The 118,065-nt window shown below is 43.7% G+C and overlaps 2 protein-coding genes and 1 long non-coding RNA gene across 8 annotated transcripts; 2 read left to right on the plus strand and 1 right to left on the minus strand.

Annotated features, from left to right (window-relative positions):
* Window positions 1-14,610: 14,610 nt before the first annotated feature.
* ACAD10 (acyl-CoA dehydrogenase family member 10) lies at window positions 14,611-64,705 on the minus strand. 6 transcript variants are annotated; one of them, XM_082355864.1, is made up of 21 exons: window positions 63,861-64,242; window positions 59,435-59,634; window positions 55,411-55,559; window positions 53,807-54,001; window positions 49,632-49,790; window positions 48,763-48,922; window positions 47,128-47,269; window positions 42,045-42,113; window positions 40,348-40,529; window positions 36,109-36,259; window positions 34,868-35,013; window positions 33,934-34,107; window positions 25,259-25,659; window positions 21,632-21,772; window positions 21,032-21,136; window positions 20,785-20,875; window positions 19,725-19,883; window positions 18,852-19,024; window positions 16,951-17,094; window positions 15,867-15,944; window positions 14,611-15,263 (listed from the first exon to the last, which is right to left on the minus strand). In XM_082355864.1, exons 1-21 carry the CDS (start codon window positions 63,866-63,868, stop codon window positions 15,123-15,125), a joined length of 3,168 nt encoding a protein of 1,055 aa, XP_082211990.1. In that variant the 5' UTR covers window positions 63,869-64,242; the 3' UTR covers window positions 14,611-15,122. The 6 variants fall into 6 exon arrangements, with proteins under 6 accessions (XP_082211990.1, XP_082211989.1, XP_082211991.1 ...); XM_082355863.1 differs by having other exon boundaries at window positions 20,999-21,136; window positions 63,861-64,241; XM_082355865.1 differs by lacking the exon at window positions 16,951-17,094 and having other exon boundaries at window positions 20,999-21,136.
* Window positions 24,437-47,119, plus strand: LOC309611485. Its single transcript, XR_014234555.1, has 3 exons — window positions 24,437-25,204; window positions 32,419-32,496; window positions 46,577-47,119. It is a non-coding gene; the product is annotated as an uncharacterized lncRNA (long non-coding RNA).
* Window positions 64,706-64,752: 47 nt separating the features above from the next.
* Window positions 64,753-95,478, plus strand: BRAP (BRCA1 associated protein). Its single transcript, XM_082355921.1, has 12 exons — window positions 64,753-65,029; window positions 67,075-67,236; window positions 67,912-68,110; window positions 69,275-69,464; window positions 75,323-75,436; window positions 77,084-77,232; window positions 81,506-81,581; window positions 82,046-82,184; window positions 82,554-82,663; window positions 84,999-85,088; window positions 90,890-90,993; window positions 93,048-95,478. The coding sequence occupies exons 1-12, from the start codon at window positions 64,948-64,950 to the stop codon at window positions 93,409-93,411; spliced, it is 1,779 nt and encodes a 592-aa protein (XP_082212047.1). The 5' UTR covers window positions 64,753-64,947; the 3' UTR covers window positions 93,412-95,478.
* The last annotated feature ends 22,587 nt before the right edge of the window (window positions 95,479-118,065 follow it).

Below are 118,065 nucleotides of genomic sequence, written 5' to 3' on the forward strand. Positions count from 1 at the left end.
TATTTCTTTCATGCTGCCTAATACCTAGTCATGTGGGTTTATATAGTGATTATGGCTGATTGGCTGGAAAGCTTAGAAATGTTGAATCTCCTTGTATAGAAGTATCAATTAAACATGATCAAATTAATAAATAAAGACATTGATTCAGTATGCTTTATTTGAAGATTCACTTTCCAGAACTTAAATTCTGTCAACTGAATGTTTTAAAATATGTGCTTCTATGTTGTTGTTTTCACTTTAGCAAATGTGAAATCTGTTTGTTCATTTACCTGTTTCATGTCCTTCCTTGAATGCAGGGCTGCATCCTAATCAATGCCTAAAATCTTGCCTTGCCTGTGGTGGATGTTCAGTAACTGTGTGTTGAAACAGTATTGGATTACATTATTTGAAATTGTTGCCTTTTTGCTTTTCCTTAGTATGTTAGGTGTATTAATGAATGATCATTTTGACTTACACAGCACCTTCTTTTCCACCTAGGAGCTCTGAGGTGACAGGTTATTTGGATTCTTTTTGATTTGGTATAATTATTCTAACATTTAAATGAAGCTCTGTCTGAATGTGCCCAAATTTTCATTTCTGTCTTTTTAAGCTTCCCTGCTCCCGAGAATTTTCAGGCTTATAAGACTGCAGTTAATTAATAATCTCCATCATTGCATCCCAGATAGCCATGGGAGTTGACAGAAAGGAAGCAGAAACAAGTTTAAATAGAATAGCGCTTAGCAGTGAGATAACACTGTATATCTGAAATCCTTGGCAGACATTAATCGATTTTCCAACACACTGGAGAAGTAGGAAATGGGTTTCTATTATGTATTTAATGGCTGAGAATGTTAGATGTGTTTTTAATCTCTTAACTCTTCCTGAGAAGTGGACATTCACTTGGAAACAACTTACTTTGTTTAAAATCATAAAGACATTTTTTGTTTCCAGGCTTACATAATAAATTTCTATTTTTTTAATCTGAATTTTTTAAGAGACTCATCCCTTGACCTTTCATTTTTCTCAGAAGGAGGCAACTGAGTCAGCTTCAAAATTTATGGGTTTTATTTTCACGAAGCCAACACACTAGACAGTTTCCAGAAGTAGTAAGTGCCTCTTGCTCCCTCACCATCCTTGGAGAAACAAAAAAATAGAATAGATGCCAACTCAGAACACAAAGTAACATCTAATTGCCCCTGAAGGGTGGTCTGGCCATGGGTAGAGTTAGTTTGTCCCATGTGTTTGAAGCTTGAGGAGACAGAGGCCAGATTGCTTACATGAATTGCTTATGTTCACCCAGTTAGGAATGGAGTCCGGTGACAGGTTATCCCTGTCCCAATATTTTTTAGTTGTTAATCTTTTTTTTCATTGAGACACATGTTTAGTTTGCCCAGAGGGCTAGCTCTAACTATAATACAATACCTTTTCTCTTCTAGTCAAGAAAATATAGTGAGTGAACATTTTGAGTTTGTTACATTGAAATTTTTTGAAGAAATGAAATATTTATTAATACTTCATTACTTTATTAGTAATAACAAATGACTTGCCAGCATATCTGTATCTCACAACTGATCATGACCAAACAGTATGTTCATAGTTAAAGCTTTACATAAGATTTAATTAATTTTTTCCAAAATAGTAAATGGCCATTGTTGTGTCTTTCAGTACATTTGATTTCTTAAACAAAAACAAAACAAACAAAAAACCCAGCAGTCTCTGCCTCCCTGTCTGCTTACATCAAGTATAGTTCTTTTTATTTTTTTCACAGTTGGTTTTCTTTAAGTCATGTTTTTTTCAATTGATTGCCTGTTGTGAGCCAAGCCCTTTCTGAATCCTGGAGAAGTGGCAGAAGGCAAGCCACCCTTTCCTCCAGGAGTCTACAGTCAAACACCTGTGATTGCTTTGAGGAAACATTTAACTTATTGTACTGGGAAAGTAACTTAACCTCTCCAAAGTTCAGTTTCCTCATCTAAATAGTGGGTTCATAATACCTGCCTAACAGGTATCATTATGAGGACTTCAGGAAATAATTCACGTGACAGCACTTAGCACTGGTGCCTGGTGCAGGGTAGGCACTCAGGGACTGTTCATTCAGTTTGCATCTGGAGAGCCATGCAAGGCACTATCATTAGATAATTAAATTATGATATGAAGCCCATTTTAAAAATATGAATTGAGAGATAGAAGCAGGAACTGAGAGCTAGGGTTTATTAGGAAAGGCTCTGTGGAGGATGTAGGGTTTAAAGAGGCTCAGAACTTAGATGATGAAGCTGTAGGTATTATCAGGGTAAAGAATGGATCGCCTCTGATTTGGAGGAAGAGTTTGAGCTCCACTACTTAAGTGTCACCAGCTTTTTATCCCCACATAGTATCTGTATTGCTTCCCCAGTGACTTAACAGAAAATAATTCTGTAGCCAGTGGTAAAACCCTATGGGGCTAATCCTTGTTAGCATTACTGCTATTTCCATGGCAACCATCAGATGATATATAATCTTAGTGAGGCAAGATGTGAGAAGTATTTTCATCAACAAATGCCCAAATTTACTGGTAGAATGTCCCATGGGAGATTACCCGGTCACTTAGCTGCTGTCTCCAAAATCTAAACCCTGCTCTTTCACATTTCTGTGTTTGAATATGTAGTGGGAGATATTTTTTGAGAAAAAAAGTGTTGGACATAACCAATAAGGTAAATTTGAGAGGGGAAAAGTCTTTATATCTCATTTATAGATATTTTTGTGACTATTGATAAGAGTTTTGTGACTACTGATAAGTAATTAGGTACAAAGGTAAAATTGGCTTGACTCATCTTTTGTCAGTTTTACTCAAATGAAAGGAAAGATTTAAAAATACAATTCTTAATATTTAAAAATAAAATATTCCTGCTGAAAACTGAACTCATTCTGTAATACGGGGGATTTTATAGAATTTGTTTCATTCTCTGTGACATTTTAGGAATATGTTACAGACAACCGTAAGTTGAAAATGAGTGAATATATACATGTTTTCCCTGTATTCAACAAATTTGTCTACTATGTGCCTGGCATAGTTCTGAGTACTGGGGTTATAGTGACAAACGAAACAAAGGCCCTGCCCTTTTAGAACTGACATCAGGGGCAAAGAGAGAAGCAATAACTCAATTAACAAAGAGCTAAGTGTCAAGTGTGATAAGTGCTCTAGATTAAAATTAAACAGGGAGGTAATAGAGATTGACACATGTAGGGGTCGGGTGAACAAAGGAGGCCTCTCTGATGAGATGACATTTGGGAAGAGACCTGAGTGAGTGAGGGAACAGGCCTTGCGAATATCTAAGGGAAGAGTGTTCCAGGCAGCGGGATAGCAAATGCACGCATGGTGATGAAGAGTATGCTCGACAGGGCTGAGGACAGCCGGGAGGCCAGGAGGAGTGGAACAGAGAGAACCCAGTGGATAAAAGAGCAGGTCAGAGGTGAGGGCGGGTGGGGGCAGGCATCCTGTAGATTAGCTATCAAGGCTATAAGCCGTGAAAGGACTTGGTTATATTTTATTCTGAGTAAGATGGAAAACTTCTGGATGGTTTAGAGCAGTGACACGATATGTCTTGGGTTTTTAAAGGATTGCTCTGCTGCTTGGAGAGTAGGCTCTAGGAGGACAAGGCTGGAAGCAGGGAGACCACTTAGGTGATGACTTACTGCAGTCAGTAGTCTAGGTGAGTGATGTTGCTGCCCGGACCTAGGGTGGGAGAGTGGGGACAGAGAGTAGCAGTAGGATGCTGGATGTTTCTTTTGCTCAATAAATACTCATAGAGCTTATTACATATGCCAGACGCTGTTCTAGCAACTTTATAAATATCAACTCATTCCTGCTCATAACAACCCTCTGAGGTAAACTTCAAAGGTACATACAGCCCACAGGATTTGTAGATGGATTGGATGTGGGTAGAAGAGGGAAAAGGAGGAGTCTAGGATAATTCCTTTGTGTGGCCCTAAAATTCCTAAGAATGGAGTTGCCATCTCCTGAAAAAGGAAAGATGCAGGAGAAGCATGTTTGGGTGGAGGCCCAGAATCAGAAGTTCGGTTTTCTTACGCGTTGAGTTTGAGATGCACAGCAGCTATCCAACTGGACGTGTTGAGTAGGCAGTTAGAGGAGCCTGAAGTCAGGGAAGAGGTCAGGGCTGGAGATAAATTACAAAAGCGGTCTGAAAGCATTCAGGAAGAAGTGCCCACTGGAGGTCTGGTTGTTGCTGGTAAGCCTAACCAGAGGTAGGTGTGAGGAGTCTTTTCCTGTGGGTGTGGTTGTAGATTGGCATTTTCATTGGCTTTCAGATCAGACCTGCATTTGAATACTAGCTCTATCATTTACTGATTAAATGACCTCAACTATGTGACTTAATCTCATTTAGCTTCACTTTCTTCATCCTTAAAACATGTTAACAGGACATATCCCATAGCATTGTTAAGATAAAATGAAATAACATTATGTTACCTACAGCAGTGCTTGGACATGGAAAGTGCTTAATAAATATTCATTATCTTCCTTTTCCTCAGATTTGGTTTGTTGCATTCGACCCATACTAACAAAACATGAGCTTCTCTTCCAGGATAAAATAAATCTGAATTTAAAGCCTACTCCCACATATACTTTCGGGGGTGCCTACTTAATGACAAGCTCCAGAAAGGATTTCATTCAAATCTATTTCCTGTCAAACAGTAATGACCTTATAAAAGAAGGGACAGGGGAAGAAGCTGTGGGTTCTGAGTATTAAAATATTCCACACGCAAAAGCAGAGTGAAGGTATAGGTAGGAGCACCAAGCAGCAAATCCGAAGATCAGTCATGGGTAATTTACATGAAAACATAAGTAAATCCACCTGAGTCATGGTGATGACCTATAGGAGAAAACAGTGCCCCTTCCTAGTGATGGGCTATTTAAATCAAAGGGAATTATCTTATTAATTACCTGATGATCCTGCTGGAAATTTGCTAAAGGGACACTCCTGGGGTTAAACTTAATCCCACTTCTATTTTCTACAATCTTAGCTTGAGAATCAGTACTCACTTAAGGTGTTCAGATTTTATCTCATACAAATGTTTACATTTATGCACCTACAATGTGCTGTGTACATTTTTAGGCAAATGATTCCTGTCCTTAGGTCCTTCACAGTGTACAAGAGAAAACAGACATGTAAACAAATAAACAGAACAGACTATGTGGTAAACAAACAAAATAGAGTATATGATACTCAAAATAGAGTATTACTACAGGACTGCAAATAATGTAGTCATTTTACCCTAGGAGATTATAAAAGCAGTATAGTGGTCACCTCTGTACTGGGCTGTTAAGGTTAAGAATTTATCAGGTAAAAATTTTCAGGGAAAGATATTCCAAAAAAGGAGCACACCATAAGCAAAATCATAGAGTCATGTTCAGGGAAAACAGAAAAAGGCATAATAGTTTGTTTTTAAGGTGGTGGGAAGAAGAAAGTGACCACCAGTTTGGAAAGCAATTTTTCCTTAACCCTTCTTCAGCTCCAAACAGGAATATTTGAACTTTCTAACCTTCTTTTAAGGTCTAGATGAGTCCCCTGGTGAGCTATATGACCAAAAGAAATTAAAAGCATTAAAAATACTAGAATTTTCTTTCTTTATTAGGATTAGACATGACAATTATTTTCTGAGGGAATCCTGAGTGTGTCCCTAGGACACCATTTGTCTTCCTGTGAAGGACTCCTAAGTGTTTACTTACCCCAGCCCATTCCCATCATTGACCTAAATTAAAATTTGTTAAGTAGAATGTCATTTCCGCCTTAGCCTTCCTGTTTGTTATGAAAAGGTTCTCAGTTTTCTTTTCCAAGTATCTCCATGTAATCTTTTGAAAGCATAAACATTTTCTGGGAAGTCTGCAGTGTTCATGGTATTTTCAACCCTGAGGGAACAGGGAGGCCTGTTCCAAGACAGACATGTTCTTGCAGACAGTGCAGTCCCTCAGCTTAGCTGCATAGTAATTCTTTTAGCTTGGCTCTAATTCCATGTCCACTCCCGTTTTTACCCCTGAGACCTTCCAAGGTTTCTCTATGATCACCACACCACATCCACGGATAAAAGAGAGTGCCTAGATTCTCTGCAACTCGGCCTCAGCGAAGGCTGTCATTCTCTCCAATCAATCTCTATGCCAAATTTTCTTAGGCTCTTTAAGATCTGCCCTCTTTTACATTTAATCTTTAGACTTTCTGTGCCAATGACTTGAACATCAGATCTTCAATCCAGTTAATCTTTGCGGTTATTAGAGCATTAATAGTGATAGAGACAACAACAGCAACAGAACAGCACACACAGTAGTTACCAGATGCTCTTCTCAGCACTTTACACAGATTAATTTATCTCATCCGCACAACGGCCTTTTGGGGTAGCTACCACTTTATCCTCATTTTACAAGTGAGGAAACTAAGGCACAAAGAGTCTTGCAGTTTTGCCTGAGGTTACATAATGCTGTAACTGGTAGAGAAGAAAGACTGTTCTTTTCAGAGCTTGAGTTTGGAAGACAGTTTTCCCACAAGAGTTTTATTTACCTCTGTATCCTCAGTTAAAAGCGTGGAAAGCAAGTGTTCCATCCATGTTGGAGTTAGTAGTGCAAAGTGCCAGGCCATCAAGTGTACACAGAGGATTGTGTCATTTTGGTTTAAAAACAAAACAGGAAAAAAAAAAGACTACGTGAATCAAAAGCTCTGACTGTGAATACAGTATATTGGCAATATCTGGGGCCTATTTTATTATATGAGTCCTCATAGGACATTTAAAAATAAAAGTTTAAAAATCTATTCTGCCCTCTTCGGAAATATTTTTTATTTAACTAGCAGTAGGGATCTGACACTGAATAATGGCCCTCCTCCAGAAACAAAAAACGGATTAACATTTGTCCTTTTTTCTTTTTCAATTAAAAGCCTGTGCTGCCAGAGTTGCTGGTCTTTGATGCTGAGGGATTACGTTTGGGACAATAATTTAAAAAGATGATAATAAAACTGTTATTGTGCTCTGATTTTAAAGTTAGTTCAAATAAAACAAAATTAGACATGGCCCCTAAGAGCAGCTTTTCACATATCCCATATAAGTAGGCATTCCCCGGGGCTTCCCTGGTGGCACAGTGGAATCTGCCTGCCACTGCAGTGGACTCGGGTTCGAGCCCTGGTCTGGGAAGATCCCACATGCCACGGAGCAACTAAGCCTGTGCGCCACAACTACTGAGCCTGCGCTCTAGAGCCCGCGAGCCACAACTACTGAGCCCGTGTGCCACAACTAATGAAGCCCACATGCCTAGAGCCTGTGCTCCACAACAAGAGAAGCCACCACAATGAGAAGCCCGCGCACCGCAATGAAGAGTAGCCCCCGCTCGCCGCAACTAGAGAAAGCCCGTGCACAGCAGTGAAGACACAATGCAGCCAAAAATAAATAAATAAATAAATAAATTTATTTATTTTTTTTAAAAAAAAGCAGGCATTCCCTTCCATGAATAATAAACATTGTTAGTGGCATCAGACTTTCCTCATTCCAGGGCATGAGTTTTTAGCATCCCTGAAAGTCATCTAATATGTGGCTATTTGTTTTTGTCTAAAAGAAGAAAAATAGTATTAAAATGGAAAGAAACTGAAAATGGGAATCAAGTGCTAACCAGCCGTGTGATCTTAGGCAGGACCCTTACTTTCACTCACTCAAGTCATATCACAGGCTTGTGTGGCAACGTGCTTGGGTCCCCACTTGTGTGCACAGGTGTGTGTATCCGTTTAGCACACGTGTTGGTTCACAGGTTCATTTATTCCGGTTTGTTCATCTGTGGTGCTCACCATACCCCACCAGCAGCTTTCTCACCCCTGGTCCCCTAGTTTTGGGGGCCCCTCTTCCCCATGCCCATCCTACTGACTCTTTTTAAGGAAATCGTACCTACCAAGATTCAGCCCAAATCCCATCTTCTGGGGTAGTCTTCTGTAACCACACTAGCTTCCTTTAGCTGCTTTCACTCAATTTTCAGTTCAAGGTCAACCAAACACTGCAGCCCAAGATTAACTGCATGTGCTGAAATCCTAATATATTTGCGGCTCCATGTGGCTCAGTCTGCCCAAGGCATTAAGCACAATTTAACTCTCAACCTAGATTTCTCCCTGACAATCTGTGTTGGCTCTTTCTTCCATGTTTCTTTCAATCTGTTTTCTTGTTCTTATGTAAGTCTTTGTTCTGATTCGTTGTTGTTGTTTAATCTCTTTTTCTCTGGGTCCAACTTCCTCTCTTATTCTCCATTGCCCCTTGTCTGTGGACTCACTGCCAGGAATGGAACTGACAAAAGCAAAGTATCCTTAGAGGGAAGAAGAATGAAGCAAGGAGAGGAACTAAGCAAGCAAAATGTAACATCTTTTCGGGATGCTGCAGAGGGAAGAGATGTGAACACTTTGACACGAATAAACGTTGTCCTCCCACTGTGCTGAGATCAATGGGAGAAGCACCGAATTGGGTAAGAAATAGTCATTCACTTCCTCTAGGAAGTTATACAAAGTCTTAGCCTTGAAATATTCCAAAGCATTTCATTGTCAGGGCCCAACAGTGTGTTTTCAGGTCGAAAAAAATCTAGTTCCACCTGCTCTCTAAAAACAGTGGTAACTGAGGTGTCCTTTAGGGTCCCCGAACCGTGAGATTTTAAATATTTGGTTGTTTAGTCCCAGTGCTGGGACACTGACACTATCAAATGGAAGGTGTTTTTTGGTTTGTTTTTTGCAAACAGTGTGTGGGGGTGGGGTGGGGGTGGGGGTAATTCAGAGCAACATTTAAACGGGAAGACATTCTCTCTCAGAAGCAGGAGGAAAAGCGGGAAGACATTCACTCTCAGAAGCAGGAGGAAAAGCGGTCCAGCAAGGGCTGCCCTCCTTATTTGCACATGCAAAGAAACTCGTGACAGGCTCACCACGCCCCACCCGCAGCCTGGCCCCCTAAGGCAGTGAGTAGGTACCCCCGAGATTCCCCGGCTTTGGAAACACACTCACATACTTTCTTCATGGCAGGACATGCTTTCCTTGGCTAGCTGGGGCTTCTTTTTCTTCTTCCTCCTTTTCCAGGTGAGGCAGCCAACACCTCTCAGGAAGCCCCTCAGAGATGGTAAAAATCCATGCTTCCGAGTGGAAAGAGCTCTTACAGTCTTGTAGTTTAGGTCTGAATTCACTGACTAGCTGTGTGATCTTAGGCAAGTCACGAAACCTCTTTGAACCGCAGTCTCCTCACCTCTAAAATGGGTAGAAAAAGTATCTGCCAGTTGTTTTAAGGGTTCAAAATAATACATGTGCAGTTCTTGGCACCTGGTAGGTACTAAATATCTAGGAGCTATTACTCCATCCAGGTGACAAAGTGAGGTGAGTCTAGCCATTCTCCTCTCCCTCACTTCTCCAGATGGGGTCCCCAAACCAGCAGCATTAACTGTGAGCGCGTTAGGAAGGCAGACCTGCTGAGTCACGCTTGGCAGTGTAACCAGATCCCTGGGTTCATTCCTCTGCACGTTAGCCTGTGAGAGGGCTGCAGCCTCAGCTGTGCCAGGCGCTGGTGGGTCCCCCTCAGGACTGTATCCCAACTTGAACACAGCCTCCTCTTTAGCCCCCTCCGGACTCCAGCCACATGAAACACTGGCATGTACTGCAGGCTTCGTATTTAATCTTCATGGGTCAGCTCATTTAATCTTCAAACAATCCTCGGAGGGAATGCTGTTCTCTCCATTTTCCAAATGAGAAAACTAACCCTACGTGATGCAAAATTGCTTCCCTGTCGTCACCCAGCTCGTCTGTCACAGAGGCAGGTTGAAACCCAGGGTCATTTGAATCCAGAAGTGTAGCTGACAAAGAGCCTCTCCTTGACTAGACTCTTGCTGGGCGTCTCTAAGCTCTCTTCCTGACTGGGCCTCAACCTCAGCCTATAAAAACTGCAGACTCAGCACAAATGATTTAGTCTACTCCTGCCATATCCAAAGACGTGAACAGACACTAACACAGTTTCCAACAGCTCAAGGCCACATCCCTAGGATGGCCAGAGACCAGTGAATGTGCCTGCCTGAGAAAACTCAAGGCTGCCAGAAGTTATTGTTTATTCCAGCCAACGCCTCAAGATAGGGCCCTAGCACTTCCCTGGTGGCGCAGTGGTCAAGAATCTGCCTGCCAATGCAGGGCATACGGGTTTGATCCTTTCTGGGAAGATCCCACATGCCGCGAAGCAACTAAGCCCGTGCACCACAACTACTGAGCCTGCGCTCTAGAGCCCGCAAGCCACAACTACTGAGCCCGCGTGCCGCAATTACTGAAGCCAGCGCACTCTAGGGCCCACGTGCCACAACTACTGAGCCCGCATGCTGCAACTACTGAAGCCCGCATGCCTAGAGCCCGTGCTCCGCAACAAGAGAAGCCACTGCGATGAGAAGCCTGCGCACCGCAACAAAGAGTAGCCCCCGCTCGCCACAACTAGAGAAAGGCCGCGTGCAGAAACGAAGGCACAACGCAACCAAAAAAAAAAAAAAAGATAGATAGGGCCCTATCTCCTAGTCTCTGTGGGAAGCTAGGAGCCTAACTTCCTTAAGCGCCTTAAGTTAGCAAACCCAGGTAAGTTTCATGTGGACCGAGCCCTCCACCTTCCCGCTTTTTGTACATTTAGCAGGAATTTCCATGTGTAAACCCCACCATTGCCCCTCCCTGCTCTCCCATTCTCCCTTTAAAATGCCCTCTGTACAAATGGAAGTTGAGGTCAGTTCATGCTGGGCTGTCTTTCCTACTGCAATAGCATATTACTGATTAATATTTGTCCTTAACACTTTAGTGTGTGTTTATCTGTGACAGCTCTTTACCACTTGGTTATCTATCTAATGCTGATAAGATGGCGAATTCCCTGAAATCATTTCTCCATTCAGCCAACTTGATTAAAAGAACTCTGCTCCCAGAGTACTTGTCCAATAGGTGATCACAGGTTTGGACCCCGGGTCCAAACCTCTGTCTTTCCTCCGTCTTTCTGCTCTGACGCTTACACACATTAGTGAGGTCAATGGAGAGGAGAGGGCTGTAACCGCAGGGCACCACGGAGGGCAGTATAAATACTGATCCAGATGTCCCAGAGATGCTCAACCAGTGCTTCAGCCCTGGACTTGCGCCCAGTTTCCCTGTGACTGCAGAGAGGTGAGCTGCAGCACAGCCCTGGCATCCCCAAGGCATCCCTGGGGAACTCTGAAGGCCTGGGTGGTGACAGACAGGAGCCTTCTCTTAGATGACCACTGGGGACTCTAGGATGGGAATGTTGGTGGAGAACGCTGGAGCCTATTCTTTCAACATCACTCCCAGTGATGTCCTGAAGGCGCCCCACCCAGGCGAGTTACCTGGAATCCAGTCTCTTTCTTACACCCTCTCTAGGATTATTCTGGAATGATCTGACAATAGCTGAAATCAGGGCTTGGAGGAGCACAGGCAGCTGTGGATGCCAAGACCACAAGTCGCTGCAGGGAGCATAGGTGGGGGAGAACGGGAAGGGAGGGATGGAAGCCTCTCCAGAGCTGGCATCCTGGATGGAACGCTGAGGCCCGGGGACTGTCACGGGACCGCTGGGGAGGGCTCAGCCCTACGGGAATCTAGCCCCTGATGTCAAGAGACGAGCAGAGGAATGTGTGTTCAATTGCTTTGGGATAGCAAATTGCTGTGAGAAAAAACAATCACTAGTATGTTATGAGGACATTTTGTTCCCATTCCCAAGGCAGGCTGATAGGAAGGCAGGCCCAGCCACGTAGGGCTGGTGGCAAGATGTTAAGTGTGCCACCCATGAAACTGGTCAGGCACGCTCATCACCATGCCAAGCCTGTCCACGGCCAGCGTGCACCTATAACCACGCGCTGACCCCACTCCAGAGGAGCACAGTGCTGGGCGTCACCACACTAGCTACCGCACTGGCCCACCAGAAATGCCAGCTGTCTGCCGAAGGTGGGGAAAAAGCCGGATAAGGACCAGGTTGGATTTCCTTTATCCTTTGGATTTTTTGCTCATATCTTGTTAAGGCCCTGCCCCTCGCCCCCCTGCCTTTCCTTCTCTTTTTTTTCTTTAATTTTAATTTTGTGGGTGGTTCTTTTGGAGCCCTCTGCAGCATTAGGGAACTTTGAACCCGCTCTAGTCCTCCTTTATTCCTTCTTCGTCCTGGTGAACTCTGGAGAGCAGAAGGAGCTTTTAAAAACTCAAATCAAAGCATGTCACGCTGCTACCGAAACTCACCGTTCTGTCACATTTAGAATCAACACCAAACTCCTCACCAAGGCCCCTGAGGCCTAATATGACCCACCACCTCCTACTCTCTCTGCTCTGCACGCAGACACAGTGGGCCTCTGCATCTGCTGCTCCTTCTTCTGAAGCGCCCTTGCCCATTCTCGTCGTGCAGCTCTGGCTCAAATGCCTCTTCTGGAACAAGTTCTCCCTCCTGAGCCCCCAGCTCCGCACTCCCAGCAGTGCCTATCACATCACCCAGCACAGCACCCTCGTCACTTATCAGTCACCCAGCACAGCACCCTCATCACTCATCAGTCACCCAGCACAGCACCCACGTCACTCATCAGTCACCCAGCACAGCACCCACGTCACTCATCAGTCACCCAGCACAGCACCCACGTCACTCATCAGTCACCCAGCACAGCACCCACGTCACTCATCAGTCACCCAGCACAGCACCCACGTCACTCATCAATCACCCAGCACAGCACCCATCAATCACCCAGCACAGCACCCACGTCACTCATCAATCACCCACCACGGCACCCACGTCACTCATCAATCACCCACCATAGCACCCAGCACAGCACCCTCATCACTCATCAATCACCCAGCACAGCACCCACATCACTCATCAATCACCCAGCACAGCACCCACGTCACTCATCACCCAGCACAGCACCCTCGACACTCATCACCCAGCACAGCACCCACATCACTCATCAATCACCCACCACAGCACCCAGCACAGCACCCTCGTCACTCATCAGTCACCCAGCACAGCACCCTTGTCACTCATCAGTCACCCAGCACAGCACCCACGTCACTCATCAATCACCCACCACAGCACCCTCGACACTCATCAATCACCCAGCACAGCACCCACATCACTCATCAATCACCCACCACAGCACCCAGCACAGCACCCTCGTCACTCATCAGTCACCCAGCACAGCACCCTCGTCACTCATCAGTCACCCACCACAGCACGTCACTCATCAGTCACCCAGCACAGCACCCACGTAACTCACCATGGTCTCAGACACTCACCACCATCCCCCACTTGAGATGTGGGCCCCTTGATAATGGCAACTTGACCTGTTTTTTTTTGCACATTCCCCAAGGCTGAGACCAGTGCCTGGCCCAGAATTCGGGTGCAGTTGACAGCAGGGAGTGGAATTATTTCACCGAATGGGAGACCCTGGATGAGGGGCTGCTGGAGGCCACAACTCTGTGACTCGCATCCTTCAGGCAGCGTCCACTCTGCCACCCCAGGGCCTCCCCCCTTCGCAGCACAGTATCTGAGGGAGACGTGGGGTTGCTCCACTGCATGGCTTCTATTTTCATCCCTGCAGCTGCTCTACTTAACAAGCAAGGTTAACAAAGCTGAGGGCCAAGTGATACAGCGGGCCACCAGCCAAGCACTTCCTTTTTCAATCCTCCTCCTTCCTAAGGCTTGAAGCAAGAAGTCAGGATGCTAGAACCCTGCCCGAGTTTGCAAAAGGTTGTTTGCCAGTGTGGCTGGTGTGACAGCAATTCACTGGGGGGTCTGAATTTAACTTTACCTTTCGTGAACAACAAGCAGTAGAGGAGGCCCTGCCTCCCCAGACCACTGGGGCGAGAATATCTGGGGAGCCCTTTCACAAGCCCCCCACAACTCCCCAGTACCCTGAAGGTGTGTGGCCGTGACTGCAGCAGGTGGGCACTCTCTCCATTAAAGCAGTTCCCTCAAGGGGGTCAAGTCTGCAATGCAGCAGACGCTGGGACGACGGTCCCTGCCCATCTGGTCTGACCTGAAATGGGCAGCTGATGGCCACGTCATCCCAAATCATGAGATTAGCAGTCCAGGTCCTAACAGCCAATGGCTTATCTCCGACTGCAACCTGGGCTCATGGGACACCCATTCCTTGAAGCGCTCAGACCTCAAGTGAGTGAGTATGTCCACCTTTCTCTGCAGGGAGAGTACTGCCCTCTGAATTGTAATTGCATGTTGCCCACCACCTCCCCTCCCCGCAAACATTCTGACTATAGATCAGATGGAGGAATGGGCCTCACACACCAGAAAGCCATGATCCTTTGCTGACCTTTACATGAGCAGCTGTGAGGCGGCTGATTTGGGACCGACCAGGGGTCACCGTGTCTGTGCCCCCCATGCATTTGGTTGGGCCGATGCACTGGGCAGGATCTTGTGTAAACTCAATTATGAGGAGGCAACTGACATACTGAGACAGAGGAGCTAAAGTGTGAGCCTTCATTCTCCATTCTCTTTGTATGATATAGAACATTCATGATGTCTCTGAGGTATATTTTCTTGTTCTTTCATGTTTCCAAAGTCCCTTTCCAAAATAACACCTCAGTGTTCTGTGTTTTGGACATTCAAAGGAAAACAATCAGATGGCAGTGCCTTCATGATTTGGGTTTTATTCCTTTTTCCCAGGAGCACTCCCGCCCTGGGTCTGTAGGCTGCAGCCATCAGCTGGGAGCGGGGGTGGGGAGGTGCGGAGCAAGAGGCCCCACATTGGGAGCAAGCACAGGCACACCACCCCAGCAGGACTTCTAACATTCGTGCAGATCCCACAGCCTTTACGCACCACACCACAGCCAGAGAGAAGGGGGCCTGGCTGCCCATCCCAGCACCTGAATTGAAGACCAGCTCTCCAGGCTATGTACTGAAACCCACTCAGCTCTCAGCTAATCCCCTGCCTCCTTGCCTGAAACAGGCAACTCCAGGCTTCTTACAGAAGTGTCTTCTGTGGGCACCCACCGAGGCTGAGTTCACAATAAGGATGGAAGGACAGAGCTGCCAGGCAGGGTGCAAGAATCACACATAACAGGTCTTTCAAAGCACATCATTTAAAGTTTTGGGCACCATAGGCCTGACAGGGACGATGTGGCTCCTGCAGTCCTGCAGGTCTAACTGCAGCGCTTCAGCTCCATCTTGGCCACTGCTGCCCTGTGCACCTCATCGGGGCCGTCGGCAAAGCGCAGGGCTCGAGCCCTGGTGAAGAACTGAGCCAGTGGGTAGTCGCTGCTCAGCCCTGCTGCTCCGAAGGCCTGGCAGACACAGGGCAGGAGGGGAGGAAGCCCTGGGTGAGCCCTCGTCCCTGAGAGGCCCAGGAACAAGTGCCTGCTCCTAAGATCTCAGAACGGCTCATAACAGCCACCTTCCCAAGCTTGTCCCCTGACACCTGTGTGATAACGACGTTCTGGAAGACTTCAGGTGGGGCTGCACTTGCCATCCCAGGGATGCCAGACTCCCCATGTCTGCTCTGCTAGGTGACTTCTGCCATCGGGAAATCCCTCTGTTGGGGCCAGGGATTGAGATTTGGGAAGGAGGCATCCCTGCATGGTTAGGAGGCTGGGCCTGGTGTAAGAAGGACCTAGGTTCCCCAAATGTGAGCTCAGCTCCTTTCAAGCTGAGTGACCTCGGACAAGTCACTTCACTTTCCTCTGCTTCTGTTTCCACATATTCAAAATGAAGGTAGGAATAGAACCCCTCATAGGGTTGTACTGAGGAGGACAAGGAAAGTCACATGTGGTGAGTGTGCGACAAAGGGCGGCTATTAGTTTACAGGAGGTTGGGCAGCTGAAGGAGAGGGAGTTTTGCATCTGTTGTAAATGATTCAGACGAATCAGTGACCCATCATCTGTGCTCACCTGAATAGCACGATCAGTCACTCGGTAGGCCATGGACGGGGCCACCATTTTAATCATGGCAATATCCAAAGCTGCAGCCTGCAAGGGAGAGGAGGTGTGGTTAGGAGGGCAGACCCGAGGGCTGAACACTTGGAAGAACGATCAGTTTCACAGGGAGGAGTAGAAACAATAGCTCAGAACAGAGGCTGAGGTCCCGCTGGACCACAAGCCTTGCCTGGTGCGTGGTCCCTGCCCAGCACTGACGGGGGTGGAGGGGGCAGCGGGGTGGCTAGGAAGGGACTCGGGATGTTGTGCGGTGTGGGTGGCTGTCTGGTCAAGGAAAGACTCAGGGCGTCTTCCCAGGTGACGGGCAGCATCGCCAGCACACACAGAGGGCGGAGTAGTGAGTGGCTTGTGCCTCATTCAGGGTCACGGTCAGCTCTGTTTCCAAAGGGTAAGTGGAACAAGGCTAGCCAGGGCTCTGGGGAATTGAGCTGCAATGATCTGCCCTCAGTCTGGGATTTTAATCGAAGCCCCTGAGAGCCCTCATACCCGGCACTAGAGTGCCAAGAAACAGGGAACTTGAGCCTGGGTCAACCCACTGCTACCGAGGCCTCTCGGCTAAGGGGTGGAGGCCCCATGGAGAGATGGAGAAGGCAGAGGTCAGCATGGCATCGTACCTGGCTATTAGAGGCCCTCAAAAAGAGCCATTTAAAGAATAATGTCACACTTGAAAATAAAGCTTCTCTTCTGGCTAACTCCATGGCTTACTCTTAGTTTGCCGGATGCCTGGAAGTCCAGGTGGGGCCATAGCTCAGGCTGGGGCCCTGTGGCCCTGTCAGGTCCACTGTCTTGAACCCAGAAGGTCACTGGGTCAGTAAGACAGAAAGTTCAGTCCTCTTTTATTGTACCTTTTCCATTTTTGAAAAGCTGCCCAAGTAGTCCCAAGGAGAGTTGAAGCAAACTTATTTATGTCAAGGAGCCAAGCGCTTTCTCCATGGTTTGCTGAGTGGGGACAGAAGAGTCAGCGTCTAGAGATTCCTGGGCCTGCGTCCCTCACCGCGACCTCAGGACCTGTGCTCTGTGAGGCCCCTCGGCCTCCTACCTTATTTCCTGCCACGTCCATGACATGGGCAGCTTTCAGCACCAGCAGCCGGGCCTGCTCGATCTCCACTCGGGACTGGGCAATGTCTGCCAGGACCGTGCCCTGCTCTACCAGGGGCTTCCCGAAGGCCATGCGGGACTTCGCCTATGGACACAGGAGACAGGACGGGAGGCACGGGGCTGTGCCCTGCAGAGGAGGTGGGTGGAAGCACACAGGAGAGGGCTGGAGGGGAAGGGGGGCAGAAGCGGGACCGTGCAGCTCAGGTGCCACTTTGCCAGCTCTCCAGCCACTGGAAACTCCCGGGGAGAAGAGCCAGAAGCAGACAACGTTCGTGGGCACCGCGGAGCTGGTCAACGTGGTGGCTGCACAAACTACCTCCGGGAACCCCTTTACTCCAGCCATCCGGCCCCTTCTGGGCAGGCTCGGCTGGCAGGCAGCGACAGTGCTTGATCTGAGCCGCCTCTGGCCCAGGGCTACTCCGGGAACTAGGCAGTGACTGTGGGCACCTCACATAGGCGGGGGAGGGTGCCCTCTGCTGACAGCAGGGCCTGCTTCACGTCCTGGGGTGCCCTCAGGAGCAAAGTCTGGGTGCCAGACCCCCCTCTTGGGCAACTGTTATTGCAGTGGGGATTCTACAGTCTTTGAAAGTTGCAAGCAATCAGAAAAACTTATAAGGGACGTATCCCCAGCCCCCTTTCTTTTAAACTAAAAACAGTTAATGACACAAATAATATTACTCATGGCAGAAAATGTATCCATTTTCAGACACACAAAAAAAGAAAAAACATAAACACCAGGTATGCCATCATCTAGTCACACTTAATATTTGGTGGATACCTTTTTGTATGCATAGACATACATATGCATTTTTTACAAAAATATGGAGTCATACTCTTTATAATGCTTTGTAGCCTGCTTTTTTTTTTTCATTAAGAGCACCTCTCTATATATCAAGAAATAGATTTCTACAGCATCATTTTGGAATTTCACTGCATGCCCATAACCAGGATTATCTGACCAGGCCCCAGTTGTTAGCCTTATACGTTGTTTCCAACGTATTATAGTCATCGCTGTGGTCAACCTCCTAGTATTAAATCTAATTACTCTCCTGAGACCAAGTCCTATGAGTGGAACGGCCACGTCAATACTATGGTACCTTCTAAGACTTTTGACACGTACAGTCAAACTGCTCTGCAGGATGGGACTGGAGACTATACCTGAGCTCTTAAGAAAGGAGCATTTTCTTTAAAAACAAAAAAACCCCAAAAAACCCAAAAACTGAAAAACTAGTCGGTCTCAACTAAAAAGGTTGAATCTCAGGTTTGCTCAGTAATCTATGCACACCGGACCATCTCTGTTCTTTGGACAGTGTTTTGTGAGATATTTTGGAGGCTCAAGGGTTTGCTTCGTCTTTGTGAAATTGATATCACCAATTTGAATTACCATTGCCAGCAAGAGCTTTCTTTTGTGTGGGCTTGCAACCTTTGAGGGGGTCAAAGAAGAATAAAGTTTTGGATGTGCTGGGGGAGGAGGATGGTGCAGGGCTGAACGCTGGAACCTTAGGTTCTCCCTGGTATCTGATTTTTACAGATGACCTGGTAGCAGGAATGCTCATCAGTAGACCATGACCCTGTGGACCTTGGAACCTTGCCTGCTGCTGCTACAGAGCCTGGCCTTTTCCTTCCGGTCACCTCAACAGGGTGAGGCCCATTCTGCTCTGAATTTGAAACTTCAGCAAAGTAGCAGATGCAAAGCAAAGACAGGGACACAGCTTCTTGTAAAGAACATCACCTTGTTTCACCTGCTAAGTCTGCTCTCAGAAAACAGTTAGGATTTGAAGTTTGATAGGAAAACAGATGGGTCGTTCTGGTACAGAGACAGTCGCAAAGGGAAGTACTCACTCGGGCCTTCATGAGCGCCAGCGCCCTCTCGGAGTACCCGATCAGCCGCATGCAGTGATGGATCCTGCCGGGACCCAGTCGGCCCTGGGCGATCTCGAAGCCCCTGCCAGGGCCCAGGACCATGTTCTCCTTGGGCACGCACACCTGCTCAAACAGGACTTCGCCATGGCCACCTGAAAGACCCAAAGGGTACCCCTGAGCCATCTGCCTACTTGTTTTCCTCAGATGTGTTTATCTCATCTGCTGGCAAGGAGTTTATCTCATCTCCTGCCCTTTTGTAGCCTTCTAACTGGAACATGGTTGAACAGGGAGGGAGGGAAGGAAGGAAGGAGTCTATTAAAGATGGGAAATAAATCACTGATTTATAATATCAAATGAATAGTTTGGCATTCCTTTTATAAAACATGCTTCTGCCTTAAGCTGAAACTCCCTAGCGGTATGTGACTCTAACAATGCAGTGATCCTACAGAAACACCCAAGGCAGGACGTGAACTTCATCAGCAGAGAGAAAGAGCCCCTGTGAGAGGACTTCCAGGCCTGGAGGTCGGCTGTCCACCCTGGGGTCTAGAAGAGAAGGTCTGGAGGGCACTTCCTGCCTCCTGCTCTGTCCTCTGTGGCCTCCTTACCTCACAGAGTCTGGCTTATCTTCTAAGGATGGAAGAGAAAAAAAATAAAGGGATAAATGCCTGTCTGAAATTTGCCTGCATGGTTGATACTCATGGATGGAAGTGAAATGCAGGAGCACATGGCCTTCCAAATGTCATCATACCCTTACAGATGTTACTTCCTGCAGTGGAAGTGCTGCCCAAAGCCTTTTCCCCAGGCCCAGACCCAGGCCCGCACAGAGAGGCGAGCTGCTCCCGGGGGGCTAACCTGGTGCGTCCTCCAGCCCATACACCGTCAGAGGCCGGATGATTTTTATCCCCGGGGTATCCATGGGAACCAAGAGCATGGACTGCTGCTGGTGGCGTGGGGCATGTGGGTCTGTTTTTCCCATAAACACGCAGAGCTGGCAGCGAGGATCCAGGATGCCTGCCAGGAAAAGAGAGAGACCCCATCATCTGACGCGAGGGCCATCAGATCTCCTTAAACACACAGTCCTGGCCCAGGGAAGCCGAAGCCAGTGAGCAGAGAGGGCCCTTTAAGACTTCACATGATCAGATGAGGACGTGCAGGCCCTTGACCAGCAGTAAGAGCAATTGGTTTCTGTCCCAGTGAGGAAGGAATCCAACATCCTAAGAGCAGTTTTTTTTTAAAGCACCAGGTCAAGTTGAAAATATAGGTTGGAGACAAGAAGCTGAAAACTGCTACTTTATTACTGGCAGTCTGTTCTGCTTTGTTCCCACAGGCAGTGGAAACATGATGGCTTTGGGCACAGGCTTCAGAATCAGGCCAGCCTTGAACTCTGGGTTCCCTACTTGCGAGTGGGGGGCAAATACCTTAGGCAAGTGACTCAAGTCACTTCTCCGTCCTAGTCTCCTTCTCTGTAACATGGGGATAATAACACGGACCCTCCGGAGAGGGGTGGGGACCTAGCACGTATGGAGAGTCCTGCAGAGTTAACGCCTGGTGAACAACAGGATTACGACCAGCCCTTCTGCTGTGGCACACCTGACCTCACAGCACGGGGAAGCCACCAAGGAAGTGACCTCCTGCCTTTCCAAAGGGAGATGCCCACAGCAGAACCAAGAGAGGGGAGTGAAGGAGAGATTCCTGGAACTGTCACGTGGGGTCACCTGGTAACCCACGTAGAACTTCTGGTTCTCCCAGGGTTTGCTGCCTTTTCTGAGAACAGACACAATCTCCTTTGCATCAAATGGAGATGAAGCTAGTCCCTCCCACAGTTTCTCAGACAGCAGCAGGGCAGAGAAGACATGCTTATCAATGCAGACCCACATAAGTGTGATTGAAAAATGAATTTCAGGCCAAATACCTGAGACCCACCACTTGTGACCATTTATGACATAGAAGCCATCCTCCTCTCGGATGGAAGACTCAATGTTGGTGGCATCTGAGGAGGCAACCTGAGTGACAGCACATTCTGATTAGAGCTGGTCCTGCAGTCCTTGACGGCAGAGCCCAGGTGGGGTCGGGCGAGGGTCTGGCCTGATGAGAAGGAGTACCTGTGGGTGACCCAAGCAAGGTACCTGGGGCTCAGTCATAGCAAAACAGGAGCGGGCCTTTCCCTCCAGCAACGGAATCAGCCAGCGGGCCTTCTGCTCCTCGGTGCCGTATCGCACCAGAAGCTCCATGTTCCCTGTGTCTGGAGCAGAACAGTTAAAGATCTGGAAAGGAGAAAAAGCAGAAGGGTGACTCCCACATCCATATTCAAAACTTCAAACACCCCAGAAGCATGGACCCGGGCTCCTTCCAAGTCACAGGCCCTCTGACACCCGCGTGAAAGTCCTTCCTCTCCCCAAGGAAATGCAAAGACCCACGACATTCTGAATATAGCAGCTCAGAGCCCCTGAAGCTCAACCACGGAGCTCCGTGGGGGAGAGAAAGGAGACTGGAGCTGGTGGGCTGGGGCCCATGGAAGCCAGCCAGGCCGTGCTCACCTGGGCCCTAACTTCCCGAGTAGATGCCCACCCCAAGCTGCTTTCTTGCTCTGGCTCCAGCCACCTGCCCACAGTGTCCTCCCCCATAAGAAGTCTGAGTTTGCATCAGTGCTCCTGAGTCCAGTGCAGCTGCAGGGAACCCCATCGGCCCAGGAGGGTGGCTGAACTCGTGTGGAGGACGAGGATTTCCTCCCATGCTGAGAAAGACATTAAAGAAGGTACCTCGGGAGCGTACAGAGACGTGCCCATGACCTCACACAAATGTGCGTACTCTACGTTGGTCAGCCCTGCTCCGTATTTTTTCTCGGGATCAGTCTCCACGGGTAGAAAAAGGTTCCAAAGTCCTTCGGCCTTGGCTTTCTCCTATCACGGGAAAAAGAAGTCAGGGATCCACAGAGAGTGATTTCATTTTATTTTGTCCCGCGGAAAATAACGAGGCCAGTCCAAACCATCGGGCTGGATACAAACCCTGCAGATCTGTGGGAGGAGAATATGAGGGTGTCTGGAGACAGCCCAGTCCTAACAGTGACCGTGGCAATCAGTTCACTTCCCCGGTGTCCGCGTCCCAGGCGCCCTACGTACACCACCTCCATCACTGTTAGCATCACTACTGTTGCCACGACGCAGCTTAGAACTCACTCCACGAGCACAAGAGAGTGAAGGGTCCTTTAGTGAGCCTGCGGGGACCCAGCCTAGGACAGTTGGCGGCAGCCTCAGCTGCTTTGATGAGGTGCCTAAGGACATCCCCTGATCCAGCTTCCTTTATGAGGCACAACTTTGTTCCCGGGAAAGTAACTCTGGGTTTCTGAACGTAGCTCCCAACATGGAAACTAGGAAGTCTAGCCTGGGGGTCAGGAGCCCAGGCCCAGAGTCAGACTGCTTGGTTCAGACCCTGCCCCACCACACCTGCTGGGAGACCTTGGGCAAGATACCGGAGAGCTCCACGTGGCAGTTTCCTCATCCGTGAAACGGGATGTCACCACCCACGCTATCAGTCACGGCTACTGAGTGAGCAGTAGGAGTGGACGGTGACTAAGTGGTGGGAAAAAGGAACCGCGTGGGAAGGTTATCAGGAGCTCAGATTAGAGGAGGAGGCTCAGAAATGGACGGGAGCCCAGGCAGCACAGCTTAGGACAGACACTCTGCAGTCCTGCTGTGCAATGAGTGAGTGCCAGCTGTTTTCTCTCTTGAAAACACTGTTTACTCTTTCAGTTGCAGGAAGGGACAGCCCGGCTGGCCTAGCTTGGCTCAACATGCCCACTTCCTGGCCGGGGGAGCTGGGTTGGTGCCTGGACTGACAGCTCTGCCAGACTGTGTCCAAAGGCGGGGAGGGAGGCCCCTAAATGAAACTGGGGTGCTGCTACCCAAAGAAAGGGGAAGAGTCTCTAGGCAGCCAACCAGTGTCCACAACACCCACCTCACTGGGTGGCTGGGGAGATGAAATGAGGTAACACACGGAATATAAAGTGCCGGACTCAGAAGCTGGGGGCTGTACTAAATATTAGTGATGATGGATATTCTTCGCACTGGGAGGTGACCAGCTGGCTGACTTTTCCATTACATTGGGCGTGGTCTCTAGGACATGTACTTCTAGAATCAGCACATACACTCGGCTCATTGCTGTGTTAAGCTAATTAGCTCAGAGTGCAGCAACCAAGGAGAAGAAGGACAGATTAACTGGAACAAATAAATCAGGAAAGGAAGGGAAAAGTAGGAAGGGAAGCAAGGGAGTTCTGAGAGGAGGAAGAATAAGGGAATAAATATAATCATCTCCTTGTGGGAGGGGAAAAACCCACAGATTTGAGCCCAGAAGATCTGGATTGAGTCCAGGTGCTATTATTTCTAGCTGTGTCCCTGGACAAATTCAATTCCTTATCTTTAAATAGAGGTTCTTAATGCTTACCTCACAGGATTTGTGAGATGCCGTGTAAAAGTCAAATACTTCTCATTTATGGGTAGTAATGACACTTTGGATAAAAGCCACGAGCCATAATTTCACCACACTCCCCAAAAATCTTAGTTGTCATTATGATTCCCATTTAGGTATGACCACAAGTAGAATGTGCCCTAATCTAGGTTTTTCCTATGCATTCATTTTAGAGACTAGAGATGTTTGCGACGTGAGTGTCTGCTTTTCCCATGCTTCTGCGCACTCCACGGGTACATCATACAGGCGAGGATTAAGTGTGCAGGCCAGTAGGTGGGGGATAGGGCATTTCACGCAGTAACAATGGGAGCACAGATCGGTAAGCACCTTTCTGATGAAAATTTGGCAATATTTATTGAAACTCAAAATGGCCTCATTCTTAGACCAGTATTTTTACTTCAAATAAATGATGCTGTAGAAACAGTAAATGGACACAGAAGCATGTAAGAGCATTCAATGTACCTTCCTTGCACAGGATCCAAACCCCTTCTTTCTTTTTTTTTTTTTTTAAGATTTTTTTGATGTGGACCATTCTTAAAGTCTTTATTGAATTTGTTACAATATTGCTTCTGGTGTTTTTTTTATGTTTTGGTTTTTGGTCACGAAGCATGTTGGATCCTAGCTCCCTGACCAGGGATTGAACTCACACCCCCTGCATGGGAAGGCAAAGTCTTAACCACTGGACCGCCAGGGAAGTCCCCCAACACCTTCTTATTCTGGGGTGCTCTCTCACCGTATAAATTTCGGTGGCATCAAGGTGCGAGCATGGGACCTACACCTGACTGGCCGAAAATTCCCACCTCAATCTTGGAGTCCTGAGGAGGAAGCCTCCAGCAGAGACCTCCCGGTTGCTGCCCTAGTGACAGCCTTGGCCACGCTCCCTGCAGCCAGCCCTCCCTTGGCCTCTGCTGTCTCCTTCAGGTGGCTCTTCAGCCTCCCTGTCCATGTTAGCAGCTAGCTGCAAACTCTGCTGCTTAAGTGACCAGAGTGACCTAGACTGAGACCCCCGCAGTGTCCTTCAGCCAGCGGCAGGGTAGACAAATTATGGTGCACCTGCAATGTGGTCCTCTGGGGTCCATCTCCAGGAACTGATCTGGGAAGGTGATACATCATTGAATAACATAAGCAAGTGGGAGATTCAAATGTATAAAACAATTTCATTACAATAGGAATAATAATAATATATATTAATATGCTATAGGAAAACAGAGCTGGGAGGCTAATAAACCAAATTGTTGACATTGATTAGCTCAGAGGGCAGAGAATTTTAGAGAACTCTTTCTATGTCATGAACTCTTTCTACTCTTGCCATGTTTGAACTCTGGTTACTTTGCGATAGGTTTGTAACTAGGAAAAAAGAGATAACGCTATTTCTTTTTAAAGTAGGTGATGGTTGCATCACAGGCAGAATATGTGCTCCTGAAGACCTCAAATAACTGAAGAACTAACACAAGCCAAGACTAATCCTGAAAAAGAACAGCAGGTATTTCCGTTATCAGCTAAAGTGGTGTCACTGTGTGTCAAGAGCATAAACCCAGTTTATACTGGCCCTTTAGCTTTGATGTTAGGGATTCTTTAAAGAGAGCCTTATTTAATTGATGCAATTTATATCATTTTGTTTCAAATTTACGTGATTCAGATATGCATAAAATGCACCCACCTGCCTCAGAGTTATAAACCACAAACACGGCATTCCTCTGCCTGGCTGAGTATGAGGCTGAGACACAGTCACAGAGAAAGAGCAATGAAGTGAAACTGAGTGATCCAGAGCTGGCTCTTTCTAATGATGGTGGAAAGGGGAGATAATTCAACTCGGCCCTCCCATCTCTTCGCTGACTGGGAGGGAACAGATGTGGCTGGTGTACGAGGTGAGGTTGGGCCTTGCTAACGAGGTCTCCCCACATCTCGAAACGCTGCTTTACCTTGAGATCTTCGACCAGTGGGGAAGGGGTCCACTTCTCGGCTGAGGCCTGGTGATGCTGCAGCTCTGGCTCAGCGGGGTACACATGCCGCTCCATAAACTGCTTCAGCCGCTGATACAGCTCCCTGACCGGTGCGGAAAGGCCTTCTGGAGAGAAGACCAGAGCTCCCTTTGAGACATGAGCTGGGGAAGAGTCTGTCGAGGTGACATAACTCCTCATGCCTGGGGTCCTCGGCAGGGACTGTGGCCTGGCCCGTGTGTGGTGGGACCTTGTTAATGGTTTGGTGGCTGGCATCTCCTTGAAAACCCGGAACCCTTCTTTGACTGCAAAATCCCACGCCAGGTTAGACATAAATTCAGTCAGCTTTCCAGTTTGTTCTGCAGTAGCCGAGCTTGCATGCCCTAAGCAGAGGCAAAGAAAACCGGTGAGTACCCCCCAAATAACCCTTAATAGTGATGCTACCATGTGACAGTATTGTTGTTCCATCAGCCGCTACTACCACTTGCTGAGCACTTGACATGCACCAGACTCAGCACTAAGTGCTTGACATGCATTATTATAGCTAATTGAATTCCTGGAGCTACACGACTGTTTTAATCCCCACTTTACAGACAAGGATCCAGGTTTTAGGGAGGAGACGCGCCCAAGCTTACATCAGTGGGCTGGGAGCAGAAGTTGGACTCAGTTGGCCTGCTCCCTGCTCTTTATCTCTTCTTTTCCTAAAGAAACTAAATTAAATTGGGAATTCCCCAAATCACTTCTGCTGTCACCTTGGGCTATAGGAGGCCCTGCCATGAAATTCATAATAATAGTGTCACAGGGGATTGGATTAATGGCTAGTTCCTGGGCACCATTCTGTCTAGATCAACACTGTCATCAGCGTCACAGACGTCACTCTAGTCATGCTCTGTTTTTTTCTTTGCTTAATACACACATCAAGACTTTTTTAAGAAAAGATTTTTGAAAAAATTTAAATTAAGATGTAGTGTACATACATCCTCTTTAGAAAGTGTACAGTTCTGTGAGCTTAGTCAGGCAACCACCGCCACCATCAAGATCAGTACACATATTCCCATCATCCCCACACTTCCATGGTGTCCCTCTGTAGTCAAACCTTTCCCCTTGCCCCTGGGGAACAACACTGATCTATGTTCCCGTAGTTTGTCTTTTCCAGAATGTCATATAAATACATATGTCATATTCTTTTCAGTGTGGCTTCTTTCACTCAGTATATCTGGGATCCATCCATGTGTCTCCTTATACTGTAAATATTGCCTTTTTATAGTGGGATTTTTCAGTCAGTTCACCTGGATTATTTTTAGCATTTCCATGTTCTAAAGAGACCGTTTTCCTCATTTGCTTTGTATCAATAAATGGATCTTTGCAGAGGCCTATTTTACTTCTGGCTCCTGCCAATGGTCAAGTGCTAGTCCTCAAAAGAACCATTTTCATGCAGCTTTGGTTTTAAAGATATTACGCTATTCCTTACAAATTGGGAACCAGATCCATCTGCTACACAGCAGAGAATGCAGCCCACTGGACCTCAGCAAGTCTTTACTTGGCACCTTCTGGGTACTGGGTATGGACCCAGGCCCTGGGGGGCCAGTTGGGAATCAGGTAACCCCCTTCCCTGAGTCACAGACTTACAGTGAGGGCCACTGAGCACGAGTGGGCTAGGCTACATTTTCCCCTCCTAACTCAGACTGTACAGGTCTCATCGAAGGGAAAGATATCCCCCCTTAACATTCATTGTTACTCATAATGATTTTTTTTCTATTGTTTTCTTTGTTTCTATTTCATTTATTTCTGCTCTCATCTTCATGATTTCTTTCCTTCTACTAACTTTGGGTTTTGTTTGTTCTTCTTTCTCTAGTTCCTTTAGGTGCAAGGTTAGATTATTTGAGATTTTTCTTGCTTCTTGAGGTAGGATTTTATTGCTATAAACTTCCCTCTTAGAACTGCTTTTGCTGCATCCCATAGGTTTTGGATTGTCATCTTTTCGTTGTCATTTGTCTCTAGGTATTTTTTTATATCCCCTTTGATTTCTTCAGTGATCTCTTGGTTATTTAGTAATGTATTGTTTAGCCTCCACGTGTTTGTGTTTTTTATGTTTTTTCCCCTGTAATTTATTTCTAATCTCATAGCGTTGTGGTCGGAAGAGATGCTTGATATGATTTCAATTTTCTTAAATTTACCGAGGCTTGATTTGTGACCCAAGATGTGATCTATCCTGGAGAATGTTCCGTGTGCACTTGAGAAGAAAGTGTATTCTGCCACTTTTAGGTGGAATGTTCTATAAATATCAATTAAATCTATCTGGTCTATTGTGTCATTTAAAGCTTGTGTTTCCTTATTAATTTTCTGTCTGGATGATCTGTCCATTGGTGTAAGTGAGGTGTTAAACTCCCCCACTATTATTGTGTTACTGTTGATTTCCTCTTTTATAGCTGTTAGCATTTGCCTTATGTATTGAGGTGCTCCTATGTTGGGTGCATACGTATTTATAATTGTTATATCTTCTTGGATTGATCCCTTGATCATTATGTAGTGTCCTTCCTTGTCTCTTGTAACATTCTTTATTTTAAAGTCTATTTTATCTGATATGAGTATTGCTACTCCAGCTTTCTTTTGATTTCCATTTGCATGGAATATCTTTTTCCATCCCCTCACTTTCAGTCTGTATGTGTCCCTAGGTCTGAAGTGGGTCTCTTGTAGACAGCATATATATTGGTCTTGTTTTTGTATCCATTCAGTGAGCCTGTGTCTTTTGGTTGGAGCATTTAATCCATTCACATTTAAGGTAATTATCGATACGTATGTTCCTATTACCATTCTCTTAATTGTTTTGGGTTTGTTTTTGTAGGTCCTTTTCTTCTCTTATGTTTCCCACTTAGAGAAGTTCCTTTAGCATTTGTTGTAGAGCTGGTTTGGTGGTGCTGAATTCTCTTAGCTTTTGCTTGTCTGTAAAGCTTTTGATTTCTCCGTCGAATCTGAATGAGATCCTTGCCGGGTAGAGTAATCTTGGTTGTAGGTTCTTCCCTTTCATCACTTTAAATATATTGTGTCACTCCCTTCTGGCTTGTAGAGTTTCTGCTGAGAAATCAGCGGTTAACCTAATAGGAGTTCCCTTGTATGTTATTTGTCGTTTTTCTCTTGTTGCTTTTAATAATTTTTCTTTGTCTTTAATTTTTGTCAATTTGATTACTATGTGTCTTGGCGTGTTTCTCCTTGGGTTTATCCTGCCTGGGACTGTCTGTGCTTCCTGGACTTGGGTGGCTATTTCCTTTCCCATGTTAGGGAGGTTTTGACTATAATCTCTTCAAATATTTTCTAGGGTCCTTTCTCTCTCTCTTCTCCTTCTGGGACCCCTATAATGTGAATGTTGGTGTTTAATGTTGTCCCAGAGGTCTCTTAGGCTGTCTTCATTTCTTTGAATTCTTTTTTCTTTATTCTGTTCCGTGACAGTGAATTCCACCATTCCGTCTTCCAGGTCACTTATCTGTTCTTCTGCCTCAGTTATTCTGCTATTGATCCCTTCTAGTGTATTTTTCATTTCAGTTATTGTATTGTTCATCTCTGTTTGTTTGTTCTTTAATTCTTCTAGGTCTTTGTTAAACATTTCTTGCATCTTCTTGATCTTTGCCTCCATTCTTTTTCCGAGGTCCTGGATCATCTTCACTATCATTATTCTGAATTCTTTTTCTGGAAGGTTGCCTATCTCCACTTCATTTAGTTGTTTTTCTGGGGTTTTATCTTGTTCCTTCACCTGGTACATAGTCCTCTGCCTTTTCACTTTGTCTATCTTTCTGTGAATGTGGTTTTCGTTCCACAGGCTGCAGGATGATAGTTCTTCTTGCTTCTGCTGTCTTCCCTCTGGTGGATGAGGCTATCTAAGAGGCTTGTGCCAGCTTCCTGATGGGAGAGAGTGGTGGTGGGTAGAGCTGGGTGTTACTCTAGTGGGCAGAGCCTCTTGTCTGCTGATGGGTGGGGCTGAGTTCCCTCCCTATTGGTTGTTTGGCCTGAGGTGACCCAGCACTGGCGCCTACAGGCACTTTGGTGGGGCTAAGGGTGGACTCTGGGAGGGCTTACCAAGGAATACTTCTGCTGCCAGTGTCCTTGTCCCCGTGGTGAGCCACAGCCACACACACACCCCCCCCCCCGCCTCTGCAGGAGACCCTCCAACCCTAGCAGGTAGGTCTGGTTCAGTCTCCTATGGGGTCACTGCTCCTTCCCCCTGGGTCCTGATGTGCACACTACTTTGTGTGTGCCCTCCAAGAGTGCGGTCTCTGTTTCCCCCAGTCCTGTCGAAGTCCTGCAATCAAATCCCGCTAGCCTTCAAAGTCTGATTCTCTGGGAATTCCTCCTTCCGTTGCCAGACCCCCAGGTTGGGAAGCCCGACGTGGGGCTCAGAACCTTCACTCCAGTGGGTGGACTTCTGTGGTATAAGTGTTCTCTAGTTTGTGAGTCACCCACCCAGCAGTTATGGGATTTGATTTTATTGTGATTGTGCCCCTCCTACCATCTCACTGCAGCTTCTCCTTTGTCTTTGGATGTGGGGTATCTTTTTTGGTGAGTTCCAATGTCTTCCTGTCGATGATTGTTCAGTGGTTAGTTGTGATTCCAGTGCTCTCGCAAGAGGGAGAGAGCGCACGTGCTTCTACTCCGCCATCTTGAACCAATCCTCGATTTTTGTTTCTAACAGAGGGTACAAAGTGTTTTCTTAATTTTCATCTCCTTAATAGGATCTCACTCTCAGAGTACTGCTTTGTCTCTTGGAAGGTCACTTGTATGAGCTTGGGTTGATTTAAAGCTATCACTTCCGATATATTTTCCCAAATGTAATCCCAGCAGAAAAGACCACATCCATGATGTCTTCCTAAAGTGCAGCCACCAGCACTTTTTCCTTTCTAGAATTTCAGCAGCCATCTACAAGAAACCTAAACTTCAGTAACCACTTATTAATGAAGGAAAGTGATACTTGGGGTCAGCTGGTACAGACTGTAAATCAGCCCCCAGGCTCTAGTCACTGTTGTCCCTCTGCCAACCTAAGGATGAGCCCAAATCTCCTGTGATGACATCACAGAGAGAATGCCTTTGAAACACATTGTTCTTCTCCAAAACCCACTTTCCCAGGGTGACACCAAGTAGCTCAACTGCTAAAAAAAAAAAAAAAAAAAGACTTTAACAGCTAATTAAGAAGAAAAATGCACAGAAATAATACTTGTGTTCAAAGAGTTGAGTTTTTTGTTTCCCTAATCAAATGATTTTATCGTATTCTTTAAAAAAACTGACTTCACTGTTTTTACGTAAGAAAACTAAGGCACTTCCTCAGTATGTCTGCTGGCCTTCCAGGTAGGAGGGAGGGGAGAGCACAATCAATATCAGAGGAACAGAGGCCTGAAAGGACAGCACATCTGTTTTTCCATGTGGTGGCAAACACGTGGTGTGTTTTGCCTCTGAGGCCAAGACAAGCTTGAGGCCAAGCCAGTGGCTCACAGGATCTTGGAAACTGTCAAAGGGTTTCCTGATAGGCAACTTGAGGACAATCTGGCAAAGTTTATTGGTGTAGAGATTCTAGAATGAATAATTCTGTTTTAAAAACTGAGATATAATTGACATAATGGGCAAAATCGATCCAGCTATCCCCAGGCACTGGAGCAGAACCCAGCGAGAACTTGGCTGCCCACTAGAAAATGCCCACAGGCAATCAGACCTGCACAACACCGTTTGGACTTAGCAGCCATTCTGTTTAATTAAATGTTTCTGGTTACCTTTCACTGCAAAACCATAACAAAAATTGGGAAATACTGGCTTAGAGCTGACACTCTCCAAAGGAAGAGAAAATACCATTTCCAGGAATTACTGCTTATTGAGATCACGGAGGGTTAAACTAGAAATTCTCCGGATGCTGATTTTTCTCTGGAAAAATCACAACCTTCTATTGCCACTAACACCTGGCACAGTACCTGGCCTAGGAGAGGCTCTTGTGAGTGAATGGATGATCAATTCCCCTATTGCAACTGCCTTTCTCAGAAGATTCTGGCACCCTGGCTGAGAGCGACATGCTGCCAGAAAGCCTCAGGTATTGATGACCACGAAGCTAAGATGTCCCCATAGTACTAGCAAACCCACTGCTGGGCTTCTTTCTACGTGCCTTTTAAGTTTTCATCTCGGAAAATTTCAAAGACAAACAAAACTGGACAGAAAAATATAATGAACCTATAGGTTTCTACCACTCAGCTTCAACAATCGTCAAAGCATGGCCAATCCTATTTCACCCTCTTCCCTCCCCACCCCCACTGCCCTGGATTTTGCTAAAGTAAATCCCAAACACCACATCATTTTATTTATAAACATTTCATTTATGTCTAAAAACAAAGACTTAAAAACACCCACAACAATACCATTACCACACTTAAACAACAGTTAACTATGACTCCTTAATATCATCAACTCTCCAGTCAGAATTCATTTTTCACTGACTGTCTCAAAAATTTTTTTTCAGAAAATTTCTTTTATCAAACAGGGATCTGAATAAGGTCCAAATACTATTTTTGGCTAATGTATCTTTTAAGTCCCGTTCAACCTATAGGTTCCCTTTTCAACATCTTTTCCCCTTTTTTATCTGTTGAAGAAACTGAGTTGTTTGCCCTGTGAAGTTTCCCGGAATCTGGATTTTTGTGACTGGCTCTGCCTCAGCGGCGCTGCTGAATGTGCTCTGCTGAACCCTCTGGTCCCTGTAAGTTGGTGGCTGGCACTCGAGGCTTAGTCACATCCAGGTTCGACTTTTGAAGGCAGCATCAGGAGGTATGTAATGTCTGGCTGCCTCTCTCGATTTCAGCGCCACTAATGCTTATTTTCCAGATGCATTCATGTAGTAGGGGTGGCAAATTGGTGACACGCTAATTCTATCATTGGGTCCAGGATGCTTCTCTAAAGAGAAACTTTCTCTCATCAATCATTTGCTTAGCCTGATATGTAATTTGTATAGGAAAGGCAGGATAAATGCTTGACTCTCTTCCCTTTATTTACCAATTTTCAGAGTAATGGGTTGCTTCCCTGGCAACCTCCAAAGTCACCAGTGAGACACGGTCTCTTTGTTTTAGTATCACTCTTTACTCATGGATTTAAATATATTTGATGTGTTTCATCCATTTCAGCTATCATCATACTGGTGCTCAAAGTTTCCTGTCATTAGCAAGTGGGAGCCTATTCAAGTTGACTCCTGAGACCTTTAGGTATGACCCTCTTAATCTTCAACAACCTCCTTGCTTTCTGGTACGGCAAGATGTTCCAGGTTCATCTTGTGGATATTTTGCCCTAGACCTGAAATCAGCCACTTTCTCCAAGGAGTCCTGGTTCCTTTTGGTGATAATGGAATTTATAGCTTATAATGTGGGTAATTAGGGGTACTTAATGCTATTGGCTTAGTCAGTATTTCTAGGTCTTTTGGGTAGATTCTAACTGCTTGCTTTCTACTTGCCTTCCTTCTACATAGGAAACAAACTTTAATCTGTCTTTCTACTTTCTTAAATAATTTAGGATATAGATTATTTCAATTTCTACCCTATAGAATTTAGAATTAAAACTAATAACATTGTGCCATCCTCGCATATATATATATGAACACTCCATAGGTGACATATGTATATACCAAACCATCAGTTCTAAGTAGCCATACTTAACTTTTCTTCTCAAAAGTTCAAACTTAAAAGATACAGTCTAGAAAACACTGGTTAAATAAAGTATTTTACCATATATTTAAAAGCACCGTCAAAGAAAATACAGTCATCTTTTCTTCTACGATCCTCTTACTGGGCAATTTGGCAACATCTACAAAATTGTTAAATGCACATACTTTTAACCCAGAAATTCTAACTCTGGGAATTTATCCTTCAGATTTAGTCACATGTGTGTGAGAAAGGATGTCCACCAACCACTATTTGTGATTGCAAAAATCTGCAAACAATCCAAAGATACATCAATAGGGGAACTGGTTAAATACATTACGGTATATCCATACAATGGAATGTACTATAGAAATCAAAAAGAATGATGTAAGTCTGTACATATTCACATGGAAAGGTCTCAATGAAATATTAAGTGGAAAAAAATAAGGAATTCGCCTTACATAGTTATAGTAATATCTAGTAACTATATAGTAAGTTATAGTTACATATATATGGTAATCATATATATATATATACGCATACAAATATTTCATAGAAATTCTTAAGCATAACAAATTTTTAAATCAAGGTACTGAAAAATACATGTAAGATGATCACATTTTTATAAAACTTGGAGAGAGAGAGAGAGAGGGAGAGAGAGGGAGAGGTGACAGATACACAGAAAAACTGGGGGACCCAAAAACCCTTAACAGTAGTTTCATCTTTGAGGAATGGTGCTGAGAAGAATGGAAAATAATTTTATATTCTTCTGTATGGTTGAATTCTTATCACGTATGTTTTTACTTTAAAAATTTTTGTGCCTTATTTTAATAACTTAAAAAATTTTAAATATTGATATTTAAAAATATATATATATGATATACACTTAATGACAAATGGTTGAATTAACTGAATCTTGTAGTTCGGTCACGAGAGGGTTTCAGGGATAGAAGCCCCTTGGCTGTGACTCATACCCCGAGGCCAGCTCTCCCAGGCCCCCATTACCTGTGAGTGAGCGCTTGTAGACTCCCTGCAGGATTGCGGCAATGCGGAAAAAGGAGAAAGCCATGTAGAAGTTCCAGTTCTCAGTGGGACGGATCCCCATGTGAAGACAGTACATCCTGAAATACTCCTCTGCAGTAGGGATTCCCAGCTCAGTCAGATCACTGTCACGCAAACCTGAAGCGACAGACAGACCCAGGACTAGGCAAAAACCCCATGCTCCCCTGTGGCTCCAAGTATTTGAATTCTGAAAATCACTTCGTCCCTTGGAAATTAGCTTCACAACTAGTTCAAAGGGTTATAGCTCATCATTTCAAGATGTCTGGAATCCAGGCATGAAGCTGTTATTCACAATTTGGCTCTTAAAAGTTTCAGACTAAATTGGCAGTAAAGGAAGGAATGAGGGGCCTCCAATTCCATCTGGGCCACAGTTCAGGGTGGATGCATATTATTTTCTACCAGTCATTTGATTAAAAAAATGGTATTCAAAGAAGATCTAGCCAAATTATGAAAAAGATAACAGCAACAAATAAAAAATCTTACCTATTTCCTTCATTTGTAACATTTTGATGGTTTAGAAGCATGTAATATGTTCTGTTCCAAGAATTTATCGTAGGAGTATAACTTATATACAGGAAAAGATATTACTACACAGATATTCACTGCCTTTTTTGTGGAAGCACAAGGAAGGTAATACTTTAAAAAAAACCAAAAACTGGAAACAAATATCCAAATAGGAATCAAACCAAATGCCTTATTAAGTTAATTCTATAACAATGAAATCCTATAGTGTCATTAAAAATGATGCTGTAGAAAAAATACTCAATACCTGAATTTCACAAAGCAGCCCAATCACAAACTGTTTCAGCATATTCTGCCCAAAAGCTTTGAGAAGAGCGCGGGCTCCATCCCTCACTCCCCCAGCGGCAGTTCCTACCTGGCTGAATGGGAAAGCTGGACGGCAGGTAGTGAGCCAGGCAGCTGGAGGCCACATCGGCAAGGGGGTCACCTAAGGTAGAGAGTTCCCAGTCAAGGACGGCAAGCACCTCGGCCGTTTCCGGATGGAATAGCAGGTTGTCCAGCCTGCAGGAGCCACAGAAGGGATGGAGACAGCGCTAAGAAAACTGACCGCTAGGGTGTATTCTGTGCTGGGCGTCTTCTGCTGACCCCTTCAGAAGCATTCCCCACCCCTCCCATGTGCCCGGGAGCCTGCATGGGCTGCATCCACCAGCTCCCTTGCCCTTTGGCTCAGCTGGGAGCAGCCAACGGGACACCAGCAGACAATGGGAAGGGGGCCTGCACATTAATTCCCCACCCCCTCTCAGCAGATAGCTGAGGGACAGCTGTATTCCTCTCCTGAGGGCCATAGCTTTGGTCAGGTGGCCCTCGCCACATAGAGACCATGTCTGGGTTCTGGTAATTACTCCTTCCTGAGATGGTTTTAAAACAGGTCTGCAATTTTTTGACACTCCTACCACAAAAGAAAGAGTCTAATCCTTCACCCCTGGAAGCATCTCACTTCTAACAATTATGATACAGGTGGAAGTGGTGCTGAATGACTCCTGAGACAGGGACAGAAAAGGTGATCAGCTCCCCCCTGGCCCTCTCCCCTCAGAACACACACCTTTGCAACCGTGAGCCACTAGGTAAGAAGTCCAGCTGGAAGCTGCCATACTGGAAAGACCAGGTGGGAAACCACAGAGACACAGAGAGAGGCTCAGGGAGCCCAGCTCTTCTCTGCCCTTCTGCAGATGTGTGAGCGAGCCTTCAGGTGATTCCGGCCCCCCGCCTGAGAGCGACCTCAGTGCTCAGACAAGCCGTCCCGTCCCAGACTGCAGACTCATGAGGAAGATCATTGCTGTCGCTGTTGACAGCCACGCAGCTTTGGAGTTGTCGTTACAGCCGAAGCCCGTGCTTGTACCTTCGGAGCCGGGGGGTGGTACTAACTCCTGCTGTTCAACAGGCCAGGCCCCCCATCACAGAGAATCATCTGGCCCCAAACGTCAATAGTGCCAAAGCTGAGAAACCCTGCCTTAAAGGCCACGCACAGGGAGAGCCCGTGTAGTGGATAATTGTCAACTGTAAACTGGGGCAAGACCAGCTGCTTAATTTCCCCTTCAAATACCCTTCCCATCACTTTCCACAACTAAGTATCAGCCCTCCTCATGCCCAGCCGACCTGAAGTCCCCATGCACCACCGTGGTCTGCTGCTGCCTGGGAAGGTGGACGGGCAGCCACTCGATGAGCCTCTCCATTGGCGGGATGGTGCTGGTTTCCGAGGCTCGATACTGCTTGATCCATGTCTGTACCTGGCGTGCAATATAGTCCCCTGAGGGAAAGAGGATTAGAACATGGTGTGCCATCTCAACAACCTCCAGAGGTTTCGAAAATCAACCAGTGCGATGAAGCCCTTTGTAATGTCTGAGGCATCTTCTTCCCATGACTAGAGAATTTCCCACATGATGTTCCCGCCCCTCAGCCTGGAAGCCACTGCTGTTTTATCTTGGCTGGATCTGTGTGATCTGGGCATTGTTCCCAGCCACACAGCCTCCGAGCCTGATCCCTGGCCCTCTCAGATCCCATGAGCTTCCTAACAGCCTTCAATAAATCCCTTCTTGGCTAAAGGACAGTGAGTGGCTAAGAGCACAGACTCTGGGGTGGATGGTCTGGGTTTGGTTCCCAGCTCTGCCATTCTCTGTGTGATCTCAGGCAGGTTACTTTACCTTTCTATGCCTTTGTTTCCTCATTGATGAGATGGCCCTCATAGAGTTGCTGGGAGGATAAAATATGTAAAGCCCCTGCAAATGTTCCTGGCATGTAGTAAGTACTACATGAGTATTTGCTATTATTCAGTTGTTTGCTACCAGAGTTACCACAGTTGAGGAGATTGCAAGTTATATCTGGGACCACAAACTGGAGGGAGTTCTGGAGTTGCCTGGCTCACAGTTAAGCTTTTCAACTAATTTAACCTCTCTAAGCCTCCATTGCTTCATCTGTACAATGAGTGTACTGCCACCTGTATTCCCTAGGACCACTGTGAAGGCCAAATGAAGTCCATATATAATATGCCAAACACAGAAGGCTGCTCAATGAATAATGACCATTATTACTGTCACTGTTATTAGTTGTCAATTGACAATTATTGTCACTATTAAAACAATTCATAATTAATAACACATCACACCACTAGCTCTAAGTCAAGCCCTCACCCCTCATCTGAGAGAAAAATGTTCCCCAGAAGCTTGAAGACAAGGATAGAAAGATTGGGCTCCTTCTGTGGAATCCACTGCACACTCAGAGCACCCAGACGCCTGTCCTTCGGAAGATCCAGCAGGGCTGGATGAGAGGTGAGATCAAAATCCACAGGAATTTAACCCCAAACAAATCAAGCCTTTAGAACTAACTTCCAGTTTTCAGAATTATAGGAAGTAGAAGCAGCAGTAAATGAAATCATAAGGTAACAATCAAAACAACTCTATAATATACTTACCTGGTCCCTTAAAAAATTCATTAAAAAAAAAAAAACAGTGAGAGGACTGTTCTAGATTCCTCGATCGGATCCCGATTTGGAAAACCAACCAAAAAAACTCACTTATAAAAGATGTAAGGGGGGTAATGAGGAAATCTGAATATGGACTGGGTTTTATATATTCTGGGAAAATGGTAAATTTCCTTGGATGTGATAATGGTGCTGGGAGATGTCCTTACGTTTAGGAAATGTAGGAAATGCATACTGAAGCTCTTAGGAGTCAAGCGCCAGGATCTCTACAACTTTGTTAATTGTGCAGATAGAAACAGAAAGAGCTATATAAAGGAATATGGCAAAAGTTAACCATTGTTAAAATCAGTCGTGGACATACAGTTATTCATTGTACTATTTCACATTTCTAGAGTTTGAAAATTATCATAATAAATTGCATACAAAGGCCACCAGGAACTGAGCCTTTGCGGAAGGAGCCCCTCAGGAAAATTTCCTATATGGATTTAGGATGTCCCCCTGCCCCCCACGCACACACACACCCCAGTGCTGTACACACTCTTCTCGTGGGAAGCAGATGCAGCTGTCCCTGCGGCTCTGGCTCTGTTGGCCACTGGTCCCGAGCAGGCCTGCCAAGGCACTAACGCCCTTCCTCCCCAAAGCAGCCTGCCCTCTGGGATGAGAAAAGAGAATTATAGGTTCCCTGCAGGTCCTTGATGGAAAGGTTCTTTGTGATAACTAGACTGGACCTAAAGGATCTGGTCAAAAGTCCCTTTTGATCAGAAATCATGTTGGTGTGCTTTTTCTTTTCCTTACAAATTTAAATTTGTTCTCTTCAATAAATCATATATTCACATGGCTCGAAATTAAAGTGACAAAAAGGAGTGCAATAAAGATTTTCTCCCATCCCCCTGCCCAGCCACTCAGCCGTTATTCCCCAAAGGCAACCCATGTGACCAATTTCTTAGGCATCCTTTTGGAGATATCTTCACGTGTGCGAATAAACATTTAAATTTATTCAAATATACCAATTTTACACAAATGGTGTACTATCTATATATAGCCAATGCCCCACGCAGCAGCTGGGTTCCTGACATAACTTGAGAAATTACAGGATACTTGAAAAGGAAGATCTGATGCCCCTGTAAACTGGATCAGTGAATGTGAAATTTGAGGAAGCTGCTTTATGCGATAAGGCTCCAAATACAGCCTGCGGCCCAGGAGGCTGACCCTGAGTCATATAAAATCACACCAGATTTCTGCTTTGTCTCTTTGTCAAACTAATAGGCCAGTGGAAAGTGCATCAAAACAGTCTACTTTAAAAAGGCAAAGGATCCACTCAGCACATGGGAGAGGCCTCCTTAAGCTGCTGTCTCTCCACTGTGGGATGGGATGTCACATTGCCCATTGCTTCATGTGACAGAGGCTTTATCTCCATTCAGAACACTAGGACAGTTGCCATCTCCTTTGCTTTTCACATCAGCACTGTGAGGGAGGCAGGGCAGGGTTTTTTGTTTTGTTTTGTTTTTTACTGAACCTTTACTGTTGAGAAAACTATAACAAAGTAATGGGACTTGCCCAAGGTCACCCCACAAATCAGCACCTGACTTCTGGTCTAGGGCTCTTTCCACTTTGAAACAATGGCTCAATATAGGCAACATCTATGGTCTTTGCCTGCTGACCCTTTTACTGGTAACTAGGGCTCCCAGATAAAATAGAGGATGCTCAGTTAAACTGGAATTTTGGATAAACAACAAATTTTTACTGTAAATATTTTCCAATGAGACCACCAAGATGGAGGGGAACCCCACTAAGCTGGTAACTCTGGTCAACAGGTTAGTGTATGATATGGATCAGGCTGCGTATGGAAGGGGTGGAACACTCCCTCAACTGGGGCTGTGAAGTCAGCAAGCCTGCTCTGTGGTAGCAAAGCTTCTCAAATGGTTAGTTTTGAGACCTCAGATCATGTGCCTATGGAATGACAGAATTTTAGGTAACTTGGTAGAAATGTGTCAGGAAGTTGATGTACTTTGGACACATACTGCAGCCTTTGATATGGTCCTAGAGAAAACAGGCACATTTTGGTTAAAAGCAGAGAAAGAACAAAATACAGCTTATTTGAGAGATTCTTTTTGACCATGGTCAGCAATGCACACTGGTTGAGAGTCAGATAATCTTGAATGCTGCAGGGCAGACAAAGTGAAACTCTTTGGCTCATGCTAAAGTTTCTGCATGCAAAAGCATGAAGACAATGGTGATGGTGGTTATAAAAGTGTGTGCATTTGTCAACATTCGTAAAATGCTACATTTCAATACAACTGACTTCCAAAAAAAAGGAAAAGGGAAAACCCGACAATACCAAGTGCTTCCAAGGATGAGGACCAACTGGAACTCTCAGACAATTTTTTTTTAAATTAATTAATTAATTAATTTATGGCTGTGTTGGGTCTTCGTTTCTGTGCGAGGGCTTTCTCTAGTTGTGGCAAGTCTCAGACATTTTTTAAAAAAAGAAAGAAGAAAACAGAAACAAATTATACAAACAAATACCTTGGCATAATGGCATTTTAAAAATATATCCCTAAATCTTTCCTCTAAATATTGAAAAGAATATTTAGAGGAAATGGTGAAAAATGGAGAAGAAAATACGTATCTTAAGTACTTTTGGCCAGTATCAGAAAAAAAAAAGATTTAAATGATACAGTGAGATAAAAGTTTCAGGGAAGAGAGATTCTGTAGTCCATGAAGGGATTTATCTCAGGACAAAACATCTAGGTAAGTGACACTTACACTAAAATGAAAGTGGATTTCCAAGTAGGAAGCTAACAAGCCCACCTCACATTTACCAATGGTGCCTTAAAACCCTGGTACCATGGAAATCATGAAAGCAGAGGCACCAGTGAGGAAACATCAGCACAGAAGACAAGCGGCCCCGTGCTCACCGTGTTTCCCATAGTCTTCTAGGCCTGCGGCCTTGAGGTCCACACTGTGAATCTTGCACAAGACTCTGTTCATGGCAGTGTAGATGGCCTGCCTCTGGCTGGGCTCCAAGCCTGGCAGAGAGGGGTCTTTGTAGATGAGGCCTGGGCAGTACTCCATCAGATAGAAGGGGGTGCCGATGACCCTAGCAGGGACACAGACAGGGTGTTTCAGTGGCCCATGATGTGGCAGGCTGTTAGTCATGGCACTGCTCTGTCCTGTGTGTAAGCTTTGAGTGCTGGGTGGGAGTTCGGATCCAGAGTACTGGAAACTTCCTTTTTCCTTTGCACATAAGCACAGGGGTTAGAAGTACTCCCTCCCCAAACCAATCCACACACACACATCCCTGTCTACACTTCCTTGCCAGCATGCCTCTCTTCTCTTTGGTCCACTTGTAGAAGCCATTGGAATGGGATTAAGTGTGATAATACAGGAAAGCAGCATGTTGAGAGGGGGATTTGGAGTCAGAGAACCAGGCTTAAGTGCCACCTCTGCCCTTCCTAGCAGTGTGATCCTGAGAAACATATTAAACCTCTCTGAGCTTTGTTTTTTTTAATCTATAACGCTTCAAAGGATAGTTATAAGAATTAAGGGAGCAAATACATAGGGAATGCCTGGCATATGTTTCTGGCTTCAGTGAGGGTTGTATAAGTATCCCTTCTTGTTATTGATGTTATTTTCATCATTATCCAGTGGTATGAATGGCATATACAACACCCCAAAGTATTAAGGTGACACACCAAAATGTCATTAATCCATATTTTTGTCACTACTAGAAATCAGTTTAGTACTCTGAAAAGTTGTTTTGAAAATTCTACTATTATAACTATTCATCCTGACTTGAACATGGCCTATATATTAAATTATATTATTAAATTATTTTTAATTATCTTAAATGTAATATTGCTGTGGTTATGAAAGAAAATGTCTTTACTCTTAGAAGATATATGCTGCCTGAAACTTACTTCAAAAGGTTCAGTGAATAATAATTTATATACATACATATAAGATATACTTATTAACTTACAAAATAATTATATAATTATTTAATAAAACATTAAATTATGTTATAAAACATTTTTAGAAAAATGTTATATGTAATTAATTATTTCTATAAAATTATTTTATCTATATAATATACCTATTCACATATATACACATACACATATATACATATACATAGAAAGCAAATGTGGCAAAATGTTAACAAATGTTTTCATCTAGATGAAGTGTAAATGCGTGCTCACTGTACTATTTTTTCTTCTTTCAACTTCTGTGTATGTTTCAAAATTTTCATAATTAAAAAATCGGAAAAATAAAGAGACAGACTCAGAAAGCATATTATAAAGCAATTCAAAAACAGTTTAGAAAGCCCACAATAAAAAAATTAATTAAAACAAGCAACATGAAGCTAGATGGACATATATTTTTTAAATGTTAGAAAAGATGTTTCCTACCAATTCTCACGAAAGCAAGCATTTATCTTTCAGGATAACTTAAAGATCTGTGAACTTCTAGGGGAGGTTACTATAAAATCTCTTTTCTCTTCTACCCAAATTTTACTTGTCTTTACTCTAGCAAACTGGAATGTGAGTTAGTATAAGGACTTTTCTCTTCTGTAGCTTGAACACACAATAGGAAAAATAAATCTGAACATTACCTTGAATCCTCACAGAGGTCAAGAACTTTGGGGACAGGGACTCCAGCATTTGCAAGGGCTTTCATTATCCTGCCAGAACAAAGAAAAATGAGAGAGACTGCTGAATGAGATGACTGGATTTTCTTGAAATTATTTTTTGATTTAAAAATTTTACATGCAGAAATTAAAATGGAATGCTAAAATTTAAAAATTTCAATTGACCCAAGAAGGCAAAAAGGCAAGGAGAACAAAAGACAAATGGGACAAAGATCAAACAGCAAAATTATAGACCTGAGTCAAACATACTGATAATTACACTAAATTTAATAGAGTAAACATTCCAATTAAAAGACAAAAGTTGTCCTACTGGGTTCAAAAGCAAGACTTAATATACTGTCTATAAGGGACATGCTTTAAATATAAAACCATAGATAGAAATAAATAAATAAATAAAACAAAATATGAAAGGATGGAAAGGGACGTTCCATGCAATTGGTAAGCATAAAAAAGCTGGTATAGCTGTATCAATATTAGAAAAAGAGACCTTAAGGCAAAGAGGACTACCAGAGATAAAAAGGGACATTTCAAAACAATACAAGAGTTAATTCACCAGGAAGATATTACAATCATAAATGTGTATGTGCCTTAAACAACAAGGTCCTACTGTATTGCACAGCAAACTATATTCAATATCCTGTGATAAACCATTATGGAAAAGAATATGAAAAAGAATATATATATATAAAAATATAGCATAAAAAAGAATATATATAAGTATAACTGAGTCACTTTGCTATATAGCAGAAATTAAACACAACATTAAATCAACTATACTTCAATTACAAAAGTAAATAAATAAATAATGTGTATGTGCCTAATAAAAGAGCTTCAAAAATACCTAAAGTAAAAATTATCAGAATGAAAGATAGAAACGGACAAACTCACAATCATAGTTGAGACTGTAAAATGCCTTTATCAGTAACTGACTTTATCAAAACTACACTAACTAGAAAAAGTCAGTAAGACATAGATCTGAACAACACTACCAGCCAACTTGACCTGATGGACATTTGTATAACACTCACACAGACACTGCAGGATACACATTCTTTTTTTTTTTTTTTTTTAGGATACACATTCTTTTAGAGTGCACACAGTATATTCACCAAGATAGATCACGTACTGGTCCATAAAATAAGTCCTAATAAATTTCCAAGTATCAAAATATTTTTTTAAAAATAAATTTATTTATTTATTTATTTATTATTTTTGGCTGCATTGGGTCTTTGTTGCTGCGTGCAGCTTTCTCTAGTTGTGGCGAGCGGGGACTACTCTTCGTCGCGGTGCGTGGGTTTCTCATTGTGGTGGCTTCTCTTGTTGCAGAGCTTGGGCTCTGGGTGCACGGGCTCAGTAGTTGTGGCTCACGGGCTCTAGGAGCGCAGGCTCAGCTGTTGTGGTGCATGGGCTTAGCTGCTCCGTGGCATGTGGGATCTTCCCGGATCAGGGCTTGAACCCGTGTCCCCTGCATTAGGCAGGTGGATTCTTAACCACTGCGCCACCAGGGAAGCCCCAAGTATCAAAATCTTACAGAGTATTTCTAAGACCTCAATAGAATTAAACGAGAAATTGTTACTATGTGATAGCTAGAAAAAGCCCAAATATTTGGAAGTTAAATAACACACTTCCATATAAGCCATGGGTCAAAGAAGAAATCACAAGAGACATTAGAAAATATTTCAAACTGTAATAATAATAATAAAAACACATGTCAAAATTTGTGGGATGCATATGTGCTTACAAAGTAATTTATAACTTTGAAAGCTCATATTAGAAAAGAAGGAAGATGTTAAATGAATGGCCTAAGGTTACACCTAAGAAGGTAAAAATACACCCACAGTAAAAAGATGGAAAGAAATAAAGCTCAGAGCAGAACTAAATGAAATAGAAAATAAACAACAGAAAAATTAACAAAACTAAACATTTGTTCTTTTAAATTATCAACACAATGATAAATCCCTAGGTAGACTGATGAAAGAAAGAGAGAGAAAATACTATCAATCAATAGCAGGAATGGTAAAGATGGGAAATCACTACAGATCCTACATACATTAAAAGAACAGTAAGGGAGGACTTCCCTGGTGGTGCAGTGGTTAAGAATCCGCCTGCCAATGCAGGGGACACAGGTTCAAGCCCTGGTCCGGGAAGATCCCACATGCCGCAGAGCAACTAAGCCCATGCGCCACAACTACTGAGCCTCTGCTCTAGAGCCCACGAGCCACAACTGTTGAGCCTGTGTGCCACAACTACTGAAGTGTGCGCACCCAGAGCCCATGCTCCGCAACAAGAGAAGCCACCGCAATAAGAAGCATGCGCACCGCAACGAAGAGTAGCCCCCGCTTGCCACAACTAGAGAAAGCCCACATGCAACAATGAAGACCCAACACAGCCAAAAATAAATTAAAAAAAAAAAAAACAGTAAGGGAATATTCTGAACAATAAATTCAACTGTTAACATGAAATGGACATATATAACTTCATATATTTTACAATATAATTTTATATATTTTAATAAATGTACAAATTCCTTGAAAATTACAATTTACCAAAACTAAGGCAAGACGAAATAAAATACCTGAATAACCCAATATTTATTATATCAAACCCATAATCAAAAATCTTTTCCTAAAAAACCTCCAGGCCCGATGGGTTTACTGGTAAATTCTATGAAACATTAAGGAAGGAATTTTTTTAAATAGAAAAATAATTAGTCGGTCTTATCACCAATAACTGGCTCCTGCTTTTGGCTTCCTGCTGTCCTTTCCCCTTTTCATGTTCTGATAGTAATACCTAGACATTCCTTTGGGAAACAGCTCTCCCCCACTGTAGGTTCACATGGTTTGGGTGAGAGTGACTCAATCCTGATTCCAGGGTTGAGCACAAGACCCAGTTTTGGCCAATCTGAATAATGCATCCTCCTGACCACAGAGATTGGTTCAGGAACAAAGCTGTGACCCATATTGGGCCAACGAGTCAATCTCAGGAGATACGCTGGAACGTTCACTGTGGTTATCAAGGAGAGAAGTGTTGAGAGATGGAGAGAGAGAATGAATGGGTCCTGGTGACATTATTTGGGCCTCTGGATCCAGCCATACCTGAAAGATTTAGATAATGAAGCCAATACATTTTACCACTTCTCCTCCTTTCGTTTTTTTGAATACTTAAGTCAGGCTAGGTGGGTTTCTGTCACTTACAATTTGTACTAACAAACTACCCAAACATGACCAGGGTAGACATTTTGGTGTGTTCCTTTCCAATATTTTTGTTTCTATGTACAAGTCTTTACAAAAAACATAGTTAAGACATATATAGTTCGTATCTGTTTTTGCTACATTAAAATTTTATTTTCGGGGGAGTCCCCTGGTGGTACAGTGGTTAGGACTCAGCACTTTCACTGCCATGGCTTGGGTTCAGTCCCTGGTTGGAGAACTAAGATCCCCCAAGCCACACTGGGCAGCCAAAAAGGAAAAAAATTTTATCATACACATTTTAATTTTATTATAGGCATCCTTTTATTGGCTGCAATAATAGCATAATCATTAAGTCTGGGGTATGGAATCCTACCAGCCCTGGGTGTGAAGCCAGACTCCATCACTCACATACTAGATGTGTGTCAGTAGGCATGTTGCTTAACTTCTTTAAGTTTCACTGTCCTCATCTATAAAATGGAGATCATAATAGGACCGTATCAGGGAGTTGTGAGAATGGTTTGAGTTAACAATATATTCAAAGCATTTATTTAGTGCCTGACACATACTAAACACTCAGTAAATGTTAGCTATTACTATTATTGTTATTGTGCCAACAAGCAGAAATACCAAGGTTTGCATAATCATTTCTCCTTTATTATACCTGTAGGTTTCCAATTTTTTTATTATAAACTACACTGCAGTAAGCATATTAATGCATAAAGCTTTTCTCCCTATTTAGAACTATTTTTTTAAAGAGAGATCCCCTATTGGAATTATTAGGTATAAAAGTATGACTACCCTGAGGTTTTTATAAATTATGTTATACTGTTTTCCCAGTTTTCCCAATTTGATTTGGCATTTCATAAGCAGATACCATATACATTTCATCTTCAAATGCACATTTTATTCCTTTACTAAAATGGAAATTCTATGCATTCTTGGATTTTTGGATGTCCTAACACTCCAGAATTCCTCAGTATGCTGGGAAGTTGGTGAGAGTTCACAAGTAGGATGCACAGAGACAGTGGGAGTTTTACATTTCAGGGTTTCTCTTCTACAAGCACACACTCACTATCACATGGGCACATTTATGAATGCTCACAAATAGCTGCAGGTTTTTTCCTGTAGGCTTCATAAATGAACCCCGAAGGCTTCATAAATGTCAGTCATCAGTCCCTGTAACACTTAGAGAAGTCAGATTCAAGGAACCAAAAAGTCAGAGGAGAGACAGTAAATGGTGAGAAAGAAGAGGCCAGGAGCCGAAATCACATTTTCCTTACACTCTCTGCAACTTTCCTTCTGCAGGACATGATAGGCTGGAAGGAAGGAGGAGGAAGAGGAAGAGAAAGCCTTCCAGGAGGGGAAGCCCCACTCGAGTCCAGTCATCGCATTGCCACTCACTGTCCAAGAGTCTGGAGCTAGTGTTTTTCAACCTACTATGTTTAAATTTCCCTATTCACAAAGCAAAAGATTTTATTTTGGATGGGTTGTAATACATTTATTGTTTTAAACATTTTATTATGAAAAATATCAAACATACATAAAAGTAGAGGGATTCATATAAGGAACCCCAGGTTTCACTAACTATCAACTCACGGCCATGCCTCCTTGGGCTATGGCCCCACTTAACAGAGGCTCAAAAAAAGTCTAGTCTCCTAGAGGTTTAGGTAGAGAAAAGAGAAAACAAGCTCCTGAATAAAATTAGGTGACATGTTCTTATCAGAAATAATTTTGGAGAGTCATACTTGTAATTTTAAATGTCTCAAGGCACTTTAGTGGAGTGCTGATTGGCCAGCTCAGGGGCTGGGCTGCGGAGGCCGGGGACAGCGAGCACGCCCCCAGCTCTGAGAATTTACCTGAACTCCCTCTCTACTGCATGCGCGGATGGGAGCAGCGTCCCTGGCGGTTTCTTCCTCAGAACCAGCTGATGTTTAGCCAGCCTGATGTAGTAGGTGGGATTTGACTGCCCGTGATCAAACTGAAGGAGTTCCAGTGGGCCTGCAAGTTTGAAAGCAAGGAAAACTCAAACCAGCTCTGGAGGACAAATGTGGACATTCTTCCTTTCTAATGACTACTGCATATGGATGCGGAGCGCCCTGATTTGGAATGCACTGTAAGGGAGGCAGCTCCTCCCGGGGTACCAGACATGACTGCGTTCCAGGCAGACTCCCCACCTCCAGCTCGAGTCCAGAATATCACACTATGGTGTGGCAAAGGCCACTGGATTTACACCATGACAGTTTTCACTCTGTGCAGGTGTCCAATTTTGTCCTTCTTGCCAACTCCTGCTCCCTAAAGAAAAATTTTTTAGTTCTGTTTGTAAAACACAAGCACAGTCATGGAAACCCATCTTGCTAAATGGAATGCTTTAAGCTGAGGATGAAAAGTGCCCTTGTGTGCCCCTCACCCCATACTCGGCCACACCACGCCTGACAATGACGTGACAGCTAAAAGGAGCTATGCAGAGGCCTGCAGCTCGAGCCAAAGCTGCTTTCAGGAGATGCGATTTCCCACCCCAGCAGGCTGAACTCTGAGGCTCCCTTGCAGAAACAGCCTAATCAACCCTAGTCTTCACAATGAGACGAACTCTACACACAGATTCGCAGGAAATGGGAGTTTGCCTGACTTAGCTGGTCTCGTCAGAAAGGGTCCCTCAGCTTCATAGAGGCTCTAAGAACAATCCCATCACTGGAAAAAATCCTCATGCGAAGCTGCACACAAAGGGTACTTTCAAATGGTACAGATGAACTGGTTTGCAGGGCAGAAATAGAGACACCGATGTAGAGAACAAACGTATGGACACCAAGGGGGGAAAGCGGCAGGGGGGGGTGGGATGAACTGGGAGATTGGGATGGACATGTATACACGAATATGTATAAAATGGATGACTAATAAGAACCTGCTGTATAAAAAAACAAATAAAATTAAATTTAAAAAAAAGTACTTTCAAGGATCAAACTTTATCACCAGGTAGAAATTTCTTCAAAAGTTCATGCAACTATACTTTCATAAAATAAATTTTAAAAGAAAAACGTCATGAGGCACCTGTTTTTCTGAGGGTGGAATGTGAAGAAGGAGCTAGAGGTTCCTTTGAAGAGATAGAGACGGCTTGTCAAATTTTAAATTCGTGCAACTTTTAAGTCACCTTCACAAAACAGGTTGTCATCTCGAAAATATTAGAAACACTCAAACACCCCTGGGCACATACTGCAAGCTCCTCTCCTCCGGGACAGCCCTTTGCAGGCAATTGCTGCCACACCACACTCTCACGTGGAACAAGGGCCAAGTACACTTTGGGGATCCATAAAAAAGGAAGTCAGTGCTTTTTCCCAAGCAAAACAGAGCAGCACTCGGGTGCCCTGGGCTCACTGAGCCCACTGGCTATTTTCTTCACCACATGGCGTCTTTGTCTCCAGCATATTCCACTAAGGACTGAAAGTGAGAACCAGACTGAAAGCCTAGCCTTTACCAAAATGCAGAAACTTAGCTACCTGTGGCTTGGGTCCCCAGTAAGTCTTTGAGGTACTTCTCCAAGGAGTCCTTGGGAATTTCCATCGTCTTTCTCACAGGGCGAGTGTTTGGAACAGCCATTCTCAACGGAAAACCCAAAAGAGTTTCCAGTTCCTTTACTGCAGTCTCTGGGTCATGAACCTGGTTTCAAAGAGAATACTGAACATGGACGCCCAGTCAACCCTGCCCCTCCTCCTGCCTATTCTCTAAGAGGGTACTTTCTTAGAGGGAAATATAGAAGAAGTCAGTTCTCTGAGCAAGGACTTTGCAGCCAGGAGAGTCAGCTCATGAGAAAGCCTCAGAATGAGTTTCCTCCTCCCATTTAATTCCTAACCACATTAAACTTTCTTATCTGCTGGGAAGAGTGCCGGTTAAGAGTGAATGATACTCCCTCGTGCCAGGAGGGCAGAATATTGTGCTGTAGTGTCCACTCTGTCCCTACGGGCCCGTCAGCTAATAATGAAAACCCAGACGTAGAAAGCTGGACAGAGACCCCGCCACCAACGTGGCTCCTCCTGCTTCAAAGCACTGGGGTGGCCCGTGTGTCTGGTAGCTGCTGGGTCCCCACCCAGAGCAGCATCACCAGGCCAGCAGAACTGTCACCCGAAATGTCTTAAGCCTGCCATTCACCTCCCTGTGTAACTCTTTTCTCATTCTGCCTTCTTACTTCCTATTGAAAATACAACTGGCTAGTCACCTAGATTTCATAATTAATAAAAAATAAAAAGACTACGGCAGGATGGGTGAAAACCACTAGAGGCAACTGCAACTATGAGTGTAAGAGGACTGCATAGAAATGCTTACACTAGTGCCTGGGGCACAACAGGGGTTCAAAAACAGTGACCTTTACCTTAATGGTGTGAATACCAAGGCTGGCAGCTGCTTTTAGATTCGGTCCAAGATCATCCAGAAAGATGGACTCAGAAGGCTGCCGGCCTAGCCGCTCCAAGCACAGCTTGTACATCCTGGCGTCTGGCTTGCAGACACCTTCCAGGCAGGATTCCACAACCTGAGGGAGGGACAGGAAGGAGAGATGAATGTCCCTAAAAGTGGTGTTCCCACGTACACCCAGTATATTTTCTGAAAAGCAGAGCAGAAGGAAGGCAGTGGAGATTTGTTATAACAAGTAACTTAAGAGTGTCATGATAGAAAATGATGTTGCTTTTTTAAGAGGAGTGATTTGGAAATACTGGGTTACAACCTGAGGGAAGACTCAGAAAACCAAAGTTCTGGTTCAGACAGAGTGAGTGACCTTGTGCAAACAGCGAAGGCACTACGGGCTTCAGGTTCATCGTCAGGAAACTGGGAACACTAACAGCCATCTTACCTATCTTAACGGTAGCTGGGAAACTTAATGAACTTGAATGTGTTCCAAAATGACATAGCAGTTTGCTAATGTTAGGTGTTGTGAATGCACAGAACAGAAGAAAAGCTGCATGTTTCAGTTTTAGAGAAAGTATTTCACCATTTTCTCAGAAAGAAGGCACTGTTTACTGTTATAAAAGAAACATGACTTTAATGTCCATATTTCAGAAGTTGAAAAACAAACAGCTGTACTCAACCTAGACAGATAAATCCCACAGGATGGCTAACACCAAAGAGATCGTCAGTGGCAAAGACATGGTTCCCTTTCATGCAAAGAGCCTCCTGTATCCTGACAGCCTTGCTTCAACCTGTATCTGATCCAGAACTGGTGGGGTGCTGCTGAGGGTTCAGGAGAACCCTGAAACAGCTGTCTCAGTGTCAGGCTACCTCTGATCCAGCAACCCCAAGTCCTCTGACACTGTCCCCATGGCTTGATCTCCTGTGAGCAGGCCTAAGACGTCCATAGAGGCCTGTAACCAATACCCTCTGGTCTGCCCAAAGAATAGAACTAACTCCCTCAATCACTCCTGAATTGACCCTCGCTCTCCAAGACCAAGGACAAACCTCAGAGGCCCTCCCTCTCCTCCAAACTCCCATTGTTCAAGGTTAGAGAAGAACTGCCTTTTCAGACAAATAAATGTTCTGAATAAGTTACTGACTCTTCCTGGTCTCCTAAGGACCTGAATGAGCTAAAAGAAGACAAAGAAGCTCCTTCTAAAGAAGATGTCAACAGTGGGTAGCAGAGAAGCCAGGTGTTTCAGACACCAATAAAGGCATCATGCGACAGGAAAGCAGCACAGCTGTACCAGCCGAGACAAGAGGAGAGGGGGAGCAAACCCTGGGGATCAGGGCCAAGTCTCACAAGCAGACATCTCCTCTCATAGGTGAGTACATTTGGAGAAGTGAAAAAATTCCTGAGATTTAAATTGGATAAGATCCCTGGACTTCTTGTGTTCTATTTTGCCAGATGAAAAATTTCTGGGGTTGTGTTTCACAACAATGTGAATATACCTAAAATTACTGTCCTGTATAATTAAAAATGGCTAGAATGGTAAATTATTTTTTTCATTGTACTACATTAGCATTTTTTATTTACATTTTTAAAAAATTTTATTTATTTATTTTTGGCTGTGTTGGGTCTTTGTTGCTGCACACGGGCGTTCTCTAGTTGCGGTGAGCCGGGGCTACTCTTCATTGTGGTGCACGGGCTTCTCATTGCAGTGGCTTCTCTTGTTGTGGAGCACGGGCTCTAGGTGCGCAGGCTTCAGTAGTTGTGGCGCGCAGGCTCAGTAGTGTGGCTCGTGGGCTCTAGAGCAGAGGCTCAGTAGTTGTGGCACACGGGCTTAGTTGCTCCGTGGCATGTGGGATCTTCCCAGACCAGGGCTCGAACCTGTGTCCCCCGCACTAGCAGGCAGATTCTTAACCACTGCGCCACCAGGGAAGTCCCTAGGATGGTAAATCTTGTATCGTGTGTTCTTTACAATAAAAAAAATAATGTAAAAGTTTTTACTTAAAAAACAAAGTAGATGGGGACTTCCCTGGTGGTCCAGTGGTTAAGAATCCGCCTCCCAATGCAGGGGTCATGGGTTTGATCCCTGGTCGGGGAACTAAGATCCCACATGCCACGGGGCAACTAAGCCTGCGCGCCACAACTAGAGAGCCCGCGTGTGGCAGCTGCTGAGCCCGTGCTCTCTGGAGTCCACGTGCCACAACTAAAGAGAAGCCCGCGCACCACAACTAAGACCCAACGCAGCCAAAAAAAAAAAAAAAAAGACATTACCCATTGCTTACACCTGGACACAAGCAAAATTTCAGACATAAAACATCCATACTAAAAAAAAAAAAAAAAAAGTAGATGAACAAAATTTAAAAGCCACATACACCTCAGCAGAAACACATTTCTGTGACATTGAAAAGTTCAGGAACAGCCTCCAGTGATGATGGGGATCACAGGAATGATTCCATTAGCTTTACTTCTTCCAAAATAATTTTTTTCTTTATAGCTTTAGAGAACAAAAATGTAAACCCCTGCTCTTGAGGAAACAGATTTTCAAAACTCCAGGTCTCCTGCAGACATAGAATATGAAAATGGATCTGAAAAGCACACGCCAGAGAGCCTGTGAAGCCTGAATAAACAAGTCCATTGTTTTAAAGACGCTCACAAGTCCTTAAGTAGTTGAAGGGCCCAATATGAGCCTGGCCAACTGATTCTGTCCAGATGAAGATACATCCGCATAGCCACACTGGAGGGAAGGAATCTCTGAAAATAATTACAATGTATTGAATACTTACCTATCTGCCAGGCACTCTGTAAAGTGCTTTGCATGCATTATACTCTGGGATTCACACAGCTACCCTAAACGAAGAAAATTCCTACTCCTGAACTACAGGTGAGGAAACTGAGGTCCAGAGAATCAAAGCTACTGCTTATAGCAAGCTGCAAGACAGGATTCAAATCTGGCTGAGGTCCCTGAGCACCAGAAGGGGAGGCTGCTTGGAGCAGGGCTGTGCTGTGGACCAGCGGGGAAACCAACAGTTAAAGTGGGCAAGGAGGCAGGCAGCTGTGCAGAGGGAAGAGAACTCTATCTCTGACTGGCTTTGTACAGGAGGAATGAGGAGGTGGGAGGTGAAAAGAGCATTAGGTTGGGTCGTTAATTGCCCATATTTGTGCTCTGAATTTTCTGCCTGTCAATCCAACTAGACTTTATGTTCTAAAATAGCACTATCCAATAGGACTTTCTACAATGATGGAAATGTGACACTGTCCTGTCTGACATAGTAGCCACGAGCCACATGTAGCGACTGACAACCTGAAATATGGCAAATGCATATTCCAGAGGGCAGGTCTTGTGTCTGTCACATTGAACACAGTATCCCCTCATGCCTAGCCAGTGCCCAGCACACAGTCACTGCTTAATGACAATGTGTTTTCCAACCGAATGAAGTTTAAGCAAGTCAATAATTCAGTAATTCATATCTGTCCCAGGATAACGATATACTTTCTCTTAAGGAAATGGGAGTCTTTCACAGAAGTAACCTCCTGGCACAGAAGACCATCTCCTGACTCAGAATCTTCTCAGGTACTTTCATAGTCTAGCCCTTCATGTGCTGTCCCACACGGTAGCCACTAGCCATATGTGATTATTTACATTTAAGTTGAAATGAAATAGAATTCCTCAGGGCCACTAGCCACATTTCAAGTGCTTAATAGCCATATGTGACTAGTAGCAACCATACTGGACATTTCCTTTACTGCAGTAGGTTTGTTTGCACAGCACTGGTCTAAGGATTAATGCCATAGAAATAGAGAGCAACGGGGTTGGTCTTTGAAGAGAAAAGGTCAAAGGGCCCGTTAAGAGGCGAGGGCTGACGAAAGTGCATGTGTTATCTGATGACTAAGGTTCAACTCCAGAATGAAAGGGAGTCTCTAAAGCTGAGGTTTCAACCAGTTATCAAAGCCCATAAATGACTGACCTTGCTAAGAGCTCAGTGATATTTTACAAGTCCTGTTTCCCACCTGTTATGTTTAATCCTAACTGAGTCAAGTGTGTGAATAAAAAATCCATTCATTCAAGGCCAACTGAGAGGCAGCATTAATGCTGCATCCTGAAGCAAGGACACAGACTTGATTCGGATTATTCTGGGCCACTGTGAGCTTACCACATCAAACTGTTTCCGGTCCAGGGGCAAAAAGCTCTTCCCATTGGGAAGATAAAAATTATTGCTCAAGACTGCAGTCTGAAGGCCTTTAGCCCGAATCTGAGTTATGGCCTCAGTCATCACTGGGAACTGCTTCGCCACTCGCTCACTGGTCAGCAGAGAGAAAAAGGAGTCCACGGGCACGGAGGTCTTTGACTAAGAATCGGGGAGGGGAGAGGAGAACAAGCCATCATTAAGAGTAAGAACAGCTTGTCACCAACACAGAAAAACACATATTCCTGGCTTCCTACCACTACCTGGTGTAAGACCCCAGGCCTTTGGCTTGCTGCCAAAAGGAATTCCCTCCCTCAGCCCTTGTGCAGAACTTTGTATATAAGGTTGTAAAAAGTGGCTTAGAATTAGAGTTACAGTGGTTAGGGAATGGAGCTATTTATATCAGTATTCCAGTTAAATGAGTTCTTTATTTCACTCACTCATTGTCAATTTTAAAAAGATTCAGAAGCCCCTAAGAGGTACATTAAACTCTATAAGTGTATTAAGCAGATGTAATTTAATTTTTAATGATCCAGAGACATTTGATGATTCTGCAATGCCTGCAACTTCACCATTACGAACTGAATGTCAGTTTCTGATCAATTTTTGTGTTTTTAAATTCAATCTCTGTGGGTTTTGAAAACCCTTATTTTATCATGTTTCAAAATCTGCAAGGCCAAGTCTGCTATTTTGATACACACGCACATTTTACAAGAGCTTTATTGAAATACAATTCACATACCACCCAACTGACCCATTTAAACTGTAAAATTCAACGCTTTTTAATATATTCACAAAGTTGTGCAACTATCAACAAATCAGTTTTAGAACATTTTCATCACCCTAAAAAGAAATCCCATACCCATTAGCAGTCGTTACCCATTCCTCCCCCCGACACCCCAATACTCCCAGTCCTAGAAAATAACAACTCTATTTTCTGTTTCTATAGATTTACCTGTTCTAGACATTTCAAATAAGTGGAATCATACAATATGTGGTCTTTTGGGTTGGCTTCTTTCTGTCACTTAGCAGAATGTTTCCTATACATATATTTAAATATTTATTCATTTATTTAAAATTGAGGTAAAAACACATAATATCAAATTTACTATTTTAACCACTTTGGGTGACATTAAGTACATTTACTGTTATGTAACCAAAACCACCATCTATCCACAGAACTTTATTATATCTTAAATTATATTTTAGCAGGGTTATTGTGAAGGTACATGAGTTAATACAAATAAAGAGCTTAGAACAATGCAGAGCCTTTCCAGAGAAAGGCTCAATGTTATTACTGCATTAAACAAGCTTTCTGATCAAAGCCATTATACAACTCCAGCTTCAGATGAACAGTAACTGATGGAGAGGCTTAGTACGTGATATTTTTACTTTTTCATTCGTGTAGTTAAAATTGAGTACCTGGGGATGGAAGAAATAGCTTAAAATCTTATAACAGGTTATTAGGTTTTCCCTTCTTTATTTTTAGTTTAACCAACTTAATGGATAAGTGTTGCAACCACTATTCTAGGCAAAAAGAATATGGAAATTCAAGTATGTTTATCACTCACAATTTCAGAGCAAAGTCTCCCAAATTTTTGTAGGAACTCCTCTGTTGTTATCTCTGCTCTCATAAATTTCATCCAGGGCCCATTTTCGCCACCTGAGATCAAGGCCTTCAATATAGTTCCAGAAGGGATATGATTCTGTACCTCCCATTCTACCGGAAGTAAAACATATGGTAAGTGAAACAGTAATATATGGACAAACAGCTGGGGTTTGGGGAGCAGGGGAAATACCATACAAGTTCCTGTGGCATCACTGTGGTGCCAAGTGGGTTCTATTGGGAACTCAGAGAAATTCAGGAAATGGAAAATCTCAGCTTGCACCTCCAAGGGAACAGCAATAATAATCTGTGTAACTGAGGGGACCATACTGGTGCCAAGCGTCAGGTCCATACCACCACCTTGAGATGACTCTGGACACTGCAGTACGAATTTTCTTCCCTGTTCTCTCATTGGCTGGTTCATATATATTAGGTCACTCACACAGTCCTGGCACATGGTAAGGAAGTGCATTAGGGAATAAAGCAGATTCTGACAGCACTCCAAAACGAGCCCTTCATTTTGTAAACCGTAGTAATCCTTCAGAGCAGTGTAGCTGGTACACTGAAACATTCACCTGGGGGCGCTGTCTTTGAGAAATAAAGAACAAAATTCTGTCCATAAAGAGCTAAGGCAGTGGATGGATTATTATTGTGTATACTGGAAACACTGGAACAGGGGTTACTTTTTCTTGTACAAGGGTGTTTTCTCTTTGTATAATATACCTGTTATGGGGCAAAAATATATACAGCATTCATAATTATATCTAAGATATATCAATAAAATACATTAGCACATATCTTTTGTTTAATGTAGTACCTGTGCATTGAAAATATTTCAGACAATATAGAAAGGTATAAAAAAGAAAGTTAAATGACAAAGCAATCCCATTCTTCAGAAATCACCAATGTGACCAATTCAGTATGTCTTTTGAGAATAACAGGACTTTCAAAACTCAATCCAAATAATAATACATCTTTAATTTTAGAACTAAAGTTAGAGCATTTTTTAGGATCTTAGAGCTGGCAAGCATGCAAGGAAAGGGGCACTCTCATATGCTGTTGATGGGGGTGTAAACAAATACAACCTCTATGGAGTGCAACATTTTAAATACACATTTACATTTGATGTAGTAATTCTGCTTCCAGGAATTTCTCCCACAGATATATTTATAAAAGTAAGCAAAGATTATGTACACGGCTGTTGTGCAGAACTGCTCACAATAAAAACTAGAAACTTGCACGTTACTAAAGGGCTTGTTAAATCAACCATGGTACATCCATATGATGGAATACCTCGTAGATGTTAAAATGTATAAACTAGGCCAAGCGTTGGCAAATTATGGCCTGGGGGCCAAATCTGTCTCCCATCTGTTTTTGTAAATAAAGTTTTATTGGAACACAACCACACCTACTTGTTTACTATTGTCTATGGCTGTTGCTGGCTCCAATAGTAAAGCCATACAGAGACTGTATGGCTCGTGAAGCCCATCTAGTGCCCTTGACAGAAAAAGTTTGCTAATCCCTTAACTAGACCTATGCCTACTGATGTGGAAAATTTGGCAAGATATTCTACTGGGTCAGAAAAAAGGAAAGGTACATAACAGTGTGTACAGTATGACCCAATCTGTGTAGACACAGTTTACACACACACACACACACACACACACACACACACACACACTCACGTATATATAGGCAATTTTTGGAAGGATAAACAAACTTTTCACAATGATAACCAATGAAGCCTAGGACTAACCAGGGAGGGATGGAGGTGACAGTAAGAAATTTGTCTTTGTATTTTTTTTTTTTTTAGGTGCACTTTTATTTATTTATTTATTTATTTTTTATTGGGGTATAGTTGTTTTACAATGTTGTGTTAGTTTCTACTATACAGCAAAGTGAAGGAGAGTTCCCTGTGCTATACAGCATATCTTTGTATTTTTAAAAATATCCTTTCAGCACCAACTATTTCATAAATGAGGTTGGCATAACTGAGTTTCTGTATAGAAAAAATTTAATTAAATCCCTGCTTCTCACCATCACAAAAATGAATTCCCAACAGACTAAATACCCAAATCAGAAAAAAAAACCCTCTAAAAGTTAGAAAACAATATGCAACGTCTTTATGAACGTGAAGAAAAAAACGACTTCCTTAGCCTAGTCTCATAACACGCAAGCCATAAAGAAAAACACAGATAATTTTGATGACATCAAAAATGAAAATTTGGGTATGGCAAAAACATTACAAATATAAAATAAAAACACAAGTCAATAATAACAACAACCACAAGACTTACTAAGTGCTCCAAAGATTCCAGGCACTGCTGAATAACACACCATTTAAAAGTATGAGCAGGATTTGAAAAGGCAGAGGTGGCAGGGAAGGGTAGCTTTGATCAGAGAGAACAGAACTTGCGAAGGCACAGGAGTATAAATACATTTGACAAGTTTAAAGAGCGTCAAGTAGTCCAAGGTAGCTGAAATGTGGGCGTACATAGGAAATGGCATGACGAAAGGACATGAGAGCTGGCTGTGAGAGGCCCTGGAACCAGGTAAAGCTTCTGGTTTTAATCTAAGTGAAAAAATGCAGGCCCTCAAGGATTTGAAGCAGGAGAGGGAAGGGATAAGATGTGTGTTTCAGAAGGGCAGTTCCAGGCACTGTGTGCAAGGTGGTGCAAAACCCAAAAGGCCAGAGGTAGAGTTAGGAGTTAGGGGGCTGATGTGCCAGTGCAGGCGGGAGAATTTAGGAATCTAACTTGTGTAGAGGCAGTGGCAGTGGAAAGAAGCGAATAGGTTCTCAAGACATTCTGGAGAAAGCTGAGAAAATCCCTGCCAAGTAACCTTTATGTTCTCTGTAAAAGGAGACTTGGCTGTCTGCCAAGTATGAAGGTTTGGTCTGGGGAAGTATGGTGGCTCCGGGGGGAGTTTGGAACAGCCCTGTAGTGAATGCAAGAGGAATATGAGTGGAGGAATAGAGAAGCTGAGGGCTCAACTGCAGCTGGAGCCAAAAAAAAAAAAAATAGCTCACCTAACCAGTTAGCAGAGCTGGGTAATTTTGCAACCAGGGGCACAGAAAACCTGAAGTTGGGTTGATTTCGCATAGAAAACTGCCCAATCAGCAACCACAGTAAGTCAAAAGAACAGGGGCAGCTGTTTGGTCCTTCTTCCTTCCTGCTGGCTAGAATGGGAATGTGATGGCAGAAAGTGAGGCAGCCAAGCCTGACCCATGTGGTGAAAGTGGAAATGAAGTACACTCACAGCACAGCAACACAATGAAAAGAGCCCAGGGCGCTGACATCACAGAGCAACACACTGGCCCAGACCACCTACCTGGACTTTCATGTGCAAAAGAAATTAACTTCAGTCTTGGTTCAGTCACTGTTTTGTTAGGTTTTCTAACACTTCAAGCCAAACAAATCACACTTAAGTCAGTTGAACTGAGTGGGTAAAAAGGTAATACCAGGAGGGGCTGAAAAAGGAAGGATCAGAGCCTAGAGGTTTGATCTTGTAGTAGCAAAAGCAGGTTTAGAAGGGAGGTTGGTGGAAAAGGAAAGGCTATGATCAGAGCGGGGAGGGGGGCTCAGAGAGGATTTCAGGATTCAGAAGTAGTTCTCAGGGAAAGGTAGTTAAATTCCACCAATAACATTAACAACAATAACAACAGCAGCTCGTCGTTTATTGAGAATTTCAGGTGAGCCAAGCACTCATCCTGCTAATCAAGTGCTCTCCATGAATAATCTCATTTAACCCTCCTCCAACCCCAAAGAGGTAGGTACTATCATTGGCCGTCATTTAATGATGAGGAAACTAAGACTCAGAGCAGTTAAATAATTTGCCCAAGATACTCAGCCACTAACTGTTGCTTGGAATTTGATTCAAGAGCAAGTATAGTACCCACTGGGACACACTGCCATCTCCCCTCACCACCATCCTTTCCCCCACCCCTACCCACCGCAGTCTCCAAAGGTGAAGTAGAATGAAGAGCTCACCTGCAGCCACTCTCCCTGGAGAAGGAATGAGAACTCCGCCCATGTCAAAAATCACTGCTCTGTAGGTGCCGCCTCCAGAATGTGTCCATCGCCAGGCTCCCTGGTGCCTGCCCTGGACATGTTTCACGAAGACCGCCCTCCAAGCCCGCTGGAGCTGTGCAGACTGCAAAAGCCGCCTTAGGCACATGTTGGGGCCGAGGCTGCGGAGAAGGCACAGGACACAGTTTGCCGTCACTGCCTCCAAGCAGACCTCCACCCTGGTGCTCAGGGTGGCACCTGCACACCTCCTCTGACCTCCAACCAGGGCTTCAGACACCACCAGAGCGAACGCAGTATCTCCACCCTCCCTGACCACTCCTTGCCTAAGTTCCTTGGCTCAGGAAAGGGCTCCACCGTTCTCCCAGCCACCCAAGCTGGAAAACTGGATTCACCCCGACTTCTCTCAGTCCTCCAGCCAGACACCTCCGCTCCGGGTGCTGTGCACGGCCCATCCTTCCTCCCGAAGCTCTCCATCTACCTCTCTCCACTCTCACTGCGTGATATCAAGCACGGACCTTTGCAACGGCCTCCTAACTGGTCCCCCTGCCTCTTCTCAAACCTCATTCTTTCTTCACTCTTCAACCAGTTATCATTCAAGATTGCAAATTTGATCATATCCGAACCCCATTTAAAACCTCCAATGGCTCCCCATTGTCCTCAAGATAAACTCTCAGTTCCTTAACCTGCCTGAAAAGGCCCTCTGAGTTCTGCCTCTCCCCTTTCGGCCACAGCTCTCCCTCGTATTTCATCTTAACCGGGGTGATGGGGACACTCAGGTCCACGGCAGCTCCCTCAAACACGTGATGCTCTCCTCCTGCTGCCAGGCCTTCGGGTATGGTGTTTCCTTGGCCTGAATGCTCCCTTCCATCTGTTACATGGCTAACTGCAAATTGTCCTTTAGGCTGTAGTTTACCTGTCACTTCCTTCGTGAAACCTCTTCTGGCTACCAGAAGAGCCCAATGAGCAGCATGCCCTGTACCCACCTCCTCCTAGCACTCACGATGCCACCACCCCATCACCCCTCCTACAGAGCAGGGCGATGTCCTCCTGATTGTTCTCCATTGCCTCTTTTCTAAACTTACTTTCAAAAAGTTCGGGAAAAAAACCAAAATACACATAACAGGTACACGTGTATATAGATATATAAACATGTATAGACATAAATCAAATGTGGCAAAATGTTAATAATTAATCAATCTTGGTGAAGGGTACATAATGAAGGGTATATGAGAGATCATTGTACTATTCTTCAACTTTTCTGTAAGTCTGAAATAAAAACCTGGGAAAAAAACAAAATAATTAAACCAAATTCTATTTGCAGTCAGTTCCACTTGAAAATCTTGAAGCTTCTCATGCGATGTCTATGGTTAAAAAGCTTACTAAGAAGCAAGTTAGAGCAAAACAGGTTGGTAAGACACCCTGCCTGTTCATGGGAGTCACTTTAGTGCCACCATAAGGACTAAATAAACTCTGTAAGATTCTAAAGAAAGGATTCTTTTTTAAAAAATATTTATTTATTTATTTGGCTGCGCTGCATGCGGGATCTTTGTTGTGATGTGCAGAAATTTTAGCACCGGCATGTGGGATCTAGTTCCCTGAGCAGGGATCCAACACGGCCCCCTGTATTGGGAGCACAGAGTCTTAACCACTGGACCACCAGGGAAGTCCCTAAAGAAAGGATTCTTCTTTTTTTTTTTTTAGAAGTATTCGTGATGCCATTCTTTATTAAGGTATCAAATAACTGTATCTGGCCAGACAGCCACCTAAAGAAAGCATTCTTAAGAAGCAAATGTTCAAGATGACATAATGTGCTTCTTATGTAATTGGAAATTTGCTGGATTGGCGCATGAATGCTGAAATGAAAAATGTAAAGACTGATTTGCATTTTGGGTTTTACCTACGTTCCTACGCCATGGCCAAAGTTAGTGGTGGAAGGAGAAATTTATTTATAGGCTCCTAAAAGTGTCAACACATTCTCTGTGAGGGCTTAACAGAGATGAAAACTGTCTCTGGCTCTAAAGGGCTGACTTTCATCCTCATTGAGGACACTGCCCTCCTCATAATCCTGCTAATGGATAAGTGGGCAACGCTCCCACGACTACCTTGCTTCTTCCTTCCAACTAGAAATGATAGTTCTAGCCACTTCCCAATGCTCTCTTCGGAGCAGGTTAGCGCTGTGATTTCTCATACCTCCTGGTACCTCCGTGGTACATGCCCACTGACTGGAATGTCTTCGCCTGTTTATCTGCTGGTAAATTTACACTATGTTTTACATCACAGCCTCAGCTTTACCTCCTCTAGAGAGGCTAGTCTTTCTTTTTCCTGGAAGACTCTGAAACTACTTTTTTTTTTTTCACTCTCATTGCTTCTTCTCCATACCTTCACTAGGAAACTTACCCCATCACACAGTTCCTGTTTTCAACTCTATCTGCTCCTCTACTTATCAGCTCCTTAAGGAAAGGCCTATCTTACTTCATCTTTGTATATATCCATCCCCTAGGACCTAGCATGGTGTCTAGACACATAGCACATGCTCAGTAGAAACATGAGTTGGAAGGATGAATAAACTGGATGAATCAGAAAATAGGGGATAACCTTCCTTTGTGGCACAGTGGTTAAGAATCCGCCTGCCAATGCAGGGGACACGGGTTCAGCCCTGGTCCGGGAAGATCCCACATGGCGCAGAGCAACTAAGCCTGTGTGCCACAACTACTTAGCCTGCACTCTAGAGCCCGAGAACCACAACTACTGAGCCCATGTACCACAACTACTGAAGCGCACGTGCCTAGAGCCCGTGCTCCGCAAAAAGAGAAGCCACTGCAATGAGAAGCCCGCGCCCCGCAAAGAAGAGTAGCCCCCGCTCGCCGCAACTAGAGAAAGCCCGTGCGCAGCAACGAAGACCCAACGCAGCCAAAAATAAATAAATAAAATTTAGGACTTCCCTGGTGGTGCAGTGGTTAAGAATCCACCTGCCAATGCAGGGGACACGGGTTCGAGCCCTGGTCCAGGAAGATCCCACATGCCACGGAGCAACTAATCCCGTGCACCACAACTACTGAGCCTGTGCTCTAGAGCCCGCGAACCACAACTACTGAGCCCACGTGCCACAACTACTGAAGCCCGCAGGCCTAGAGCCTGTGCTCCACAGCAAGAGAAGCCACTTCAATGAGAAGCCAGCGCACCGCAACAAAGAGTAGCCCCTGCTCAATGCAACTAGAGAAAGCCCGCGCACAGCAACGAAGACCCAATGCAGCCAATAAATAAATTAATTAATTAAAAAACAAAAAAAACCCAAAAAAACCAAACCTTCTAAAAATAAATAAATAAATAAAATTTAAAAATTAAAAAAAAAAAAGAAAATAGGGGAACACAGGGGGCAGGCATAGTGATTGGCAGCCACAAAGAAGTGTAACAAGCCCAATTTGCCCATCTCTAGAGAATAATTCTAGTTCCCTGAAACTGGCATTTTCCTCCTCTACCGTAAAGAATATGTCTTCTCTCTGTCTCTCAGAATGAGGTCAGTATGATGATGCAGATTTGCTATCTAAATTATGCTTTCATAAATATGCACACATAGTGTATGTTTCCACATATTAAACAGATAGTTTAGTAGAGATTGAGTGTTGGCTCTGGAATCAGATTGCCTGGGTTCAAAGTCTAGCTCTGCCACTTGCTAAGTGTGAGATCCTGAGCAAGTGACTCTCTGAGCCTCAGGTTCCTCTTCTGTTAAAATGGGAACAATTATACTACCTGTCTCATGAAGTTGCTGTTACGATTACATAAGATAAAGTATGTAAAGCACTCAAGTTAGTACCTGGCACACCATTAAATGTTATCTACTACTGTAATATACTACTAAAAAGTTCACATAAGGGACTTCCCTGGAGGCCCAGTGGTTAAGACTCCACACTTCCACTGCAGGGGGCACGAGTTTGATCCCTGGTTGGGGAACTATGATCCCACATGCCAAGTGGCGTGGCCAAAAATTTTTTTAAATAATAATAATTTTTAAAAACTTCATGAGGTCTCATATATTATATGCATATAGCAGGTGCAAATGGCATATGCAGCTTCACAAAAATCAGACGGTCAGTGGGGGCAATTTTGGCTCCAAGGGGACGTTTGGGAATATCTGGAGACATTTTTGGTAGTCACCACTTGGGACATGCTACTGGTACCTAGTGGGTCAGGGCAGGGATGCTGCTAAATATCCTATAAAGCATAGGACACACACACACCCCAAAGAATTATTGAGTCCAATAATGTTAATAGTGCAGAGGTTGAGAAACCCTGATATAAACAGTGTATACTGAAACTAACTCATAGGGTGCAGCCACAAGCTATAAATATCATTTGGTCACATTATATGCATATACAGTCCACACACCTATACATGTCCACGACGTGCTGTCCACGACACCTTTACATGTAATGGTAGCATATACCTAGAACAGCGTTCTGTCACATATGTGCCATATATGTATTGACTGTGGCTCTCCATGTCTACATGCTAAAGGCAGTCTGAGGTACTGGAAAGAATGCTGACTCTCAGAAAAACTGATGTAAATAGAGCCACAGGCTCTACTCATTTCATTATCACAGCTGTATAGGGATATTATCCCAATTTTACGCAAAATCTAACTCAAAGTCACAAAACAGGTGAACAGGGTCTACTCATTAATAACAGGAACTGCGTGTTCATCTCATTCACCCTCAGTACACATCTGTGAAGAGATGGGGCAGGGAGTGGGACCCAGATGTATCTCCATCTCTGGGCGTTTAACCAGCCCACCGCCCTACCTTAACAGAATCAGAAACCCTGCAATCGAGTCCCGACTCCCGATGGGTCCTCAGAGAAGCGTATTCACCTCTCTGAGCCTCAGCGCACCTGTCTGTAAAGCGTGGCTGACACAAAGCAACCCTGCCTACAGCTAGAGCGAGAGATCAAACAGGACAAAAAGAGGCCAGAGCTCTCTGCAGGGCGCGGGTTCCGCGCACAATTCGGAGACCTCGCGGAGCCAGAGACCCCTCGCCGTCAGATGAGCTGGGATGAGGGAGAGGTCTCTCAGATAGGCTAACTCCGGTCTGGGCGCACACCCACCGATTCGTCTACTGGGGGCCCAGCTTCCGGTATCCCAGTGACGTGCCACCTCCACAAACTCTTCGAAATCCCGTCCCGAAGGGCGCAGACTCACCTCCCCGCAGACACGCCAATCACGTGCCTGCCTCCGCACCCAATCAGAGGGCGCGCTGATCCGAGCATGCGTAACCTCACGGGTCAGGGACGGCGGCCGGGAGGCGGAAGTGGAGGGTGTTGTGGCTCAGACGTTGGCGACGGAGCTGCTGCTGCTGAGGCGGCTGCGGCGGAGCTGAGGCGCGGCGGCGGCGCTGCCGCCCCGGGCCGCTCGGCCTCAAGGCTCGTCTCCCAGCCTCGCCTGAGCCCGCCGGGGCTCGCGCCGACCAGCGCCTGCCCTATGAGTGTGTCACTGGTTGTCATCCGCCTGGAGCTCGCAGAACACTCGCCGGTCCCCGCCGGCTTCGGCTTCAGCGCCGCTGGTGAGTCCGCGGCCTTGCCGCCTCCCCCGTAGCCCGCGCCTGGGCCCCAGGGGCTCGTCCTCCCAGAGTCCGGGTCCGAGGACGGGCCGCGACGAGGGCTTTCGCCTCAGTAGGAAGCCGAGAGGTGGTTGGGATCCCTCTCATTCCCTCCGTCCTTAGGAGGTCTTCCCAGATGTCACCTCTGGGAAGCCTTTCCCGGTCCCTCCTTCCTGGTGCCTCCCCATCGGGACTCTTTATATTTGGCGCGTCGCTCTCTCCGCCCTGGGTTGGGGCCGAGTTGTGCGAGTTGGTTTCCTCTACGTTTTGTGAAGGCAGAGACGGAATCCCCAGCTCGCTGACGGCCCCTGGTTTAATTAAATCGTTCCTCTTTGAAAGACTATTTATTTAAGCGCCCTGTAGCAGTAGTTATACTTGTAATTAAAACGTGTACACTTCTGGTATCCGAGCACTGTACTAAACTCTTCGTGTGCACTGTTTCTAATTATCTTCATGTAACCCTATTAGTTAGATGGGTGTATGACCCTTTTACAGAACTGGGAAGCTGAAGCCCAGGGATTAAGTGCCTTGCCCACGATCATCTGTCAGTGGCAAAACGGGTATTCTGCCTCAGAGAGCTGGACTTGAGAGTCTGAGCTCTTCATTCCCAGCCACACAGCCGCCTCAGTGGGGAATGCAGGTGTGGTTCTGCTCCTTGGACCTCCAACAATTACCTAACAACAACATTCGTTCAAGAAATAGTTTTTGAATGTTCACTCTCTGTTGGAGCTTTAGTTGTGTGCGGAAAGGGATGTGGTCCTTGCTTTAATGGCACCAGCAGTTCAGTTCGTGGAGACAGATGAAGTAACTAATTACAAAATAAATGTAGGGACTTCCCTGGTGGCGCAGTGGTTAAGAATCCGCCTGCCAACGCAGGGGACACGGGTTCGAGCCCTGGTCCGTGAAGGTCCCACATGCCGCGGAGCAACTAGGCCCGTGAGCCACAACTACTGAGCCTGCGCTCTAGAGCTTGTGCTCCGTAGCAAGAGAAGCCACCGCAATGAGAAGCCCGCGCACCGCAACGGAGAGCCGTCCCCGCTCACCACAACTGCAGAAAGCCTGCACACAGCAACGAAGACCCAGCACAGCCAAAAATAAATAAATAAATTAATTAATTAATTTAAAGAATAATAATAAATGTAGAATTACAGCTGTGACAAATGTGAAGGAAAGGAAAAAAGAGTTTGGAAAGCTATTACAAGAGGATGTGTCCGGTTTGGGGAAGGGGCCTGGGGCTGGTAGGGATGGTGTCGTTGGAAACTTCCCTGAGTATGTGAGTTTTGAAGCTGCAAATTAAAGATTGAATGTGATTTAATAGGCTACTGAGTTCTGAAAGTCAACTAAATTGACATAGGTCACATATACACTTCTACATGGGTCAGTCGTTGATTCATTAATTTATTCAACAGATCTTTAAAGAGCTTCCAATGTGTGGTAGGTACTGTAAGTGCAAGGGATACAGTGATGGGCAAAACAGGCCTGATCTCTGCTCTGATACAGCCTATATTAAGGATATTCCAGTCGAGTTTCCAAATTCCTTTTCCATTTTTGTGTGTTTTAGTGATTTAAGACAATGATCATGGATTTCCAGGGCATGATAGCATAAGGGTGTTTAAGAAGACTACCCCCAAAAGTTGTTAAAAGTTTTGTTTATTAATGGACTTGATGCCTTCATTTGGGGCTCAACACACAGTTTCACTCTACAGGTGTTACTAAAATGTTGGTTCATCTGAGCATAATCACTCTCGAAGCTTTTATCTCGTTCATTTGCTTTAAAGTGCATGGTTTTCACTAGAACAGTCCTGCATTGCTGAGTTTATTGCACCGGGCATTAATTGACTGTCAGGCACTGCAGGAGCCCCAGAGGTGAGTGAGATGACCACTGCAAAGGCATCTTACAGTCTTGGGGCAGGGCAGCAGAGAGAAAAGGAAAACCTATGGATGGATACATTGAGAGTAGAAAGGAGCTTGTTTTATTATCAGGTATTAATCATTCATGTGTTCTTTAGTTGGGGAAATGTCTGATGAGGAGATCAAAAAGAAGACACTAGCTTCAGCTGTAGCCTGTTTAGAAGGGAAATCACCAGGGGAGAAAGCAGCGATCATACATCAGCATCTTGGCCGTCGAGAAATGACAGATATGATCATTGAGACCATGAAGGCCAACTCAGGTATGCTTCCTAAAACCCTAGAAGACTATCTTTTGTAACGTAAACCCACGGTTGCCTGTTTTATACGTGGTGTTCAATGAAACATACTTTTATCTTTTACTGCCTTTGTGCCTTACATGAGGTCGTTAGGCCGCATTTCAGCTTCTCTGAATATTTCTCCTAAATCAATCCTAACAAGCTAGGTTGACAGCTCTACTCAGTGAGGAGAGCTACTTACCACATAGGTCAGGGGCAGATCATGTTGAATCCAGGTAAACATGTTGTGACTCCCCCTGCTCTGCCAGCTCATTCCGTCCAGGGGAATGGAAGTGTATTGCATCTCCAGCGTGGAGAACTGGTAGGTTTGGTTTTCGAACTTAACAGCCCTGAATATTTATCCCACTTAGGAGTGCACGATGGAAGACACCTGCCTTATTGTGGTACTTCTAAATGTAAAGGCCACTGTTGAGTCTCTGAGGGTGTTAATGACATTTGGGGCGGGTGGCGGTGGGTGGGCAAAGAGCACTTCCTAGTTGAGATGCCCCCACAACTCTGCTGTTCTGTGAATGTAGTTCTCAGTGCAGTACATTACAATTTCTCTTCCAAAGTTTATTCTTCTACTCAAAGTTTTCATCTGATTAGAGTCCTTCAGCATATTTCCTATCAGTTTATAATCCAATTTTTGGTTTGTGAAAGATGAGCTGAAAGCTACAGTGGAAGACAGGAAGTCTTCAGAAGCATCCCCCACTGCACAGAGAAGTAAAGGTCACAGTAAAGAAGGTGTAAACACTGCTCCGGATTCTCCATCCAAACAGCTTCCAGACCAGATTTCGTTCTTCAGTGGGAACCCCTCCGTTGAAATAGTTCACGGTATTATGCATCTGTACAAGACAAAGTAAGAAAATCCTTTTCTCTTTTGAGTTTGTCTGTTTTTTGCCATAGGGCAGAGAAAAATCTCTTGCCCTGAAGGGAAGTGGGTATTTTAAGCTTCAAAGGGATAGTACTTTCATATACTGTGTGTTAAAGAATTCTTAGATGTTTTATAGATGGTTAACTCTCGTACATTGGGTCAAAGCTTCTTAGGAAAGAATCGTGTAGATTCACTTGAGAAAATACCTAGGAAAATATTCCCTGAGAAGGTAGGCATGCAGGTGATTGGGAAATTGAAAGGAAGGAAGATAAAAAAGAAAAGAAAAGAAAAATTCTAAAAGATCCATAACATCATTGTAGACTCATGTTCCCACCAAATCTTTACTAAAGAAGCTGCTAAGAAGTCACATAATGGGTTGCAATTTCATCACATCATTTTACCCCTTTCTGTGGTCCAAATAAGGCTTGCTGGAGGCCAAAGGAAAGGAAGGGTTTTGCTAGTCTACAAGCTGGGCCACCAGCTCCTTGGATAATTGGTAGCTGATCTCTTTAAAGGCTGTCCTTGTCCTAACTTGTTTGCTAGGTTCCCACTGGGAAGCAGAATACTCAGGTAGTCATTTTGGATCACAGCTATTGAAGTGAGTTTGCAGCATTTCAAAAGCAAATTGCATTGTGGGAGGTTTTTCTTTCCCCTCTATTCCAGCTATTCCAACCCAGCAACACTTTCTGTAATCTTCAGAGTCATATTCTCATGGTTCAGAATTTTCCTTCCTACATTTAGAGCTCTTTTCTCTTTGAGACCCTTTGAGAGAAGTCCGTAGTTTGAGTTGTGCTTCTACATTATCTAAGGATAGTTCTTACTAGAAAACTAATGAGAGCAAAACACAAACTGCAAATTTTCCTGATGGAGATTTATAACCATAACAAGCCTTTAACTGAAGATTAAAAATATCAGTGCTGGGTATAATGTAGAACATTTCAAAGCTTACCTTAAACTCCATTGCAGGTATGTTTAAGGGATTCTGCATTTACCCATGTAGTGTGTATTTTCAGGTAGAATAACAAGCTGTTTAACTTGATTTATAAAGCATTACACTTTTTTTTCTTGGACATAAAAGTTGTGTAATTAGTGTTGTTTGCACTAACTATACCTCATCTATTCAAGACAGTCTAATTATTGTCTTATTAGTAAGATGACCTCCTTAAAAGAAGATGTGAGGCGCAGTGCCATGCTGTGTATTCTCACAGTCCCTGCTACAATGACCAGTCATGACCTTATGAAGTTTGTCGCCCCATTTAATGAAGTAATTGAACAAATGAAAATCATCAGAGACTCTACTCCAAATCAGTATATGGTGCTGATAAAGTTTAGTGCACAGGTAAAAGTTAAGATATTAAAAGTCTCTTTGCCACAGAAACTGTGTTTTTGAAACTGTTTGATACTAGCCGTGTGTGATTTACTGCATTTTGCACTTCAGAGTCTTGATATACTCTAGAGTATTGTTGTAATTCTAGAAATATTTCTAAATTCATCAGCAGACACGCAGTTCTAATTCATACCTGCTATTTTTTATAAACCGGATTGAGTATGAAATCTAGGGTTGTGTGTGTTTGTTTATCCAGTAGTAACCATTCCAGTAGAACAAGAGTTCCCAAACTTTCTGAAGTTAATCCTGTATTATTATTTGCCTTTATAAAACTGTGCCCCTGCTTGTATCATCCTCTTCTTAGTAGATATTCTCTGGCACATTTTAGAAAACAAAATCAATTAAAAAAAAAATTTTTGGTGACAGGAGGGGTTTTGTTCACACTCCTTGCATCGTTAAAGATGCTTTAGAGTTCTTTTTTTTCTTTCATGTATTTTATCTATTTATTTATTTTTGGCTGCATAAGGTCTTCGTAGCTGCGCACATGCTTTCTCTAGTTGCAGCAAACTGGGGCTACTCTTCTTTGCGGTGCGCGGGCTTCTCGTTGCAGTGGCTTCTCTTGTTGCGGAGCATGGGCTTTAGGTGCGCAGACTTCAGTAGTTGCGGCACGTGGGCTCAGTAGTTGTGGCTCACGGGCTCTAGAGCACAGGCTCAGTAGTTGTGGCACGTGGGCTTAGTTGCTCCTCGGCATGTGGGATCTTCCCGGACCAGGGCTCGAATCTGTGTCCCCTGCATTGGCAGGCGGATTCTTAACCACTGCACCACCAGGGAAGTCGCAGAAGATGCTTTAGAGTTCTAATTGGAAATCACTGCGTTAGAGAGACAAACACTGAAAGAATGGTGATATTTTCAGCTTTTAAAAGTATTTGCACGTTATAACAGAGTTTTTGACTTAGGAAGGTTTTGCCGTCCAGTCCGTCTCACTTGTTGCATTAAGCATCATTCTGCATGCGCCTCAGTTCTAAAGATGTTAGAAAGATATTCTCTTGGTTTTTATTCTTAGGAGTATTCATGTTTCTATGTGAATATAAAAATGAGGTAAGTTTTAGGTATTATCTAGGTTATTAAAGGGCTGGCTACCTTATCCATAGGTTTCATTCAATTTGTTTTTATTTTATTTTTTTATAGCCTGTTACATTTTGACATTTCATTAGGTTTTGAAATGCAGCTCTGTCCAAGTTACTTCTTTCTCACCTCATTGATAAACAGTCTTCCTGAATTTGCCCCAGATAAACAGTTCCAACTTGCAGATTGGCAAAGAAATGAGTGTGCCTGTAGGATCACTTGCCATTGCCTCTGACCAATCACCAAGATTTGTGGGTAATAGGAAGCCCATGACACAAGGCCCGTTTGTCATCTCCTCATTTCAAAAACCCAGAGTTGACAGCAGTAGCAGCCATTCATTGGCCGTGGGAACAGAATTAAGAGAAATAAGAGTTTGGGGCTTCCCTGGCGGTCCAGTAGTTAAGACTCTGCACTTCCACTATAGGGGGAGCAGGTTCAATCCCTGGTTGGGGAACTAAGATCCCGCATGCCACATGGCCAAAAAAAAAAGGAGAGAGAGAAATAAGAGTTGGATTATATTTGTACCTGTTCAGCGGGCCACCGAGAAATCACCCTTAGTGTGGAATTCCGTGTACAAGAGGGTACACAGTTGTTATCTTTAACCTTTACAAAGCACCACACCTTTGAGGGAGACGTTTAAAACATGTTTCAACGGTTCTGTAAGCTTAGACTTCACAAGTTGACATTGAGAACTGAAAAGCACCTCACAGCTGCTTTCACTGACTGTCAGAAGACCTTCCAAGGTTGCTGAAGAACTTTCCAAGTAGTGGGCAAGTGGTATTTTAAATCTTTTTGAATCTAATAATAAGGGTATTGATGATAACATGCAACCTTTATTGACTGCTTACTCTGTACCATTCACTCTGCTAAGTGCTTGATGTGCATTAGCTGATGTAATCCTCACTACAACCCTACTATTGTTATCCTAGTTTTACAAATAAGGAAACTGACTACGGAGAGAGGTTAGTGATTTGGCCAGGGTTATACAGCTAGAAATAAGTGACTGAGCTGGGATTTGAGCCCTCACTTTTAATCCCTAGGGTGTAGTCCTCTTCCAGCAGGAGTGGGATGAAAGTGTGGGGAAGGGAAGATATTCACTGTTTGCCAAAAAAATTGTGTAATGGCAGTATTTTGCTTATAGCTTCTACCGAACAAGCAAGGGTGATAAGTAACACAGGGAAAGTCACAGAAAGAGACTGGGGAAAAATGTTTAAGAACATATTAGACTTTTTATTTAGTCTGAAGTGTATTAAGCCCACAGCACTAACTTGTCTAATAAACCCACAAACTTCCCTGTAGCACATGCTGCCCTTCACAGTCTGCAGATAGTGCTGTGGAAATTTTCTGCTACTGTTAATGGATTTTCTTTGTACTTCTGCATTGTCTCTCCACCTCTGTCTTTTGACCAAGTGCAGGTTGCTTAAGTTGACACATGTTTTCTGAGACTGTGGTACAGCTTTCTGAGTGCTCTGTGAGGATAGAACCCTTGACCTTGGTATCGTGAGTTGTATTATTTAACTGTAATGCTAGATCTTAGGGTCTAAGGCTCATCCTATCAGGGATTTTCGAAGGCCTAAAATTACCCTCCTGGTATAAGACTTGAAGTTTTTAAATTAATATTGGGCCCTAATGAGAATAGACTCAATATCACCAATTCTTGAGTAACTTACTAGATGTCAAGCCTGTGCTAAGTGCTTTTCATGCATTAGCTCCTCGAGTCCTCTCAGTTATGCCATAAGGTAGGTGTCATTATTTTCATATTTTATAATTGAGGAAACAGACATGAGTGAGACACTTGCCCAAGGCCACATAGCTAGTAAGTGTCCGAGTTATGATTCAAACACAGGCAGCCTGACTCCATGGCCTGGGCAGGTAACTATATTCTTATTCCTTTCTTTTCCTTGTCATAGAATTTTATTAAGAACTAATAGGCCTTCTCTATGTCTTTTATCATTTCTTGAATTTCTGTTGGCCTCATCTTTCTTTATGCTGGAGGTGTTAGATGTGCCTACAGAGTTGTACTGTGCCCCTTAGGAAATTTAGTCTTTGGGTAAGGAATTTGTAATTCAGGATACAGGGAAATAGAAGGGGATTCAGTTTTGTAGTTGCTTGGGACAAAAAAGGACAGATAACCTCTCAGTGGAGTATGTTGACTCATTTTCACTTAATATGCTTAGGCCAGCCCAGGAGATAGCTCTTTTGAAAAGGAAAAATGTGTTCTCAGAAGTAAAAATGTGGTCACTGTGACAGTAAAGGAACCTTGATCATAATAGGTTTTTCTTTTTCTGAGTTTATGGTGAGAAAAGAACAATAAAATCAAAGGACTAGAAAAAAAACAAAAGCTGGGTTTCTTGAAATTTGGGGCTCTAGGGCTTCCCTGTTGGCGCGGTGGTTAAGAATCTGCCTGCCAGTGCAGGGGACACGGGTTCAAACCCTGGTCCAGGAAGATCCCACATTCCGCGGAGCAACTAAGCCTGTGCGCCACAGCTGCTGAAGCCCACACACCTAGAGCCCATGCTCCGCAACAAGAGAAGCCACTGCAGTGAGAAGTCCGTGCACCGCAACAAGGAGCAGCCCCCGCTCACCACAACTAGAAAAAGCCCATGTGCTCAGCAACGAAGACCCAACACAGCCAAAAATAAATAAATAAATTTATAAATAAATAAATAAATTTGGGGCTCTGTACAGTGCAGGCAGGCATTTTAAACAAGAGTGGTTTCTTCTGTGTTTTTTGCAGTTAGCTTCAGGCTTTTGTGCATTTCAGTGCTGAGTTGAAGCAGGAACCACGTGGATTTTGTTCCCTGCTCTTGTCCTTTGCATAGCACAGTGCCCAGCATGTGCTTGGTGCTCAGTAAATATTCCAGCCAGTGAAGCGACATTTCCAATACCAAGATTTTAAAGAAGATAACAATGTGTTCAAAAAGTATACTTCTTTGGTATAGATAATTCCCCGAAGAAAGAAATAATTTATCTCATGTTGAGTCGATTTTGTCACATCCCCAGTATCACAAACCTTGTCCCTTCCTCTGAGGAGGCTTGGGCCACTTAGGGAGCATCCACAGAGCTGGAGGTCTTTGGCTGGGTCTGCTGTTCTCAGCAGCCACATCTGCAGCAGCTCCTGCTGGTGCCGGAGGCCCTGCAGAGCCAGCCGTGGCCCTCATTTCCCTCAGTGCGTGAGTCCAGTTGCTCACTGTGCTGCTTACTCATCCAAAAGCATTTCAAGGCATATCTACTGCTCTTGAAAAATGGGAGAAGCCATTTGGGGCTGCTGCTTCTTAGTGTTAAAGAGATTTATTGTCCAAGAACTGGCTTTTAACATTTTGAAGTTCAAATACACAGGTTGTTTCCTGAAGGAAAGCCTCCCCACCCCACCCCCAAAAAGGTCCCTGCAAAATCTGTGTTCAGAATTGGTCATCCTTCCTTAGAGGCTTAGCTTACTTGGTCAGATTAAGAAAGCATAGGTAATTAAGAATCCACCCTTGAATTACATCATCAGAGTGCAGTGAAAAGCTGCTGAAAAGCTTAAAGTGGCTGTAAGATTCAGACCCTATGAGGGTAGACAGCCAGGACTGGTTTTGCCTGGTACAGCTTGAATCTCGTCCTTGAGGTTGATAGTGCGGCATTTCCTTTTGCAGAACACCCTTCCTCTCTTCAGGCAGCTTGTCTACACTGGTGAGGCCAAAGCACACAACTTCCTATCTTTGGGCTGATGCCTGTGTGAGAGTGAAACCCAGATAAGCCTTGGCCTCTCAGCTGCCTCTAAAAATTGCTGAGTTTTAAAAGCTGGAATTGTCTCTTTGTTACTTTCTATTAAGGCTAGACTGGAAGATTTGATTTACTTGTGTCCATATTCACAAATGCACCTGTGCCTTTGCAGCTTTACCTACAGGGGGCTGTTTCCCCTGATTTTATCTGTCTTCCACTCCAAGGGAACAATATTGTTAGTATTTTAAAGGCTGGTTCATCTTGGACCTCTTGACCTTGGCCAGAAGTTTTGCTTTTGGTGTTACACACTAGTTGCTTAAAACCTCCTGCTAGGATCCTTATCTATCATATATTACTATTATTATTATTACTGGGTTTATTGAAAAGAAGGAATTGGCTTTTCACTCCATACCAGTTCCACTGGTCCTCTATTTTTTCTCACATAGATGCTGACATTTGTTTTAAAAAGCTCTTCTGTAGGGAATTCCCTGGCAGTCCAGTGGTTAAGACTCAGTGCTTTCACTGCCAGGGGCCCGGGTTCAATCCCTGGGTGGGGAACTAAGATCCCGCAAGCCATGTGGTGTGGCTGGGGGAAAAAAAAAAAGCTCTTCTGTAACAATCATTGCTTATGATTTGGTTCCAAATAGGCTTGACTTCAGTGGCTGTGAAAGTGCTGACTAGAGGCAAAAAAAAAGAAGAAAGAAAAAAAATGATATCAAGGGAAACATTGACCATTGTTGGTTGAATATGTATTAAAATTGTAGTAGCTGTCAGTTTATTGCACTTCAGTATCTTCTGCTAGTTCCAGTAAGACTATCACGTATCAGGAAAAATTGTAGAGATGTAGGATATTGACCTGCAGGGTACAGTTAGCCTGTGAACCTGCTGCCATAGATGTTACTTTTGGCGGTTGCTTTCTCTCCTAAGTATAACTTTTAAAAGCTGAAGAACAGAATAATTGAAGCCATGTATCTTGAATAGAAAGCACGTTTTCAGGATATCTCTCTTAACTTTTTCCTTTTCCCCACTGGTTCACCTAGGCCGATGCAGATAGTTTTTACATGGCATGCAATGGCCGCCAGTTCAACTCAATAGAAGATGATGTTTGCCAGCTGGTCTATGTGGAGAGGGCTGAAGTACTGAAATCTGAAGATGTAAGTGTGAATAATTCTTATATTTGATATAAACATATCAGAATGGTATAAAGTTGAAAGTTAAGATATCTGTGGAAATGTCCAGAATAGGCCAGTCCATAGAGACAGAAAATAGATTAGTTGCCAGAGGCTGGGGGAGAGAGAAGTGAGGAGTGACTGCTAACAACAAGGTTTCTTTTGGGGGTGATAGAAATGTTCTGGAATTAGATGGTGGTGTGATGGTTGCACAGCCTTGTGAATATACTAAAAACCAGTTTAAACTGGCAAATTTTATATATGTGAATTTTATCTCAATTTTTAAAAATTGTCCAAAGTATTTTTTTTAAAAAAGGATATTATCTGTGTTGTTGAAATTGAATATGTATCTATTCCAGATGGATGAAACATTGCCTGGAGCCTAAAAGAAATGTTTTTGTTTGAAATATTAACCCTTAATCCTCGTCCTGATTTTTGATTCTGTTTTGATAGCAATTTATGATTCCTCTGATCTCCCACCCTCCATGGGAAGCTTTCCTATAATACGTGCTGTTTGAATCATTTTATAAAGTAGTAGATCCAGCTCGGTTATGCTTTTAATATTTCCTTTCTTTTAAAGTAGCCCTAAAGGTCTTTTTACCTTGAATTCAGCTTGATAGGAATAAGTTCTGATTAGATTGTTCTGTCATTAGATTAGGTAAAATAAAAATTGGCAAAGGATAAAATCAGTCTTCCCTTTTGCCAGTTGCTGGGCAAGGCCTCAGTTTTAGAAATTCCTTTCTCTAAATGAACACGGCTTCTTGAGAGATTTCCTGTAAATATCTTCTCTTCAGGGACCGTAGATTAATGTGACTTTTCTCAGTGTGTCCTTATTTGTACGCCTTACCTTTGCCTCAGTAGTCCCACAGTTGGCAGGGCTTGGGTCAGACACCGCTGTGTTAGAGGTGCCTTTCTTGACCACCTAGATTGTTATGCCCACTATTTCACACCCTGTTCTTTCATAGCACTTATAACCATAGGTAATTATACTTTTTAAAATGTTTGAATTTTGTATCTCTCTCTACTAGAGTCTAAGCTCTGTGAGGACAGGGACAGACTTTGTTTTCTGGGACTTACTGAATCTGTTTTTGCTCACCACTGTCCCACACCTAGAACAGTGTCTGGCACACATAGCAGGGAATTAATAAGTATGTGCTAAATGACTAAATAAGTAAAATCACTGTTGTTGATACTGTTAGCACTTAGTGGAAAGTGTCAAGTTTTAATTTACTCTGTGGAAAAATCATTCAGATACACTCCTGTTCTCCTGCTTTTATTCCTTTGTGTTCTAGTATAGTCATGGCCATTCAGAGTTAGAGCTAGGAGTCTGGTAACAGAAGATTCTGGCAGCAGTCTCCCTTCCTAGAATGTCAGCTCTGTGAGGGCAGGCATCCTTGTCTGCTTTGTTCGCCACTGTATCCATAGTGCCTAGCACAGTGCTGGGACTGTAGGAGGTGCTTAATTAATATTTGTTGCATGGATGAAAATCTTACCAGTTTATTTTCATAAAGCAATATTGAGAACATCCTGCCAGGAGTCAAAAAGCAACAGGAAAACTGTTGCTTTAAAAAAAAAAAAAAAATTAGAACCCGTGGATGACAAGTGAGGCTTATTCGAGATGTTTCCCTGTAGGGTGCCAGCCTCCCTGTGATGGACCTAACGGAGCTCCCCAAGTGCACAGTGTGTTTGGAGCGCATGGACGAGTCCGTGAACGGCATTCTCACCACCTTATGTAACCACAGCTTCCACAGCCAGTGTCTGCAGCGCTGGGATGACACAACGTGAGTGCAGGAGGTCACCCCCCTACCCTGTCAAAGCTCATTATTACCCTTTCCCAGAATTAAGAACAGCTGCCCCCCAAAATGAACCACTCCAAGTATTTGACTTTATAAACCTGGGTACCACGATGGTGAAGAGGTCACATAGAAGGGCCTTCTGTGTTTCTTCTTTGCTTTCCTCAGTTCACGTGAGGATCAGCATTCCTAGACCAGGTCCCTTTTAGTATGCCAATTCTGAATCCTTACGGAATGTCCCAAAGCAGCATGAATTGTTCTTTCCTTCAAAGAGCTAGAAAATGAGGTGGGGCGGGGGGGAAGTTTAGCTTTGAGGCTCTCATGCTAAAATGACATCCAGGTGTAAAATCTTGTTTATCACCTGCACTTTATGTCTACTCTTTACTTTGGCTTTCTTATCAAAGAGTGCTGGGCTACAGCAATCTGACGTTTTGGATTTATCATGTTGTTGATGGCTCGGTGGCCAGTAGTAACAGTAGTCACTGAGTATGAGGCACACACACGCCCATGGTCTCCTGTTTCCCAGTGCAACAGAGGCCCTATTTGTACGGTGGCATTGTGCAGACAAAGAACTGAGGTGTAACCTGTACTTTTTTTTTTTTCAGTCAGAGGTTGCTGCTCCCTTTGCAAACTGCATTGTGGGTCTTAGCTAGAAAGGCCTCGTGGCCTTCAGACGCTGGCCTCGTGGGTTTCCCAGTACAGAGAGGAAGGTGCAGAATCAAATAATCACACAAATAAATGTGAAATTACAGCCATTGCAAGTGTTACAGAGGAGCAGCGTTGCAGCATTGTGACTAGAGAATAGGGCCCTGACACAGCCAGGGCTGTCTGAGAGGCAGCATCTCAGGGAGAATGAATAGGAGTTAGCCAGGTGAACAGTGGAACCGGCGAGAAGGCAGTGTAGGGGAGGGGGTGTGCATGGGAAGGGGGAAATCACCTTCCAAAGCCCAGGAATAAGGAGGGGTGAATGTCCACAGGAGTCTCTGTTCTCTGCCCCCACGTGGTCAGCTTTACAGAGCAGGGGCCCTGGCTGCCTGTTCCCTGCGGTGCCGCTCACACTTAGCAGGAGGCGTGGTGCATAGGAGGAGCTCAGTAAATATCTCTGAGCAAATAGACCCTGGCTTTTCCATGGCTTGTTTACCTGGAGAAGAATCTTGCCCCAGTTCTGTAGAGTCCTTGGTCAATTCTGGGGTATCATTTGAGGGTTCTTCAGAGAATTGTCCAGGCTTAAATTTGCCTTGAGTAAAGCCACGCTGAGATGTTTGTGTTGCATAAAGTGTCTGTCTGTATCTTGTGTCCATCTGCTACACCGTTTAAGTTCTGGATGCTTCTTTGTTTCCTGCCACTCCAATTTTACTTTCCGTACAAGTTAATTTTTGTAAAACCATAGCATTTTCAAGTTGGAAGTTTCCTCAGGGACCATCTTGTCCAACCTCCTCATTTTATAGAGGAGGAGACAGAGGCCCAGAGGTGAAAATTAGCATGCTCAAAGTGTCATGACAGAGAACGAATGCCAGAACTGGGTCCAGAATTCAACCCACCGGGCAGCTGCCCTCAAAACCATACCGTGCCTTCAGCAAGTGGGTTTTGAGCCTCTCTATGTGCACAGTACAGTGCTATGTGCTGAGGGGGAGAGAAACAAACACAGACCCTCCTCAGGAACAGTGATCTGCTAAGGGAGAGTCACACATACATGTGTGCATACAATTCGAGATAGAGATGAGAGAGAGCCAGCTCCCCCGCTGGGGTGGTCTGGAAGGGCTGCTTACAGAAGGCGGTCTTGGTACCACGTCACGAAGGGTGGTTTTTTGTCAGGGAAGGACATTCTGAGAGGATTTCCCCAAATATCTCCTCAGGAAAATAAGATTACAACTCAAAATTATTTTTGAAGGGAAGGCAGGAAGAATTGAATGAACTGTTATTTTTTAATAGACAGGTGAGATGGTATATCATAGAGTGCTAATTGTATAGTACAGATAAGTTTATTTTTATAATTTTCCCCCCTTTTTCCTTTTTATCCTCAGGATCATACATTTCGGAAAGATCATTTTGGCACAGTATAGAAAATTAGATTTCAGAATTCGTTTGCTGTTTTCTTATCCCACCACTACCACAGCTGCCACAAAGACTGAACTGATGACACAGAGCTAGTTCCTACTTTTGACAAGACTGCTTGTGGCATCCTAGCTGCCACTTTTTTTTTTTTAATACATTTATTTATTTATTTATTTATTATTTATTTTTGGCTGCATTGGGTCTTCGTTGCTGTGCGCGGGCTTTCTCTAGTTGTGGCGAGCGGCGGCTACTCTTTGTTGTGGTGCGCGGGCTTCTCATTGCGGTGGCTTCTCTTGTTGCGGAGCACGGGCTCTAGGCACGTGGGCTTCAGTAGTTGTGGCTCGTGGGCTCTAGAGCGCAGGCTCAGTAGTTGTGGTGCATGGGCTTAGTTGCTCCGCAGCATGTGGGATCTTCCCCGGCCAGGGCTCAAACCCATGTCCCCTGCATTGGCAGGTGGATTCTTAACCACTGGGCCACCCGGGAAGTCCCTAGCTGCCACTTTTGTTACTTCTTCAAGTTTGTCCTGTCTTCTCTTTTGGCACTAAAGAAAGAGACAGACTAAATCCTTTAGCTTTCTCTTGGGAAACATAGTCCTTTATCTGTGATAAGAACTTAGTGTTCTTCCTGCTTATTTCCATTTCTTGGTTTTATCTATTCAGTAGGGTAACAAACTGATACTAGTTATATCTTGAACATTCTTTCTTCTTGGTGCCAGTTCACTTAGCCTCAACTATCACCTACTTTCTGTCATTTTTGCCCATTGGCCACAAATATTCGTGACTGGTACTTAGCATTATTTTGTCTTGAGTATAAGGGTTAATGGATTTTTTTCAATTTTTTTTTCATTTTTATTGAGGTATAATTGACAATCAAAAATTGTATATATTTAAGGTGTACAACTAGATGACCCGATATACATCAACACTGTAAAACACTCACCACAGCCAAGCAAGTCAGCATATCCATCACTTCACACCTTTACCGTTTTCCCTTTTTGTTTTTACTTTTTTTTTTGTCGTGAGACCAACCAAGCTCCACCCTCTTAGTAAATTTCAAGAACACGGTACAATATTGTCAATTATAGTCAACATTGATGTATACCAGTTCTCTAGAACTTACTCATCTTGCATAACTGAAAGTTTGTACCTCTTGACCAACATCTCCCTGTTTCCCCCTTTTCCCAGCCCCTGGTAGCCACCTTTCTGCTCTGTGTATCTATGAGTTTGGCTTCTGTGCCATTTTTATTGGCTTTTTGTAAATTGAAACTTTAGTACTCACCGAGCACTGGTATCTTTTTCCAGATGAAATTCATTGTATGATAAAATGTTGTATGTGTTTCATGAAGTACATTAACTTTTTTTTTTTTTTTTAGTGAAATTTACTACAGAATTTAGTTTCAACTCTTAGGAGCAACCTTGAGAGGACAGGGTACATTTTGGATGATTTAAAACTTTGAGAAGTGGGGATAAGGTAGATTGAAGTAAAAATACGTTGTGGTTAGCCAGACGTGAAACAAAATTAACAACTCGTCTCAAGTCTCTAATTCTAACTTATAAATATTTAGTTCTTTGATTACGTAAGCTTTAGACAGAAGAGTGGAGAAAGATATGAGGCAGATCAAGATTTTTCCCTTATCCTCAGCTTTATCAAGATTTTGTGGGACTTCCCTGGTGGCGCAATGCTTAAGAATCCGCCTGCCAATGCAGGGGACACGGGTTCGAGCCCTGGTCCGGGAAGATCCCACATGCCGCGGAGCAACTAAGCCCGTGCGCCACAACTACTGAGCCTGCACTCTAGAGCCCGTAAGCCACAACTACTGAGCCCGCATGCCACAACTACTGAAGTCCGCGCTCCTAGAGCCCGTGCTCCGCAACAAGAGAAGCCCGTGCACCGCAACAAAGAGTAGCCCCCACTCGCAGCAACTAGAGAAAGCCCACACGCAGCAACAAAGACCCAACGCAGCCAAAAATAAATAAATAAATAATAAATAAATTTTTTAAAAAAAAGATTTTGTGTGTTTTTTTTTCATTTCGTTTGAGAATAGCTTGAAAGCATTTGTCTTTTGAATGATGTCCTTAATTACGATAAACTTAAAACTATTATATAAGAGAGGGAGGATATACAATTGCATTTTTGACTTTTGGGTTCTGTGACAGCTGTCTTTTATATTTAATCTGTATTAATTTTTTTTTGGTGTCCTTTATAGGTGCCCTGTTTGCCGATATTGTCAAACACCAGAGCCAGTAGAAGAAAATAAGTGTTTCGAGTGTGGCGTTCAGGAAGTAAGTAACAAGTGGTGGGAAAGAATAACGCACGCGGCTTCAATTGTCTGGGGTTTTCTTCTGCCCAGTGTGGCGTAAATTCTTTTCAATTCTTTTTGAGACTGATTTTTTTTTTTTTCTTTTTGTCCAGGGTCAGGCAAAAAATATAAATACACAAACTATTTTACTCCTACACAAAATACTTTATGGTTTCATTCTTTGGCCTTTGAAAACGCCTAGACTTTTGTTGATAAATTGTGATTATTTTTTCTTGCTATTTACATAGAGTTCCACAGAATCCAGAGCGAAAAACTAATTGACCCCTAAAAGCATCCTTGCTTGTTGGGTTTTAAACATATTTATTCAGAACTCCTGTAGAAACAACTCTAAACCTCATCCTGTGTCAGGCTCTCCCCTTTCCACCCCAGTGGACCAGGTCATGTGTTTTTATGTAACTAATTAGGATCTTACCTCCTTCTCGGCAGAACCTGTGGATTTGTTTAATATGTGGCCACATAGGATGTGGACGGTATGTGAGTCGACACGCCTATAAGCACTTCGAGGAGACCCAGCACACATATGCCATGCAGCTCACCAACCATCGAGTCTGGGACTATGCTGGAGGTGAACACCACTCCCATTTTCTAATTTGGATTCATTCTGTCTGAAAACGTCTCCGTCAGAACCTCTCCCCTTGCTCTCACAGCTTGAAATCTTCCTGACAGCTGTGGCAAACTCCAGTTCTCATGGTGCCCCATAGGGCACTATTTCCTTTGAATGGCCTGCATTGCACAGGATAAAGAGAGTTAATACTTACACTCTGCCCTCTCACTCTTTTTTTTTTAATTCAAATGATTTAACCCACTTTTAAAGAAATATTGCAAGGCATTTCATTTGGATCTGTAAAAACAAAATTTTGTCAGAGTTAAAGGCTTATGGAGACCCTTTTCATTCTGAAGAAACATGCCTTGGTTGACTCATTCTTTTCTTTAGATAATTACGTCCATCGACTGGTTGCAAGTAAAACAGATGGAAAGATAGTACAGTATGAATGTGAGGGTGATACTTGCCAGGAGGAGAAAATAGATGCCTTACAGTTAGAGGTAAGATATTTTATTAATAATTACTGAATACCTATGTGTACTGCTTTTTACTACTCTAACTTGAAAGGTTGTTCGGGCTTTTAATTTTGCCATATGCCCTGCATGTTAGCTTTTGTTTTAAAGATCTGTGTTGCTCTGAAGGATTATAAAAATATTTTTATTTCATCTGATTTTCTTCTTTGAAAAGCTAAGTTTCACTGAGCCTTATTACCTTCAGTGTCATGTTCCTGGTTGTCTCAAGTTCAGTATTAGTGTTGTCCTCAATAGCTGTGATAAAGCTGGAAGTCAAGAATCTTCCTGTTGGGGGGGATTCCCTGGTGGTCCAGTGGTTAGGACTCCACGCTTCCACTGCAGGGGGCACGGGTTCGATCCCTTGTCGGGGAACTAAGATCCCACATGCTGCACGGTATGGCCAAAAAATAAAAAATAAAATAAAATATATTCTTGAAAAAAAAAGTTATATTAAAAAAAAAAATCTTCCTGTTGGCATCACAGTAGCAGTTGGAAATTGAGCAAACTTGGTCAGGATGAGTTAATCCCAATAGCATCTTTCCATGCTGAGAAGCTTTTTCCCATATATTGGGCTGGCTTTTATGAATTGGACCCTTATATAGATAAAGCCATTTTTAGGGTATTCATATAATTGAAGAAGCAATAAAATTACCACAGTCTGATTTTTCTCATAGCAGTAAACTCCATCTACTATAAAATTGATGTGTAAATTTTATATTAAGGAAGGAAAAGTTTAACATCAGTCCTATTTTATAAATTTCAAAATGATTACTTTAAAAACAAATACCTTAATCTTAGGAGGAAGTGGACATTTGAAAACTTGCTCATCTGTAGACTTTTAAGGTCAGTGGAATGGCCTAAAATAGAGCTGATGTTACCATTAATAAATTATATTGATGTGAAAAAAATTCAAATCTTTTTTTTTTTTTTAATATTTATTTATTTATTTATTTTTATTTTTGGCTGCATCGGGTCTCAGTTGTGGCATGCAGGATCTTTCGTTACGGCGGGAGGGCTTCTTTCCAGTTGTGGTGCTTGGGCTCCAGAGTGCGCGGGCTCAGTAGTTGCAGCACTCGCGGGCTTAGTTGCCCCGCGGCATGTGGGATCTTAGTTCCCCGACCAGGGATCGAACCCGCGTCCCCTGCATTGGGAGGCGGATTCTTAACCACTGGACCACCAGGGAAGTCCCCCCCAAAAATCCAAATTTTTAATGTTAAGTTTTTAGTAACTCTTCCAAATTAAGTATGTTCATTCAATGAATACTTATTGAGGGTTGCCATCTGTTAGCCACTCTTCCATGTGCTGGGAACTCAGCATTTATTGACTCCCTGCCCTTATGGAGCATACATTCTAGTGACACACACACATACATTCTTCCAATTGTCCTTTCTTTCTGTTGCTCTTTCATTCTCTTCTCTGGCCTGCAAACATGATTAGATCTCTTCCAGTCTCCTGGAATGGTCTTTCCAGAATGCAGATGTGATCTTGCCACTCCTTGGCTCTTATTTCTCGATATCATACCCCAGAGCCTTCCATAGGCCCCATCTCTCCATACCCTACACCCCAGCCTCATTGGTCTCACTTCATCTCTGAAGCAAGTCTAAACATCCGCAGCTCACATCTTGTTAGTTCTCTGGAATCTGTCTCCTCCTCCTGTCTGTGTGTCAAGAGTCCTCTCAAATCTCACCTTCTCTCAGAAGTCCTACCGAATCCTACTGTCATAAGCCATCTATCCTTTCTCTGTAGTTACACAGCACTGTTCATTCATTCATGCACTCAGGCAGCAAACATTTCTTGACATCCAAAATGTGCCAGGCACTGGGGGTACAAAAATAAAGATATAATCCTTGCTTTCAAAGAGTTCAGAAGGAGAGAGGCAGGCAAACCGGTGATTAAGTGCTAATGTCATAAGTGCTGTTAATGATAGGCACAGTGTCGTGGGAGCCGAGAGAGGCAATTAACCCAGGGCTGGGAGTGACAGGGACAGCTTCCTGGAGGGGGCAGATGGATGAGCTGATTTGAGTTACACTTTGATTTAAAACCATGTAGTTCTTCTTGAAGTCAGCTTAAACAGAAACTTAAGGGTTTTTTTAATTGTACATTTCTCTGTTTGTCCCTGTAGATTGTAAGCCCCCAGAGGACCAAAGTGTAATTGTCATCTCTGTGTTCCCCTGGTTTATTGAGTAGAGTGGAACCAAGGTGTAATATACATTCTGAATGTTCCTCTTAATCTTCTGCAGGTCATTAAAAGTCAGGTTTTAATTGAATTTCAGAGACTGACAACTGTGACTTACGTTTTGGTGTTCATTCTCTGTTTTTGTAGTATTCATATTTACTAACGAGCCAGCTGGAGTCTCAACGAATCTACTGGGAAAACAAGATAGTTCGGATAGAGAAGGACACAGCAGAGGAAGTAAGTTTCTGGTTTGGTGACTGCTGAAATGCCACATGCTAGGACAGCCTGATGTTGGGTGGGAGAAGGAAGAGTACAGGGAAAAAGGAATCTTAGAGAGTCTTCCTTCTCAGTCTCATCTATAGGTAGAGAACTGGTTTACCTCTAAAAAGAAACCTTTGTTAGATGTCAGTTAAATCTCAACAAAGCTGGGGGCTAGTAAGGGGTAGAAAAAAAGAAAAGATTTGGAATCAGTTGGCTCACCCCAGTAACCTAACTCTACGTCAAGTTTCCAAGAAGAAGTAGTAAACCTGACTTGTCATTATGCTAGAGACTTAGCCCCAGAAGGTCGTATCAGGGAACAAGAAATTGTAGACCACAATGAGAATGAAGTTAGTCAAAAAGAGGAAAAGGAAGAGACAGAAATACGCTATTGCAAATGTAATCAACTAAGCATAATTTAAAAGGAGCAGGGAAGCAGACATATATTCTCACCTAGGATCAGTAAATCAAGAAGATTTTATTGTGTGCTGAGCCCTACACACAATTTTATTTTTTGCTGAGCCCTATACTATACTAAGTTAAGGAAGAAATAAAATACTTGCTACGTACCTGAAACAAAAGAAACCTTGGACTTAAAGGCTTGGTATTTTGGTATTTTGAGGTTGGGATGTTGTTTGTTTGTTAACTTCAATCAGGTTTTCTAGTGCCTTGTGCAATTCCATTTAAAAAACAGAAGTATGTGCATGAGGGTTTGTACTTTCAGTCAGCCAGTTGGTTTGTCAACTTGGGAACAGCTGCTTTGGGGAGCTGAATATGGGCTCCTGAAGCAACAAGATGGTGCTTTGAAACTGAAGGGAATAAAATTAGGCAGAGATGCTGAAGTGGTCACCATGGCACCTTATTGGTCTAGGGCAGTAGTCTTGAAAATTTAACAAAATAATGCTTTAAAGAAAAGGCCATTCACTACTCGGATGGATAGAAGAGAAAAGCGATGTGATTTTGGTGGAAACCCGGCCCATAGTGGCCCAGAGCTCCACCTGCTTGGTTTTCCCTTTGGCTCCAGCATGTACAGGGAACCCTGAGGGTTCCAGACCAGGGACTTTGAAAACCAGTGAGCGCCTGAGTGTTCGTGTATAGCTAGGGCCCTGGGAACCATTACCAGGACCTAGAGACAATGTTCATAATTCAGTGATTCCCTTAGTGTTAAGTAAAGGCTTCTAAATTTTTTTAAATGATTGACTTAAATGATTATTTTTAAAGTGATTATTTTCATAACTTTGCGAATCCTCACCAGCATCTGGGCCCTCAGATGGGGGGACTGCAGAGCCGGGTTTGGGGCTCACCTCAGTGGTAGCTGGTGTAATCGTGGAGCTTAGCAGGCAGGGCCAAGCTTTCACTTTATGCCAGGCCCATGGGCGCCGGTTTCTGAGTATGCCTACAAATGAGGAGAAATCAGGGTTTTTTCATTAAGGCTTAACACCAGCTTTAAAATGATCTTTGGTGAAAAGTTCATGATGAAATTCTTACAGGAACCTTCTAAGCAATGGAAGTGCCTTTCCAGAGGGGCTTCAGGTCACTTGACATACTGTTCTGAATAGGGCTTGATTGGAGTCCATGTGGGAAGGAGGTGCGTCTGATGGCACTCACAAGTCAGAGCAGAGGTCGCTGCCACTTGGTGTCAAGTTTGGGGCTCCCAGGGAGGAGCACTGGCAACTCCACGCAGCCTCACTATTGGGTTTTTCTACGGGCTATACCACCGTGACCACCTAAAGTGCTTTGTGCAGACCCTTGAGAGCTAAGCTCAGGATTCTCTCTGCCTTTTAAGATTCCTTAGGATTAACTGCATTCCCTAACACATGCCCATGGAAAGCAAGTCAAGGGGCAGGGAAGCTAAAAAATGTGAAACTTGGGTCTACTTTTAGGTAGGGATAAGGTAGAGGCAAGGGCAGCCCTAAATAAAAAGCTCGAAAAGGATATTTTGTTTTCTAGTAAAAAATGTCACTTATCCGTAAGTTAATCGGTGACGCAAGCCTTTTGTTCCTGCTGCTGTCCTCCTTTTGACCAGTCCTCTGTCCGTTGGCACCTCCAGCAGTAGAGCACATGCAGGGAGAAACAGTAACCGTGCGTTTCACTGGCAGAGATTCTTGGTCATGGGCCTCCTAAAAAGTTAATGTGGGGGAGGGGAGGAGCTGAAGATTGAAATTCACTGTGGACTTCAATTATAATACTATTCCAGTCCCCCGATGCCTTAGGTAGTACAATTGCTGTAGTATGTGAGCAGAGTCTGTTCTGGAAAATGAAGCTCGTACCCACTTGAAGGTTCATAGTTTTAGTGGGGCCATGTATAAGAGCATAGAGTAGGCCATCAGTACAGGTGCATTCCCCTAAAGATACCTCTTTTCTTTTTAAACCTCTAGCTCCATATAGAAATTGCTGTTTTTCCAGGTGTGGATTGTGAACTGAGTTTGGTGGCCACAACTGGCATTTTTATTAGACAGCATAGGGTAGATGTCAGAGTGTATCACATTTAATATTGTTTTGTGCAACTTTTGTATCAGGGTGTGTGTGTGTGTGTGTGTACTAAGTGTTTCGTACTGAGGGCTAATGGTCAGAAGTGCTTTTAAAACCACTAATTTAGGGCTTCTCTGGTGGCGCAGTGGTTGAGAATCTGCCTGCCAATGCAGGGGACACGGGTTCAAGCCCTGGTCTGGGAAGAACCCACATGCCGCGGAGCAACTAGGCCCGTGAGCCACAATTACTGAGCCTGCGCGTCAGGAGCCTGCGCTCCGCAACAAGAGAGGCCGCGATAGTGAGAGGCCCGCGCACCACGATGAAGAGTGGCCCCCACTTGCCGCAACTAGAGAAAGCCCTCGCACAGAAACGAAGACCCAACACAGCCATAAATAAGTTAATTAATTAATTAATTTTTTTTAAATGTTTATGTTTAAAAAAAAAAAAAAACCCACTAATTTAGGACTTCCCTGGTGGCGCAGTACTTAAGAACCCGCCTGCCAATGCAGGGGACACGGGTTCAAGCCCTGGTCCGGGAAGATCCCACATGCTGCAGAGCAACTAAGCTTGTGCGCCACAACTACTGACCCTGCGCTCGAGAGCCTGCGAGCCACAACTACTGAGCCTGTGTGCCACAACTACTGAAGCCTGCGTGCCTAGAGCCCATGCTCCGCCACAAGAGAAGCCCATGCACCGCAATGAAGAGTAGCCCCCACTCGCCGCAACTAGAGAAAGCCCGCACGCAGCAACGAAGACCCAGTGCAGCCAAAAATAAAAATAAATAAAAAATAAATTTTAAAAAAACAAACACTAATTTAAGCCATTGTAACATTTGTCTCTAGCAATATTGGAAACCTTTTTGAGGTTACTAGATACTTTTCATCTTGATTTAAATGCGTTTAGCTTACTGTCTTTAGTGACCAAAACAGACAGTGTGGTTCCTTTTGATGGTCATTTGTGTCCTTTCCAATTTCCCTAAACTGACAGGAGTCAGTTTAAGAGAAAATGTCAAAAGGATCTAGTGGTCTTATTTTAAAACAATATTGAGGAGAAAATTAATACCAAATAGAATGAGAGCAACTTGAAAGCTATTTTTATTTTTATGACATAGAGGAACTTTTAGAAATCTCTCTTTAATTGCATGTTCTTCCAACTTAATGACGTTGGCTCTAAAGTTAATTTCTACAAAACAGTTAATTTCTTATTTTAAAAAAGAGGGAGCAGTGCTGTTAGAGACCTGTTAGGCGAGCCGTAGCAAATGTTTAAAAAGAAAGCGTTAAAAGTAGTGGCCCTTTTTCTGGCGTGATGGATGTTGCATGCATCATGGATCTCTGCTAAGAGTTTAAATCTTGCCAAGAGGTCAGTTTTCCTTTGCTATAGAGCTTTGGCCTCCCGTATAGTGCAGAGAGAGTTTTAGAACTTGGCTTTGGACCCAGACTTGGGGGTCCAATATTGGACCCATGTCACTCGAGCTGGGTGACCTTGGAGTGTATTGCCTCACCTTTCTCTAAGCCTCAGTTTCTGTAAAAAGTTTACATACCTAAGTCATAGGCTTGTTATAAAGAATAAATGAGATACTACCTATAAAACACCTAGCCAGGGCCTGGGCCATAGGATTTAAATTCTCAGTCACTTCTGTTTCCTATTATTATTACCTCATGATCCACCTGTCTTCCTATGTCCTTAGACAAGTGGAGTTGAGGTGTTTCCCAAGTCTGTAGATCTTAACACCTGTGTGAATCCAGTGTCTACATAACTAGACTTCTACAGACTCCTTGCTAGGATTGCTGCCATCTGACACATAATACACCAGAATTTTTAATTTCTCTTAAGTTTTTAAGACAATGTAATTTGAATTCTCTCTGTAAATTGCCTTTATATAAACTCAAAATAAGAACTGCTTATGTTCCATATGGCTTCACAGTACATGAGAAAATTAATAGTGAATTTGGATGGAAAAAAGCACCAAACAGAATCACCTGTTACAAGTAACTTCAGATTATTTGGATAATACAATTGTCACTTAAAAGCATGGATTTCAACTGCACAGATCCACTTATATGTGGATTTTTTTCAGTGGATACCTGCTACAGTACTGCAGGATCCGCAAATGGTTGAATCCACAGATGCAGAACCATGGATACGGAGGGCCGACAATAAAGTTGTACTCAGATTTTCGACTTCAAGGAGGGCCGAGACCCCACGTTGTTCAAGGGTCAAGTGTAACTTTTAGAATATGATCTCAAGAGTTAAAAAACAGTGGTCAGTTAAGAATTGGAGATTCTGCCCTCCTACACTGTTGATGGGAATGTAAATTGGTGCAGTCACTATGGAAGACAGTATGGAGGTTCCTTAAAAAACTAAAAACAGAACTACCATATGATCCTGCAATCCCACTCCTGGGCATATATTCAGAAAAGACGAAAACTAATTTGAAAAGAAAAATGCACCCCAGTGTTCATAGCAGCACTGTTTACAGTAGCTAAGACATGGAAGAAACCTAAATGTCCATCCACAGATAAATGGGTAAAGAAGATGTGGTATATATATGCAATGGAATATTACTCAGCCATAAAAAAGAATGAAATAATGCCACTTGCAGCAACATGGATGGACCTAGAGATTATCAAACTAAAAGTAAGTCAGACAGAAAGACAAATATATGGTATCACTTATATCCAAATCTAAAAAATAATACAGATGAATCTACAAAACAGAAACAGACTCACAGACACAGAAAACAAACTTACGTTTACCAAAGGGGAAAGGAAGGGCAGTATGAGATCAACAGATACTACTATATATGAAATAGAAAGCAACAAGGATTTACTGTATAACACAGGGAACAATACTCAAATGTCTTGTAATAACCTATAATGGAAATAATCTGAAATATATATATACGAATCACTTTGCTGTACACCTGAAACTAACACAATATTACACAATATCATCAGCTACACTTCAACTTAAAAAAAAAGAATGGGAGGTTCTGGTCTGGCCTCTGATAAATCATCTCCTGCTCTACAGCCTGAAGCTCTTTCTTTACCTTCTGGCAGTTTCACTCAACATTTCAGTAGCTCTTGGCCCTCTTCATCCTGGTTTAGAGAAATGGTAAGAAAAAAAGGATTTCTCAAAATTTTTATTCCTATTGCAGAAATTCTTTCAGATAATGGTCTCACCTTTTCCAAGTTTGGTTTGTCAAAGTTAAAGACAGGTAATTGGAAAAAAAAAATTGTGACGTTAGCCCCAAAGGCCACACAGCTTTGTCTTTGTGAAGTGAAACTGATCTCTGTTTGCTCTTTCAGATTAACAACATGAAGACCAAATTTAAAGAAACAATTGAGAAATGTGATAATTTGGAGCACAGACTAAATGATCTCCTGAAAGAAAAGCAGTCTGTGGAAAGAAAGTAGGTATAACTGGCCTGTTCTTTTAATTAGCTTTTTTTATTCTAACAGGTTCCATAAACAGATAATCTCCTTTATACCCATGGACACACTCTCATTGTCAAGTGTGTATCACCAAGTTTTCAGGGCTCTCCCCATATATGGAGCAAACCTACTGTGACTTCCTGTTTACTAAAAAATTCAGTGTTTCACGCCAGATGGATGCCATGTGGAATGCAGGACTCTCTCCTGATGTCTGTACTCACGCTACATGCAAGTATCTTCCATTTTGGCCTGTAGAAAGCAACTTCCTTGTGCCCAGAGCGTCTCTGAACCATGGTGGCTGAGAAATGGCAGTTAGGAAAGAGATTCACGTTTAAGCTGAAGATGGCATGCGTTCTGGCCTTGGTCGGGAATTACAGGCCAAAGATGTTGAATATGGAGCAAAAAACTCATCAACAGCATGGCAAGAACAGACTCTACTACTGTTATTTGGGAAGATAATTGCTACTGATTGAAACTACCTTTCTAGTTTAAGTTATACTCGCAAAAATAATTGGATTTTTTTACTCCAGACAAATGGATAAAAAATAATTTAAGGGGGATAATTGTCCCTTAAGAAGTTTTTTTGTTGTTTTTTTTTTAATCTTGGGATAAATTTAGTTTTACAAAAGGTTGCAAAGATAGTGCAAAGAATTCCTGTATACCTTTCACCTGTTTTCCCTCATTGCAAATAGTTGGATATTTTTAGTCGTTTGTGTGGGGGGATTGGGGGGTAAAATCTGTGTAACGTAGATTCTGCCGTTTTAAGTGTGCAGCTCACAGTGTTGTGCAGCTATGACCACTGTATGGTTCCAGAATTTTTCATCACCCCAAAAGAAACTCTTCAGCAAAGGTGTTTTTAACTGCTGTGAAAACAACACTACATTAATAGAAATACAAATCAAAAATTCTTCTATACTTTCAGCACCCTAACAAATTGAACTGTTCCAAAGAATTTCAAAGTTAAAACTGGAAGTTTTCTTTCACCCCCAAATCCTGCTATCTAGAGGTAACCATTATTAATGGTACCAGTGAATATTTGTTGGTCTAGATCTTTTGCTGTACCTGTGTAAACCTCTCACATACATCTTTTTTCTACAAAACTTGAATAATATTAGGTATTCTATTTGGTAAAATATTCTGTTTTGGAGATTTTTTTTTTTTTTTTTTTTGTACTGGCACATCTAGATCTATTCTGATCTTTGTAACATCATATGAAGGTCCCATAATAATTTTAACCAGTTCCCCTTGATGGACATGTAAGTTGTTTCAAGTCTCACACTACTATAAACAATGTTGCAATAAGCATCTTTCTGCATTTGTTATTTAGTGCAGTCCTGAGTATATTTACTTTATAGGATAAATTCCTGGAAGTAGAATAGCTATGTGAAAGGGCAGGTGAAATTTTGATTTTCATAGATGGTGTCAAGTTGACTTCCAAGGAGTTTGTGCCAGTTCACACTCTAGTACCAGCGTGTGGGAGTACCCCCTTTTCCCACATCTGAGCTCTTTGGCATTCTGATACATAAAAATGTATCTCAAGTGGTGTTTTAATTTGTCATTCTTTACTTGTGAGTAAGATTGAGCATCAGTAAGGCACTCCCTATTCTTGAAAACTCTTCTCCAGCAAATGCAGTGAGATCAGAGTACTTGACTCTTTAAGAATGTCACTTTTCCTCATAACTTCTTTATCACAGCTATCATCTCTTAAGCCACCACTCTGTAAACAAAACAGAGAAGCAGTAGAAGTTTTACCATGAATCACAGAATAGTTTCTGCTATTGAAAATTTTCTGATCCTTAAAAAAAAAAAAAAAAATTGTCCTGAGGCTACACTTGAGTTAACTAGAGCAAAATTCTTGTTTTACGTAGCTGTTGCAGTGGCAGCAAACCAGTCCCCCCCACCCCGCCATGGGAGGGAGGGGTCTGCCCTAAATGGCTTCTGAGGTCATGGCTCCTCTGTTCAATCCCAGAGCAGAAAGGGGAGTGTGTCAGCAAATGAAAAACGTGCTCTGTCTTCCTTTGTTTTGTAAAAGGTGCACTCAGCTAAACACGAAAGTGGCCAAACTCACCACAGAGCTCAAAGAGGAGCAGGAAATGAACAAGTGTTTGCGAGCCAACCAAGTCCTCCTGCAGAACAAGCTGAAGGAAGAGGAGAGGGTGTTAAAGGAGACCTGCGACCAGAAGGACCTGCAGATCACTGAGATCCAGGAGCAGCTGCGGGACGTCATGTTCTACCTGGAGACGCAGCAGAAGATCAACCACCTGCCCGCTGAGACCCGGCAGGAAATCCAGGAGGGACAGATCAACATTGCCATGGCCTCAGCCTCAAGCCCCCCGTCTTCGGGGGGCAGCGGGAAGCTGTCCTCCAGGAAGGGCCGCAGCAAGAGGGGCAAGTGACCTTCAGAGAAACACATGTCCTTGAGACTGTTTTCCCTGGCACAGCAAGGGTGTGCTGGGGCCTTCAGCTAAATGTGAGGGTGGACCCTGAATAAGTATAAGTGAGGATCAAGTCTCAGTTGTTCGGATCTTTCATTTGCTAGCGTGTGGTGTAACGAACGTTAGAGGGCTGACAGCTAGTAGAGCTGAGGGAAACGGGCAGTGTTTTCAAAGGTGGCTGCTTTTTTCAACCGTAATAGTTCACTGACCTCAGACGTTCTAATGACCATTTTGCCTTCCTACTTGATAGATGCCCCAACTCTGCTGTGCATTTTTCTGTTGTTTTTATTGAGTTGGTGTATTAGACAGACGTTCAGTTCTGGAGTCACTTTAAGAGGTTGAATTTTTTTGTGTCCCCTCAAAGGTAACTATCCTTAAAGCACCAAACCTGCCTGAGGTCATAGCAGCTGCTTGAGAGAGAGGTTCTCCATGGCCACTGAGGATTTATGAAAATTCCCTAGCATTAGCATTGGCATCCCTCCCTGCCTCCAGGGAATTGAATAATTGGTCAAATGTTACATGAAAAGAGGCTGGGTCTGTAAACCTGGCACTGGCTTGTCACCAGCCGCCATCTCCTCTTGCTCCAGGCCTAGCCAGGAAAAACAAACAGCCCCGAGCAGACTGAGTGGACCCAGTGTAGGAAAAATGGTGATGTCCCCACTTTGTTTATTTTTGATGCCTCCACAGCTCATTATGTACCTCAGAGAAGGAGGCTAAATGTTTGCTCTGAGACTCCAGTCTCAGAATGGATTTCCTAGCGTCCAGCAAGAATAAGCAGGCAGATTTATCATCCATGTGAAAAGGCAGAGTGAGGCCTCTGACTGGCTGACTGTATTTTGCTGGGATCAGTATTTTCTGAGTGTTTACAAAAGATTGGGCTGCGTATTCAGGTTGCGGCTAAAGGGAGCTTGGGCAGATTTTCAATTATGCCTTCAAGGTATATCCAAAAGGCTGCTGCTAAATCCAAAAATTAGAATTTTAACAGAGGCCCCTTTAAAACAGTCATGTAATGCTTGTGTGGGCCAACAGAGGGGCTGTGTACTTTTTCTCGAAACAGAAATGTCAAAAAAAAAAAATTCGTAATGTGTGGTAATTAAGCAAAATTAAAGTAAGACCCGTGTCGGAATTTCGCTTCCAAAAGAGGTAGCTGGGTAGGTTAACAAGACATAGTGTTAAATGATGGGTTTTCTTTCCTGTTTTTATAATTAGCCAAGGTTTTCAAATTATCACACTTCAGAATTGGTTCTTAGCCTATCATTAGGCCTCATCCTCTTTGACCTAAACATTTTGCACGTTATTTGTTCGCACACCGACTGTATCGCTAATCACCATCCACTTCTGTGGGATGTGCCGCAGCATTTCCCAAAGAACCTTCCCTGTAACTTTGCAACATGAATGTACTCAGACATTCTCAATTTTTTCTTAGGGCAAACCAACTCCATAAGTCCCCCTTGCACTTATATATACAGATATCCTAAAGCAAGAGTGGGAATGGGAAGCTAACTTAATTCTCTTTCCTATAGAGATTCTATTTTATTTAAAATCTATTTTTACACTAGTTAGAATCCTGCTTTTTTTGGCCAAGTACTTGTCTTGCATGTCTGACCTTGCAGAAGCTGGGGTGGATCGCAGCATACTAATTAAGAGAATTAGAAGTAGTTGACAAAGCTTGCTTGCTCATTTCTCTATGATCACCTCCACCAAGCGGCCGTACCACCAGCTGGGAGAACAGAGATTTTCAGTATAGGTGGGATAAATGCTCTGAAAGGCTGTGCCCAGAGGAATGAGCAAATAGGCAAATGTTTCCAAACTACTTGAAGGTTTAAAAAAATGTTCCAGAAAAAAAATCTTGTCAAGCTATGTAAAGAAAATGTTTTTTTAAATGGTCAACGAGTCATGTTTGAATTTCACAAAATTACATAAGGTAGAAGCTGTTAGTGTTTCCTACAGGATGGAAATGAACCACTTAACGTATCCATACTACCTTGAACAATGAAACTGCATTAAAATAACCAAACTTTGAAATGATTCTGCCCCGTGTGAAATCTGTGTCTCTCTGGTTGATATTTGCTTGGGAGCTTGTATACCTGAATAATCTAAGAAAAAGTAGCTGAACCAGATACAGAATAGGGAAAATTCTCTGAATTTGGAAGCTTGGGTTAGGAGAAGACCCAGGCACACAATTCTTTTGAAAACTAAAAGCAGTCAATTTCTACACCTGAGACTTTTTTCCAGGCCCTACACCGAGCTGAGGTTGTTTTATTTTTGGAAACTGTCATAAATGTGACTTGTTAAGGATCCACCATGTAAGAAAAAGCACTGAAGCAACTCCCCGCTCCCTGCTTGCGCAGTGAAGTTGTACTCATCAGAAGGGCTGAGAAAGTGATTTAAACAGTCAGCCAGTAGAATATGGAGAACTTGGCAAATCACAAATGAACAACCTTCTGTCATCACTTGGAAACCCCTCTCCTAGTGCAGTCGGGATACACAGCTACAAATACTATCCATAAGATTTGGCTGCTCTGCACGATGCCACGTTGCTTGGGCTGGCGGCAGATTTTAGCTTGTTGTGATAAAGTCCATGGGCTTATCTAAAAATGGAAAGTCACTTTTAAAACATTTGAGGAAAGCTATTTTGTTTTCTCCAGGATAAAGCTGATTTATGTCGTGGTCATTCTGCTGTGTTACTTCTTGGCAGTAGAAGGGAAATTTTTCAGGAATTTCTTAAGACCCAGCTCCTGCTCTTCCGTGGTGCTGGGGGACATCTCAACTACCCAGAGACCTGGCCAACACCTGAAGCAAGTTTAGGAAGGCACCAATTGTTCTCTGGCAGGCCTCTGCTGCTGGCCAGTCCTCATTCTTGCTCGTGAAAATTCCTGAAATGGGAGTCCTAGAATTCTGCAACAGATGTGGCTTTTAAAGTTAAAATTTTTAAATGACAGAGTGAAGTCGTAATAGGGAGAAAAGCCTTTCCCTTTAGGAACCCTGAGTTTTACCCCAGAGCCAAAGCCGAGTGTCTCCTCTGTGATGTGAAGTTGATTTCCTCCCCGCAAATGCAGTACTGTGGTCAGCCTGCAGCATGCAAAAAACATTCTTTGCATTTGTGCATTAGGAGACTTAAGGGAAGTTATATAAGACTTATTTTTTACTTTTTTTGTGGGGGACGGGGAGTGTGGCCTCTTTATCCTGATTAATGTCACAATCAACTCCTTTACATCCTCTTTGTATTTTTTAAAGGTAGTGGTAACCATTTACCACTTGATGGTAACCCTTCTTCTTGCATCCCTGAAACTCACGTGCCCTCCCCGGAACGCTGTCATTTACGATAGCAGTTTCTATCAGACATGAATTTTGAAAGCTGTACTTTAAGAGGCCAAAATCATTTCAGCATCATTTTAGCTAGTATACTTTTCATGAACATCGAGTAGTCTCTCAATGTAATTCTGAAAGCTTACGAGAGCCCGAAAGGGGCTCTGCAGTTGGTTTTTAATCTGGATTTTGAATTCTTACTGCATTAAAGAAGCCCAGGAAGAGATGAACAATCTGTTGTTTTATACAGGATGACTGTGGTCTTTGGGGCCTAATATTGAACTGCTTTGGGTCAGAAACTTCTCACTGGAATCAGCTGCAAAATGTGGTTTTGGTACTTGGCACGGAGCTGCGCTGGTGCAGATAACATTTGTTACTCCAAGGCTAATTACCAAGCACACGACGTGAACTAAAGAAGCTTTGCTTCTTTTCAGACCCTGTTCTAAATCCCCTGACCCAAAACTTTCAGATCCAGCCTCTCGAAGTAAATGCAGAGAAGTTTGTCCAGTAGGGAGTGGGGGGAGGGGTCCATCCAAGAGTGCAATCACCTGCAAGGTCTTGGACCGTGAAGGTGTACGACACCCAGAATGAATCTACCCTAGTACTACACTATTGACGGTGCGATTCTTTTCAGAAGATCAAAGTGAGCCTATGGCACACTGAGCATAAATGTTGAATAGGAAAAACAGTTCTGACTTGGCCTCTCTGGAGATGTCTTTTGCCATCTTCTGCCTGGAAGAAGCAGCAAGTCCCAGACCAAACTTCCTTGTTCAGTTGTTTTCCTCACTTAAAAAGAAAGAGCAACTGAGATCCCTCCAGCTGTATCGATTTTTTTTTTTTTTTTTTTAGAAATTTCATGTAATGTCTGAAACATTTATATTAACATATTTCCATACATATTTCCATACACATACAAATATAAGATTTTTAGAAATTTCATGTAATGTCTGAAACATTTATATTAACATATTTCCATACAAATAACCCAATGAAAGTCTAGTACTAGCTGTTTTGTTTGTTTGTTTTTTTATACTGCAGGTTCTTATTAGGCATCAATTTTATACACATCAGTGTATACATGTCAATCCCAATCGCCCAATTCAGCACACCACCATCCCCACCCCACCGCGGTTTTCCCTTTTGGTGTCCCCATACATTTGTTTTCTACATCTGTGTTTCAACTTCTGCCCTGCAAACCGGTTCATCTGTACCATTTTTCTAGGTTCCACATACATGCATTAATATACGATATTTGTTTTTCTCTTTCTGACTTACTTCACTCTGTATGACAGTCTCTAGATCCATCCACTTCTCAACAAATGACTCAATTTCGTTCCTTTTTATGGCTGAGTAATATTCCATTGTATATATGTACCACATCTTCTTTATTGTATCGATTTTTGATTCTAAATTCTCAGTCCCTTGGTTATGGCCCGATGGGCCAAAAATTCAGACTTTCGCTAGAGGGCTGGAAGAAGGCGAGTGCCATTAAAAGGAGGTGTTTCCACCACTTGAGAAACGTGCTTGTATCACTTTACATCATTACCATCGTGCTTCACACCAAAAGGCTGCGGCGCTAACTGAAAAAGAACGCAAACTAATTTCTGGGCAGAAGAACAAATCACGGAGAAAGACCTATAAGTGAAGAAGAAATGGAAAATTTCAGAAGGAATCAGGAAAGTTGCTCGCTTGGAAACACTCCAGTGGAGAGTGAATTGGGACTTATTACACACAGCCAGCGGGTCCTCCAGCAGCATTTTCCAGGAACTATCTTTTGTGAAGGACCTAGCCCTCATCGTAGCTATGCCCACTCACATTCTGATGAGTTTATGCTCACTCGGAAACTATGAGCCCAAAACCGTTTGCCAAAGGGACTGCAACAGAAGAGCCACGTCACAACTCCCCCACCTGTCCCTGGGGGAACAAATGAAAAGCCTCCTTTCAAAACGCACACCTCAGGAAAACAGCCTTCGTTTCATTTGTTTCCAGGCTGCGCAAAATCAACACTGACTGGCTTTGATCCCAAACAGGGCCAACTGCGGACGCCGAGATTCTGCAGCCTCCAGCGCCCTCCCCCCAGCACATTCAACTTCAATTACGTGGGAACAGGCCCAGGCTGGGGGCTGCCGCCAGATTCTCCTGGCCCGGTTGAGGAGGCCCCGTGCTGTGGCCCAGAATCTTTCCTAAAAGTCTATACAGGATCTCTCGGTTGCTGCCAATGCTGCACTTTCTCTTTGGCGAGATTCCTGGCTCTGCTTGGCCACAGTCAGGCTAAAGCTCTCTCCTGTTCCTTTTTTTTCCTGTATGCCGGGATCTCCTCTCCCTACGGCCCCACTGCCCCTCACAGTTGTAAATAAGGATGTTCTGCTGCTTTTCAGAACCAGAATAATCCCAGAAAGATAAGCCCCACTAAGCAGCGTCTCTCTTCTCCGTTAGCCTGCAGGAAAGGGCTGCCTTTTTGGTGAACTCTTAAAAACACTTTTCTTTCACCTTCTGAGAGAACATTCTTGTGGGAAGGGAGGTAACTGACGCCAGAGAACCTTGATTGGATTATTGTTTGCTTGTGTGAACCCAAGTAGACTAGAAAAAACCTAAAAGAACATCCCCTTGAGAGACCTCTTTTCCAGCCCTGGTTACCTCAAGTACACAATCCAGAGGGGCAGACCCCAGATCTCTGTTTTCTTTGGTAGGACCCAAAGCTGATAGAGTCACCTTGCTCTTGCCAAGAATTAGAAGCGGAAGCAAGTCCTGTCTTTGTTGAGGCGTTTGATTCCAAGGCAAGTTCGCATTTGTTGAATTCCAAACAATGTACCAAACTACATACAGTTACTGCGCTGGGTGCTTTCCTTGTACTCAACACCAGTCTGTAAGGTAGGTAGAGGTATCCCATTTTACAAATCAGGAAACGAAGGCTCAGTGGGGGATATTTCAGCACTGACTTGAGGTCACGTAGCTGAAATATGTGAAAAGGGCAGCGCCCCATCTCAGCATTGTCTGACCCCAAAATCTGGTCTCCTCACCACTCCGCTCTGCTGCTCCCCTAACGTTGGAACTTGGGAACAAAGGACACAGCCCCCAGTTCCTGTTTTGTGATCTCTTTGGGAAAAGAGCAGAGTACTGAGGTAAGATTACTTTTGTGTGAGGACAGCAGTTCTGCACGCCCACCCTCTGCAAGCCTTCCCCTCTCCTCATGGAACTTTCTGACTTCTCCCTGGCTCTCTCCCATTTTAGCAGGGCCTGAGCCAGAGCTGATAAAGAAGGAGGAAGAAAACAATGCCACTGCTTCCCCTGCTACACCCGAGGGCCGGCTTTGGGAAATTGCCTGTCGTGGCCCTTCACCCTGGGGGACTCGGGGTCCAGCCCACACCAAGCAAGTAAGCTGACATCTCAGTTCTTTTATATGGAGCTTCATGGGAGCCGAGGTGCTTCCCCAGCTGGAAAAGTTGCTTCTGGAACAAAACTATCTAGACCCTAAAGAGTCCTTTCTTTGAACGTGTAGACTCAGTTACTGCCCCCAAAGGCACAGTCAAACAGGCATAAGCAGGCTAACGGGAAACTTTAGATTCTGGAGGGATCAGCTTAATTTGTGGTTTCAATTTATTACAGAATAAATAGGGGAAAGAGAAAGCCTAGAACAAGATTTTTATAAACTACTGAGGGATATTATAAAGCAGTGTTAATTTGGCAGGTATAGACTGGTATATGTGTCTGTGCACAAATATTTCCAAGAGTTTCTTCTGTTTCGTTTTAATTGAAGTATAGTTGATTTACAATGTTGTGTTAATTTCTGGTGTACAGCAAAGTGATTCAGTTATACACATATATACATTTTTAAAATATTATTTTCCATTATGTTTTTTTAAATAAATTTATTTATTTTATTTATTTATTTTTGGCTGTGTTGGGTCTTCATTGCTGCGTGTGGGCTTTCTCTTGTTGTGGCGAGCGGGGGCTACTCTTCATCGTGATGCGCGGGCTTCTTATTGTGGTGGCTTCTCGTTGCAGAGCACGGGCTCTAGGTGCATGGGCTTCGGTAGTTGCAGCACGTGGGCTCAGTAGTTGTGGCTCGCAGGCTCTAGAGCACAGGCTCAGTAGTTGTGGTGCATGGGCTTAGCTGCTCCACAGCATGTGGGATCTTCCTGGACCAGGGATTGAACCCATGTCCCCTGCATTGGCAGGCGGACTCTCAACCACTGCGTCACGAAGCAAGTCCCTCCATTATGGTTTATCTCAGGATATTGAACATAGTTCCATGTGCTATACAATAGGACCTTGTTTATCCATTCTATATTCTTATATTCTATAAGAGCTTTTTCTTTATTTCTTCTTTTATATTATCACAAGTCAAACTTAGTTTATTTATTTTGGCTGTACCAGGTCTTAGTTGTGGCACGTGGGCTCCTTAGTTGCGGCACGTGGGCTCCTTAGTTGTGGCATGTGAACTCTTAGTTGCAGCATGTATGTGGGATCTAGTTCCCTGACCAGGGATCAAACCTGGGCCCCCTGCGTTGGGAGCACAGAGTCTTACCCACTGGACCACCAGGGAAGTCCCCAAACTTAATTTATGATAGAGATTCAATACCAATTTTTGTTATGTAACTTACATCTCCACTTATTTCTACTTATCCTATTTACAATTATATATTCTAACTGCTGTACAACAATAGTAGGAGCTTTCTCTTTTAAAACACATGAATAGGGGACTTCCCTGGTGGCGCAGTGGTTAAGAATCCGCCTGCCAATGCAGGGGACACAGGTTCGATCCCTGGTCCAGGAAGATCCCACATGTCGTGGAGCAACTAAGCCCGTGTGCCACAACTACTGAAGCCTGCGCACCTAGAGCCCGTGCTCCTCAATAAGAGAAACCACTGCAAGGAGAAGCCCGCACACCGCAATGAAGAGTAGCCCTGCTCACCACAACTAGAGAAAGCCCGTGCGCAGCAACAAAATTTTAACTTGATCAACAGGGCTTCCCTGGTGGCACAGTAGTTAAGAATCCGCCTGCCAATGCAGGGGACATGGGTTTGAGCCCTGGTTCAGGAAGATCCCACATGCTGCGGAGCAACTAAGCCCGTGCACCACAGCTACTGAGCCTGCGCTCCAGAGCCCACGAGCCACAACTCCTGAAGCCCAGGAGCCTAGAGCCCATGCTCTGCAACAAGAGAAGCCACTGCAATGAGAAGCCCGCACACCGCAACGAAGAGTAGCCCTCGCTCACAACAACTAGAGAAAGCCCGTGCACAGCAACAAAGACCCAACGCAGCTAATAAATAAATTAATAAATTAATTAATTTTTTAAAAAAGCCTTTGAAAATAATAATAACTTGATCACCTCTATAGAAACCTTATATCAAACCAGGCTACATTTTGAGGTACTGGGGTTAGAATTTCAACATATGAGTTTGAAAGGGACACACTTCAACCCATAGCACGTGGTTTTGACTTACCCAGCTTTTCCCACCTCTGCACATGCTGTTCTCACTGTGCAGAAGGCCCTCCCCACACCTTTGAAGGACTGGGGCCATCACTTTCTGTCCCTGTCCTCAGAGAGGCCATCCCCTACCCTTGCCTGCAGCTGGATAATGAGTGCTCCTGAGCTACCCTGGGCCCAGCCATTTGCTTTATTCTTTGTCTCAACTCTGTTTCCTTCATAACATGTAAGACAACCTGCCATAGTTTTATTTCTCTGTCTGTATATACATTTTTCCTGTCTCTTTCCAGTGACTGGAAACTCCCTGAAGCCAGGCTTCATGCTCTCTCCTCACTGTGTCCCTAGTTTTCTGGAGAAAATGACTGAATAAAAGTAAACTTTACCTCGTCACACCACAGAGCTAGAATCAGACCCCAGATCTCTCGCCTCCAAATTTCCATGGCCTCCCACATTCCCTGCCTAAGAAAGTCCCTTTCCAATTGAGCATTACTATGAAGTGAGCCTCCAAAGAAGCTGTTTTGCATAATCATTACAGATAAGTTATTAAGCATCTGTGCTACCTGGGTTCAAATCCCAGCTTCTCCCCTTACCAGCTGTGTGAACTCGGTTCAATTCCTTACCCTCTCTGTGCTTCAATTCCATCTCTGAAAAAGGCAGGTAGTAATAATACACACCTGTTAGGGCCAGTATGAAGATTGAGTTAAAGTCTGTAAAGTCCCTAGCGCGAGTTCAGTAAATGTCAGAAGAAACAGGAGATCTCTTGAGTCAATATTAACATTCAGGAAATAATATTATCTCCTTGAATATTCAGCTAGTGCTCTCTAAGTGCAAGGTGCTCTGGGGGACACAGACGAGCAGCACGGGGTCCCTGCCTTCAAGGAGCTCACTGTGGATGAGCAGAGATCTGGTAAGTAGGCCACCGAGCCTGAAGAGGCGGTGTGGTGCAGAGCTTATGTGCATGGGCCTGGAGTTAGCCTGTCTGGGTTCAAATCCTAGCTCAGCTACTGTCTAGCTGTGTGATCTAGGGGAAGTTACTTGACATCTCTGAACAGTGATTTCATCCCCTGCAAAATGGATAATAGTGTCTGCCCCTTACATGACTTTTGGGAGGATTAAAGGAAGTAGGTCTTAGCTCAGTGGGCACTTTCTTTTTTTTTCTTTTTTGGTTGCGTTGGGTCTTCGTTGCTGCACGCGAGCTTTCTCTATTTGCGGTGAGCGGGGGCTACTCTTTGTTTCGGTGCACGGGCTTCTCATTGCGGTGGCTTCTCTTGTTGCAGAGCGCGGGCCCTAGAGCGTGTGGGCTTCAGTAGTTGCAGTGTGTGGGCTCAGTAGTTGTGGCTCATGGGCTCTAGAGCACAGGCTCAGTAGTTGTGGTGCACAGGCTTAGTTGCTCCACGGCATGTGGGATCTTCCTGGATCAGGGATTGAACCTGTGTCTCTTGCATTGGCAGGCGGATTTTTAACCACTGCACCACCAGGGAAGTTCTCAGTGGGCACTTTCTGTGGTCTCTGTGTTAGAGCTTTCCCCACCCCTATTCTCCTCCAGGCTGTGTTAGGGGGCCCCATCCCGCTCCCTGGTGGCCGGGCTAGACAGCATGCATTTTGGAGGTGGGGACCATTTTCCTTTATCTGCACAAGGCCTGGCCCAGAGAAGCCCCTCAGCACAGGACTGTTGGGAGCAATGATTGAAGGAATGAATGAACAAAGGCCAGGCAGAGTAAACCCAAGCAGACTTCGCACAGCTGAAGGCAGGCACCGGGCGTGTTCACCCATATGATGCTGGCACCTAGCTCCTCCCCAGGAAGGTACAGTGCTTTAAGAATCCGGGATGGGCAATGAGAAGAATGCACAAAAATGCCGTGGGATTCAGAAGAGGGCAGGATGACTGTGACTGGGCTTGCCAGGAAAGTCTCTAGGGACAAGGCTGCAGTCGAGAGGGACCTTGGAAGGACAGAGCCAGCTGGCCCGCCATGTGCCCTCTGTCTTTGGAGCCCTAAGACAAGTGTGGAAAGTATTGCCTCGAGCAAATTCTGCCTGTGTTAGAGGATAGTGAGGATGCCTCCAGCTGCAAGTAATAGAATCCCAACTCAAAATGACTCATACAATAAGGGGATTGATTATTTCACAAAACAAGAATGGAGTTTGGTCAAGTTCTGGATTGGTTAAATGAGCAGCTCAACAACCTCACCAAAGACCTGGTACTGAAGCCCTCCCAGAGACTTTCCCCCACATTCCATGAGGACGATCATGATTCACCTCCCAAGACTGGGGATGGGACTCACCAGCCCAGAAACTCAGAGAGGGTGAATATCTGGACAGCTGTGCTGCTCTCTTAGCAAAGAGGTGAATCATGATTGGTCATAGTTGATCATGTCAATCCTATTCCCCTGTGCAAGAGATTGGTCAGAGATGGTCATGTGACTTTATTTTGTCCAATGAGATGGAGAAGGAAGTCTGCTGGGGATTTCTGGAAAAGGTTTTACCCCCTGAAATGAAAAACACGAAAATGAGAAAGCTGTTTTTGCTCCTGCCCCCTTCCTTCCTTCTTTCCTTCCTTCCTTCTCAGAATGCCTCTAGGCATTGTGAGGATATGATGCTTGGTGTCACAGCAGCCACTTTGTGATCCAGAGGGACAATGTTGCTGACATGCTAAGGATGGCAGAGCAGAAAGAGAAAAAGAACCCAGGCTCCTGGCATGCAGGGAGAACCAAGCTTGGAATTACTTATCTCCAGACAACTAATATACGCAATAAATAAACCTTTATCATTTAAGTCCCATCAGTAGGGTGTTCTATTACTTACACCCTAAAGCATTTCTTTGTTTTTTTTCTTTCTTTCTTTTTCTTTTTTTTTGATGTGGACCATTTTTAAAGTCTTTATTGAATTTGTTATAATATTGCTTCTGTTTTATGTTTTGGTTTATTTTGCCACGAGACATGTGGGATCTTAGCTCTCTGACCAGGGATTGAACCCGCACCCCCTGCATTGGAAGGCAAAGTCCCAACCACTGGACCACCAGGGAAGTCCTAAAGCATTTCTAATTGATAGAGTCTCCAACTCTCTATCTAACCTTACTGCCCTCTACATACCACGCATTCCTTCTTTGCTGGTAACAAATACATTTGAGGCTGCTGGTGACCATCTTTTCTCCCATGTGGGAAGAGACCACTCGAGAATAAAATCAATGCAGAAAAATGCAGAGGAGAGAGATAGAAAGGGGCCAATCCCTCATGTCATTGTCGGAGCTTCTGGATCCAGCTATGCCTGAAGTCAGACCTACTCCTGGACTTTGCAGTTACACAAGCCAATACATTCCATCCCCTTATTTATTTATTCTCTTAGTCCAGGTTCTCTTGATTTTCTGTCACTGAAAGTCTTGATTAATATACTGTGCCCCAAAGTGCCACTTTAGGGCCTTCCCTCACATCACAGATCATCATAAAGTATTTGTAAAGGAGATGAACTCACTACTTTCCCTCCTCATTCCTGCTTCCCAGACTTTTGAATGCTACCTCTATCAGTATCATCAGTATCACTCCCTCAAGAGAGGACAGGAGAGGTGAAAGGAGGAGACCCCTGGCACTTCAGGGCAGTGGGAAGGCACCACTGCTGGGTTTCCATAGTGCACGGAGCGTTACACCATGAATCCTTACAAAGGTAAAACCTGTATTAGTCAAGATTCATTCAGGCACAAGTGTCAGAAATCCAACCCCAACTGATAGAAGCAGAAAAGAGAATTGCTTAGCTCTTACCAAGGCCAACTTCAGGGGTGGAGCTGGCCTTCAGGACTGTTGTCCCACATCTACCATCTCACTAACTGCCCAGAGCTCTCTGACTGCTGGAGAGCTTCCTCCAGGTGGAGGGGGATGGGAGCCGCAGGCCCCTAGAGAGCCCCAGGCGCTGCTCACACGAGCTGGGGGGCTCCTTCTCTCTCCAGCCTCTATGGAAAATCCCAGGACTTCATTCTCTTTAGCCCGGTCTGGGCCACACACCCCTATCTGGGATGATCACTCTGGCTCTGACTGGCCAGGCCTACGCCATGTCCCAGAGCGCTGTGGCCTATAGGGCCACGTAACCACCTTGTGTGGGGAAGGGGAGTCCCCAGAGGAAGGATGGACGGGACCTGTTATGCAAACAAGGGGGTCAGGAATGTCCACCGGGCAAGGTGACGCAGCTGACATCCACCGTAAAGCCATCCCTCTACAAACTGGAACTTAAGAAATCTTAATGCATTTCACTAACAGTTGTTGGATTCAGCACATATTTTTTTGCACTCTATTTAATGCCATGAGCTATGTGTTGGGAGCCTGGGGCAATAAAGATGATCAAACAAAAAAGTTTCTACTCTAAAGACTTCAAGTGATCAGATCAAGTGATCAAACAAGTGATCAGATAATGTAAACCAGCTACTGTGATTCATTGTCATAAAATGCTAGGCTCTGGGAACAGGAGAAAGGGTGTGCTTCATTCTACCTGGTTTGGGGGTTAAGGGAAGCTACGAAAGAGAAGTGCAATTTGAGCTAAGCCTTGAGGAAGTGCCTCGTGGATCCTGAGAGCGGCAGGGGATGCCCAGCTGCCTAGAGCAGCGGTGTCACATGTTTGAGTGACATGTAGGGTGATGGGCCCTCAAAAGATGTCGACGGCCTAACCCTCTGAACCTGTGCAAATTACCTTATTTGCTAGGTACTGTTATCACCTCCATTTTACAGATAAGGAAACTGAGACAGAAAGAAAAGTGAGGACTTCCCTGGCGGTCCAGTGGTTAAGACTCTGTGCTTCCAATGCAGGAGGCACGGGTTTGATCCCTGGTCGGGGAACTAAGATCCCACATGCCGCACAGTGTGACCAAAAAAAAAGAAAAGAAAAAGAAAAGTGAGATAACTTGCCCATGATCACCCAGCTAGCAAAGAGTAGAACTGGCGTTCAACCCAGGCAACCTAGACTTGGGAGTGAAGTGATGCTGGCCAGGAGGAAGGGTAATGCATGTGATCTTGGACATGCAGACCTGAAGGTTCTGCAGGACTTCTAGGTGGACATGAATAGCAGGCAACTGATGGGATGGGTCCAGAGCTCAGAGCAGGAAAGATTGGGGGATTCATCATTGTACATGTGTGGCCAAGGCTATGGGTGTAAGAAAGAATGCCTGGAAGAGAATGTAGATGTAAGACGACGTGAAGGCTTAAGGAGAACAATGGCAGTCGGGCAGGAGTGAAAGAAACAGAAAAAGAGCATCCTGAGAGGTCAGAGGAGGGCCAGTTGGGAAGATGTCCAGAAACCACTCTTATCAGGGGAACAGGAAATGGTGGTTAGTGGTTTAGTATGTAGGCAAGAGGCCAAGCAGGATAGGGACAGAAGGAAGGCCACTGCACTGGGTGTTGGGTCACTGATGGCCACTGCTGGAGCACTTTGAGCGGACTGGTGGGCTGGAAGCCTGGTTATCCAGGAATGAGGAGGGCGCGAAAAGTTGGGAAATGGAGCAGCCTGTGTAGACTAGAAGTTTGGTAGCAAAAGGAAGGAGAGTGATCTGTAGAAGCTCAGGGGAGATGCAATTGTTCTGTTGTATTTGTAGGCTGGAGGAGACTCGGACATGTTTATAGGGAGCAGTAAAAGATGTTGCTTTCACTTTCTCCTTCTTCTAAGCACAGTTTTCCTTTGGGAAACTGTCTTTCCCCCGGTCCTTGATCTATAGCCTGCCCCTACTCTGGAAGTAGTCATGTGACTTAGGCCTGGCCAATTGGGACATTCTGACTCCCCAGCCACAGTGATAGGTTCATGAAACAACATGGGACAGTTCTGCCCAATGAGCGTTGGCCCCAGGACTTACTAAAAAATATTTATTGACTTATTTGGCTGTGCTGCGTCTCAGTTGCAGCACATAGGATCTTCGTTGCCTCGTGCAGGATCTTTTAGTTGTGGCATGCGGGCTCTTAGTTGCAGCATGTGGGCTCTAGTTCCATGACCAGGGATCAATCCCGGGTCCCCTGCATTGGGAGCGCCCACTGGACCATCAGTCCCAGCCCCAGGACTTTTTTTTTTTTTTGGAATTTTTGAATTTTATTTTATTTATTTTTTTACACGGCAGGTTCTTATTAGTTATCTATTTTATACATATTCATGTATATATGTCAATCCCAATCTCCCAATTCATCCCACCACCACCACCACCACCCCCACCGCTTTCCCCCCTTGGTGTCCATACATTTGTTCTCTACATCTGTGTCTCTATTTCTGCCCTGCAAACCGCTTCATCTGTACCATTTTTCTAGGTTCCACATATATGCGTTAATATATGATATTTGTTTTTCTCTTTCTGATTACTTCACTCTGTATGACAGTCTCTAGATCCATCCACGTCTCTACAAATGACCCAATTTCGTTCCTTTTTATGGCTGAGTAATATTCCATTGTATATATGTACCACATCTTCTTTATCCATTCCTCTGTTGATGGGCATTTAGGTTGCTTCCATGACCTGGCTATTGTAAATAGTGCTGCAATGAACAATGGGGTGCATGTGTCTTTTTGAATTATGGTTTTCTCTGGGTATATGCCCAGTAGTGGGATTGCTGGGTCATATGGTAATTCTATTTTTAGTTTTTTAAGGAACCTCCATGCTGTTCTCCATAGTGGCTGTATCAATTTACATTCCCACCAACAGTGCAAGAGGGTTCCCTTTTCTCCACATCCTCTCCAGCATTTGTCATTTGTAGATTTTCTGATGATGCCTATGCTAACCGGTGTGAGGTGATACCTCATTGTAGTTTTGATTTGCATTTCTCTAATAATTAGTGATGTTGAGCAGCTTTTCATGTGCTTCTTGGCCATCTGTAGGTCTTCTTTGGAGAAATGTCTATTTAGGTCTTCTGCCCATTTTTTGATTGGGTTGTTTGTTTTTTTAATATTGAGCTGCATGAACTGTTTATATATTTTCAAGATTTGTCTGAGGGTTGTCTTTTCATCTTGTTTGTAGTTTCCTTTGCTTTCCAAAAGCTTTTAAGTTTCATTAGGTCCCATTTGTTTATTTTTGGTTTTATTTCCATTACTCTAGGAGGTGGATCAAAAAAGATCTTGCTGTGATTTATGTCAAAGAGTGTTCTTCCTATGTTTTCCTCTAAGAGTTTTATAGTGTCTGGTCTTACATTTAGGTCTCTAATCCATTTTGAGTTTATTTTTGTGTATGGTGTTAGGGAGTGTTCTAATTTCATTCTTTTACATGTAGCTGTCCAGTTTTCCCAGCACCACTTATTGAAGACACTGTCTTTTCTCCATTGTATATCCTTGCCTCCTTTGTCATAGATTAGTTGACCATAGGTGCGTGGGTTTATCTCTGGGCTTTCTATCCTGTTCCATTGATCTATACTTCTGTTTTTGTGCCAGTACCATATTGTCTTGATTACTGTACCTTTGTAGTATAGTCTGAAGTCAGGGAGTCTGAGTCCACCAGCTCCGTTTTTTTCCCTCAAGACTGCTTTGGCTATTTGGGGTCTTTTGTGTCTCCATATAAATTTTAAGATTTTTTTGTTCTAGTTCTGTAAAAAATGCCATTGGTAATTTGATAGGGATTGCATTGAATCTGTAGATTGCTTTGGGTAGTATTGTCATTTTCACAATATTGATTCTTCCAATCCAAGAACATGGTATATCTCTCCATCTGTTTGTGTCATCTTTGATTTCTTTCATCAGTGTCTTATAGTTTTCTGAGTACAGGTCTTTTACCCCCTTAGGTAGGTTTATTCCTAGGTATTTTATTCTCTTTGTTGCAATGGTGAATGGGATTGTTTCCTTAATTTCTCTTTCTGATTTTTCATTGTTAGTATATAGGAATGCAAGAGATTTCTGTGCATTAATTTTGTATCCTGCAACTTTACCAAATTCATTGATCAGCTCTAGTAGTTTTCTGGTGGCATCTTTAGGATTCTCTATGTATAGTATCATGTCATCTGCAAACAGTGGCAGTTTTACTTCTTCTTTTCCAATTTGTATTCCTTTTATTTCTTTTTCTTCTCTGATTGCCACTGCTAGGACTTCCAAAACTATGTTGAATAATAGTGGCGAGAGTGGACATCCCTGTCTTGTTCCTGATCTTAGAGGAAATGCTTTCAGTTTTTCACCATTGAGAATGATGTTGGCTGTGGGTTTGTCATATATGGTCGTTATTATGTTGAGGTAGGTTCCCTCTATGCCCACTTTCTGGAGAGTTTTTATCATAAATGGGTGTTGAATTTTGTCAAAAGCTTTTTCTGCATCTATTGAGATGATCATATGGTTTTTATTCTTCAATTTGTTAATATGGTGTATCACATTGGTTGATTTGCGTATATTGATGAATCTTTGCATCCCTGGGATAAATCCCACTTGATCGTGGTGTATGATCCTTTTAATGTGTTGTTGGATTCTGTTTGCTAGTATTTTGTTGAGGATTTTTGCATCTATATTCATCAGTGATATTGGTCTGTAATTTTCTTTTTTTGTAGTATCCTTGTCTGGTTTTGGTATCAGGGTGATGGTGCCAGCCCCAGGACTTTTGATGGAATCTTGTCTTCTGGGACTGCCAAGCTGGTCAGAATGGAAGCCTGGGTCTTTAAGGGGCCATCTTTGCTACCATGGAAGGAGGACCTACCTGGGAATGAAGTCAACAAAGACGATAACAGAGCTGAGAAATAGAGAGGAACTTAAGTCCCAATGACATCGTTTGAGTCCCCAAGTCTAAAACATTCCTCAACCAGTTTGTGCTAGGTTTTTGTGCCACTTAAAACAGAGAGTCCTGCCTTAAATAGGGAAGAGGGGTATGAGTTGTACTGGATAGGGGTGACACCTGTTCTCAAGCTCACATGTTTGTTGGCCTCATTTCCTCACTGGCTGTCGCAGGCGGCTTTGGCTCCTTGCCATGTGGGTATGTCCACAAGTTGTCTGAGTGCCCTCATGACACGGCAGCTGGCTTTCCCCTGAGTGAGTTGTCTGAGGAAGAGACAACCCAAGATGGAAGCCACAGTCTTTTTAATAACCTAATCTAGGAAGTAACATACCATCACTTCCATCATATCCAATTTGTTTGAAGCTAGTCACTAAGTCCAGCCCAGTCACAAGAGGAGTAGAATTAAGCTCCACTTCTTAAAGGGAGGCATATCGGAGAATCTGTGGGCATATTTTTTAAACCACCATACCACCAGTCAAGCTTTCCCCTAACATATCATTCATGAGATTTGGGTCACATGGTTATACTTGAATCAGTCACTGGTAAGGGGAATAGATTATTCTAAGATTAGTCACTTCTGGGGCTGGGGACAGCTTCCTGGAAGCGCAGAGCTGTGTGGGGGAAGGGAGATGCCTGAATGAAATCTGGGAGAAAGAAAAGAATAGATGCTGGTGAGGAACCAACAGTGAGTGTTGTAGGCAGTCTGCTGGGAGTGAGTAACTGTGATAGGGAAGATGTTTCAAAGAAAGAGGAGCTAAATTTAATACTTAATTAAGTCCCAGATTCTTTAGTAGTATATATTTAAGAGAAGAAGGAGAATAAGATGAATGGAGTTTCCTTTCTGACTTGGAACTCTGTTTTGTCCCCTCTGCCCTAGAAATTTTGTAATTTGTGTTCTCTACAGAGACACACAATCCTTTTTATCACTGGGTCATTGCAAAAATGCTAACTATTTCATAATGAAAGTCAAGGTTATGCAAATTAAAGGATCTAACATGAAGCAAAGACAGGGTTTTTTTCTTTTAATTGAAGTGAAATTCACATAACATGAAGTTAACCATATTAAAGTGAACAGTTCAGAGGCATTTAGTACATTTACAATGTTGTGCAACTACCATCTCTGTCTAGTTCCAAACCATTTTCATCACCTCCAAAGGAAACCCCGTACCCACTAGCTGTCACTCCCCAACCTCCCCTTCCCCCAGCCCCTGACAACCACCAATCTGCTTTCTGCCTCTATGGATCTGCCTATTCTGCATATTTCCTAGAAATGGAATCATATAATATGTGACCTCTTTTTTTTTTTTGGCCGTGCTGAGTGGCTTGTGGGATCTTAGTTCCCTGAACAGGGCTCGAACCCAGGCCCTCAGCAGTTAAAGCTAGGAGTCCTAACCACTGGACCGCAAGGGAATTCCCAATACGTGGCCTCTTGTGTCTCGATTCTTTCACATAGCATAATGTTTTGTTTTTTTTAAAGGAAGGTATTTTATTTATCTATCTATCTATTTATTTATTTATGGCTGTGTTGGGTCTTTGTTGCTGCGCGGGCTTTCTCTAGCTGTGTTGAGCGGGGGCTACTCTTCGTTGCGGTGCGCGGGCTTCTCATTGCGGTGGCTTCTCTTGAATTGTGGCTCAAGGGTTCTAGAGCGCAGGCTCAGTAGTTGTGGTGCACGGGCTTAGTTGCTCCGCGGCATGTGGGATCTTCCCGGACCAGGGATTGAACCCATGTCCCCTGTGTTGGCAGGCGGATTCTTAACCACTGCGCCACCAGGGAAGCCCTGCATAATGTTTTTGAGGTTCATTCATGGTGGTATGTTTCAGAACTTCATTCTTTTTTATGATAGAATAATATTCCATGGTATGGAATGCTACATTTTGTTTATCCATTCACCCAATTATGAACATTTGAGATATTTCCACATTTTGGTTTTTGTGAATAGTGCTGTTATGAACATGCATGTACACATATTACTCTGAATACCTGCTTTCAATTTTGGGGGTTTATACCTAGGAATGAAATTGTTGGGTCATATGGTACTTCTATGTTTAACTTTTTGAGGAACTGCCTAACTGTTTTCTAAAACATCTCCACCATTTTACATTCCCACCAGCCATGTACAAGGGTCCCAATTTCTCTCCATCCTTGCCAACACTTGTTATTTTCCATTGTTTTCAATGTGGCCACCCTAGTGAGTGCAAAGTGACAAGACAGATTTTAGAGGTGCCCATCATTTTCCTAAATATTTATTTCAACAGGGTCAAAATCTTGCATTTGATTTTTCTAAAAAGAAAAAAAAAATGCAAGGAAAAAAAACTAGGCTTCTACCTTTCATCCATTCCAATAAGGCTTGGATTTTTAACAATTTGAGGCTGGAAATACCCTCATAAATGCCCTTATGAGGTTAAATTCACTGAGATGTGCTTAAAAACAAAAACCAACAAAAGAAGAACAGTGGAAACCTATACTGACAACTTTGAACCTGGCTCCTAAGTAACTATCAGAAAAGTGGAAAGAACTGTGATATCCTTGTTACAACTGAACAAAGCAGAAAAGAAAAGAAAAAATCCAGAAGCCAACCTGCTACATGTATTTGTATTAATTTGACCATGATCAGAAGAATTTAATGGAAATGGACTCAAATATATCTAAAGTGTATATTTATCTGCCTATCTATATAAATATGGATAAATATAGATGCAGATACAGATATAGCTATATCTGGGTCCATTTCCATTAATCCCTGTGTGTTATCTGTATTTATACAGATAGATATAGATAAATAAATATATCTTTTTTACCTTGTCAATCATTTTCCTGGTTCTCTAGGAGTGCATTCAAAAAGCACAGCCCACATACACACACACAGAACTCCATTTAAAATCCATTAATTTAAGTATTCATCAACTCAGTAAAGTATTTGTTGAGGGGACTTCCCTGGTGGCGCAGTGGTTAAGAATCTGCCTGCCAACGCAGGGGACATGGGTTCGATCCCTGGTCTGGGAAGATCCACATGCCGCAGAGCAACTAAGCCCGTGCGCCACAACTACTGAGCCTGCGTTCTAGAGCCTGCGAGCCACAACTACTGAGCCCATGTGCCACAACTACTGAAGCCCATGCACCTAGAGTCCGTGCTCCTCAACAAGAGAAGCCACTGCAATGAGAAGCCCGTGCACCGCAAAGAAGAGTGGCCCCCGCTCGCCACAATTAGAAAAAACCCCGCACGCAGCAACGAAGACCCAATGCAGCCAAAAATAAATAAATAAAATAAATTTATTTTTAAAAAAATTTGTTGAGCATCTATTAAGCGTCAGGCAGTGTTCCAGGCACTACAAGCAGTAAAGTTCCTGCTTTCTAGTGGGAGGCAACAAATGATAAAGAAACGACCTAATATATATTAAGTAGTGATAAGTCGTATGAAGAAATATGTAGCAGGTTAAGGGGGTACAGAGTGATGAGGTGGGTGCAATTGTATATAATAGGGGGCTCAGGGAAGACTTCTCCAGTAAGAAGAACCCAAAATGAAGTCAAAGATCTGAACGAAGGGCATGGCCATATGTATACCCGAGGGAAGGACATTCCAGCCAGAGGGAGCGGCGCATGCATAGGCCCTGAGGCGGGGGTGGCCTTGGCAGGTTGGAAGACACTCAAGGAGGCGAGTGTGTCTGGGCTTAGGTACGCAAGAGGAAGAGTGGGAGGAGTGGAAGATTGAGGAGGTAGTGAACGTTCAGATATTTAAGACCTTGGAAGTCAAGGTGAGGCATGCAGCATTTACTGTGACATGGGAGCCATCTGAAGATTTTTAGCAGGGGAGCCACGCGCCATGGCTTGTGCTTTCAAAGGATTGCTCTGGACATTATTTGGAAAAGAGACTTATTGAGGGTAGGAGTGGAAGCAAGGAAACACGTCAGGAGACCCCAGCAACCATAAGGATGGGAGATAATGGTGGCTCGGACTAGGGTGTGAGTGATGGAGGTGGGAGAAATAGCAGATCCTGGGCATGTGTGAAGGTGAGCCAACAGGATCTGCTGAGGCACTGGAGGTGGGGATTGAGAAAAAGAGGAGCCAAGGACAGTCCATTGGTGGTGGTGGTGGTGGTGTGCCTGCGCGGCTGAAGACTGGTGGTAGAGTTTCCTGAGGTGTGGGAACCGGGACGTGCAGAGTTGAGCTCTGGCGACATGCTGAGTATGAGAAGTCTGTTAGAAATCTCAGTGGGAGATGTCAAGGAAGCAGCCTGGAGTTCATGAGCGGTCGGGGCTGGAGGAAACAACGCGGGAATCTTCAGGGACTTTGTGGTACTTGAGGCCTTAAGTGTGATTGGATGAGAAACCATCTAGGGTGTGTGGAGGGGCTGACCCGAAGGTGTGTCCATGCTGAGAGGTCAGGGAGGTGAGGAGGGACTAGTGAAGGAGATGGAGAAGGAGCCACCAGTGAGGGATGGGGAGAACCATGGGAGAGTCAAGGCCAGGGAGCCAGGTGACCAAAGTGTCTCCAGAAGGAGGAGTGATCCATAAACTAAAAAAATTTCATCCACGTTGTAGCCTGTGTCAGAATAGCCTTCCTTTTTAAGGCTGAATGTTATTCCATTGCATGGGTAGACCACGTTGTGTCTATCCATTCATCCACTGATGGACATTTGGGTTCTTATTGCTACTTTTTTCACTTAAAAAAAAAGTAATACTTGGGCTGTGGGATGGATTACAAAAGGGCACAAGGAAACTTTAGAGGGTTATGAATATGTTCATACCTGGATTGTGGCGATGTTTTATAGATGTATGTCAGAAGTCATCAAATGAAACACTTTAAATATATGCAGTCTGTTGTATGTCAGTTATACCTCAATAAAGCTGTAAGAAAAGGCAGTATTTAAATAATTCAAAGAGTTCCAAAGGGTACCCAGTAAATAATAGGTCTCCTTTTTTCTAATCTCCAATCCTCCTTCCCAGGGAGCAACCAATGTTAGCAGTCTGTTGCTTTCCAGAGGTAGTCTAGGCACACGTGAGCTTATGTTTATGTTATTTCCTGCCCTACCTTTTCGAAAACCTTAATGTTAGCAGCCCACACTCACTGTTTTGAACCTTGTTTTTTCCTCTTGATAACATCCTAGAGACCCTTCCTTATTTATCTAAATACAGCTGCTGCATTATTTGCCATGTGTGCATCCTATTAGGCTGTTTGGGTGTCTTACACTGCATCTAACTGGTCCCCTGCTGATGGGCACTGAGGGGGTTCCTGGTTTTGGTTATTGCAATGCTGCAGGAAATATCTTGGTGCAAATGTCTCTCTGTACATGGGTACAGAGGAGTTCAGATCTGAAACTCAGCATTCCATAACCTTTCTGCAACTGAGTTTTCTCCTCTGAAATACAGGGAAATAGTGGGTTGTGATATATACACAATGGAATATTATTCAGCCTTAAAAAGGAATGAAATTCTGACACATGCTACAACATGGAAGAACCTTAAAGACATCATGCTAAGTGAAAGAAGCACGAAGGTCACATACTGTATGATTCCACTTACATGAGGTCCCTAAAGTAGTCAAATTCATAGAGACAGAAAGTAGAATGGTGGGTGTTAGGGGCTTGGGGGAGAGGGAAATGGGTACCAGGTGTCAGTTTGGGATGATGAAAAAGTCCTGGAAACAGATAGTATTGATGGTTGCACAACAATGTGAATGTACTTAATGTCACTGAACTGGACACTTAAATATGGTTAAAATGGTCATTTTGGGGGACTTCCCTGGCAGACCAGTGGTTAAGACTCTACGTTTCCACTACAGGGGGCACGGGTTCGATCCCTGGTCAGGGGGAAAAAAAAGTCAATTTTTTGTATACTTTACCACAATAAAAAATAAAAAGAGTGGGTTGTGAAGATTAAATGACATCATCTAGGGACTTCCCTGGTGGCGCAGCGGTTAAGAATTCCACCTGCCAATGCAGGGGACACGGGTTCGATCCCTGGTCCAGGAAGATCCCACATGCCGCGGAGCAACTAAGTCCATGCGCCACAACTACAGAGCCCACGAGCCACAACTACTGAAGCTTGCGCGCCTAGAGCCCGTGCTCTGCAACAAGAGAAACCACCGCAATGAGAAGCCCGCGCACCGCAACAAAGAGCAGCCCCCGCTAGCCGCAACTAGAGAAAGCCCGCGTGCAGCAACGAAGACCCAATGCAGCCAAAAATAAATAAACAAACAAATAAATAAATAAAAATAAATAAATGACATCATCTATCTGAAGTACTTAGAAGGGAGCTTGGCAGAGCATATCAATATAGATCAAAAGAAAAACACCTGTTATTTGTTGGATGAATTCCTAGTGGAGGATGGTTCTGTTATTTTGTGCTCCCTTATCCTTTGCAATGAAAAAGGCCGGTTACAATTTCTGTATATTTTTGGTCATTCTACTCCAACATTAGTGCAGAATAGATAAAGGGGGTAGAGGCAGTAGTGGGGAGCACCCAGTGGAAGCGAATGAGGCTGTCACTATTACAAAGAACAACCGACAATATGTGAACTTCCCTGCACAATGCTCAGGTCAGCCTAGTCAAAAGCGTCCACAGAGGCTGCTCCCCAAGCTGGAGCAGCTCACGAACACCAGGCTTTGGATGGGGGTTGAGATTTTTGAACCCGCCTCCTCAGTCCTGGCTATGTAGGGCTTTCCCAACAGGCCAGTTTCACCTGAGTCACTCCTGTCTACCTGCAGAACATGGAACAAAACACTCAGTGCTCTGAATGCCAGGATACCCACAGCCTCCTTAGGCCTGAGGTGGGTAAGGTCAGAAGGGCTTGGCCCTGAGGGAGACATGCAGGCACAGGCCGCTCCATGCCCCCGTCATCTCTCCCTTCCCCACAGCCTCTCCTGCATTACTCTCTCCCTGGGCCGTGTAGGATACAGAGGCGTAAGCTCAGCCTAACTCTTAGTTTTCGTTTGGAAGGAGATGGAGATGAGTGTGAATGAGTCCATTACTAGAGGTCAAGCTAGAAAAAAATCACTCTCAAACCTTGGTATAACTCCAAAGGGTTACATACTATATGATTTATAGTATGTATGTATGAAATGACAGGCTTGTAGACATGGAGAACAGACTAGTAGCTGCCAGGGATAAGGGGACCATGGGTGAGGTGTGGCTAAAAGGGGCAGCATTAGGAATCATTGTGGTGACGGTAAAGTTCTGTATC

The sequence above is a fragment of the Balaenoptera borealis genome (assembly GCF_965194805.1).
Source record: "Balaenoptera borealis genome assembly, chromosome: 14".
Lineage (NCBI taxonomy): Eukaryota > Metazoa > Chordata > Mammalia > Artiodactyla > Balaenopteridae > Balaenoptera > Balaenoptera borealis.

What these genes read in the sequence shown, in the direction of transcription:
- ACAD10 (XM_082355860.1), bottom strand. An exon ending in CACTGGTCGAAGATCTCAAG is followed by an intron (nt 21,773 to 25,258) that starts GTAAAGCAGCGT and finishes TTCCCGTGATAG; the next exon opens with GAGAAAGCCAAGGCCGAAGG. An exon ending in TGGACGTGGCAGGAAATAAG is followed by an intron (nt 15,945 to 16,950) that starts GTAGGAGGCCGA and finishes TCTCCCTTGCAG; the next exon opens with GCTGCAGCTTTGGATATTGC.
- BRAP (XM_082355921.1), top strand. Translation starts at nt 64,948, where the DNA reads ATGAGTGTGTCACTGGTTGTCATCCGCCTGGAGCTCGCAGAACACTCG. An exon ending in GACCATGAAGGCCAACTCAG is followed by an intron (nt 67,237 to 67,911) that starts GTATGCTTCCTA and finishes GGTTTGTGAAAG; the next exon opens with ATGAGCTGAAAGCTACAGTG. An exon ending in AAGTACTGAAATCTGAAGAT is followed by an intron (nt 75,437 to 77,083) that starts GTAAGTGTGAAT and finishes GTTTCCCTGTAG; the next exon opens with GGTGCCAGCCTCCCTGTGAT.